The sequence below is a fragment of the Spermophilus citellus genome, assembly GCF_964194105.1.
Source record: "Spermophilus citellus genome assembly, chromosome: 2".
NCBI classification, from domain to species: Eukaryota; Metazoa; Chordata; class Mammalia; order Rodentia; family Sciuridae; genus Spermophilus; species Spermophilus citellus.
This window is the reverse complement of record NC_138183.1, coordinates 150,347,543-150,489,546: the sequence shown is the minus strand read 5'-3', so window position 1 is coordinate 150,489,546 and position 142,004 is coordinate 150,347,543. Positions and strand designations below refer to the sequence as shown.

At 52.3% G+C, this 142,004-nt stretch overlaps 1 protein-coding gene across 1 annotated transcript; it reads right to left on the bottom strand.

Annotated features, from left to right (window-relative positions):
* Window positions 1-30,207: 30,207 nt before the first annotated feature.
* On the bottom strand, window positions 30,208-89,334 carry NECTIN1 (nectin cell adhesion molecule 1). The gene is made up of 6 exons (XM_081281091.1): window positions 88,351-89,334; window positions 43,024-43,374; window positions 42,198-42,500; window positions 41,812-41,929; window positions 40,191-40,342; window positions 30,208-30,852 (listed from the first exon to the last, which is right to left on the bottom strand). The coding sequence occupies exons 1-6, from the start codon at window positions 88,427-88,429 to the stop codon at window positions 30,305-30,307; spliced, it is 1,551 nt and encodes a 516-aa protein (XP_081137217.1). The 5' UTR covers window positions 88,430-89,334; the 3' UTR covers window positions 30,208-30,304.
* Between the last annotated feature and the right edge of the window lie 52,670 nt (window positions 89,335-142,004).

Below are 142,004 nucleotides of genomic sequence, written 5' to 3'. Positions count from 1 at the left end.
CCCCGGCCCAGTAATTGCTCTGTAAGCCAAAAGGAATTACTTTCTTGGCAACAGCAACGGAGCCTCCCTGGGATGCCAGGGTTTCCCTTCCCCTGGGGACCTCCACGCACCACCCCACAGACCATTCTTACAAGCATCTGTCACATGGCCCAGGGCTCATGTAGGACCCAGTGGGGCAGATGCTCTCCTTGACCCATCATCTGGCCCCTCCTGCCTGTGGCTGGTGGATAGAGGTGGCTCCCTCTGCCCTGTGTCCCAAGAGGCTGTTGAATGGTTAACCTCATCTGGGGACTTCATCAATCCAACTCGGGCACAGCCCAAGGGGGGACGGCTGATGGGGAGGAGGAAGCATAGCCCTTTGCTGGGCCTGAGGCTCAGATGAGGGAGGAGGTGGGGAGAGGAAGGGTGTATAGGGGGCCCTCGGGGTGGATGCTGTCCTTGGGCTAGAGCTGCCAGTCACGGCCTGACTCCTCCAATATCCCCAGGGAGGGCTGTGCGTGCCAGGCTAAGGGGGCGGTGTCAGAGAGTGGGATGGGGAACTTGTTCTTGGGGACTAGGGCCAGCTGCAGCTGTCCCCTTATATCTCTGCGATTTCATGCTGAGCCTGGGCCCACTCTTCAGGGGGTCCCACTGGAGTCTTTCCAAATTGCTAACCTCCATCATATTCTTTCTGCACGCCTCGGCCCCCACTCCTTCTTCCTGTTCATTCCTCCCACAGCTCTGATGAGTAAGGTAATGGACTCTTGACTAGAGGCTGAAGGAGAGGCTGATTTGGCAAACCCTGGGTGGGGCACAGCTTTCTCTGTACCGGAAACAGTGGGTCTCCCCCTTCCATTCGACCTTGCCCACTTTCAGGGCTACCTGGCCTGCTCTCTGGGCTCCAGGCAGCTGACCTGGGCTCTGAGGCTGCAGAGGGCTCCACATTCCCTGAGTTGCCACCTGTGGCTGTGGGCTTCTTTGTCTTCAGGTGAAGTCCCCACACCTCTGCTCCTCACAGTGGCCGCAGCAGGGTCAGTGCCTGCACTTGGGATCCAGAAGACCCTGGGCTTTTCCCAGTCGCTCACTGGGGAATCCTGGGCAAGCTCCTAATGTCATGGAGTTTCAGTTTCCTCATCTACCCATGGGGGCAATGAGAGACTTATCATAGAGATTTCTGTGAGAGCAGAGAAACTGAATTGTGTTTGAGAAGCAGCCTGCAAGGTGCCTGGTGTGTGGGTGCTCTGCACGACTGTGATCTCTTGTTGGGGTCGGTGGGCCACACGGTGCAGACTGGGCCATGCCCTGAACCCTCAGATGGGGAATGGAATGGTCAGGGGTTGTCTGAGGAGTGGGCTTTGTGTCCACAGTGAGCTCCAGCCCACTTCCAAGTCGACCAGCTGGGGGTCTTTCGCCTCTGCATACTATGAGAAGGCAGGGGCCAGGCTGGTCTTGTGGGCCAGCACCCTGGAAGGGAGAGCCATCTCCCCGGGGGAAGGATTTGGCACCTCAGTGGGCCTTAGAAGGCACTTTCCGCCAAGAGGGAGGATGGCTGTACTGTGGAGACAAAGGCCTGGCTCACCCACCAGTGCCAGGAGAGAGGGTGTTATCTTCAGGCCCAGGCGCTCTGGCCTGGGTCTCCAGGCTGGCAGCATATGGGTACCACCCCCAAGCCCCATGCCTGCTGGAAGGAACAGGGTGTGGGCAGAGGTGGCAGCCATTCAAGTGGACGCTGGCCCTCGAGCAGCTGGGAGTGGGGCCAGGAGGAGGGCTGTGCTGGCTTCCTGGTGGTCTTTGGCAGGACTGGGAACTGGGGTTCAGGGTGCAGAACGGAGGGAGGGAGCTTGGGGGAGGAAGAGCTGGGTGTCGGGTAGGGCTCAGCCTCCACGGAAGCCCCACTCTCCCACTGGTCGGCCCACTGTGCAGCACCCCTGTGCCCAGGGCACCTGAGCAGTTCCACTCCCGGGGAGAGGTTTCCGTCTATGGTGGGCTTCCTGTGCCCACCCTGCCCTGGCCTCCTCAGCCTCCTTTGTCCTCTCTTCCCCTAAGGCAGCTGAGCACCTGGCCAGGCGGGTGCAGCTGGGCTGGGGACACTCTTCTCCCTGCTCAGTTCTCCTTACCAAGGGGCGGTAGGAGGGGGAGACGCCCAGGTCGTAGTAGGGGGCGTGCAGGGGCAGCTTCGGTTCCTCTTCCTGCTGCTGCCTGCCTGGTTCCAGGTGGGGACTCTAGAAGAGAAGGAGATGAGTGCTGTCGTGGCCTGCTCCAGGCAGCCCGCCACACCCACGTCTGACTAGGACTCCTTTCCTCGGTCCCGGGAATCCCACGGGCACCACCTACACGGTGGCTGTCTGGGAGGGCACACCTTGAGCCTTTAGTGTCACTTCCTCTACCAGGGACCAGCACAGGCCAGGCAACTGGCAGGGACCCAATGAACATTTCTTTTCTTTTTTTTTTTTTTTTTTTTAACTTTTTAAAGACAATGATTTATTTCTTGCATAAGATATATTGTCTTTGTCATTTAAAAAATCAGTTTTATTGAGGTATATGTTTATTATGATAGAACATACCCATTTTAGAGAAGTCATCTAAAAAATCACTGGAAAAAATTATGTCAATAGATATCAAATAGTCTTCAGTTAAAATGTTCCAGGTGGTGGTTCCTATAGCTTATTTTTCTGGTAGAGCAAACCAAATTCTTTCTTTCTTTTTTTTAAATGGACATTGTTTAAAATGAATAAATGGACTATGAGGTGGGGGAAGAGATCCCCTAGGGGTCCTGGGTAGGTGGAGTCCTGGGCAGGGAGGGTCTTAATTTGCCATCTCTTGGGGTGAGGGGCAGGTTGTCGGCCTGGGCCTGGCCTATGCTGGTGTGATAGCTGTCTCCAGGTTGGGCTCCCTTCCTGGGTCATCTCCCATTTTTCCTCCCTGTCCCCCTAATCTAGGGAACTTGTTCTCTGCTGCCCAAGGCCTACCTGGATGTCCTCAGATGCAAGGTGGCTCTGACTGTGGGGAGGAGGCTCCAGCTTCTGGGAGGGGGACAGGTCAGTCCTGGAAGAACAGATGAGGTTGAGATCAGCACAGGGACTTATATGGGGGGTCCCTGCCCCAGGCAGGCTTCCTGACCACTACTGTTCTCTGAGCCCATCAAGATAGGCCCCAGGAAGCCCCTAGAGTGGCCAGAGTTGGGACTGTGGTGACTCAGAGTCAGGGGTAGAGGCCAAGGGTGACCTGCTATGTGTCCACTCTAGCCCAGCAGCTTTGTAGTATGGGAGTCATGGGAGTGACTAGCTCTAGCTCCAGGGGACATTAGGAAATCCAAGGGATACACCCAGGGCCAGGGGAATAAGGCCCCATATGCAAGGTGTAGGACACCCAAAATCTTAGCCATCATGATAAATAATATTTAAAGCAATATTTTTCAAAAAATTAATGCAAAATCTTTTTTTTTAAAAGAGAGAGAGAGAGAGGAGAGAGAGAGAGAGAATTTTTAGTATTTATTTTTTAGTTCTTGGCAGACACAACATCTTTGTTGGTATGTGGTGCTGAGGATCGAACCTGGGCCGCACGCATACCAGGAGAGCACGCTACCGCTTGAGCCACATCCCCAGCCCAATGCAAAATCTATGATGAACTAAATATCAACATTTTAAATAAAGACAGGATCAGTAATGGTGGCATGCTGAGCCATATTATAGCCTAAGGCAAAAGGAAAAAAAATCAGTAATTCTAATCCTCTCTTTATTTAAAATGTTGATATTTTGTTCATCATGGATTTTTTTTTTTTTTGCTTTCATTGTGATCTTTAAAAATGCATTAAAGCTGGGCACCATAGCACACACCTCTAGTCCCAGCTACTGAGGAAGGAGGGTTTCATGAGCCCAGGAGTTGAAGGCCAGTCTGGACAATTTAGCAAGACCCTTTCTTTAAAATGTTATTTATGGGGTGAGTTCTCTCTCTCTCTTCTCTCTCTCTCTCTCTCTCTCTTTTTTTTTTTTTTTTTTTTGAGTACCAGGGATTGAACCCAGGGTACTTAACCACAGAGCCACATCCCCAGCCTTTTAATTTTTTATTTGCAGACAGGGGTCTTGCTTAGGGCCTTACGAAGTTGCTGAGGCTGGCTTTGAACTTGTGATCCTCCTACCTCCTAGCCTCCTGAGCTTCGGGGATTAGAGGTGTGCTTCACCGCCTGACATGAGTGAGGTTTTCAGCTCCCCCATTAACTGTATGCTTCACTGGCCTCTCTGGCCCACCGCCTGCCCTGTAACTTGTCAGTGGCTGGGAGGAGGTAAAATCATGCAGTTATTTAACCTCTTTGTGCCTTTTTTCCCTCATCTGTGGGTAATTGTGCACTTATTTCTTCAAGTTGTCACGAGGACAAAATACATCTACATGGGGGCTGGGGTTGTGGCTCAGTATCAGAGCACTTGTCTAGCATGTGTGAGGCACTGGGTTTGATCCTCAGCACCATATAAAAACAAATAAATAAAGGTATTGTGCCCATCTACAAACAAACAAACAAAAAACTTATCTGTCCCAGTGTAGAACTCGGGGTGGCACCTGGTGTACGGTAGCGCTCTTGAGGGTTACCTTTTCCTGCACAGGTGAGGTGGGGAACCTGGCCGATGAACATGGTGATGTTCAGGTGTTCAGTGACTCTGGGGTCCCTGGGGGTGGCTGGCCAGCACTCACCCATCACTGCCCATTCGCAGTCGGCTCTTCTGCTGCCGGCGGTACAGAAAGAAGAATGCGAGAGCCACGCCGAGGATAAGGACCACGGCCACTGTGCCCCCCAGCAGCCTGGCCACACTTCCAGGGCCTCCCTGTGGGAGGGGCTTGTCTGGAACCAAGAGATCAAGGAAGAAAATCGGTGGGGGAGAAGGGTAGGAGGAAGAGAGAGAGAGAGGAAAAAGAGAGAGAGAGAGAGAGAGAGATTGATTCTCAACGGAACCAGGGAGTCAGTGAAGTGGGCAAAAAAGAGGAGAGTGAGAACAACAGATCCCGATGCAGGACTCTGCCCTCCCCTGCTCCCCCTACCCTCCAGTTCCAGTTCTGGAGGGGCTGGCTGTCCAGTTAGTGGGGGGCAGAACCTCATCCTCTGGCTCCCAGAGCTGTATCTGCAGACGGTGCTCTGATCCTGGGATCTGGGGTATGGAGGTGGGTTGGGGTGGAGGGACCATGTCATTAATGGGGTCCCACCTTCTCATTCCATTTCTGGCTCTGCAGGGAAGACCCCTGTTGAGGAGCTTGATTATCTTCCCTTCCCCACCCAATTAAACAAGCAAATGAGCTCATTGGAGCTTTGTCGACCCCTCTCTGGAGAGAGGATGAGGATCATGAGGGGAAGTTGGGAGGGTGAGATTAGGTGGAGAAGGGGTGTCTGGGGGCTCCCGGAGGAAGCCAAGTCTCTTCAGTCAGGAGAGGCAGAAACCCCAGAAGGCTGTGGCCTGACCTGAGGTGGCAGAGCTGACCCTCTGGGCCTAACTGGTCATAGCACTAGGAGCCTTGCTCCCCAGGAGGGAGGAGGCTGGGGCGTGGGGCAACACCTCTCAACTGGCTCCTCGTGGGGCAAGTCACTTGACCTCCCTGGGCCTCCGAAAAGAGAGAAGAGGGCCCAGGACACTTGCTAGGGCTTGCTGAGCTCCTTCTCAGTCTGATGGAGCCACCAGTCTGCACCATGGCCAGGCACCTGCACAGCTTTCCGCTTGTCCAGGTGTGGCGTGTGAAGCCACAGAGGTGCCAGGTCTTTTGTGTCCCTCCCTCTGCTGGGCTCCATTTCTCACCTCTGACCTTTCCAACACCCAGGGAGGAAGGAACTGAGGAGAAAATAATATGTACTCCTTCCTCGGCTTCCTCCCCACCACCATATTATATATAATTAAACACGGAGAGGACCTGAATAGAGATGCTAAATTGCAGTTTGCAATAAACACCATGGAGCCAATTTTCCTAAAGTGGGATTGACAAGCACCTGCCTCTCTCACTCCTGTCTCTCTCACTCCTCTCTCTCTCCCCTCCAACCCCCAGGTCCCGAGGAGGGCTTGTCTGGCAGAGACCTCAGCACAGCCTGGCTCCTGAGGTATCTGTAGCCTCACCCTGGTCCTGGCTCATTAGAGGGTGGCCTCTCAGCAAAAGCTCTGGCCTCAGCATTCATCCATTCACCCACGTTGCTGAGCTGTGGCCCCACCGAGGGGGCCTTGTGGGAGTCACAGGTCCAGGCGCTGGGCTGTGGGTGGGTGTGCAGCATAAGGATTCCGAAGCCTCAGACTCCTCCTCACACCCTGCGCCTCAGCCTCATTTCCCTCGTTCATGGACCCCTGGGGCTGGGCCCTGCACATAGTTAAACAACCTGTGTCCTTTCCTCTGAACCTGACATCTTGTCACCCATGGTTCTCTCTTCCACACCCTCAGCATTCCTGCTCTGCTCTGACTCTGCTGTCCCCTTGGCTTAGCGGTCGACATGCATGGAGAACCAGCAATGTTGCTGTCCCTATTCTGGCCCTGGGTGCAGAGATGCAGGAAGCACAGGCCTTGCCTCTGGATTCCATGACCTTCTTGAGTGGCTCCAACCTCCTGAACAGCTCCTGGGAGTGGCAACTCCTTCTGTCTCCAGGGTCACCACCCCCATGTCACCTGAGTTGCTGCCACAGCCTAACCAGCCACTCTGTTGCTAGTCCTGTCTCTTCTGAGCTGCTCTCCACTCTCGAGGGTGGATAGCAGCCCTGGAGCTGAGTGATCTTTTCAAACTACAAATCAGATTGAGCTCCCTCCTTGCTTACAATCCTCCAAGAGCTTGTGGTTCCAAGGTACCCCTCAAGAGGCCCCTCGAAAACTGGTTTCCGCTGGTGCTGGAAGATATATCCCAATGCTGTCCCTTGCTGGCCATGCTCTAGTCAGCCTGGGCCACCTACAGATCCCCAAAGACAGGAGTCCCTGCCTCCTTGTCTACTCAGGCGTGGTGGGAGCTGCTCTCTCTGCAAGGGTCTCCCTTTCTCCCTCTCTGCCAGGCCAAACCATCTCCAGTTTAACCTGGATGCGCTTCCTCCGCTGCACTGGCTGCCCTCCTCTCTAACACCCCCTTTCTGCATCTTTTCTACAGACTGAGCCCCTGGTTGACTTGTTTGGCACTATTCTGGGCAGGAAGGGCTGGGTGCTTGGTGAATGAATCTAGGTTTGGCTCAAGGAACTCCAGGGAGGGCAGCTCTGAGGGAGGGTCAGCAGAGCCTCTGGAATCTCACCGTCCACCAGGGGGCGCGCTCATCTTGAGGTCTCGGCCAACTCCTGTTTCTCTGGACACAACCCAAACTTAGATCTCGGGTCCCTGATGCCCGCGGTGGCAGGTTGGAAGTTCCAGAGGGTGGGTTGGGAGGAGCAGTGGGGAAATGCACACACACCCTGTCTGCCTCACAGAGTTCAGGTTTCTGTCCTGCCATGGCCAGCCCAACTCTGGGGGTCAGTTCCTGTTCCTTGCCCTGGGGCCAGGCAGGGGGAGAGACCGAGTGAGCACTGAGGGCTGGGATCTCAGCCCCATATCTACTCTCTGCTTCTGGGAACTCTCTCCTGGGCTTTCATTCATCACCTTCTCTGAGGCCACTTTTGGGGCCACTAAACAAGAGAGGGAGGCAGCTGTCCTAATAAGGGGCCTTATACCATCCTTACAGAGAAAACCAAAAAATACCTGATGGGTGAGTTTGTGAATGCACCGTGGGAATTAGGGAAACCAAGGCAAAAGAGGGGAGGGCCTCACATGGATCAGACCAGAACAGAGAACTCTGAACTAACTTCCTTCCTTCCCTCCCTCCCTCCCTCCCTTCCTTCCTCCCTCCCTCCCTCCCCCCCCCCCCCTTTTCATTACTGGGGGTTGAATCCAGGACTTCATGCATGCATGGTAGATGAGCACTCTACAACTGAGCTACATCCCAGCTCCCCATTACCTTCACATTTAAACAAAATATTTAAAAAAAATTTTTTTTTTTTTAATTTTGAAACAGGGTCTAGCTAGGTTGCCGAGGCTGACCTTGAACTTGACATCCTGTTGCTTCAGCTTCCCCAGTTGCTGGAATTAAGAACCCTGGCTCTGCTGAGTGCGGTGGTGCAACACTGCAATCCCAGCAACTGGGAGGCTGAGGAGAAAGTCAAGTTCAAGGCCAGGCTCAGCAACTGAGTGAGACCCTGTCTAAAAATAAAACATAAAAAAAGGGCTAGGGATGTAGCTCTGTGGTAACGTGACCCTGGGTTCAATCCTTAGTACCAAAAATTAAAAATTAAAATAAAGAACTCTGTGTTTCACCTTCTCAAGTATAACTTCCCTTGGAGCCTCTAGTTCCTGTCTGATCCACCTGCAGGGTCCCACCCAGTGGAGGAAATAATCGTGGCAAGAAAAGAAGACACAGAGACAAAAATGAGGAACACAAAAAGTGTGTGGTGTGCGAGGCTCTGTGCTGGGCACCTTGGTCGATTTGGGGTTTCATGTCAAGCCTGCAAAATTTGATAATTTTCTTCTCAATGAGAAAAATCAGGCTCAGAGAGGTGAGGCAATTTGTTTAGGGTTGTCCAGCTGGTCAGCAGCAGAATGAGCACTATAACCGAGGTGTGTGTGTGTGTGACTTTCCTTAGCTTAGGCTTCTGAGCCCCTGAGTGGGGCTTCTTAGAGGTCCTGGCCCCTCACTCAGCATGGACCTGCCATCCTCTGCTCATCTCTTTGCAGGCACAACTGTACCTACCCCTTTCCCTGAGCGGAGGCCCCTGGTTGCTTTGTCTCTGGGCCTCCCCTTGACAGCTGTGAGGAGGGGGACTGGCGCTGGCCCCAGCTGGAGCCCTGGCATCGAGCCCCCAGACACTCTCTGGTTACACCGTGACAAATCTGTTCCCCAAGTCCCAGCTCCACAGGATTTAGGGCAGGGCCTGTCACCTGCAGGCAGCCGGGCATGGCTGGAGCCTAGGGCCTGAGAGGGGTGGGGATGGCATATGAAGGAGGGGAGAAAGGCCTCCAGAAAGCAGTCCTGCTGCTGGACCCAGTCTTTACATGGGTCCCCCGAGGCTGGCCATGTGCCTTTACTCTACTCTGAGAAGGCTCAGAGAGGTCAAATGAGCTATCTAAAGTCCCATGGCCAGGTCTGTCACAGCTGGACTTGGATCCAGGGTGACTTCTTTTGTGGGGTCTGTCCCCTCCCATCTTTATTTTTTTATTGCTGTGCTGGTGATTGAACCCAGGGGCACTCTACTACTGGGCCATATCCCCAGACAGTTTTATATTTTTATTTTGAGACAGGGCCTTGCTGAATTCCCAGGTTGATCTTACACTTAGGATCCTGCTGCTGAGGCCTCTCAAGTAGCTGGGATTAGACCCACCGGGCCAGGCTGGCTTTCTTTGTCTTTCCCCCTTTTTTTCCAGTGCTGGGAATTGGACCCAGGGGCTTGCGCATGCCGGGTAAGCACTCTACCACTGAGCTACGCCCCAGCCCCCGGCTTTTGTTTTTGAGATGGTCTTGCTATGTTGCCTAGGCTGGTCTCAAGCTCCTGGACTCAAGCCATCCTCCTGCCTAAGCCTTCTGAGTAGATGGAACATGGACGTGCATTGCCACACCTGGCTCAGTCCCTTTCTCCTGTCATGTCGGGAGGCCTGACACCCTTTGTGGCCTCCCTGGAGAGCCTCTCTCCAGGGAGGGGCAGAGTGTGCTCTGTATTGGCTCAGGCCCCGGGATGGCCTCTGACCAATGCCCTTGTGATTCTGTTTGTCTTTGGGGTCATGCAGGTGGCATTCCTGATCCTAAGTTTTCTCACCTGTCACAAGATGACAATATGTATTATTTTCTCATCCCTCAGACTGAAAAAGTGAAATCCACAGTTAGGGGATCAACACTCTTTTCTTTGGTACTAGGGACTGAACCCAGGGCGCTTAACGCCTGAGCCACACACCCCAGCCCTATTTATTTATTTATTTATTTATTTATTTATTTATTTATTGGTGGTGCTGGGGATTAAACCCAGGGCCTTGTGCATGCCAGGCAAGCACTCTACCAACTGGGCTATATCCCCAGTCCAGCCCTTTTAAATTTTTGAGACAGGGCCTTGCTAAGTTGCTTTGAGCCTTGCTAAGTTGCTGAACCTGGCCTTGAACTTGAAATCCTCCTTCCTCAGCTTCCCTGAGTCATTGGATTTTAGGCATGTGCCACCTTGCCTTGCCTGGGTTCCACAGCACTGTCTCTTTCCTGCTGCTCCTGACTGGGGAAAGAGACCCTGCCTTTTTCAAGAGTCGGACTGACCAGGGTTCTCCTGGGGATGGCCTCTCCTGAGCACCTCAGAGCAGCCAGTTGACCCTCTGTGCCGGTCTCTCCTGGATGGATCATCTCCTGTGAGGCAGGCCAAATAGGTGTTTCTGGGGAGCCTCAGGCTCCACCCCACAGGGTGTGGTCTGGAACTACCTTGGTCGGGAAGGGAGAAAGAGAGAACCTATATTCTGGAGGGTGGGTGTTTTCACTTGAGGTAGGATTGGCAGGAGGAAGAGCTGATTTCACTGCCCCTGGTCCAATGGGCAGAATTTACTGGCCATTTCTCCAACCCAGGTGTGCAGGACCGGCCTCCTTCCTGGTGGCCAGAGACTGGAGGAGGGCACTCAGCTCGTCTCATCTGTCAAGAAGGTCTGAGGGCAGAGTCCAGCCGTCTCACCAGGGACCCCAGCCCTCCAAGTGCCAGGAAGAGGTGGGGATTCCAAGCATCATTTTAGCATCATTGCTGTATGAGAATGCAACTGGCAAACAGGGGACCTGGCTCAGGGGGAGAAGAAGCTTCTGACGGTACAGGCAACACCAAAAGGCTGCAGTGGATGACATTGCAGGGTGCTAGGGTGTCCATCATGGCCCTCCATATTCAGGGACCAGCAGTGGCCATCCCCACAGCCCAGTGGCCTTGGCCTTCAGACTCAGACCCTCAGACTGTCCCCATGTTAATTCCCCATCCTGGCCTCATGCTATCTCCCACCCCGTGAGGTCCTGCTTGCTCTAAGTCCCTTTTCAATTCTTTATTCCCTGGAGATGGCTGCTGCCCCGTCACACTTGAGGGTCGTAGGAATTTCCTTTTCCCTGTTAGGAGTGGATGTATCCCTCTCCTTCCTGGTTCAGCCCATGTAGAAGGGGACTCTTTCATGGGCTTTCCTGTGACCCAGGGTGCCAAGGGAAACCCCCTAGAGGCCAGGCCTGAAAGAGTCACAGAACCCTTTCCTTGGTCTGTGTACCCAGTGACTATGGGGCCTGGACACAACCTCGCTCTCCTCTCTCTATGAAGCTAGAGGCCTGACCCTCTCTACCTCATAGCCTGAGGTGGCCTGGGCTGATCCTCCTGCCTGTTTTGTCCCAGAGCCCCTGGCCCTGGTCACTGCCTCTGGCCTGGGTTGCACTTTAGCCTCGTGTCTAACTCATGGATCCTTCAGTGCAAAAAGCCTTTTCTCTTTGGCTATAGAAGTTGCTCTGGTTCGGAACTTTGCAGTCACCTCTTCGGACCTCTGGCCTGGAGGCTGGCTCTGGGCTCGGTGGCTCCAGCCTCCTTTCCCCCTTGCCCCCGACTTCCGTCCATTTCCTTTGCCTGGATCAGGCATAAATTCTGTGAAGTGCTTAGCACAGTGCCTGGCACACAGTCAATATGTAATTAGTGGTTGCTATTTTTGTCATTGGCTATTCAATACATAGAAATTAATAGTGGTGGTGATGAAGTTGCTCATAATAGTGATGTTGCTGCTGCTGCTGCTGATTGGTGATGATGACGATGACGACGACGACAATGACGTTGGTGATAATGTTAGCACTTCTCCCTTCCCTGAACGATTGGATTCTTCACCCAAGTGCCACTTTGGACCCAATTACATCTGTGGCCCTATTACCATAATATCAATTCTATCTTAACCTAGGCCTTTACTTAAATTATCTACATTGACATCCCCATTCCTTTGTCTCTGTTGAGAGATGTATAACAGGAGGCTCAGAGAAGGTTAATGAAATGCTCAAGGTCACACAGCTCATTGATGATGGAGGTGAGATAGGAATCCTGGCTTCCTGAGTGGCCTGGAGGAGGATCCTGCCTGGGATCATTTCATGCCCCTTGCATTCTCCCTCTCTCAGTTCCTCACCAGAGGAAGACGGTCCAGATCAAACTTGTATTTGCCATGTCCTTCCTCCCTCCCTTTATCCCTTCTATCCTTCCCTCCCTCCTTCCTTCTCTCTCTCTTTCTTTTTCAGGGATTGAACCCAGGGGCACTTAACCTCTGAGCACATCCCCAGCCCTTTTTATTTTTTATTTTGAGACAGGGTCTCACTAAGTTGCTTAGGGCCTTGGTAAATTGCTGAGGCTGGCTTTGAACTCATGATCCTCCTGCCTCAGCCTCTTGAGCAGCTGGGACTAAATTTGCCATTTTATTAGCAGGACTCTCAAACCCTATGAGCCCCAGGGTCTCATCTGGAAAATGGGAATAAGAACAGGATGGTTGTGAAAGGTTGATGAGGTAATGCGCCTGCGCGTAGTGCTTACTGAGGCTTGTTTTTGTAGATGAGATGTGTCTGCTTCTTAGGCAGATATGCCTGTTGGCCTCTCTGACCCCTGCCCTCAGCTCTCCTTGGTACCTTTACATGATCCACATGCCCCAACCTGGCCCCAGTGTGTGACCCCCTTGGGGAGGGTTGACGACAGCTACTTTCCTCCTGGCCTGTGATGCTCCCTCCATCTGGAATGCTCTCCCCAGTGTCACCAGCCCCCCCCCCCCACCTCCCACCCAGCCCTTCACACCTTGAGTTGTCATTAGGAGGGAGGAGGAACCCCTCCAAGGTCAGGCCCAGCTGCAGAGCGTTAAGGGGATTTCACGCACATTCCTTGGGGGAGAGGAACTATCTCCCAGTCCTAAGTGTCCCCACCTCAAGCCCGCAGGAGGGAGGGGAATGAGCAAGGGTTTCGCTCAGCCAGGTAGAGAGGACTGGGGGACATGGGGAGGCCATTTCTCTGCCATGTGCCCATCTCTCTCATCCTGTTGGGCAAAACCCTGGTCCTGCTCCTCTGCCAGCTCCTGAGGCTACCCTCCCAGCTGGGCCCACAGAGTGCTTCCTTGAATGGAGGAAGAAGCTCACATCAGAGAAGGAAGACTAAAGACCCCATTTTCGGCTTTCCAGCAGTGTGACCTTCATAGGCTGAGCCTCAGTTTTTCCTGTGTCAAATGGAGAGATGGTAGAAGTAAATGTGGGGAAGCGCGTGGATTCCCCAGTGTGGAGTGAGCTCTGTGCATCACAAGAGAGGGAGGAGCAGGAGGACTTAGTAGTCCTGAAAAGCAGAGTGTATGGGGGCAGGGGTAGGTTTTGCATTTGCTGTATGGTGGTGGTGGGCCAGCGGCCTGTGAGTTCCAGATTCTTCTACCACCGGAAAGATCCTCTTACCTCACCCCCCACTGCAGGGCCTCCTGGAGCTATCATCTAGTGTCTGGCTGGGTTCTCGGCAGAGTAAAGGGCCCAAGCAAAGGAGCTCAGAACCAAACCTCACTGACCTGGGGTCAGAGTCACCCAGGAGCTGCCGAAACAAGTTCTAGGCCCAGGCCTAGGGAGCTGCTTGGTAAGGAGGCCTTGGGTGGGTGTGGGGTCTTTGCAAGGCCCCTTCCCTCCCTCAATGGTGGCACTGGAGTCTGTGAAGCTATGTTGTCCCCTGAACTCCCGTTCAGGGGGTCTGCGTGGCTCTGAGGAGGAGCCCTTCTCACTGCCTGGTGGGAGCGTTTACCTCCCTAGGCGCCTTCTTGGGGGACCAAGGCTGGGGCTAAGAAGGCCCTGGTGAGTGACAACAGCATTACCACAGATCCAGCTCCTCCCTGTGGAGAGATCTGTGCAGTCAGGAAAGCCAGTAAGTTCAAGGCCAGCTGAGGCAGCCCTGGGCCTAGGAGCTACAATAGCAAATGGCTTCAGAAGTAGGTTCCTCCCCACTGGGCCAGCCCTGGAGCTGGCCTGCATTTGGGGAGGAGTGTAAGAGTTGGGTGCGAGGAGGAACCGCGGTCTGCCACCCCTCACCCCACCTCAACTTACACACTGCCCCAGGTCTATTCTCTGAGCCCTTGCTCTCTATTTTGGGGGCCTATCACTCCCTCCCAATCTCCTTGGGGCTCAAGGAGACTCACTCACACCATCCAGCACTTTCCTGGACGGTTTGAGAGGTGGCCTGGGAAGGGCTCTACCTTTAGATCTTTCAAGCTCTTCCCTTGGTCCCCCTTTCTACAGGATCTGGCTCTTGGGCAGGTGGTGTGTGTCTCAAACCCCAGCCCAGCCCTGCCCTCTCAATCTGAGCTGCCCTCACTTCCTTCTGTGATGGTCATTCATAGCCAACAGGAACATTCTGTTTCACTTTACTTCATCTGGGACCAGAGGAGCACTTTTCAAAATGAATGTTAACGGGAAAGTAGGGAAACCAGGAAATACAAACCCAGCAATGGCAGAGTTCCTGGAGAATCTATTTCTTTCTCTCTTTTTGGTACTAGGGATTGAACCCAGGGACACTTAACCACTGAGTCACATCCCCAGCCCCCTTTGAATTTATTATTTGGAGACGGGATCTTGCTAAGTCGATGGGGGTCTCACTAAGTTGCAGAGGCTGGCCTCGTACTTTGAGGCCTTCCTGCCTCAGCCTCTGGAAAGGCTGGGATTACCACATGCGCCACCTCTAGCAGCTCTGTTTCTTCTCTTGATGTGCTTGCTCTATCACGGAGGTCCTTGCTTTCCAAAACCTTTACAAGGACAGTGCTGCCTGTGGAGAAGTAGACTTCCTGGAAGAAGTGGGGTTCCTGCCCCGGAGGTATTCTAAGCAGGTCCCTAAGGTCTCCTTGGTGGGGAATGACCTTAAAAAGTCAAAATGATGATCCTTTAATATGGGTATAGAGCTTCCCAGTTTGCAAAAAGCTTTCACTTGACCCTCTTCATTATAATCCTAGGAAATAGGCAAAGCAAAGGTTCCAAACAGATGAGAAAACAGATGTGAGAGAGAAGTGGTTTTTCCAGAGTCATTGAGATAGTGATCAAGCTCACAGAGAAGCACACGAGGATCTGGGACCACTGACCCAGAGCTGCTCTGCCTTCAGGGCACCCACGTTTCTTGTCTTTCTCTTCCTGTGGAGAAGCCCCTCCCCACCATCTAGGCTCTTGGTCAATGTACCTTCTTCTTCCAGGCAGGCCACCTCTGCAGATCACCTCTGCACAGTACATGGGCAGGTGATTCAGGAGGCCACAGGCCATCAATGGGCAGTGTGGAAGCATAACCCTCCCACAGTAGGACAGACCTGAGCTCTCTCCAGGTTATCAAGAGAAGCTGGGCAGCATGGGGACCTGGAAAGCTTTTGAATTCCCAAGACCAAGAGCGGGAAGCCTAGAATGTCTGCATTCCTGGAAATGATAGGTATTCAGTCCAGCTGCTGTGCATCGGGACAGGGGGCTTTCTGTCGCCCTACACTGTGGCCTCAGGTCCTGGTGGAAATCTTCCACATCAAGTATATTGGAGAGGAATCTCGACAAGGTCAGAAGTCATTGAAATGAGAGGAAGTTTAGACAGGTGAACACTTACGTCCAAGTGCAATATAAGCCCAGCACTGTGGCACATGCTGTTTGGGAGGCTGGGAGGATTGCAAGTTCAAAGCCAGCCTCAGCAACTCAGCAAAGCCCTAAGCAATGTAGTGAGACCCTGTCTCTAAATAAAATATAAAAAGGGCTGGGCTGGGGATGTGGCTCAGTGGTTGAGTGCCCCTGGGTTCAATCCCCAGTATCTCCCCCGCCCCAGTCCTATGGGGTTTCTCTGGGCTTGCCAAAGTAGAAGGTGTGAGTCCACTCTCCCCAGGAGGAATTCTGGAGTGTTTGGCGTTTAGGGAGGATATGGATGCAAAGACTTGAGAAATTCGGGGAATTTCAGGACTTGAATATCTCTTGGGAGGCAATGAGAAGAGGGATGGATGGTTTAGTTCTGGAAAGTTCTGTGGATGGTACCATGGAAAGCCTCAGAGAATGATATTTATTTATTTATTTATTTATTTATTTAGTACTGGGATTGAACTTAGGGGTTCTCTACCACTGAGCTACATTCCCAGCCCTTTTATTATTATTATTATTATTTTTTCTGACAGAGTCTCGCTCAGTTCCTGAGGCTGGATTTGAACCTGCCTCAGCCTTTCAAGTCACTGGGATTACAGGCATGCACCACCAGGCCTGGCCCACTGGTTCATTTGTTTACCCTCTTCCCCAATTTGAGGGGGAAACATTAAGAAGGGAACCGGGGACAGATTTGGGTCTGTCTTGGGACAAAAACTGGATAAGGTCTGGTTGGGACTGGGGTGGGCATGGGGCTGGGTGGGGTGGTGTGGAGCTGTGTGTATGGTGTCTTATGTGCCCCTCACTGCAGCCCGGAAGAGGAGTCTCGTCTTTATACCACATGCCAAGAGGAGTCTCCTCTTTATACCACAAATCACCAAGCTCATCAGAGGCCCATGCAGTGATTGAACTTGGGCCTCTATGGCCCCCAGATTGGCCCACCTCCCTGTGTCTCTGTGTTAGGACTCTGCTTTGAGATTCCCCAACACTATTTCTGACAGGATGGTGTATGTTTAACACATTTGGTAACTTACAAGTCAATGGAAAACTGTGAGCCATGGTGGGTATTTTGTTTTAAAAATGATATTTGATATGGATTATTAGAAATTCTAGCTCAAATCTTTATTGAAAGTTTCTGAGGGAGGAAAGGAAAAAGGGAGGGCAAATCAGTTAATAAAATAGTATGTGAATGAAAAAAGGAACATGCTTGTTTCAAGAAAATTCCATGAGGGCTTAAGTTCTGTTATGGTCTGAATTGTCCATAAAACTCTCGTGTTGAAATCCTAACCCTGGTTCCTCAGAACGTCTATTTTGTTTCCTTGTCGTGGGAGGTTGGCTCCCGTGCAAAGAGCACTTGGCTGGGAGTCAGAAGGTCTGGGTCCAAGTTCTGAGTCTACCACTCAACACTGTGTGACTGTGGGCAAGCCGAGGACATCCCCGAGCCTCGGGGTGATCGCCAGCTACCTAGGGTTGGGCAAACCCACCTCTTGCTTACCTCCCCAGGGGATTAAGAAGTTGTAGGGGCCAGGGTCCCCTTCCTGCAGCTCAAGGGACCTGGCCTGTTCTCGTTGATGCTTGCTACAAACATATGTGGAGATCTTTGCCCTTTCCCAGTGCTGGATATTCTACAATTTTCCACATCAGTTCCATTGGACGAAATCATCTCTGACGCTATCTTTTCCAGGAAATCTTTCTCCATGAGCCCTGCCTACCTCTGATGACTCAACGTGATATCAAACATTATTTGCACAAGCTCAGGTTTTACTGGCCCAGAGCACGTGCTGATTTGTGAGTGAATTGAAACTTGTATGGGGCCCAGGCTCCCCGCAGGCGTAAGGCTGGTATGGTTCTCTCTCCTGGACTTCTGCTCACGGATGCCATGGTGTGGATCTGTCCCTTAGAGTCTCTATGGTGGTGGTAGCTCACAGAAAGCGGGGTGGGAAAGTGGTCAGAGGCCTGGGCTCTGGGGCCAGACTGCCTGGCTTTGAAGCCCAGCTCTGCACCAGCTGACTCTGTGACCCTGGGTTTCTAGGTTCTTCATTTCCCTGTCTTAGGGATGATGTAATAATAACACCTCTCTCCCAGGACTGAAGTGAGGATTTAATATCATAAAGCACTCTGAGCAGAGCCTGGCACTTAGTGAATGACATTATAAGTCTTAGCTATTATTAAAATATCTTGAGTCACTTTATGATTTCCAAATATTACATAAATGTAAAGAATTTTTACTGTCATGAGGCTCTTGAGTCTCAGGTTTTTCATTTGAGTGTTGGGGAAAATGATCTCTGAGGTTTCATCCGGTTCTAGTGGTTTGTACAGTCGGCCTCTGTATCTGTGGGCTCCACAGCCACAGATTCACCAACCCCTGATTGAAAACATTTAGAAAAAAATTGTGTTACACTGAACATGTACCATATTTTTTTTCTTGTCATTATTCTCTAAACAATACAGTGTAATGACATAGCATTTACATTATATTACGTATTATGAGTAATCTAGAGATGATTAAAGCCTATGGGAGGATATACATAGGTATATGCAGTCATTACACCATTTTATCCAAGAGATTTGCACATCTGTGGATTTCGTAGCGGGGGGGGGGTCCTGTAACTAATCCTCTGCAGATACTAAGAAATGACTGTAATTTTAAAATTGGTAGATAGATCCTTGTTTGGGATTTGCGTGTCTTGAGCTGTAGGGACAAAAGAATAAGGGACAAGGCAGGACAAGCCGTGGGTCCAGTCTTTGGAAGGGAGAGCTGGTCTCTAAGAGGTGGCGGCAGCAGTCATTGGAGGAAGCCTTCCTACTTGGGCAGTCCCTGATGCCATCTTTACCCCAAGCCTGCAGGGAGGCTGGGACCAGCCAAGTGGGACCTCCAAGTGCCATTGGGGTTGGGGATTTCTCCTAACAGAATGTCATGGAAGGAACCTAGACTGAATAGATGATACCTTCTCTGGAGGAAAACCTTAGAAACAAATCACGGGCACAATTTTCTTGGGGAGGGGTCTGTCCCCGAGCTCCCCTGCTGCTGCATTCCTTAGTGGTGGTCAGAGGAGATGTGGGAGCCCAGTCCCCCTGGGCGTCTCTCTGGGAGACCCTTCTTTGCTCATCTTTGGATCGTTTGTTTTGTTAGCAGGGTGGATCCTTCACTGCTCTGCGGAGGAGAGCAGAGTGGGGGGCTTTCACCAGAGAGGGGAGGTGACAACAGCCCGACGGGGCTGCTGTCCCTGTCCTCCATACTCTCACTGCTGTTGCTGCAGACTGGACTCCTTTGGAAGTTGGCCCCGACACTGTCACCCCAGGCACCTAGGCTCAGCATCCATCACAGCAGAGGCCACAGAATGGGATGTGGTGATTTGTCACTGTCACGGCCTCTGTGGAGCTCAGGGACCTGCTATCCCAGCCCTGCTGCTTTGTCTCCAGGAGAGGCCATCAGGCTCTCAATTCTCCAGCTTTTTGTTTCACATGCAGAGGGGGCATGACCCAGGCCCCTCCATCATGGAATCAGAGCGGTAAAGGGCTTTGCTCAAGGTCACTTGGTGAGAAGTGCCAGAGTTAAAAGCAGAGCCCAGCCTCTAAACCACTCCCAGTCCAGGCCTCTCTCCAGTAAGATCCCTACTGGGCCCAGACTTGACTGCCTGCCCTTCCCCCAACCCGCTGCAGTCCTCAATGAAGGTGCACCAGGTGTAGTTCTCTGTCCCTGCCCTTCTTTTTCTGAATCCCCCAGGAAATCTGTGTTATTTAAAAGTTAATGGAGAAAAGTGGGAGGTTTCCCAGGGAACCCCCTTGGTATGGTCACCACAGCACCTGAATGCTAAAGCTACTCTGTTTTATGTCACAGTTGCTTGGTTCTTTTTTTTTTTTTTTTTTTTTTTTTGTGTGTGTGTGTGTGTGTACTAAGGATTGAACCCAGGGCCACTTAACTCCTGAGTCACATCCCCAGTCCTGTTTTAATCTTTTATTTAGAGACAGGGTCTTGCTGAGTTGCTTAGGGACTCGGTAAATTACTGAGGCAGGCTTTGAACTTGTGATCCTCCAGCTTCAGCCTTGGGAGCTGAAGGGATTATAGGCATGTGCCACAGTCCTAGGTGGAATGCTTGTTTCCTGATTGCTGGTCCTTCCTTCCTGCAGCTTTGGGAATCTCCAAAGAGATTGGAGACTTATCATTCTCCCACCTCAGGTTCTTGACATCCTGTTCCAGCCTCCCCAAGGCCTCATAGGCCCCTGGAACATGGGCCTGTTCTAGAAGGACCCCAGCAGGGCTGGATGGACACCAACCCCTCCTCCTAAACTCCAGGGAACCTATGATAATGGGCTTTCAAACATTCTTTTTTAAAGTCCAGGATTCTTTCAAAACCCCAAATATCCAATAGTCACATGCAAAAGTGCTGGAACTATCATTAGTCATCAGGGAAATGCAAATTAATGTCACAATAAGATATCACAAAGCCCTTGCCAGAATGGCTGAAACTAAAAGGACAGATGATACCAAGTCTGGATAAGGAAGTCTCCAGCCAGCAGAACTCAAATGTGGCTAGAAGGACAGTATGTTTTCACAGCCCCTTTAGAAAACTGGTTGCATCTACAAATCCTAATTCTACTCCTGGGTTTGTATCCAATAGAAATGGTGGGCCCCAGAATTACATACTGTTGCAAATTTATTCATAATTGATTCAAACTGGAGACAAATTCCACATCCACTCAAGACAGAATAAGTATAACTGTGAGCCAATCCACATGAGGGAGTAATACCCAGCAATGAAAAAGAAACACCCCAGATGAAGCCCACAGACATTATGCTGAGGGAAAGAAACCAGTCACAAAAAAGTACACTTGGTAGGACTCTACTTCTGTGAATTTCCATAGTGGGGGTCTTGCCTGGTAGGGAATATGAGTGAGCCTGTCTTGATATGGGCTGTGACATGAGTGTATACAGTTGGAGCTGAACCCTGAAGAGCCATCCACTTTCCTGTTGGTATGGCATTGCCCAATAAGAAAAGCTTAAAAATTAACAATGACAAAGTACCAAAGCCTTACATGGACGCCATGTAAGGAGAAAGCCTGGGGTAGAATCCAGGGCCAAGTGCTCTACCCTTGACCTACACCCCATCTCTTGGTTCCTGGGAGAGTTCTGCAGATGAAGCTTTGGACCACGCACTGGAAATCTCTTTGCTTTGGAATACATATGTCCTCATGTTCCTGCAGCTGTCCCAGTTCCCTATGCACGACAGTAGCCTAGTTCCAGGATCCCAACCAGGGGACACATCCTCCATGCCTATATCCCTCCAACCACTGAGAGGTGGTTGTTGGGATGGTACAAACCAGGGAAGAAGAAACCAAGAGGGTGCTTGTCACTGTGAAGCCAGGAGATGACACAGATTTGGAAACTTGCCTCAGGTTTGGCAAGTGTCATAATACCTGGTATCATTCCCCTGACAGGTTACATTTCCCCACTTAGGGGCAAATACCCAGTAGTGAAAAGTATGGTGAGAAATAATACCATCCTAGCTAAACTTAACTGAGCACCCATTTGGTTCCTGGCATTATACTGAATCCTTTACAAGGAAGTTATTTTCTTTTAATCCTTATGGCAGCTGCCTGTGGTAGGTACCACTCTTACATGCTTTACAAATAACCAGCTCTACGTAGGAACCATCCTTTTATCCATCCCGCAGTCTATTCACACAGAGTGACAAATAAAGCTCAGGGAAGGCAAGCAATTTGCCTAAAGCCCACACGGGTGAGGAGTGGTGGGACTGGGGATTGAATCATGGTCAGTGTGACTCTATAGTCCTGTCCCTTTCACTATGTTTTCATTCAATAAATGACTGCAGTGAGCTGAAGTGGTGATAGAATCAACACCCAAAAGGAACACAACAGGCTGAAATGTTTACCTCGATCATTAAGATAAAGCAGAGTAGAGATACATAAAAAGTCATCCAATTTTTGGGAAAATAGGCAGCCCACGCACAAGGCGAGTGAGTCCAGTTTAGAGGAAGCATGTGTGGAAATGACTCAGAGGTTCAACAGCCTGCCCATCTATCCATCCATCCATCCATCCATCCATCCATCCATCCATCCATCCATCCATCCCCATCTATCCAGAAACTTAACCATTAGGAGTGAGACCCTCTGGGTTCCATGCCAACCTCCTGGAGTCAGCTAGGTTGGCTGTGCCCACCATATGAGAGAGGGCAGGCCAAGGTCAGGAAGGACACACAGATATCTCCCCTCCAACTCCAGCTGTGCAGACCAGTTGTAGGGAACAGCATTTTAAACCTCTGGATCATTGGAAAGACAGAGAAAAGGTAATTTTTTTTTAAGGAACACCTGGAATAACCCAGACTTTCTTTTTCTAAAATAGATTTTAATCTTTAGAGAAATTTTAGGTTCACAGTAAGATTGAGTGGAAGGTCCAGAGATTTCCCAGGGTCTCCCTGCTCTTACATAGAAACAGCTTCTCTGCTACCAATGATTGCATTCCACTGATTGAAATTGCCCACACATCATCATTTCCCACAGCCCATAGGTCGCTGGGATTGTGTGGTGCTGGTGTGAGTGCTCGCTCTGTCTGTGCTGGCCTTGGGATCATGTCCTCATGTAGCTACTGACCAACTGCACCAAGGCTTGAAGCCAGGGTTGGTGACTCCCAGGGTAGATGCCTAGGAGTTCTGATGGCTGCATGGGGTTCCGCGTGTGGAGAAGTGGACTGACTGGCGAGGAGACCATCTCCCAAGATCTGAAGGGCCGTCCTGGAAGGCCAGACTGAGTTATTCTGTGTGACCTCACAGGGATATGCTCACACCAATCATGAGACTTGTCTGCAGGACAAGAGCAGGGCCCCTCTAAGCGGTTGCCCATCACCTGGATGCCCGGAGGACAGCCTTGCCTGGGGGAGTTGGCCTACCCCATCTGGAAGGTTTGTTTTGATCTCACTTTGACAGATTTTCAGCGTGGCTCCCCTTTGTTGGGCCCTGCTCTGTGTTGCTCTGGGTGCTGTGGGTGAGTAAGACAGGACCCAGCTCCTCGGGGCCGTGGCCTGCTGAGAAATGCTGCTTGTGTCCTTCCTGCACTTGCTGCTCCTTGTTGTACTGGAGGCCAAAGAGGCTCTCTGGGGTCCTGGGAGTGCTGGAGCTCCAGGACAAGGAGCTGGTTCCTTTAGCTAAGTGGACCCCAGCCACCTGGCCTTGGGGTCAGCCACCCCAGAAGTCTCACTCCCTGTGGCACAGTCTTGCTCTAGACCCTTGAGGCTCCAGCAGGGAGCGAAGGGCTTAGAGAGTACAGGCCCTGCTACTGTTTCCTATGTCTCTCAGAGGGTCCTCCCTCACCTGCCTAAAGGGCCTCTAAGAGGGCTGTCACCTTCCTTCATGAAGCACATACACTTCTTCCAAGTTGGTGGTACCATGAAGCAAGACCCTCCCTTTAGGGAGGCCTATGCCACCTATTGCCTGGGTTTTAACTCAAAATGCTGCTTTCCCTTCTGGAAGATGCTCCGAAACCCAGTGCCCAGGAATTGTTAAAACTAGAAAACCCGCTTGACGAGGCTTATAGGAGTGGCTGCATCCTGGCCCCCTACTTGCCTGCAGGTGGTGAGCTCATTGCAGTCACTGTCATCCAAGATCCCAAATCTTGGAGATGAGATGAAGACGAAGATGATTGATGATGACTGATGATGACAACAGAAACAGCTTACTTGGCACCCAAGTCCTGTGTGCATTAATTCACCAAATCACCCAGCTACCCACCCGTTTTCCTAATCCAGGACCTGCCTCTTCCTCATGGAGGCTACACCTGGGATGGCCCCAACTCCATGCCAGGGAGGCTCTGAGTCTGGTAGCTGTTTTTATTTTTATTTTATTTTATTTTTTTTTATTTTATTTTTTTTTAAACATATTTATTTATTTTTAGTTTTCGGCGGACACAACATCTTTGTTGGTATGTGGTGCTGAGGATCGAACCCAGGCCGCACGCATGCCAGGCGAGCGCGCTACCGCTTGAGCCACATCCCCAGCCCCCTGGTAGCTGTTTTTAGAATCTCCTGAGTAGCTTATTAAAATATATATCTGTCTAGGCCCTAGCCCCAGAGACCGCCCTGTTGGCCTAGGGTGGGGCCTGATGTTTTAAAAACCCAGTTGATTCGGGTATATCTCCTGGGTGAAGTTCTCTGTGCTCAGTGGAGCCTGTGATGTACATTGATGGTCTCCAGCCCTGGTTCTCAAGCCAAGCACAACTGTCCAGATACCTTTCCTAGCATGGAGCTCAGGATGAACTTGGATAAAGGGGAGCCAGAGGGCTGTGGAGCGGGTGTGTGTGCACACATGTGCACTTTCTGGGGAAGTGGTTGGCAGGGCGGGGAGGGAGGGAGGGATAGTTCTATGTCGTCAGCTGCCATCTGGGGGTTGATGGTAGGGATTGGGAGTGAAAAAGCATCCTCTCCTGCAATAGAGGAGGGCTTGGCCTGGCTCTGCCAAGCCCACAATCAAGCAATGTCAAGCCTACAAGTCAGGGGAGAAAATAGTGTTTGGAGGCCACAGGAACCAGCACCAAAGAGGAGCCCGTGGACTGCTCCCCAGAAGCATCTGACTGTGGACACAGGTACAGAAGTGTTTCCACAGGAGGGCCTCTCTCTAGACCTCAGAGGTCCTACCCTCCTCACACTGTCTCATTCCTTGACCTTTCCATTCTTCCAAATCATCTCAGCTATCACCTTTTCCAGGAAGTCTTCCCTGATGAGCCCAATCTGACCCTGATGCCCACTCATCACTGAAGTGGCCCCTGTAAGCCCAGCTTAAACACCATGGGGGCTTTTGCTGGTTTGTGGATGAACAGACACTTGTAGCAGATCTACAGAGAACTTATCATATCTCTGCCCTGCCCGACAGGAGTTAGATGGTTCCTCTCACTTCTCACTGCTCTCAGGACATGGCCTTGCCCTTGAGCATGCTCAGTGTGGGCTTTTTTTGTAGTGTGGCTGGGCCAAAGCCTTTGTGTCTACTCTAGACTTCTGTTCTCCAGGTACAGAATGAACATGTTGGACTAGGATGGTCACTTTCAGAACAACAAATACTAAATTCTCAAGTCTGCCTGGGATCATCTTAACCCACCTCATTCTGGAGAGACCCTACATGACCTTCAAGGCCCAGGTGATCCTCCTAAGCTACATCAGTGCCTCCCATCCTGGCTGCCACAGCGCTTCACACATGGCTCTGCTACAGTCTTCGGCCAGCATGGCCCTGGATACTCTGGAATCTGGGATCGCTAGGTCTCTGAATTCTTTGAATAGGGATTATCACATTATAGCAGTGCCTGGCTCAGGGTGACCAAAAATGTGACCTTAATGAATGAATGCGTGAGTGACTACATGAGTTCAACTCCTCTGAGTTCAGTCCTTAACCTCTGTAGCCGGGAGGAAGTAGGTAAAGGGGAATGGAGGAAGATGCCTCCAGGGGCTCCAGAGGAATCCTGGTTGCCACACACCCAAGAACTGGAACCACCAGCTGGGATAGGGCAATGGTGAGCACATCCCAGGACACTTCAGCCACTCAACCAGGGACTGCCTTCAAGCCATCCAGCTTTGGGCCCTTTGCTCTGATGGGTGCCCAGGGGCAAGTGTTGGAGTCTGGGCAGAGGTGGAGCCGTGGCCTAACTAGCAGAAAGTTCTTCCTGAGCCTGACTGGACTAGAAAGCTTAAAGTGTGGCCTTGAACGCTTGGTATCCTTAAGGCCAGCAGCTGGGCATCCTGGTACCAGAGCTTGGAGGAAGGGGCCGGTGCAGGTTTCTCCAGCACAGAGCTCCACCCTAAAAGGCTGGATTAATTGGCTTGCCCTCTTTCTGCTGCTGATGGAGAAAGTCTTGGCTAATTTGCCGGAACGCTCTAGTTAAATGCCAATTAGGATGTTTTGTCCACTGCTTTCTTCCAATATATTAATAATGTAATTAAGCATTTATTGCCTGCACAAATTAAAAATTAACTTAAACGGACAGCCTGGAAAAGTGAGGAAGTGACCGCTTAAACAACCAATTTGCATCTCATTGGAATATCAACATCTAAACACAGCCCTGTCCAGGGTGCCGGTTTGGTCTTCCAGTGAGGGGGCCCCTGCCAGCTGCCAACAGCTGCCGGCGTCTCTTTCTTCACGCCTGACTCTGCCTGTCCATCGGGCCCCAATTCTAGGTGTGGGGGATGTGATCTCACCCCTAAATGGGCAGGAGGCTTTCTGCTAAGCAGCCACCTTGGTTTCTATCATCCCACCCCCCTCTCCCAGGGGTCTGTGGTATGGATTTCAGTGAAAAGAGATGCTCCCGGGGGCTGGCTGGAGGGGGCAATCCCTGAAGCCCCTGCTCCTCCAACCCCCAGGATCAATTTGTCCTGCATTCCAGCCTGGGAGATGGGGCACAGATGGTGCTGGTGTGGGGATGAGGAGGAAGCCAAGGAGACTTTCTCCCCAACCTACCTCTGGAGGGAAATGGGGGAGGGGGAGGGGGCTGGTCTCTAAGAACTGACAGGAGATGGGGTTGGGCAGTGTCCTCAGAAAAGATGAAAGGGTAGAATTCCCCTTTATTCTCTGTCCCCAGGGATCTGTCTCACATGGCAGGTGTGACACTGCTGATTTTCTTCTCCAAAAAGCCACAGGGGGGGACTTGGCAGGAAGGAGCAGGACATCAGGGAAGAGGCTACCAGGAGAACTGGGAGGGACAAGGTGGGTACATGCAGCCCAGGAGCTCTGGGTAGGAGGCTCCAGCCAGCGTGGGCCCTGCCTCTAGACTCTGTCCCTTAGCCTTCTCGGGCTTCTCTTTCTTGAAGGGCCCCCTCCTGAGCTTGCAGAAGACAACCCTCCCTATGCCATGCTGCCAACCACTGCCCGTGGCCCTCCCACTTGAGTGGGAGATGGCTCCATGACAGCCTTTGGGCATTCTTCCTGGGGGACTCTTGCAAGGGCAGGTGAGATGCCTCTGGGGTCTGTGTCCCTGTCACGGTACCAAGGGGGAAGAGGTGAGGGCCCCCCCACCAAGCTCTCCTGCAAAGCCGCCCTCTCTAGCTTTGCGGCTTACCCCCCCCCCCCCCCCCGCAGTTACTAGAAGCCAATGGTTTTGTTTTAAACACTTTATTTATAAAAAAGTACATTTTTTCCTCAGTACATTTTTCAACCCATCATTTTTTTTTATACAAGTAAAAGGGGGTGAGGCAAATACCCCTTGGGTCAGAACCAGGAGAATCTGCTGGGCCGTCCCCAGGACCAAAGACGAAAACGGTGACAAAGAAACTGAAGCAAAGGAAGCAAATCACACTCAGAGGTGAGGGTGGCAGCTTCTCCTGGATTTTGTTTCCATTTGTACAAAAAAAGAAAACCATTTTTTTTTTTTTTTTTTTTTGCGGCCAACAAGCCTATTCCTCACAGCATGGGTCAGAAGAGCAGCAGCAGCAGAGGCCAGAGCCTCACCTCCTGGGCCTCCCTGGCCCGGGGTGGCTCGGCCTACCTGCCCCTCACTAGGAAAGGGTTTCTGTTGGCAGTCAGGCTTTGGGGGTCTCTATCTGGACCTCCAGAGGCCTGGGAGCACCCCCCTCCTCCCAGGAGAGGGAACACCAGTGTCTGCTGGGCTTGGGCAGGCTGCCCGCATCCACCTGACACGAGTCCCTATTTTGCCTTGAGGACAGCAGAAAGTTATTGCACCAGTGACTGGGGCACATGCCCAGGACCAGAGCCCCTGCGGGCCTCTCTTATGACCTGAGCACTGAGAGGAATCATTGTTTCTCCTTAAGGGCTTCTAGCAGCTTCTGCCCATTCCTGGGTTGCATCTGTGCTGAGTGCTCATCTGGCCACGTGTGTGCACGCACACACACCTGTGCTTGGGTCTGTGGGAGGTGTGTGTGTCCTCCACATGCATGCATGCTGGGCCTGAGGTGGCGGCACTTACAGGCTTGGGTTCACCTATTCTGTGCTGCTGCTTTTCAGATCCTTCTGGTAAAAGGGGACTCAGATGGTTGTTGCACATTAGAACAATACCAAAATCTATAAGAAAATAGGGGCATAGGGGCATAGGGGCAGCGGGATGGGGGTAAGGACAGGGAGGGCAACAAGAGGCAGGATGACAACCAGGGAGGCCTTGGCACAATTAATACCAAGTTTATTTTATTTCTGGCAAAGCAGAAGCTCAGATCATGCTGGGGGCATGAAGGAGAAGCAAAATGTCCTCATCTCTCTGCTGGGCCGGACCTCCCTTTGCCAGATGGCTGTGTCTGCAGCCCAGCGGTAGTGCCCACTGTCCCACAAACATGGAGCTCAGAAATCTCCATCTCCCTAGTCTGAGTGCTGACCCCTGCTTCATGCCAATGCTCAGCCCAGGTTGGCATGCTGAGGCTGGACTCCTGGACCGTGCTGCATGGATCCCATAATTTGTGCTTTGCTTGGGGGGAAGATGTGGAGGTGTGTCAAGTGGGACTCAGTGCTTTGTCTGGGCCCGGGGCCTCCTCAGTCCATCACAGAATGAGGAACAGGGTGGCAGTGTAGGGCAAGGGAGATGTAGGAGGACAAGTCCCTTCAGTCTCATGATTCCATGGGGACAGGGAATGCCTCTGTTAGGCTGGGCCCTGGGCTGGCCTCCTGCCTGGAGAGAAGGGGCCAGCAGAGCGGCCAGAGTGGCATGAAGAGGGATGGGGCAGTGATGTAACATGGGAAAATCCCCTGCCCTAGGGGACACTAATACTGCTGGGAGAAGTGGCCCAGCTCCTCCTCCTCTCCCTCTGCCCTGTGTCTAGAAAGACCCCAGAATTTTCTCCCCTAACTCCACTCCATGCAGTGCCCCCAATGCTAAGAAGGGAGAGCCGCCCCAGGGCTGGCATGGCTTCAGACTTCTGCTACGTGGCTACTGGGCGGCCTGGCTGGGGCTGGGGCAGTAAGGGCTGGTGAGGGTGGCCCAGCTGGTGGGCCCAGGGTTGCCAGGGCAGAGATAGAGCTTTGCCTGGGGGTTTGATAGCAGCACCAGGGGGAGTGGGGAAGGGATTGGGGGCTCCCTTAGGAAGCCTATGGCAGGGTGGGTCAGTGCCCGTGGGGCACAGAGTGGTCTGCCTCCCCCCCAAATAATATTTGTCATCCCACAGAGCATGATACCTGGGCTGAGGAGCTGGGATCCTGAGGGGTAGGCCGAGGGCCCTTGGAGCCCAGCTCTCCTGTTCCAGGGCCTTTCCCGTGGGCATGTCCATCTAGAGTGCCGGGGAGTTGGGGGGGCAGATGGAGGAACTGAGGCACTTTGATCTGGGAGACAGAGAGGGCTGGAAGGGGCCTTCTTTCACTGTACACACGGGACAGATGGTCCTGGATGGTCCAGAGGAACCTAGAATCCCATTCCAGGAGGGAATTGACAAAAGACAGGCCTCTCCCTGGTCTTCCCCTCAGCCCAGAATGGGCAAAGGGAAGCTGAGCAGAGAACAGAGTGGGTGAGCAGTAGGTCTCCTGGCTGCCCACCCACTTTGCACTTTCTTCGAGGCCTGTGACATTGACATTGGCCTTCGTGTGTGAGGGGTTAGCAGTCCTCCTATCAGACCATGTTTGCAGATCTTCTATAGCATGGCTTCTTTCTCTTCTCCCCATAAACACTTCTTGGCCTCTAATTCTGGAGGGAATTCCCTTCTGGGAATTCAGCCCTGACTTTCCAAGAGAGTCAAGTGTTGCTAGCACTTGACAGATAAGGGAGAAATCTGAGAAAGCTGCATGCTGTAAGGAAAGGTAGGGGTCAGCCTGAAACCCTAGAGTGGTAGCATCAGGGAGGCCTCCTCCTAGCTGCCCTGGAAGCTTCTACAGGCTGCTGCTACCCTGATCTGGGAAGAGAGAAGAGGTGTGGGGGACAGGCCTTGGGCAGTGTCCAGCCTGGGAAGGGCATGTGAGCCCTGGGGGAGAGCAGGGGTAGACCGGTGGTGTGTGTGCATGTAGTATGTGCATGTGTTGGCAGAGGCATATAGGAAGTGTGGGCAGAGTCCACCTGGGGTCCCCCAATATGCGGGGAGCAGATCAGGGGTAAAGGGAGGGATGCACCTGAGCAGGGTCAACTCCACTCTGTAGGCCAACGAGGAAAACAAATGTAAAAACCACCCTACCAGGAAAACACACTGCCCCAAGACCCAGGTAGGGACCTCGACTTGATTCACTTAACAAACAAGACTCCCCTGGGTGCTTTGGAGAAGCCACCAGACCCCGCTACCTCTGGGGTACACTTGCTGTCTAGACCAGGGCTCCAAACTCCAGCTTCCTTAGCCTAGGGTTGGGGGGTATTGGCTTCCCTCTCCACGGGAGGAGGAGCAGCATTGGGGAGTAGGGTGTGGGGGGCTCTACCTCTTGGAGCCCCTTTAGCCCTCCACTCCCAATGAAGAGAATACAAACAGATTCCAGTGTTGGGGGGCGGGGGAGGGCTGGCTCCCCAAACCCTGGAGGGATGCCCAGGTACACAAGACAAGAACAGGGCTCCCTACACATAGGGCCGTAGGTGGGGTTGTTAAAGGAAAGATACAGCAACACCAAGCCACAGTCAACACAACACCATGGGGAAGGGCCGGGAGAGGGAGGAAATTAAAACAAAGCCAGGTTGGCTCTGCCCTGGGCTCCCCTGGCTCCCCAGGAGTTTGGGGCTGGCTTTGGGCAGCTGGGCGAGTCTCTGCCGGGCTCCTGGAGGAGTGGGTGTCGAGGGTGGGCAGGGGGCGTGCGGGTCGGGGCTGGGGAGAAGTGGGCACAGACAGAGGCTCCGGAAGGGGACTACACATACCACTCCTTCTTGGAAATGAAAGACCCGTCATTCTGAGAAACCATGTTCTCAGCCAAGTCCAGCTGCTCGGGGTCGTACTGGTAGCCCAGAGTCCGGTCCCCGTAGCCGTCCTGACGGGCTTCGGCCTCATCCACCGTGAAGTAGGGCCGCTTGGCCTCCTCGTCGTATTTGGGGTGCGGGCCGCCCATCTTGCGCTCGCCCCCTCCACCGCCCTCCTCCTCCTCTTCCTCCTCGTAGCTGCTCCCGCCCAGCGGGCCCGCCTTCTTCTCATCGTCCGAGTCATCGGGGTACTGCAGGTTCTGCGCCATGGGCGGGTGGTGCTGGGGGATGCCCGCCTTACTGTAGCCGTTGCCGTACACGTGCTTCTTGGTGCTGTAGTCACCCTTGAAGGTGTGCCGGCGCCGGCGCAGGGCCACCACGATCCCGCCGACCACAATCAGCACCAGCAGGACGCTCCCCGCCACGCCCCCAATGATGGCCGTGGGCACCGGCCCGGCGCGCCGCCCATGCTCGGGAGGAGATGGGGTGTAGGGGAACTCTGGGTGAGGAAAAGAGACGGAGGGGACAGCGTCAGCTTCGGCTCCTCGGGAGTCAGCAGGGTGGGTAGGGAGGCAGGGGAGGGAAAGGCCGGGAAGTGGGCCCAAGGCCCCGGATAGGATGTTCACACCCGAGTTTGAGCAGCTCCAGCTCCAGAGGCCCCTTGGTCCCCACCCCTCCTGGTGCCCAACGGTACCACAGCTGGAGCGAGACAGGCGAGAGCAGAAAGAGTCAGAGCAGTACCAGAGCAGGACCCGCAGCACCAGGGCCTTCCATCCTGACCATCTTGGGGGGTGGTGGCAGCCCAGCTCCACACCCATTTGCCGTGCAGAGGCACATGGGCAGCGCCACCCTTGGCAGGTGTCCACTAGATGCCATTCACTGTCTCTAGAGGCAGGTATGCCATTCATTTCTACTCAGTACATGAGGGGATGAGGCTCGAGGAAGTTAAATAACTTGCCGGAGGCCACCCAGCGAACAATACAATCTTGTTTCTCTTGCATGTAAAGCCTGTGCAGTCACCAATGCCCCTCTGCCTGACACCAGGTGGTCATTGTGCTCCAACACCATCACCTTGGCTACTAGACCCAGAGCCCAGAGCCCAAAGTAGACCAAGTGTTCTGTGCTTATTTCATCTGCCCCCAGGACACAGGGAAAATGAGTTCCTAAGTTTTGGCCTGGTAGGCTCTCAGTGAGTGCCAATCAGCTGCCAAGGTGCCAGAAAACAGGGCTGAGGCTCTTGGCTGTGATCTGGGCCCGTAGGGCAAGGTGGGGGCTTCGTGGTGCTGCCAGCCTGGGCTAGAGGCATGAGATACCCAGCATGGCAGGGCGTAGGCGCAGAGCGGAAGCGGGGAGTGGACACACGTGTATGCACCACAGAGACTAGGGCACGTGAGTAAGAATGTGCGTGGAGCCACACGCCTATGCCAGGGTGGAGTGTGTGGACAGCTGTGTGCACACTGAGGACAGAGCAGAAATGAGAGGTAGGAAAGAGGAAAATGAAGAAGAGTTGTCAGGAGAGAAGGTCCAGGGGGTGATTTCTGAGCCAGTGGGGACAGTACACAGTATTGTTCTACCCTATCTTTTCGGTGCCTGTGGAAGCCAGGTTAGAGGCCAGAGGTCCCCGGGTGAGGCTCAGGGAGGCGGTTCCCAGCACCACCACAGGGTGGCACCGGAGACCGTGGCTGGGTTTGGTCAGTAGGAGCCAGAGTGCAGCCCAGGGCTACCCCTGGGGGCTGACCTGTGCTGCTCTCCCTCCTCTCTTTGGGCCAAGGTAAAGTGTCTATCTGGGCCTCTGTGGTGGCCCCTGGGAGTCTGTTACTGCCAGCTCACTCCCTGATTCAGCATCACTCACTCCATTGGAATCGGCTCCTCCCATGAGCCCACTCCCTCCTCCTGGGTGGAGCTGGCCCCTGAGAGCCTGTGGGGTGCTGTAGGCAGCAGGCAGCAGGGAGGAGTGGGGCGGAGATTCTGGGAAGGAGCAGAGGCCTTCCTGCAGTTCAGGCTGGAAGGGCTAAGAAAACACAGGGGCCCAAAGGAGGGGAGGCCATTTGCCCAAGGTCACGTGGTGGAACTAGGGCCACCCAGATGCTCCTATGCCTGGAACTGGAGGAGAGAAGCCCCGAGGACTTAACTTCCATTTGTCGCTACTGTGTCCTCAGTACAGGTCACTGAGGAGCTGCCCCATAAATATTTACTGAATCTGTCCTGACTGCTTCTATCCAGAACAGTCTCCTGGAACCTCTTGCTTCTCCTGGCTTACCAGGTCCCATCTGTTACTGACCTTAGAATGGCTCCATACCTACTCCACATGGCTGCTGCCATCTTATGTGTCCTAGGGGCAATGGAGTGTGTGTGGGGAACCTCGCTTCATCTGTACTTTCAACCTGCCTGCAACCCCTTTGCTTCTCTCTAGGTCTAAATAATCTCTCCTTTCCACACCTGCCTTTAGCTCTCTACTCACCATCCAATCAGCAAACACGCCTGAGCATCTGTAGTAGGGTACAAGCAACTACAGCCTCGCCAGAGAATCAAATGACATGCTTAGAGTTGAGCAGTGAGCAGAAGTAAAGGGGTTGGACAGTGACGTGCTCAGGAGTGTTGGGGAACCAGGACGCTGTGGCATAGAGTTAGAAAAGGGGCTTTGGAGGAGGCCGGACTCTGCCTAACCTTGAAGGAAGCCATGCATTTGTAGAGGACAAGAGAACAGGCAGGGCACCCTGATGGAGGGATCTGCTTCCTGTTTTGGAAACCTGTCCCTTGCCTGCCGAGACAGGATCCTTGGTTCTTGGTTTTCCTCTCTGGGTGTCCTTTCCACTGTGCCATCTCACTGCAAGCTCTGCCCTTGGACCTTCAGCCCTCACCCTGTTTCTTTTTTAGTGACACACCTGGTCTCAGTTTGACAGGTGAGCTTTATCCTCCTGGCTCTTCAAACCATTTTGGGTACATAGTTCTCACCTATGCCAGGATGTTGTCCCCAAAGGCCCCTTAGACAGCATTCCCCAAACTGGTCCACGGAACCTCAAACCATTGGCTCGGGGTCAGCAAAAACACTGGGGTCAAACATTTTGGAAACTTTTGCTTAGGCAAAGCACCAGGGCCAGTCACCTTCTCACCCACATTGAACGATAAGAGGGTCATGTGGGGTGGAGTGTTTCTCAGTTTCTTGGAGTGTGAACCTCCAGTCCCCTGTCTCCAGGACTATCTCAGAGGACTCCTATGTAGGGGCACACCTTTGAAAAACTGCCCATGACTACATCCTTCTTTGAAATTCTCATCACCAACTCAAAACCCATCTGTTCCAAGGCAGTTCTACATCTTCCCTCCAAATCCTTTCCATTCAACACATCTCCCTTGTGTCCTCCACTGCCATCAACATTTATCCGCTCTTACATCTCAGAATCGTGAACATTGATTCTTCTCCACCTCCTAGGTCAAAATCTGTCATCAAATTCTTTTGACTCCTCCTGTTCATTTTCTCACCATGCCATGCAGGTGTTTACTGTTGCAGTAGACTCCTGGGTCTCCCACCTGCCCTGGGTCTCTTTCCCCCTTGCTGGGCAGAGGTTAATTTTCACTGTATAGATGACTGACTGCTTCCTTTTTTGAAGACTAGCAGTAACTCCCACACGCCCTGGTGGGCCTTGCAGTCCGGCCTTCAAGGCTTCCCCATGCTGCTTCATCTTGACTTTGACCAGCGTGCCTTCCTTGCAGTTTGCTATGTTTTGAAACAGTGACCTCCAGAGGCCCATGTGTTGAAGGCTTGGTTTTTGGCTCAACGTGCCATTGGGTGGTTGTAGAACATTTAGAGGTGGAGCCCAGTGGGAGGAAATTAGGTCATTTAGGTGTGCCCTTGAAGGGGATATTGGGACCTGGCCCCTTTCTGTCTCTTTTTGCTTCCTGGCTGCCACGAGGCAAGCAGCTTCCTCTACCGTGCACTCCCACCATGATGTGCTGTCTTGCACAGGCCCCAAAAGCAATAGGCCAACTGACTACAGATTGAAACCTCTGAAATTGTGAGCCAAAATGAACTGTTTTCTTTTTATATTACCTCAGGTATTTTGTTACAGTAACAGAAAACTGACTAATACACTGTTCTTGCTATCCAAGTGGGTTCCTTATTGTAAGTCTTTGATTATGCTGCGCACCCTGCCAAGGATGCTGTTCGACCCTTTCCATCTACTGCATTCTCTTATTCTATTCTTCATGCAGCCTTCTCATAGTTTTCTCTGTAGAATTCTTATGTACTAATGATCTGCACCTCTTATTCTGGTTTAGACCATTGCTAATTCCATTCCATTAATCACAAATTAATATAGGATTGCAAGTAAATGCAAATTAGGATTAACTACTATTGGCTGTGGTCCTTCTGCAGTTTTCAAAGGACTAAAGCTCTTCTCTTTCACAGAAACTCAACAGGAAGCCGTGGCCTCATAATCTGGGATTGATTCATTTCAGGGGGTTGCAGCTGTGTAGAACTCTAGTTACCTTTGTGCTCTCTTTGACAGCAGAGAACCAATGAAAAACAAACTCCCCTACATTTTACTCAACTAGATTGGATTTTTTGACCCCACTAATCAGTGTAGAAGGGTTTACCATATTATCTGTTTCATGAGAGTGGTTGGTGTTCCAAAGGAATTTGTAAATTATAATCTGAATGAATTTAGAACCTGATAGCCTCTCACTACCCCTGTCATGACCACCCTGCACCAAGACACCATCATCTCTCACTTGGAATATTTATTGCAACAGCCACCTCACTGCTCTCCAGATTCGACCCTGTCCCTCTATAGACTATTTTCAACACAGCAGCCAGAGAGATCCTGTTAAAGTGTAAATTACATCACACCACTTCTCCACCTAGAGCCCTCCAATGGCTTTCCCTGTTTCACTGACAGTAAAAGCCCAGATTTGCAGAGCCTAGAATGCTCTCCGTGACCTGCTCTCTGCTGCCATCTCATCTTGCTTTCTTGTAGGCTGTTCCATTCCAGGCACCGTCAGTGCTCAGGGCCTTTGCACTGGCTACTGCACACCCCGGAGGACTCTGGAGGGCTTTTCCCCAGGGATCCTGGGGTTCACTCCATCATTAAATGTCACCTTCTCATTGAGACTTCCTCGACTACCCTATTTAAAATTGCAGCGAATGAGGCCCCCATCCCCCAGCGCTTGTGATCCACCTTACTCTGTTCTTCTTTTTTCCATTTCACCTTCAAAATTACTATATAAGCTTTACAAGGACAGGGACTTAGTCTGTTTGCTCATTGATGTATCCCAAGTGCCTGGCTTGCCTAGCATGTGGATGGAGTTCAAGAAATATTTGTTGAATGAAAAAATGAATTTTCTCATTGCAAGGCTGTCTTAGAGGAGAGCTAGCTTTAAGTGAACAAGTTTTCCGAAGATACTCAAACCAGGCATGGGACACACTGGGGACCTCATTTCACTAGAGTCAGGGACAGGAGGAGTGGACCAAGGGTTTGGGGTCAGATTATATCAAGTTTCTTTGCCTTCCAGGCTCTCTGCTTAACTTTCTCTCTTTTTGTTCCTTCCTAAATGCTAAGGAAGTTTACTCTTGCCTGGGTATCTTTTGGGACCCAAGAGAACTCTGGTTATTTTTGCTGCTGTAGGGTCAGGCCCAGGGAGAGGTAAAAGAATGGCTAAGATAAGATGACCTTCCAGAATTGCAGACTTCAGAGTGAAGCTGCCAAGCAGAGGAGGCAGAAAAAAGGAGTAGATACGGAGACCTAATTCGTGTGCAGGCAGAAGGGGCTGTTTGGTGTGGATGGAGCATCCTTCCCCTCCCCCTCTGTCCCTCCAGCTGTCACATTCAGCCAGTAGTTCCTGTCTCTGTGCCAGAGCAGAGCTGCAAGGGCCGCAGCTGGGAGGAGAGAGAAGAGCCGGGCAGTGGGGTCATTTGCGCATGCTGGCGGGGGCCCAGCCGGCCTCCCTCACATCCTTTTACAAAGCAGGCAAATTGGCCCTGTTCCTGAAGGGTGCAGTCTCCTGTCTGGGATCCCAGGCTGGCTGGAACCACAGGGTAATGGGGCTGTCCATTTCTTTGGGGCCCTGGTTCCTTGTGAGGTGGGTGGGCTGGTGTGGGGGGACCTCCGGATGAATCTGAGGTGGAATGGGGTTAGGGCTTAAAGTCTGGATCTGAATGTTTGGGCTCATTTCATTTCCAAAGCCAATGCCTGATGCTTCCTCAGGCAGGAAATGCTCAGGCATCAGATTAGGCCCAGAAGCTGTAAGAACTACACCTCCCAGCATGCAGTGCAGCTGGCCGCAGGGAGAGGAGGAAGGCCTGGGGTCACCCTCTGGGAAGCCCTGCTGTCCTCCTGCAGCTGCAGCAGCTGTGCATTGTGTCAGACCATCAGGCAGGGCTTCAGCAAGCTGGAGGAGGACCGGATCCTCCCAGAGGTACAGACACAGCTGCGTTCTCAGCCTCCCAGACACACCGCCATTTGCTGGCTTAGAGAGAGGCACGTTTACCCGCAGCACAGCCATGAGCTCCCATGTGCACACTCAGCATGCAGACAGTGGCTCGCCTGCCCACACTGGCTCACTGTTACACACTCACAGAAGCACACACCCCTACTCATGCCTGGGCATGCACACCTGCAGGCTTACCCCGCTCCCCTCCAGCTGGACAGTTCTTGGAGGCTCGCCACCCTTGGTCTGAAGAACCCCTGGCCTGATGGGGAGACCTGCTTCTGAGCCCTCAAAGGATGAGTCCTGACTTCACTGGAAATGAGAGGGACAGACATCCTACACCCTAGCGACCTCCCTGCCCTGCTCTTGGGAAGTGACAAGAGGCTGGGTCCCTGCCAGAGAGGCCTGGACGCTTTCTTTCTAACACCTGCAGGGATAGATGCTGCTCTATTGGTCTTTTTAGTCTGATCAAGGTCATACCTGGGACCCCCTTCCTGCCCTGAGTATTACTCCTTGAGGAAGAAGGGAGGGGCTCTCCCTCCCTTATGTAGCTACCGGGCCAACCCCAGGAAATTTGCTCCTCAGCATAAGGGTCTGTGAAATGGGCTTCTCTGGGGGTCCCAGGTGCCTCGGAAACACACCAACAAATCCTACCAGGTTCCCCTTGGTTCTCTTGTTCCCATAGCCGCATCCGGGACTTACTATGACAGCCCCCCACGGGTGTCTGGTGCCACCCGTAGCCTCCTGCCTATGCAGTCTAGCCCACATGCCCACTTCTCTGCTTCCCTGCTGAGCCTTTCAGAGGCCCCCAGGGGCCTTGCTCCTAACCCAGCCCCACGCTCTGGTCTTTGCTTCCCACCTGCTCCATGCCTGGCTCCCTGACCTCTGCCTCCGCCACTCCCTCTCCTGCAGCTCTGCCCCGCATGCCTGCACATGTGTGTCTTGGTGAACCCGGCCTTGCCCCAGCTGCTTTCATTGTCCTCTCCAGATGCGCCCCGGGCAAAGCTATTACCCAAACGGATGGCCAGAATAAAAAATTAAATTTCCACTTATCCCTCTCACTCATGCATTCCCTCCGGACCAGTGGGGCTTGGAGCACAGGGTATGGCTATATCCCAATGGGACAAGCCCCTGGAGAATGTGGCAGCTCCTGGCGGGTGTGAGATGAAGGGTGGTGAGGTTTGCTGCTATTTGGGAGCTGCCCAAGGGCACAAGAATCAACAGCCCCAAAGAGGCTCAGGCACCTGGCTGATGGAGGCGGCCCAAGAGACCCTCCCTGGGGAGGGCCAGCCCACAGTTGCGGCCTATCAGTGATTCACTAAGCGCCCTGATTCCATAGCTTCTGCCCAAGGCAGCCGTCAACAATAGAGTCTTCCAGCTGGAGCGCTGGTGTCCCTGGCCCATCTGCCCCAACCTACACTAGCATGATGTGGGTGCAGGCAAATAGCACATGCTGCCACCCAGGCGGGACCACAGCACCCCGGCAGGTTAGGACAGCAGCTGGCGTGTCACGGCGGGTTTCTCTTCTCCCTCCCTTCCTGAGTCCCTGAGGAACAGTCCTGCACTCGCGGTCATCCTGCTTCCTCCTGGGCATTGGGGGAAGGGAGGCTGTGACTCCCCCTCCCCCCAGCCACTGGGGCTGGGCACACTACTTGGCCTAGCAGGGCCTCTGTCTGGTCCTCTCTTGCTGGGCAGTAAGGTCAGTGGGAGGACATTGCTCTTGGGTTTCTTGGCTTCCTCCTGATTTCCCAATCAGCAGTCTCCCCAGAGAGCCTGGCTGGTGGAAGGGGATGTGGCACTGCGGTCCACCAACAGGAGAAAGCATTGCCCTGCTGGGAGCACTGCATTGTCGTAAGAAGCCTGAGAGAAACACAACCATCTCTGTATTATAAATAAGGAAGCTAAGGCTCAGAGAGGTGAAGAATTTGCTCAAGGCCACACAGTCAGAAAGAGCCAGCATGTGAACATACTTGGTCTCATATGATGCTTGCTCCCCAGGGGTTAGTCATGCTCCTTAGGAAGGTGGCACTGCCCTTCCTCATTTGCCCCCACAGCATTAGGGCCAGAGCCTGGGTCTCTGAGGTTCTGGGTTTGGCTCATACTTACTTTAGGAGGGAGAAGAGTGTGACTCTGGTCCTCTCTTCTACCTGCCAATCTATGGGAGCCCCCAAACCCTAGCCTGCTAGGGGGGCTACCTCAGCCTCTCCTAAGCTCAACCCTGACACTTCTATTCCCGTAAACAGTCCAGAACCAGAGGCAGGGAGTGGCTCCCAGTTGAGAGGTGACACAACAGCCTAAGGACAGTTAGATGCAACACCTGGATAGTTTTGGGCTCCTCTTTCTTGAATGTACTCACCACTAAGGTCTCACACTCCTGAGACAGGCTCAGAGCCAGCGAATCCTCAGAGTTTGCCTAAATCCTGTACCTGGAACCCAGGAACCTCCGCCTAGTTTCCTGTATGCCTGAGGTCACTTTCTGCACATGTTACTTCCTGTCTTCCTTGGCAGCAGCATGATGCCACTTCCCATTCTAGGAGGTTCTTTCTGTCACTTTCTCACCCTGCAACTAGTTCAGGTTCAATGTTAAAGACACTCTCTCTTGTAAAGTTAGATGACCATTTACTCCTCTATTGCTTGTTTGGATGCTTCCATTAATCATGAGGATAATGACAAAGGTCACAATAATAATCACAGAACACTGGCTGTCTATCCACAGACTTACGCCAGGTGTAATTCCAACAGCTGACTTCCTTCCAGGCAGGTCACATTATCCCCATCGTACAGATGAGGCTTGTTCAGGGGCATGTCCCTTGTGCAGTCTATCTCCAGAACATCTATCCCTTGTTGTCCCTTTCCTGAGAGGGAAGGTAGCTGATCCACCTCATTGTGTTGACAGAGAAAGATCAGGGGAATCAGCAATTCAGCTGCAGGACACACACACACCACTGTGGCTTTGGGCTATATCTAGTCTTCCTGCTTGAGGTAAGCCTCTCCAGGCGGCCCATACAGGTTTCCCCAACTGCAGGGACATAGCTAAAGGGGATGGGCTCCACCTACAGACCTGCCCCACCATGCCAGCATCGCAAGGTGTGCTTTGCTGGCAGATCCAGGGACAGGCCCCCTCCCCCACCCCATGCCTCCAAATAGCCCTGCTGCAAGCAACACTTTCTTCCTCCCTTTTAGAGCCTCTGCCCTCCCCTCTCTGATTGGGAGTCACCCTGATTGTCTCCCACACAGCCCTAAATAAAGCAAAGAGAAAAGCAAAGCATGACCAATGGCCAAAGCTCTGGGAGAACCAGAGAAGCAGGAAAAGGAGACACAAACTCCCTGTAACAATACAACTCAAAGGTGGGGGGCGCAAGTAGTGGAGGATCCCCAGGGTGGGGCGAGGCAGGGGAGGGTGCAACTTCCTACCTGTAATATTGACCTCCACCTGGCCTGAGCGGGTGCCAATGGAGTTGGTGGCCTCACAGATGTAGGTCCCTGCCAGGCTATAGTTGATGGGTCCTCTGAAGAAGAGTGTTCTGTTCTGGGCTTCCACGCCCCTGGGGAGAGAGCCATTCAGCCTGTGGGAATTGGGAGATATGGCACAGGGTTACGGATCTTCAGCCCCAAGAAGCCGCCCTTGGGTCTGCCTCTTGGCTACAAGCCTACCAGCCCTTTGCTGAGTGCTTGTGGTAGGGTCTGTATTAGGAGGAGGAAAAAAACCCCACAACAATGATCTCTTGCATTTGGCAGTTTTATCATTCAGTGTTTCATATTTGATCACTCTAACATTAAAGTGTACATAGAACAGATGGGTACCTGCCCCATGAAACATGAAATCTCAGGTTCAAGGTCAAGGAAAGATCTACAGAAGTGGCAGAATGGAATCTCTAGCCAGCTCTCTGGACTCCTGGAGGGTGTTTTCTCTACTGCTCCTGGTTCCTTGGTCTCCTGGGTGGCTGAGGAACAGCAGAGATGCCTGGGTCCTGACCCCAGGTTCTCCTGAAGCAGAACCACTGGGATGAGGGTCTGGCCATCTGCATTTTAAGAAGCTCTTCAGAGAGTGAGATAGGAATTGTTTCGGGTCATTATCTTGTGCTGCTGCTGGGCATGTCACAGGACTTTTTTGTGTGTTTCCTGGGAGTTTGCTGAGGATTGAAACCTTCCTTCCTCCTGATCCTGATGTTGGGGAACTATTAGTCAGTGGACCCAGCAGCTCCTCCATAAACAGAGCTGCACTGGTCAGCAGGCTCCGCCCACTCGCACCCTCAGAAACACTTTTTGTTGTGGGAAGTGGAGGATAACAGGTAGGGCATGCCAGGGCCCTCTGCTTCCTGGAGAATGGGTAGAGACTCATTCTGAGCCACTGTATTCTGGACACCTATGTCAACCTTGATGGTTTTCCCCACACCCCTGCCTTTCTGGGTGTTCCTTCCAGATCTCTCTGGGAGGCACTTTGGCCCAGGCTGTTACAGCTGGCTGGAGGAGAGACAGGCCCCTCCAAGGGCTAGGTCCAAAGACCGTGAAGCCAAGAATGGGGCTGTGGGACACGGTCGGGGGGCATTCCATGAGCTCAAGCCTTCTAGGCTGATTGCTGCCTCCACCCGCAAAATCTAGAGGTGATGGAGAGAAGGAATAGGGACAAAGAATGATCTGGGATTTCCAGAATGCCAGCATCCCTGGGGACACCTTGATAAAAATAAATGCTGGGGGCTGGGGTGGGAGTGACTCAGGCTGAATCATCAAAGGAAAATGACAAAATTATTTATTAGTGATAGGAAAGGAAGTAGATTACAGGGAAGCCCTCTCTGGCAAAATGATTTGTTCAACCGACCCTGGCACTCAAACATGGAGATGTGTGTGTGTGTGTGTGTGTGTGTGTGTGTGTGTGTTTATGTGTACATGGGTGGGGGAGTGTCTTTGGGGTCACCCTTCTCGCTGAGAAACCTGAGCCCAGACCCTGATTTCTTCCTTGCCTAAGGCTCCTGGAGGTTGGGCCCCTGATCCTGCGAGGTATACTCAAGGCAGTGGCCAGCCCTGCGGCACTTACGTGGTCCAGTGGTACTCAGTGGCTGGGGGATTAGCGTCAGCTTTACACGTCAGCTTCACATCCATCCGCTGCAGGTACCAGTTGCCATCAAAACCCTCGATGGTCACCTCAGGCTCATCTGTAGGGTGAGGGATGGTGTTTGAAGAGGGTGAGATTAGGAAAGTAGAACTTAGGGTGAGGGAGCCCCAGATGTGGGGGAATGGGAGGAGGACACTGAAAACAGGTGGGAGAGGAAGAGGAAGGGTGGGGACATAGGACCTCAGAAATGGCAAGGGGAGGGGGAAGGGAAGAGGGAGGAGACGGGAAGACAGCACCTCAGGAAGGAGGAAAGGATGAGAGGCAGAAGAGGAGGGAGGGGGGCCGCCCTGGCACCCTGCCCCGCTCACACTGCACGTTGAGGGTGAGGCTTTCCCTGAAGCGATCCATGTGGTAGTTGACGATGCAGGCCAGGGACTGCCGGTGGGCTTCCCGGCTGGGCACCAGGCGGTAGCGACTGATGACCGTCACTGTGCCGTTGGGGTTCCGGATCTCCTGATACTCCGCCTCACCCTTTAGCCGAGTCTCCCAGGACACCACACTGGGAGGCTTCCCATTGGCCGAGGTGCAGGTGGCCACCAGAACCTTGTCATCCTGCCCCTTCTTGGCTCGAAGCACTGTCTGAGTGCCCTCTATCCAGTTGGTGGGTTTGGCTGTGGGAAAGCAGAGCACCATGGGATCAGCCCGTCGCCTCATCAGAGATGCAGAGGCACCGCACACCCTGCCCTGGGCCTTGTCTTCAGGTCATCCTGCCTCGAAGCTGGACTTCACCAAAGCCCCTCTCAGAACCTCTCCTGGGAAGTGCTTCGTGTCTGACGGGTCGTCCCTGCTCTACTATCTGTATCCCCTTCTGTTGAGCTTAGGCCTTCTTGGAGTCTTGGCATGCTCAAGTGATATGGCTCCTTTGACTTGCATCCTGGTCACCCACAAACTGTCCTATGGTGGGGGCTCCAACCTGAATACTGATCCTCTACTCCGCCCCTGCCTCCAACCCCTAAGTGAAGCGTGGGGCAGCCTGGCTAGAAGGGACTGGAAGTGCCATCCCTGGAGCTATGGATGGGTGCATGCCCACTCCAGGAGGATATCTGGGGCCATTGAGATACACACTGCAGATGGCCAAGCCCCCAGGTCACGGGCCTCTGGAGAAGCAAGAAGGAAGGGCCCAGGCCAGCTTACCCATCACAGTGAGATTGAGCTGGCTCTCCCGATTGCCTGTGGGAAAGGTGGCAAATTCACAGATGTAGACACCCTCATCCTCCAGCTCCAGGCGGGAAAGGCGGATGGTGCCATCAATGTAGGAGGGCCTCAGGAACTCCACGCGCTCACGGTAGGGGGACAGCACAGAGACACCCATGGCTGGGTTGAAGATGGCCACGTTCTGCTTGGAGCCATTGGTGGCCTTCTGCCATGTGACCTGGGTGATCTTCACGTTGGGCAGTGGGTTGGCAAAGCTGCAGTGCAGCACTATGTCCGTGCCGATGAAGCCATACATGGAGTCGTTCACCTGTACCACCTGCGTGTGTGCGCCTGTGCGAGGGGATGATAGGCCGTGTCAGTGCCAGGCACCACCTCCCCCACCCACCCACATGGCTCCCTGTGCTCTGGCCTGGTATTTTATAGCAGTCATTAATTTTTAAATTCTTATAATAAAAATATTAATTACTTGTTATAAAAACACTCTGGGTAATACCGAAAATTCTGGATAAGAAAATGACAACATCCCATGATCCCACTGTTCAGAAATAGCACTGATAATAGTATGGGATTCATCTTCTTTACCTCTGTTCTCTCTCTGTACTCTCTGTTTTTTAAAACAAATCAGAACCACAGTGTACAGATCATTCCACACACTGCTTTTTGACTCGGTGATATATCATTAATATTGCTTCACATAGTAAACACATGTCCACACCCTCATTTTTGATGAGCGGTGAGTGGCCTGCTTTCTAAGGAGAGCCCCAGTCTAGGAGCTATGAACTGCTTCTCCTTCCTGGGCCTTGGTCCCTCCTCTGGTAAATGGGGCAGATAATCCAGTCCTCTCTACCCCACAGGGTTGCTAGGGGACCAAATGGTATAATGCATGGGAAAGTGTGTCAGTGGTGACAGTAAGGACCTGTGGTGGCTGTCATCGTGGCCACTGCTGTGGTCTTGTCCCTCACGGTTGGGTCCCCGTTCCCTGATGCTCTGGCTTGGCCAGGCAGAGCGACAAAGGTGCTGCCCAAGGCCAGGTCTCCACTGGCTCCCTGTTGCCTTTACAATCAAATCTAAATGTCTTAACTTGGCTTTGGACATCCTTGTCACCTGCCTGTTCCCCACATCTCTCCATAAGCTGGGTTTTCCAGCCATATCCTAAGAATGGCATGTTTCCGGGTTTCCCTCTCTTCCTTCTCCCAGTTACCCAAGCACTATTTCCTGAGTGGCTGTTTGCCAGTCATTATCAGCACTTGGGTCCTGTCTGTGGCAACTCAGCCCAGCCACCAAGGCACACCAAGCCTGCCCATGAAGGTCTCTAGGCTGTGGCTATGCAGTTCCCTCAGCTGAGGAGGCCCTTCCCCTTCTCCCTATGGAGATCAGGCTGAGGCCACTCTTCTTTAGGAACTTCCCTGATCCTCCCAGCTAGAGATAACCATCTACCTCTAGCCAGCTCCTTCTGCCTTGGAATGTGGTGGTTGACCCTCTGACTTCTCCACTGGACTGTGAACACCTCCAGGGCAGGATCTGTGCCTTTTCTCAGTATCCCCAATGCCCAGCCCAGCATCTGACATACAATAGGTGCTAGTCAATATCTGTTGCCAGACTGCAATGGAAGCCAGGAGAACAGAGATTTGCAAGAATATGGGAGCGACTGACCTCGTGGCATGGATGAACAAAATCCCTCCCGTTGCTCCACTGACTATTTAATCCCATCTACAGTGTCTTCTGTTTGAACTTCTTTACACCTGAACTTGGCTCTGCTCACTTAACCTCTGGGAGCCATGCCCTGCATTCTAGCTCCATCCAGGCCGACACTCATCCCAAGCCAGTCAAGTCCCCACAACCCATGTCCTTGTCACACATTAGTACACTTCATGTCCTTTTGTCTTTACTTTGCTCAATTTGTGCCATCAATAATACCAATGCTGCTGGGCCCTGTACTGACCCAGAGACAGAGCGAGGACCCCAAGGGAGTCTGGGATTCAAGAGTGGCAATTGGGGCTACAGCCTCTACACGATGGAGACGTGGAATCAGGGTGGGTTCCTTTGAGGGTTCCAAAGCACTGACAGGGCAATAAATGGCTCCCCAATCCTCCCCTCCAGGGGGCACAGGTGACTGTAGGATCTCTGGTACTAGACACACAGTAAGCACTCAAGAAATGCTTGTGGAGGAAATCTGTCTTGGGTTCCCCCAAGCCAGGCCCTTGTCAGACTCTTAGTTTCCCTGATTTTCTTCTCTGTACGCTTAGTCACATCCACATGGCCCTTCAAGGCACATTGCGGTGTCCCCACCCCAGCCTTCCAGCTGGTCCTTTGGAGTTGGTGCCACACTTGACACCTCTCAGGCAGAGGTGCTGCTGCTGGAGGAGTGGATGGGATTAAGGCCAGCCACAGCTGGGGGCTGGCTCCAGCTGCTTCTGCTTTTGGTCCCACCTTGAGACATTAGCCTATCACTTCTCCTTTCTGACCTTCCTCTCCCTCTGACAGGTTGGACTACCCTGTCTCAATGCTCCCTCTGGCCCTAACAGTCTGATGGCAGTCCCGCCTGTGCCCCACCCCAGAAGCAGTTGCACAGTGAGGTCAATGGGCCAGACAGTCCAGCCCGCTTGCTGACTGGCCAGCTGGCAAGCGACTGAACCCTCAATCCTCCCTGGCACGATGAGTGGGTGCTCCCTGCCCCTCCCCCAGCCTCCACTCCCCAAACCTGCTGGAGGCTGCCCAGCTGAGATAATGCGGGTATAATTGGGGAACTTGCACCACACAAAGCCAGGAACTGGAAAAGCCAGTTGGGAGGGCTTGGGCCATGGGTGAGAGTGGGGGGAAGGGATGTGGGCACCAGGAGCCATATTGGGATTAGTGCCAGGCATGGTGAAGCTGTAGGGGAACAAGGCCCACCGTGTCCCAGTGAGCCCCTCTCCTCTCATCCCCCCACAGGTGTGGAGGAGGCAGGGCCCAGGCCTTGATGCACAGGCTGACATTCATTTGCTGCCTCTGGAGTGATCTCATCCTTTAGGGCCATGTCAGTGCCAGGAGGGGAGATTGCTGATAGCATCTGGGCATGGGGGGAAGGGCATTGCAAGGGGCTCTGGTGCCCAGACAGGGGTAGCCCTCCCTCATCCCTGAGTCTATCTGGGGGAGCTGCTCTTCTCCATTGTGGCTGTACCAGAAGCAACCCTGGGACAGGGCAGTGAGGAAAGTTTCTGGCCTCCTCTTACTGTGCTCCTGGCCCTTTCTATCCCCAAGACGGGCTGGGTGGGGTGGGGCAGGGAGGACCTCTAAGGAACAGCATGCTCACTTTTGCTCTTTGCCTTTGACACAGCTGCTAGAAGGGTCTGGGGCCCAGTGTGAGGGGGCTTTGAAATGTGGGGTTTGAGTCACTGGGGCTGGTATATCAGAGCCCTGGAACTGAGAGGAACAGGAAGACAGGCAAGATTGGAAATTCCCCTGTGGGCTCCCCTCTTCCCCACTCCAGGCGGAGGCACCTGGAACCCAAGCTTCTGCCTGGGGCTTTCTGTTTTAGTTCGATAATCTGGAAATGGACAAGGGTGGCTCCCGCTCTTTGAAGGGCCATCCTAGCACATCTCCTCCAGGCAGCAGGCAGGGACGCTAAGAGCTGGCAATGTGGGCTCGCACTGTGCTTCTGCACGTCCTGGCTATCCAGCTGTGGGTCAGTGAATTCACCTCTTTGTGGCTCAGTTCTCACTGAGACCACACTTCGGCAAGATGGGGATTCTAATAGTCAATACCTGCCCCATAAAATTGTTGTAAGGATTAAATGAAAGAGTACAGGGGAGACTCAGAGAGCAGCATTTAGCACAATTAATGCTCAATAAATGTTAGTTGCCATCACCATCATCATCTTTCATCTCAGAAGCAGTACACCTCCTTCCTGGAACTTCATTCGATGAATGTTTACTGAGCATGTACCCCACACAGGGCACTATACTGGGTGCTATGTGGTCCCCCTCTTCCCAGATACCTCTGTAGCTCTTTATTCCTTCTTTAGCTGACACTTCTACTCATATTCCAAAAGCATATGACATGCATCTGTACCCCTTAATTTTCTGTTTCTTGGCATGTGTGTTGGATCTGTGTCTCATCTCCCAACAGACTGCAAGCCCCTGTGCAAGGGGCAGGATTATCCTTGGGTTGCCTTGACCATGTCACTCCTGATGCTGGTGGGTCCAGAGCTTGGGGAATCCCTGCTGACCTTCTCTGCTTCCCCAAACACCCTTTCTCCTCCCCTGCAGGCTCGTGGGAACTGGGATCACTGGCAAGGCAGCACATTGGAGCTCAATGGACCAAGCAGCCCATCACTTACCAAGTCCAAGGGGTTGGGTCACTTGCCCAGGGACATAGAACACCAACCTCAGTCTAGTACTCTTCCCACCCTGCCCCCAAACAGACTTTGGCTTAATCTAACTCCCCAGAGTCTTTGTTCTGGATTGTGTCCTTCCTGAAATGTCCCTCCATCACCCCTTGTGAGAATGACACAAACACCAGTTAGAATCCTGCAGCCACAGAGTCGACTGGCCACTCTGCAGTGGGGTCCAGTGACTGAGTGCCAGAAACAGGGGCTTTGGACAGCTCAGGTGGGGCACCTGCAGAAGGCTGCTAGTTGCAGAGTAGGGAGATCCAGAGAGAAAGGGGGTGAAGAGTGGAGATCCCCTGGGCACCTGTGCCCTCAGAAGAGGGGCTCTTGCATCCCAAAGATATTGAAAGAATGAATTTTTTCCCCTGTCCTCAAGCACTGCTTATATTCTTCCTGACCACCTTATGAACCCAGGGTCTGGGACATGGGTCCCTGGGGCTTGTGCTCAGGGGCCTCAGTTTCCCCACTAGTGCTCAGGTTGAACAGTTTGGGTGACCCAGCTTCCCAGAAGTGCTGAGCCAGCACAACAGGCGTCAGGCCGGGCCCCGCCCCCCCACCGGAACGTCACAAACCTGCAAAAGCCCCAGCTCAGCAACAAAACACAAAGGCGCCTCAGTTGTGGCAGACAAACCTGCTCCCCAAGGCCCTGCCCTGCCTGCCATGGAGCTAATCTGCAGGCGGGGGCCACAGGTTCCCACGCAGCAGGGTGTGGCCTGCTCTGCTCCCTTAGACCCGCTTGGAGCAGTTTTTCTTCCTGCACTTTTAAACCTCAGACTCTCCTCTTCCTAGCCAAGCAGGCTGGGACTGGGCCCAGATGGCTAGGTGGGTGGGTGAACAGGGTACCTGGGGGAGTCAAGGGGACTTGGGCTTTCTGGTATGGATCACCTTTTCCTCTGTCCTAGCTGGGTCAACCCTTCCCAGACCCTGCTTTCCTGAGACTTGCCTGAGTACCCTCAGTTGGGTGGAGAGAGATGGCAGACCTGGCCTGGAGTGGAGTGGCAGCACAATAGAGACACAGTGCAAGTCTCTTTGTGTGGGGGGCACTGGGCTCCTGAGGCCTCTGTGAAACCATCATCCTTTGAGATCCACCTCTAGGGCTTTCCAGGGATGCTCCCTCCCTCCCCTCCAGGAACTGGCAGAAAGGAGCAGGACTTCCGGTGAGAAACCAGCTAAGTGCAAGTGGGAATGACTCACTCACTGGGGAGGGGGAATGCCTCCCCGAAACCCTGTTGAGTCAGCACAGTGACCTAAGGTTATGTGCCCCCCTGCCCCAGCACAGCCTCTTCCCCAAATGTCAATCCTCAGGGCTGGCCAGCTGCTCACTTCCAAAACCCAGGCTGGCTTCACCTGGGAGAAGCTGTCAAGGGAGAGGGTGAGATTAGGAGGCAATCCCTTTTCTGGGGTCTCCTGCTCTCAGAAGGTTTTGGCAATCAGTGTCACCTGGACCCAACCATTCTGTCAGCCAGAATCCACAAGGGCGTGGCTCTCGTTGAAGTCCTTTGAACTTGTCCCGTCTTGTATCTGTGCTTCAGGCTCGGTTCCCCATCAGTCTGGAGCTCCTCAAGTGCCCAGCCTGCATGGTCTGCCACCAGACTCCCCTTTATACCAGGATGCAGCCAGAGTCGCCCAACTCAGAGACCTCAGTGAGGAGACAGACCCAGTTCTTAGCCAGCTCCCTGGCGAGCCTTCTGTGGGACTAGGCACATCTAGAAGGCTCCGAGCCAGGGTGGACTCCAGTGCAGAGATGCTGGCTAACAGCAGTTCAGGGCCAGGGCTAGACTCAAGTCCACCTGGCCCTGACCTGCTGTTAGCCGGCATTTCTGTTCCCCTGTCTCCTGTAGAGCAGAAACTTTGGCTGGTGGGAGGTGGGCCCTGGAGAATTCTCCCTTGAGGACAGTGCTGCTAGGACAGCTCCAGGTATCCTGGGGACTCTGAGCCCTCTCCACACCCACCTTGCCAGCAGGGGTGATAACATCCCGGGATCCCACAGTCAGGGGCTAATTGCTACTGTCCAAGCCTAGGCGCCTCTGCCCCTCCTCTGGGGTCACAGAAACTGCCAATGTTTTCCTCTTGGCTGATGCTCCCCCCCCTCCCCACACCGAGCTGGTTAATGATGGGCTGTGGGGCCGGCGCCCGGCGCCTTGGGTGGGGGAGCACACTGCGTGGGAGAGGCGGAAGCCAGCAGCCTGGGAAAAGGCCGAGAAGGAGCCTGAGCCCGGATCTTCCAGACAGGCCCGGCCAGCCCTTCTCTTCTGGCAGCGTGGAAACCCCAGTGTGGCAGCAGCCATAGGGGGTGCTTGGCAAGTCCCATCTCTCTTGAAACCTGGCAGGGCAGGTTGGGGGACAGGGATGAATCAGGGAGTTAGGTTTTGCCTTCTCCCACTGAGGAGCGGGTGCTGAGGGTGCCTGGACTGCTCTTCCGCTGCCTGTTTCTTGCCGTTGCTGCAGCCCCAGGAGCCTTGGTAGGCAGGCCTTAGCCACCCCTGATTCTACCTTGGCACCCCAGGGACACGGAGCTTCTCTCTTAGCCCTGCTTTTCTCCATTTCTAGTTTTTTTTTTTTTTTTTTAAACCAGGGATTGAACCCAGGGATGTTCAACCACTGAGCTACATCCCCAGACCTTTAAAAAATAATTAAAAAAAAATTTTTTTTTGAGACAGGGTCTCTAAGTTGCTTAGAGCCTTGCTAAGTTGCTGAGGCTGGCTTTGGACTTGTGATCCTCCTGCCTCAACTTCCTGAGCTACAGGGATTACAGGCATGTGTCATCGCACCCAGCTCCATTTCTAGTTTGCAAGGTGGCACCTATTATTGGTCAATTCTACTTCCCATCTTGTACCATACCTGCCACCTTTCCTCTGGGCAGGTGGAGACAAGACAAGGAAAGGCACCCACTGAAAATTGGGAGAGGTGGGCTCTGGTCTCCACTACCTGGTCACTGTTTTTGTCTGGCTTCAGGCAGAGCCAGTGTCCTTTTCTGTAAGATGGGAGTACTGGACTCGAGGACCCCTAGAACTGTACTGAGGTGGCCTGTCCAGCTCACTCTGCACCTCCCCTGGAGCTGCCTCTGGAAACCTGTCTACCAAGTGGCTCTCTGCCAAGCTCCACCAGGAAGACCTCCCAGATTAAGTGACATGCCAGGCAAATCCAAGTTGTGCTATGGCCAAGCTAGGGCACATGGGGATCTTCTATAGCCAAGCAATCATCAAGGCCAGCTAACACTAGCTCCTAAGTAGCTTTTCAATTTTTCTGGCTCAAATTCAAACTTGTCCAAAGCCCTCTCTCACCAGAACCCCCTCCCTCTCCCTCACCTCCAGCAGTATCTCATTTGCTCATTTTCTCAACACTCCTGGGCTGCAACTCTGCTCAATCCCTTCCCTTGGAACCTTAGCACCCATGATTTCCACTCCTTGTCCCTAGGCAGCCCCAATCATCTCTTACTAGTCCCCTAGAGTGTGACGTTAAGTCTACAGTCTCCTGCCTGCAGCTCCCCTTCTAAACTCTGTCTCACCCAGCAGCCAGGTTATCTCTCTAAAACATTAAACACTGCTACTTTTAATCCTCCTGTGGCTACCTGCAATCCTCAGGGTCAAGCCTAAGGTTCTCGTGGGCTCTGGACCTCATCTTGGGTATTTCCAGCCTCTAGCCAGCTCTTCTGCCTACATGCCCTCCCTTCAGCCACACTGAACATTGTCATCAGTTCTCTGTCAGGCTGTTCCTTTGGCTAAAAATGCACACCCCATGACTTGCCCAAGTCCTCCTCTTTGTCCTTCCTGAATCACCTTGGACTTGGCTTTTGAGGAGGTGATTCTCTGGAGAGCACCCCCAGCCCTGTGTCAGGAAGTCCCCATCGTGGGCTAGGTGTTCTTGCACCCTGAGGGCCCCTGTACTGGGCATGCTTCTGTCACAGCAGTCCAGCTTCTAGCCTGGCAAACAGAAATCATGAGGGGTCCCCACGTGGTTGATGGACAAGGTTCTGAGCTAGCTGGGGTCCTGGGCCAGGGTTAGCCATTTCTCAGGTCTGACTGTAGTCTCCTGGACACTGCACATTCACCAAGGGGAGGAGTTGGCCAGTGAGGCCTCACACCTGCATGGAAGGGACGCTGGCCAGGGTCCCAATGTTCTTCCTTCACTGAAAGCAGAAAGCTACACCCTGACAGGGTGTAGGTTGGCCTGATCTGTTGGCCACCTTCTTGCCCCATATCCTACTTGTTTCCCAGTGCTACTTCTTAATTCGCTTCCTCTCTCCTCTGCCCCAGTTCCTAGCAGCCAGTCTCTCTTCTTTTCTCACGCCAGACCATAAGGTGAAAAATATTTTTCTCACCTAAGCGAGCTGTGGCCCTGAGCCCCGGTTCCCAAGGTCTGAGCCCTGTTTGTGTCTGCATGTTCCCCAGCTCCACGCCCCTCCCACCATGGCTGGGATTGCTCCTGTCCTGGCCTTTCTCAGTCTTGCACACCCTGAAGCCCTTGGCTCTTAAGGCCAAGATTCAGGCAGGGCCCAGACCTCTCCAACCCAGCTGTAGCAAATGACAGTCTCATGGCAGCCCAGAGTTCCCTCGGCGAGCATGCATTGCTAATGACATATTTTGGGGAGTGCAGCAGCAATCTCTTTGGAAGGCTAGTGTGGGGGTGGGAGAAGCTGGAGGCTGCTGAGAAAGCAGAGGGAGAATTCCCCAGGCTTCCCGGGGAGAACCTTTTAAAAGCTCAGTATTGATAAAGGTGTTGTCTCAGCCCTCTGGGTTCCAAGGGATCTTCAACACCCATTTGAAAGCAGAGGGCTCTGGGATCTGCCTCACCCCAGGAGGGGCCAGTTGGCCCACCCCAGCATCCAGTTCTGCCGATGCCCTGTGCAGCTACAGGCAGGCAGCTGCCTGCACAGCTGGCTGCCGGGGGAGGCATTCAGGTGGATGCAAGGTGTCTGGCTGCAGGGAAGGCTCATTCTCCGAACACAGGGTTGGGTGGAAGGTATGAGAGGATAGAGAAGGGGTTGAGAGGAACGGGTATATCAGGCAATGAACCCATTAGCATCGACCTGAATTCAGATGGACCTGGGTTTGATTCTGTAATTTATTAGATGGGTGACTTTGATGAGTTGCATGAATTTCTTTGGGTCTTAGCTTCCTTATGTATAAAAGAGAGGGGATAATACTACCTCTAGGGCTGATAATGGCAGTATTCAGACAGTTCTGAGCGTCGTGCTGGGCACATGGGTATGCTATTGAAGTAGCTGAGCACTATAAGGTGGGGGAGACCTGCTAGGATTCAGGTGAGCCGCTCCCATCCCAGCTGTACCTGCCCACCATGTGCTCGTGAGCGAGTCCTTGCTGTGCCACCTCCAGGAGCACTACTGACCCCAGCATCACTGGCATTTTGGGCTGGATAATTTTGTGTTGTGGGTTTGTCCTATGCATTGAAGAATACTTAGTAACATCTCTGGCCTCTACCCACAAGATGTCAGGAGTACCACCTCCACTTGTGACACCCCAAAAAATGTCTCCAGACATTGTTACATGTCCCCAAGGGGGCAAACTGCTCCCAATTAAGACCACTGGTTGGCAGGGTGTGAGGCTCAGGCAGAGGTGGTGGAGTTCATGGTGAAGGTACAGAGGGGAGTGGGGGGCCTGTTGCGGGTGCTCTGGCAGGGAACTTTTCTTGCATGTCCAGGGACAGAGAGCCCAGAGGCAGGCTAGGACAGTGGTTTGGGCGTTCCTCTCTGGAGAGTCTGGTCCTCACCTCTGCAGGAGGAGGGACAATGTACATGGGAGATGAGTGGGGAGAACAGGGGACTCTGGGGAGCTCGCTATCAGAACATGGGTTGTCGAGTGGCTTGCATGTCTCTAGAAGATGCAAGAGGACAGGGAAGGGACACAGACGGAGACACGCAGAGGAGGTGTTGGCTGAACTCTGAGACAGGAGGGCAGAGGCTGCGAAGGCAGGGGCTGGGCTGCTTCTCAGAGCAGAAACGAGGTCAGGCGGCATCTTCCCTCGGCTGGTAAACTGCTATCATTTCAGAAGGATTTTCACCTCATTTGGTTCCTGCTTAAGTGAAATCCACAACATGTGTTCTCTGCATTAGTGGAGTGTTTGTGCTTAATTAGTGGCAAATTCTTTCATATTAAAGTCATTAAGTTTTGCCGTTTGCTCTCCTCACCCTGGGCCTGGCTCTGCTGGCTTTCCCTTTAATGTGGGAGGGTCTGATTGCAGACGCACAGGTTGCTCCATCCTCAGTCTTAGGAGGCAGACACACGCACGGGCGAGTGCACAGGTACATGCACACACTTGCAGAGGTGTGCACACGGGTGCATAAACACACACACACGCTCACACTTCCTGTGGCATTTTGACCCTACAGTATTTGGACCTGTCATACCCAGGCTGGCATCTGTCACTCCCCAGCTCCTCTGTCCACACTTCGGGCACCTCTATGTGGCTGGCAGCTCTGCCTCTGTCCGCACTGCCTCAGCCTCTGGGGGGTTTCCTTGGTGGCAAGGCTTTAGACACAGAGGGACTGTCCAGGCTTCAGGGTGTGGGCTAGGGTCCTCCTGTGGAAGGGACAATGAGTAGAAAGCAACCTGGATTCTCAAGAAGCCAGGTTCACTTGTCCAGCAAGGCAGCAGGACCCAGAGCTACGTGTGCATTCCTGGAGCAACACAGAGGGCCACTGGAGGGACACCAGGATGGGTGTGTGGGCAGGGCCTGTCTCTTGGCCCTGGTCCCTCAGGAAGGACCTGGTCTCATCAGCCACTAGTGATCTCTCTGACGATGCTTCAGAGTCACAGAACCAGGACGACCCAAACTCTTAGACAGGGAGAGGGTCATCAGTGACTAGGTCCTGACACAATCTTCCCTCTACCTGCCTCTGCCTGTCATGAAGCCCCACCCAGCAATGTCCCAACCTGACCCCAGGCTGCAGCAGATCAGCACTCAACACATCTCCTGCTTCAGGGCCATCTCCATCCTACAAAAGCCCTCTCTGTCACCCTCTGAGCCCTGCTCCTGGGCCAGGGACCTCTGGACAGAGGGCAGCAGTTGTCTGCTGCACTTTACTGACCTGGGTCTAGGGGAAGGCAAGAAGGGGAGACCAGAAATGGGACTGGCAAAGATCTGGGATTGTGTTTTTTCTTTGACTCCCTTGAGGAGATCCGGCAGTGGGTGGGAGGTGGGCCAGGACACAGTGCCCAGCCTGCAGGGCTGGAGAGGAGGCAAGACACCTCTCAATGCCCCAGAATTCAGACTCATATCTGCTGGCATCTGCATGGGACCCTGGGGGCATGAGAGCTTTGTCACAGGACATAACAGAGGAGGTGAGAACTCAGGAACAAGGGCAGCAGCACCTTCTAATGGCTCTCCTGTCACGCCATGGCTTCAGAACCCATCTAGTCATGCCCCCAACATGCTTTCTGGCCCAGCTCCCATCTCAGTCCTGATTCCCTGTGCTGGCCAAGCCTCAGTGAGAACGAACACTTCCTTCCCCTGCAGACACAGGCAATGGCCTTTGGTTCAACTGGTGCTGGGTCCTGCAAAGCCCCCCCCCCCAAAACAAACAAACAAACAAACAAACAAAACAAAACTCTGAGAATCCCAGGCTTATCCACTCCAGCCTTAACCTGAAAGCATCCTCCACAGCCGCCCACGTAACCCTAGACCATGACACAAAACCTGGTCTTGAGCCCAGCCCTACCCATATCTGGGTTTCAGCCACAAAGTGCAGCAAACCCCAAGCACAGCCAGACTGCAGTGGCAGCCCGACGCTTGCTCTCTCAACACGGGGTTACCAGGGATAGCCCTGGACTCCCGGGCTCAAGGGATCCTCCTGCCTTAACCTCCTGATCAGCTTTGGTGCTTTCTAGCGGTAGAACCCCTGACCAAGGCCTATGACCTTCCCTAAACCCAGCCCTTTCACCTGTAAACTGGGGCCTAGCATGTCCACCTTGCTTGGTTGGGGTGAGATCACCTGTGTAAAATGACCTCCTCCATCCCAGGCAGTCCTCTGGGAGACCTGTGGGCTGCCTCCTCCCCCTTCCTCAGCAGCACTAGATCGTCACTCTTCACTTGGCAAAGTGCTGAGAGGAGCACAGCCCTGCCGCTGCCACTACCTGTCCTCTTCCTGCCCCACCAGGCAGGGGCGTATGGGGTGAGGGGATCCCAGAGGTAGGGAGATCCCAGGCCTGGCCCCTCCCCCTGCTCTGCTGGCTCCCCCAAGGCTCCCCTGGCTCTGGTGCGGGTGTCAGTTTCGAACGTAGGGTCTTTCCCACCCCCCCACATCCCTCTGCCCAATGTGAATCTATCAGGGGCCTCGCCCAGTCCTGCTCCAGCTCTGACTTGCCAGGGTTTCAGGAGTCACTGGGTAGGGGCCGGCATGCCAGGGCCTGCTCCTCATCCTGCCCCGCAGTGAGAGCCAGCACGAAGGCACAGGGCACAGCGCCCAGCTGTGGAGACGCAGCCCAGCCTCTGTGGCCACCTGCTTCCCTCTCGGGCCCCTCCTTCCCTCTTCGTGCCCTCTTGGCCCTGCAGCAGCCCATGGCCCAGATGTGTGTGTGCGAGGGGTGGACCTCATGTTCCCTAAGTCTGGGAAGAGTGCTGTCCCTTCATCTGCCCCAGGATTGAGTCATCATCCCCTTAGCAGCAGAAGCCTAGGGTCTGCGGTGCTCTCCTTTCTCCCTAAGAGAGAAAGTACAAGAGGGTCATGTTCTTGCCAGGCCCCTCCCAGAGGTGTAAGAACAGTTAGCACGTGCGTATCAGCTGCCTGTGCCAGGCCGGGTCTGAATGTTTACATTTATTAACCCACTTAATTCTTACAACTCCAGGAGCTAAGTATCATTATTGTCTCATCTTAGAGATGAGGAATTCAGAGAAGGCAAATAATCTGCCCAGGGTCAAACAGCCTGTGAGGCTGGTTCTGATCTGGGCAGTCTGTCTCCAGAGGCTACACCTTCTGCCATCACACTGGATGCCTCAAGGCCTCACTGTGTCCCCTCCCTGGGGAAGCAGTGGCCTGAACCCCGTGAGCCCCCAACTCGTGGGTAAGGGTGCATGGCACATGCAACCTTTGTCCGTGGGTGGCCCTGGCCTGAGTCTGCTAAGGAGGTGGATGAGGGTGGACACCATCCCCTCCGCCTCTTGGCCTTGGCTCTGGGGAGAGGCCCAGCCTCCTGCAACTCCCCTACTCCCGTCAGAGCTACAGGCCAACCAGCCACAAAGGATAATATCTTGGACTCCAAACTCATAAAACCTTCCCTATGCCTGACATTTGGATTGAACTGCCACTTTTTGGCTATGGGTCTTTGTCTTTCGGCCCCTCAACTTCTCCACCTGGGAACTGCCAGCTTCTACACTGGGTGGGGTGGTGGTATCCCCTGGTATTGCCTCCTGGGGTGGTGGGGCTTTAAGGAGGAGTGCGGAGCACTTCCGGCAGCCTTAAAGGGCTAAGGCTGCCAAGTACTAAAAACTGAAGGTACCGGAAATTTAAATATATAATCTCATTTAATCTTCACAACCATCTCAGGAGGGGAGTCCCCTCAACCTCAGGCCCAGAGAGGTGAGTGACTGCCGAGCTCTGTCCTTTCCCAAGGCCGGGAAATGAAAGCCACCGACCGGTCTTCTTTTTGTCCTCATTCTGACCCTGCCCCTCCCACCTAGCGTGCCCCTCTCTCTGGGTTGTCAGAAGCCTGTGGTCCTGGAAAGCAGCAGCAGGTGCTCCTGAAAAAAACAGCTTTTCTCTGAGGGAGGCTCAGGGACCTGAAGAGTGGACTTGGAAGTGAGCAGGAGCCGTCCCATCTCCTGCCACCGCTGCCTGTTGGCCAGCTCTACCGTCAGGCCTTCCCACCAGAGGCTGCTGGGATAGCACACCAAATTAGCTTAATGAGTGCAGCCCGGGCTTTAATTGGGGCCCTCTGCTTTGCAGCGACGATGCCTGCTTTCATTTTTGATGCCGGGAAAGGGTGGGTTTTCCCTCCCTCCCTCCCGTGCATTTTCACCCAGGCTAATGGCTCCTCGCTCAGAAAGGCCCCTATGACTGCTAATTGGATTTAATTACTGGGGTAATTAATGATTTGATTGGAAAACTGAAATGTTGTGGGTGAGTTTTGTGTATAAATAGATGGGAAAGTCAAAGGGACGGAGAGCTGAGACTGAGACCCAAGGAAGGTCGGGCTGGGAAGAAGGAGCGGGCTGAGATCCTTCAGCTGGCTGACCTTAGCGGGGGACCGGCTGGTCGCTCCCCATGCGTAGATGAGGAAAGATGGGCAGAGGTTGCAAAGAAGCTGTGGGAAGGGAACTGGCAGAGTCTGCCCTGGAGGAAGAGTGGTGGAAAGGTGTGACTTGGCCTGCCAGTGGCTCAATAACGTGATAATGGTGATAATGGTCGGGAGCGCACCTGGGAGGACTTATCAGCCAGACACCAGCCCATGGAAATGTACTGTGGTTGCTGCTCTTGTTGTGGTTACAAAGGCCCTGCCTCTGGGTCAGGAGATAAGCACAGGGCTCATCAAGGTGGAGGCAGCCAGGTCCAGAGAGGGGGCAGTGGGCATGTGGTGGAAGGCCACCACCTCTGGCTGTGCACTGATCTTCCCTTGGTCTCCAGATGTCTCCTAAGGCTCCTGGACTTGTTATCTTGTATCTTTCCTGCTTGGCTCACACCCACAGTCTGAAGTGATGGGGGCTGGGTGGGCAAGACATTTGTTCCTTGAACTTCACGGCGACTTGGAGGTTTTGTGTTATTCTGGGAAGAGGGAGACCAGGGGAAGGAATAGGAGATGAGAAGGACTGGGAGAGGACTGGCCATCTGGGGATGGATATTTGGTCCATGCAGCTGGGTCCACGTGGCTTGATGATGCTTCCAGGGTGACAGGGTCCCGACCATGTGTCCAGCAGCCATGTGCCTGCCCTAAACTCCTCTCCAGCTGCTCCCTTACCCCCACCTCCAGGGCCCAATCTGATCATTCGCAACATTATAGCCATTTGATTCCTCTTCCTAATTTCTAGAATATGGCCCTGGAGTTCCCTATGCTTACTGCAGCTTGGCTGGGAGTGCACGCTCCTGTTTCTTATCTGGAGTTATGGTACCCATAACACTGAAGATAGCAACCCGAGCAGCGCTTCGAATCTCACTTCATTGTCACAGAGACCCTGTAAGACAGGTGCCACTGTCATGCTGGGAAACTGAGGCTCAGGTTTGGTGAACAAATCTGTCCAAGCCAACAGCTAGTAGGTGGATTTGAATACAAATCAGATGGAATGACGTAAGTCCTCCTCCGACTGATGGCTCTCCACTGCCCGGGGTAAAGCTAAGCCACTCGACAGGCCTTCACAATCCGCCTCTGCTGCCTAAGTTCCCAGCTACCTCTCCTGCCCTTCCCACGTCCCCACCCTCCACAACAGCCTCGTGGAAACTCCTCTTTCAACACAGTGCCATCCACTGCGTCCCCACAGACCCAATCCCTTGCTCAAATAGCAGTCCCTGGTGTTGGCTGTGACAGAAATGGGGACATGTTCATCTCAGAAGCCCCAGTGCCCATGCCGGTGCTCACAGGAGGAATGCGCTGAATCTGGTTCACTCATGAACTGGGAGCCTGAGCCAAATCCAAGGGAACAGACCAGGGATGCAGGTCCCTGTCAACTTCCCGGGTCATTGAGAGCTTTTAATTTAGGAAGCTGACTGATCAAAGGAGTGCCAAGGACATGATTATTTGAAAAAAGAAAGATTCTCTACAAGAGAAAGGCTAAGAGGCCACAGATGTGGGGGTGCATTTAATTCCAGCTCCAGTGGGAAGAGGAAGCACCCCTCCTATCCTCTGCTGTCCAGTCTGGCTTGCCAGGACTGATCCCACCCGCTTCTAGTCCTGGGTATCCTGAGGATCCAGGGTTCTGGAACCAATCAAGAGGAAGGTGTTGCCCACTTTGAAGATGATCAATTGAGACCCAGAAGCGTGAAATGACTTACTTGTGGTTATACAATAAAGTGCAAAGTCAAGGAGAACCCGTCTCTTGACTCTTCTATGTTCTTGGTTCCAAAGAGTGAAGACTTCTGGGTAAGGGTCTCTGATGGGTAGGTTGGTGTCCCATGAGCTTAGAGACCCAGGCGGCCCAGATAAAGGTGAAGATGGGCAGCTTCCCACCCTCTGCCTCCCACCACCCTTAGGCCTCAGCAGCCCAGGTGGGGCCTTTGGTTGGTGCTCTGGAGTTCAACCCTGCCTGTCTCCTTGGGGTGGGGTGGAGGAGGGAGAGAAGCCTGAAGAAGCAGGTCAGAGCCGATCCTCCCCACTGCCCCACCTCCCCTGAGAGTGCTCAGTGGAGCCTGTAGGACCAGAACCGAGGCGTGCTGTCCTGACATGTCTGGTAGGCACAGCTTGAGTGGTAAGTGAGGTACTGAGTCAGGGCTGGGGGTGGGGGGGGCACAGAGGGGAACAGGCAGGGGGGCAGGAGAGAGGTCTGTCCCCCTCAGTGGATAAGGAAGCCAGGGCTGGCAGGAAGCAGGGCAGGGGTGGGTGCCCGGGGTGGGAAAGCAGCTGGTAGGCTCATCGGGTCTTTGGGCCCCGGCCCTGGCTCTCAGGGTGCAGGCTCAAACAGGCCCAGGAGCAGGACTGCTGGAGGCAGGCAGGGGCAGGGTGGGAAGCAACATCTTGTCTCCATTGTCTGGGGCAGGCTGGGTGCTGAGGCCTGATAATAGCGAGGTAGCTGCACTACTGCACCTGGATGATACATGACAAGCAACCAGAGGCCTGGAAGTCACCAGGCAGTGGGGGAAGGGGGTCTACCTGCTAGCATCCCCCATTGGGTCTGCCAACACCAGGGGCTGCCCACCGCAGCAGACAGAGGCTGGCTTTGGGAGTGGCAGTGCCCACGCTGCTCAAGGGAAGGCCTTGTGCCCACGGTGGCAGTTGGGGGGGGTGGGGTGAGGATTAGGCGGGGAGACGCTTTGAACCCCAGCAAGACTGGTGGGAACTGGTTCTTGACTCATGGCAGAGAAAGGGGGGGTGCGTGGGGAATGGAAGGGTTTGTGCTTTATTATTTATTTTCTTTTATGAGATGTGAACTCAAGTAATTAAAAATACGCATTTTATTTTACACCATCTACCCTGCGGTGTCTCCACATCTTTCTTCCAGACCTGGTCCCATCAGAATGGCTGGCATTTCAGAACAACATCTCATTTTCAAAGTGATGGAGACAGATTGACTATGTGCCTGTTTTTATAAGGCTCAGCTCTGCCCCTCACCCTCCACCGCCCTCCTCTTTGGAGTGTCCCTTACTCTTAAAAATAAATACTGGTGGACAGTATTTGTGCTTCCTGTCTCCTAAAATTCATGTTGCTCTATTTCCACCAGAACTGGGTGAACACCCTCTACGCAGTAGTTCCCTTGTGGGATTCCTGGTTTTCGTTTCCATCTTTTGGAGCAAGTCTTGATGTTTTTGTTTTACAGAGGAGGACACTGAGACCCGAGGCAGGAGATCTGCCCCGGGGCACAGCTAAAGCATAGTTGAATCAGAACTTGAAGCTCAGGATTCTGTCTGCTTTCCCCAGAAGGACGCTGGGGACTCTGCCTTTCTGACTCCTCAATTAAAACCTTCTCCTGAGATTCTAGCTTCTACCTGTCACCTTGCACGACAGCAGCTTTACCTATGTAAGTAGGATGGATGTCCCCAGAGGATGGGGTGGGCATCACAGGCTAAAGCCCTTGGTGACTTGCCCAGCCTGGATCTCTTCCTGGCACTTTTTCCAGGGACAGGGAAGGGAAAGAGCAGATGGGCTTTGGGGTGGCAGATCCCTAGTGTGGAGCCAACTGGTGCCCAGACAGGTAGCTGCGGACCGCACCTGCTCAGGCCCAGGCCCTGCCCTGCCTGACATGCTGCCCCAGGCACCAGTTGGCAAGGACTCTCAAGTGGACTGAAGTAAGGAAGCCCGAAGTGACACCCATGGTTGACCCTCTTGGCCAGGTGGCAGCAGATGAAAGTCATGCCCAGCCAGAGTTCTGTCTGAGCTTCAGAAACTTCCCAACCAGAGGTTATGGAGAGGGGCTGTCTAATACTACCCCTCTGTCTCTGGCACAGCTTGATCCTAAACAGTGGCCCTCAGGTGATTAAATCAGTCTCTTCTCCTTTCAAGGTCTCCATAGTAGGAGGTTCTACCTTGTTTCCTGGGAAATTGCTAACATGTTTTATATCCTTCACTGGTAGGAAAGTACTTCCTGATATCTGTCCTCAATTTCTCTTCCTGGAATGGAAGCAGACTCCAGTCCACAGTGCACTTGGGCTGACTGGGTCAGGAACCAGAGCTGGGGATCAGGCAGCTCCTTCTCTTAAGGAGAGAACAGGGGGTGGGGAGGGAGCTCGGGTGGCAGACAGACGTGAGGCTGGCTTCTTCCACTCACCAGTGAGTTGCCACAACTCTGTGAGCCTCCGTTTCCTTACTTATCTGTAAAACTGACTCAATATTTAATCTCAAAATGGCTACAAGGACTCGATAAAATAATGTATCAAGATGATTTTAGCCAAGTGCCTGACAGAGCAGTTGCTCAGGAAGTGGAGGCTGATATGTAGCCACTTTGGAGTCAGGGACAGAGCCACAGCTTGAGACTGCCCCTCAGGCTGAAGCAGGGCCCCTTCCTTCACCTTAACGTGGATTCCAAATCCTCCCAAAGCCAAGGTTACTCCTGTTTGCCTGAATTCTCCAGGCTGCCCTGTGCAGGTCTGCAGAGCAAGCCTCACCCAGTCAACTCTCTCCCTCCAAGTCAGCACCCCCACTGGGGTCTCTGGTGCCTGGCCTGGTCCTGAAGCCCTGTGGCCAGTGGAGGCCCAGGAGAGCTCCCCAAAGAGGCAGTCTCTCTGCAGAGGGTAAGGGGCAGGGCACTGTGTCTCTGCTGGCTGGCTCCCTGAGCAGGCACACCACCACCTGTATTTACACCATGGCATGTGACAGGTCTTGAGCGTGTGGCAAGAAGCATGGAGGTAGAGGACACAGAGGTCTGACAGGGTTAAGGGGGCTTTTCCAACCTCTTTCCCAAGTTCCCAGAGTCTAAGGAAATCCTGAGTGTCCTCACGGGAACTCTGGGGCTCTTTCCCATGTCCGGCCGGCAGATGCCAATGAAGCCAGCTCCTCCCTCTCCCTGTGGCCTTCTTCCCACCATCCTAGCTGGCCACACCCTGCTGCAGTGCCCAGCACTGAGTCCTGGACAATAGAGGACACCCTTCCAAGTCTCGAACTCTGGCGCCTCTGCTTGGCAGGTGCAGCTGGGCCTCTGGGCCTGGCTGTAGTCACAGGATGGCCAGGAGGTCTCCATTCCAACATTTCCATCTGCTCCCTCGTCACCCAAAACATGAGGGAGAGTGAGGGCCTGGAGAGGGCCTTTTTAAGGATACTCAGATATACTGGGCATTAGCACAGCCTGGAGATGCCACACGCCTGGCTCGTGAGGTGGTCAGTACAAACTTTCAAAGCAGGGATTATGAGACAGCTGAGGAAACCGAGGCTCAACAGCACTCAGGAACCAAAGCCAAGGGGAGCAGGGGCCAGAACACAAACCCGGGTCTGCCTCCTCTAGATGCAGCGCGAGACCCTGGAAGAGGCAGCACTTTCAGGTCCAGCTCTGAAGACCCAAAGACGCGAAGCTCTGAAGACGTGGAAGACAGAAAAACTCAACCTCTCGGGGTCTCTGTTCCCTTCTGTAGAGTGGGAATCACAACTCCCACCACATGGCCCCGCAGGTCTACTGGGGCCATCAAATGCAACAAAGCCTGAAGGGGACTACGCTCCCGGCCGGAGGTGAAGGAGCCCTGTTTCCATGATTAGTGGGCCTGGAACAGGGTGCATGTTCAGGGTAGGGGGGCGCATCTAGACTCACTGGAGGCAAGGCGGGCGGGGGGGAATGAGTGTGGGCTGTGACCTTGCCCCTGGACACTGACCTTGTGGTCTGACCCTATTGGGCATATGCCCACCTCGTAGCTCTGAGGGTCCCTGATGTGACAAATTTGTTTAGTTGCAATGGCATTTATCAAGCACTGATACCAGGTTTACGACAGGCCTAGCCTGGGAGTCAGGAGACCCAGGTTCCAGTCCTGGTGCTGCCAGGAGCCAGTGAACCCGGAAGCTTCTCTTCCCAGGCCTGTTTCTGCATTTAAACGACAGGAGGGCTGGTCAGCTGCCCCTCCTTCAGGCTCCCTCTGGCTCTTGCTCAGCATCCAGCCCCCAACAGGCTCCGGTGTGGCAGTAACAAGCTCGCGCAGGCCCGGGGTCGGGGTGAGAGGCTGGCTCCCCACCTTCCCTGGCCCTGGAGGTGGGCTGCCAGGTGGAGGCTGGGGCAGTGGGACCTCCAGGACGCTCTGGCAGCACAGCAGGATGGAGCAGACCGGATGCTGCGACCTTCCAAGGCAGGGCTGGGTCTCAGGGCTTCTCTGAGCCTGCTGTGGAGAGGGGCTTCTCAGACCTGTCATTCTGACATGGCAGGGCTGGGACCCCTGTTCTGGGATGGGGGTGGGTGAGGAAGGTCATCAGCTCCAGGAAATGAAGCCATGCTCTTGGTCAAGTCAAGGGGCAGCTGAGCTTCTAGAGCTGGGCTGGCACCTGGCCTGGGAGACCTCAGACTCACACCAGGAAGTGAGGTGGCTCTTAGTAAGAGAGACTCCCAGCAGTGAGTCAGGGCTCAGCAGTGGGGTGAGATGGGCTGGATGGGAGCTCAGGAGCCGGCCAAGGAGGAGAGTGCTTGCTCAGAGCAGCTCTGGTCATGCCTCTGCCCGTCACTGGCTGTGGGGTCTCCCTGAGGTACTTGGCCACAGTGCTTCCGTTCTGACCTCCCTGAGATGGACACGCCACGTTCTGCTCCTTATCCCCTGAGCTCATTGCTAGGGTCAAACCCAAGTGAACCTGTGAGTCTGGGAATTTCTCAGGATTGAGTTCTGTCTCCTAAGGTAGTAAGAGTGGTACTTGTCATCAAACTTTGTCCCCACAATCCTAAATGTGGCGGGTACTGACAGCTGCTTCACCCATGAAGTGAGGAAAACCCAGGACTTAGTGCTAGGATTTTTTGGGGGGCTCAGTACCCATGGTAAGTGGACAAGATATATTGTGGGGTCCCTCTCATTTGCAGTCCCTGGAATAGGACTGACACCTCTTCTACCTTTCTGTGCTCTGGAGATAAGTACTGTGACCAAGAGGCCGGGCTGGGATCCCATAGGGCAAGACTGGCCTCTCCTAGACTCTGCCCTTCCTCCTGCTCCAGGGGGCATCTGGAGAGGAGACAAATCTAGGGGAGATGTTAATTAGTTCTGACAAATTAATAAAGAAAGCCTAATTTATTCTCCGTATCTAATTTCCTTCTCTGTGCTTTATTTTCCTGTCCAACAAGCTGCTCCTGGGGACAAGGAGGGAAAGGTGTGGGGGGTCAACCTGAAGACAGCCCCAACTCACCTGCCTCCTCCTCGCTGGCTCCCTGCCCCACCCCCACCGCACCCCTGCTCTGCTCCAGGAAGCCGACCCCAGACATTAAGCTGTCAAACTGCTCCCAATTATCTCCCTCTATGCCCGCCGGCTCCAGGGGCGACAGTTGTAGCAAGCTGGCGTTGACTCATTCTGTCACCGGCCTGCCCTGCTCTGGGAAAATGCAATTTAATGAAGTCCAATGGTAGGGCGGGGGCAGGCAGGGTCCTAGGAAGTGTCGGGATAGCCAATGTTCTCCTCTTCCATCTGTGTGACAGGATCTCACCTCCAGACCCTGGAGGGGTCACCCTGTACCCCTTTCCTTCACTCACCCCTTCAACAGCCCTGAGCGACAACGGCATCACCCTTCCCTGGGAGGGCCTCCACCTCCCTGGGCTGCCTGTTTTAATAGCGCGTGGTCACGACAGCTGGGAAATCCTTCCTGCTGTTTAATCTCCATCCCTTTTGCTGAAGAGGAAGTCCATTGCCCCATGCTTTTTGATCCTGAGCCTAGGAGTGGGTCAGCCACTGCCAGACACCATCCAGCTAGTACAGAGCTGGGGACACCACTGTGTGCGTGGCACAGCCAGCTCCTGGGCTGGAACAAAGTGAGTCTTCCCTTTTGCTTTTGTCAGGCCAGGCCTGGCCCTGCCTCTTGCCTCATCTTGCCTCACCTCATCAGGGGGTGCTTGTTGGAAATCTCTGTTCCATCTAGTTGTACAGCAGAGAGCCCTAGGTTCAAATCCCAGCTCTGCTACTTGCTAGCTGTGTGACTTTATGCTCTGTGTACACATTTCCTCATTTATAAAAAGGAAGAAAGAATAGTTATTTCCCGAATTGGACAAAACTTTCTTATGTTCCTATATGAATACACGACCAGTGTAACTCCACATCATGTTCAACCACAAGAATGGGAAGTTATGCTCCATGTATGTATGTCAAAATACAATCTACTGTTGTGTATATCTAAAAAGAGCAAATGAAAAAAAAAAAAGAATAGTTATTTCCTCTCTGGTTGTTGGGAAGAGTAAATGAATTTTCAAAAGCAAAGAGCATGGAGCTGAGCCAGGCACAGTGGAAGGGCCAGGTAAATGCCAGTGAGCCCCATGTGAACACAATGGCCCTGCCTTATCAAAGTTGGGTGCCCAGTGCCTGCCTGGGCCTATGTATGGGCAAAACTCACAAGAGTTGACTGATGCTAGGCCAAGGTACCTCAGTGCTCCCCCAGTCCAGGCAGGCTTGAGAAATGTTCATGGCAGGACCCAACCACAAGTCTTCCTGTCTGTCCCCTCTCTGAGTCTCATGTGCTGGAGTCAGAAAGAGACTTCATGCAGGTCCCAAGGGGACAATAGTGAGACTCAGTAGGGCATCTCTAGAGTTCACAGTTTGGCTCAACCCACAGAAGTGGTGGCACCACCCTGTCTTGTACCCTGCCTGGTCTCTGCCTTGAACTTGACCAGGGGTAGGAACAGTCACTAACCCCAAATAGGTCCACTCTGCACAAAGCATGTGCCAGAAGAAACTCCAAGAGCTCCAAAGGAGCAACTAACCCAACACTTCTTTCTGTACACATAGGGAAACAGAGGCCAGAGAGTGCCCAGGGTAACTGGGCAGCCCTCCTAGCTCTAGGGCCATGCAGTCCCCGTAAGCACACCTAGCCCATGTTAGTCAACCACTTGCCGTCTGACTCCCACCCTGGATTTCTATCACCTTAGATTATTAAAGTAGCCCATACCCCATGGTCTAAGTGAGAGCCCAAAAGGATCAATCATGTAAAATGCAGGGCCGCTTCCTGCCAGGATAATGAAATGTGCAGCTCCGCCTGTCTGGCCTGTCAACTCCACTGTGTCTGCAGTGCCCGGCTTGGGACTGGCACCTAGCACCAGGAAATATTCTGGAGGAGAGATGACCCTCCTCACGCCTGTCCTTTCACACGGCTCAGAGCACACACTTACTCTGCCTTCCTACCATCTCTTCTTCAAGAGAGTGGCTCCCTTCCTGCAAATTTCCTGGCTCGGGACCCTGTCTAAGCACCAGAGACAACTTTCCTTGGCTGGAAGGCCTCCGGTGTGTGATCACCCAGGGCCACTTGTCTCGTGTCCTGCGCTGCACTATTTTTTCACATCTGCATAGGAGGGCCAGGGCTGTCTCCCTCCTCCCTGTGGGTCTTTGTTCCCTGAGGTAGTCAGGGCTGGTGGCGAGAAAGGGCAGACTGGGTCGGAGCCCATGGACTTGACTCCCTAGCCTGAGTGTAGGAAGAAGTACTGCAGCTCCCTGGTCCCCACTTCTCACCTGGGTTACTAAGCATCTGGAGGGCTCAGCAAGTCTCCCTTCCTCTTTGGGTTATGGGGCAGGCCTCGGAGGTGCTATAACAAACACCCTGCGGCACTCTGGAGGGTCCCTAGGCAGGTGAACAGATGTACAGAAAGGACAGAAGGCTCAGCTGTGCCTGTGCGCCAGGGAGAAGGTGCTCTGGCCACGGCAGCAAGGGCCAGCAAGAGACAGGCCAAGCCCAGGCTGTCTTTGGTTGTGGGTGGGGCGCAGCTACCAGGGGAACCTCCCCGCTCCTGCTCCCTCCACTCCCCTGCTTGGCTTCCCTGCAGCCCAGTCAGGGTGTTAGGACCATGGGTGGGGGACTCTCTCAGACATTCTTCCACTCAGCCCTGAGGGAGCTTTTGGGGAAAGTGCAGGCACTTGGGGACAGGCAGAGTGAGTCCTGCCCCTGGTATGCATTTGTGGAGGTGTGTAAGTAGGCCCTTAACCTCTCTGACCTCAATTTCCTCCAACGTAAAATGGGATAACAGCCTTGAGCTCAGAAGTAGGTCAGGGGGATGAGGCGAGGACCCTCGATAGATACTAGTGCACATGTGGGCAGGGACGGCTTTCTAGAGCCTAGGACTTGCAAGGAGACTGTGTGTGTGTGTGTCTGTGTGTGTGTGTGTGTGTGTGTGTGCACGGGCGAGTGCTGGAAAAGGGGCAAGGTATGCAGGGGCAGGAGGCAGCAGCTGTCCTCTGAAGCATTCATTCATTAATATATTACTGATAGTACTGGGCACCTATTAGGTCCTAGGGATACAGCATGGAACAAAATAGAAAAAAATTCTCTGGGCTTGTGAAGTTTAGATTCTAGCAAGAGAAAAGACAATGACTGTGATCAAGTTTATATAGGACTATATTTTTATATAGGACAAGGGTGTGCTGGGAAGGCCTTAATGGGAAAGGAGAAGGGACATTTGAGCAAAGAACTAAAGGAGGTGAGCAAGCCAGGACTGGAACTACCCGGGAGAGCATTCCAGGTGGAGGGAGACAAGGTGCAATGGCCCTGAGGCGGGAGTGTCTCTAGAATTTTTGACCAATGCAGCTGGAGGGGAGAGGTACAGTGGACAGATGATGTGGGCCCTGGGTTTCTAAGGGTCAAATGGGAGCCACTGAAGGGAAGGGGTCAGCAGAGGAAGGACCTATCTGGGCTATTTTAACAAAATCCCTAACAACTGCTGGAAAGACACGGTAGGGAGTGAAGGCAGGGGACTGGTGAAGAGGCTTCTGCAGTCACTGGGACATCTCTGTGGCCTGTAGAGTTTGAGGAGGGAGAGCCAGAAGGTAGGGGATGCATCCAGGTTTGTGGGGCCACCTCTCCCACCTGTCCAAGTGAGACAGCTGGCAGCCCACACCCTCTGCCTGCAGACAAGCTGTCTTCCCTATCTGGGCCTTTGGGGGAGGCGGGAGTGGCAGGGTGAGAAGAAAGCCCTGCACAAAACAATGGCCTTAAGACAAGAGAGATGTGTGTCCCCCCTTATTTAGGATTGTTATTGGGAGAAATAAAGCCCCTGCGGTGGCGGGGGCAGGAGCCAGGCCCTCACGCCTCTCTTTCCTTCCACCTCCCCTGTTTTCCTCTGACAGAGGGAGAGATCAGATGACTTTTTATCAAGGGAAAGAGGCTATCTCTCCTTACCAACACCAGCAGACCCCCGACTCCAGATTAAAAGGCAATTAGATGGCTTTGTTTTTATAGGGGCAGAAGGTGTGCTCAGCACCCTCCTGGGGAACTGGATCCTCCCGGCTGGGGAAGGCCAGTGGCTCCTGTGTCCCTATGGGACAAGCTGTGGCAGGCCCCTTGGCCCACTACCCCCTCCCCAGGAAGGACAGACTTCCTGTGCTCTGAGAACTGCGGGGTGCCCACGAAGAGGGTCCTGGTTGGACCCTCCCAACCAGGGACTGGTATATCTTCTCTCTGCTTGCCTAAACCCTCAGAGTGAGGGTGGGAGCTGTTTATCCTCCACCCCCCCCAGAAAACACAGGACTGACTGCCTTCAAATAAACAGCACAGAACCACTCCCACCAGGGCTCCCAATCCCTTGGAAATGGCATAACAGAGAGGCAGGCCTTGGGGACTCCTCCTGACCAGAGACCCTGGCCTGGGTGTCCTTCACTTGGTTGACCTGTGCTGACAGCACACCTGTGGACAAAGGCCGGCCAGCTCTTCAGAGCACCCATATACATTATCTCACCGAGTCCTCAGGAAAACCCTCAGAGTTGGCGTTGTTCCCCTGCGTTATCCTCAGTCAGGATTTATAGAAGAAACTGAGGGTCAGAGGGCTGTCCTCAGAGTCCAAGGGCAAAAGACTCACATGTGCCAGAGAACCCAAATCACCCCCATGGGGCCAGAGGAAGAGGAGAGGAAGACGGGGGAACTAGAATCCATCCCTGGCCTTCTAGTAGTTTCCATCTGGCAAGAGCAGGAGGGCCATTGCTGCCCTTAGGGACTGGGTGGACGGGAAAGTCCATCCATCCTTAAATAACCTTGAAGGATGGGGAGGTTTCCATCGGATGCAGTGGAAAGGCCACTGCTCTTGCCTTGTCCCAAAACTCCCTGGGCTATTGGGCTCCTGCTCACTCCGCCAGCCGAGCCTCCACGCTGCCCTCCTCCTCTGCCACACGGGCTGCACCCCAGAGTATTTTAGGCGCTCACTCTCACTTGCCCCTGAACCTTTGCATAACTGTCCTGTCTGCTGGGCATCCCCTCCCCTGTATCCGCCCCACTCCTGTTTTCTGGTTAAAGGTCACTCCTCCTCTCTTGTGGCTGTTCCCCATTCTGCTCCCACCCCTGCCAGACCTTCTACCCCATCTCCCATGTCCCCCATGCCAGCGGCCATGTCCCTCCACTCTGACTACGCACAGAGGCAGGCAGGGGGCCATACCCACCTCGTCTCGGCCGTGTCAAGTTGCTGAGCCCTCCCCTCCTTCCAGATTCTTCTAGTTACATCTCCCAGATTCAACCCACTGACGCTGGTTCTCCTACTCCACTTTCTTTGACTTGCAAAACATGGCTGGGCACACACACGTGCCACGCGCTGTGCCTGTGTTTGGGGGGAGCCGCCAGTAGCGACAACCCGCAGAAGGTGGAGAAATGAGAAAGACTAAGGCATTTTCTTTTTCTGTGGAAACTCAGCCTAACAAGGGCCCCAGACATGAAAACAAGTAATTACTGTGTGCTAAGTGCTGCATTTTGTTTATTTGTTTTTTAAAGTATGAACCAAAAGTGAAGGAGTTGGGGGGGGGTGGCGTTCTGTCTGTGGGTGATGGAGGATCCCAGCCGAGATCAAGTTTCTTGCTGGATCTTGTAGGATGAGCAGGAGTCCCTAAGATAGGAAAGGGTGCCTTTGAAGCCTGGGTGTGTCTGAAGTGTCAGATATTGGGGGGCCGGGAGGTCTGAATGGTAGGGGCCAATTTAAAAGACCTCATTTTAGACAAGTGTCTGAACTTCACGTTGTGGGCAAAGGGGCATCATGGACATTCTAAGCAGGTACTGACCTGGCCACATTTGTGCTTTAAAAGGAGGGACATGGAACTTTAAGGGCAAACATGTCAGTCACAAAGGACCACAAGCTGTATGATTCCATTCATGGAATAACATGTCCAGAACAGGCAAATCCATAGATACAGAAAGTGGATTTAGTGGTAGCCAGAGGTAGGGCAGGGAAGTGGGAGCGATGGCTAGCCCAGGATAGGACTGCCTTTCCGGGAAGCAAAATGAACACTCTGGGTTGGTAGTGGTGACGGCCACACAACTTTGTGAATATCTTAAGTCACTGAACTGTATGCTTCAGGAAGAGTGAATTTTATGGTATATGAATTGTATCTCAATAAAAAGGAAAAAGAGGTACATGAAGAAAGACACAGTGGAGAGCTAGGCTGGAGATCGGCAAGCCACCAGGAGACCTGTACAAGACTGCAGCACCCCCCAGACGTGGGAGAGCAAAGCCCTTCGGAGGCTAGAGGCCCACCTCTCTTCCCTGCCCAGGGCTGATTCTGCTGGGGGAGGGGACGCTAGAGAGATCCTGGACCCCACCCCCACCATAGCAAGTGTTTCTTGTGCGTATCCTGCATGTGATGGCTTGGACCAGAGTGACAGACATGTCACCTGACAAGACACACCACTTATTTTTGAAGACAGGCAGGTCCCCTGGTACTAGAGCAGGCACGAAGAGGCTCGGCCCTGGACAGGGAAAATCAGGGCAGAAAATAACACCGTGAAAACAGAACTGGCTTTTGAAATGAGAGAGAAGCCCCCTCCTCAGGCCCAGGGTGCCAGGCCTGAGCCCCTGGGAGTCGAGCCATCCTGCTTGGTGGTCCACTGCCCCCACTGGCCCGGAACTTCCTCTCTGCTGTGTGCCCTTGCTGGGGCACTCTTCTGACTGGCAGCTGGGGGATGAAGGGAGCCAGGGCCACCTTCGAAAGACCATCATTTCTGTGGGGCCCTGAGTGTCTGTGCTGGGCTGTGACAGAGCGCTTGCTTCCTGGGCTGAAGGCCCTGCGTCCCAGGCCCTATCATCTGTGGCTACTGGGTCCTGGAATGGGCTGGGAAGGAGGAAAAGCCATCAATCTTCTAAGACTTGCAAAGTCGGAGCAGGGTGGGGAGATTCTGAGACACCTGGGTAGGGAAAGGAAGTGGCTTGGAGGAGGCATGACAGAGCTTCATCCCACCGTCCAGGTCACTCCTTCCGCCTCAGGTCATGCCCTGTCCCAGGGTGGGGAGGAGAGCAGGCTGACCCTCCAGTCCCTGCGGGTGGAAAGTCCTTATGAATGGAAGGGGAGGGAGAGGGGGAGCGCGTGTGGGCAGCCAAAGCAGCCTTGGGAAGAGCAGGGCCGGGGGCTGGGACGGGGAAGGCTACTGGGGGGCTCTGGGCAGGGAGCAGGTTTATTTCCCTCTCTGAGTATGGGGTGACGGCAGGGCAGAGAGGAGAGAGGGCGAGGCTCAAGAGTTCGAGGGGGAGGACCTAGCTGTTTTTCCCAGCATCCCCCAGGCCACTTCTCTTACCACAAACCTCAGTCTCAAGCCACTTGGTTGTCATGGAAACAGGACGGAATAGAACAGATGGTCTCCACTAGCCAAATTCCAATTAAACAGGGCAGAGATGGATAGGCAAGGGGGTGTGCTCCGGCTAGGCCACGCAGGGCTCTGCCCCCTCAACCCACCTGCACTCCCTGGGCCACCCGAGGCTGGGCAGGGGGCCTGGGAAGGGGTTCACCCTGCCTTCCCTACCTTCACCCCTTCACTTCTCAAAGGTGGGGGCATGGAGGTTAAGGGAATGCCAACTTTGCGGGGGCCATGTTGGGGGATGCACCTTTACATTTACAGAATCCCTGAAATGGATTCACATGTGTTCACACATGCACACCCAAGAACATGCATGTCACTTAACCAGCTCATGCACGCATGTCTGTGTGCTCAGGAGCACACGGGAGCAGTGAAGAAAGGTTAAGCAAAGTCATTACAGAAGCACACTTTTAACACAGCACAAAGAAAATGCTTTGGAAAACAAAATCAGCAATTTATTCCTATTTATTTAATTAACATTAGTAAGACTCTATCAAGTGCCTCAGAGTGGGAATATAAACACACGCCTGTGACGGAGACGGTCCCGGGGCTCAAGGACACAGGCTAAATGAACTGTTAACAGAGCACTGCTCTGGCAGGGCTGCTCACCAAGTGCCACAACAGAGGGAGGAATAGTGAATTTGGGGAGGGGGATTAGAGGGATGGGTGTGTCCCAGAGAAGTAAGGTCTGACTGGGCTTTGAAGATGGGGTAGGAGTTCTCCGGGCAGTGAAGGCCAGCCCTCCGAGCACGCCTGCAGGAGGAAGGGCCACAGCTGACAGAGCAGATCTGCCCACCTGAGTGGAGTCTAGAGTGTCAAGCAACGAGGAAACCCCAAGTCACAATGCTGGCGTCACTGGGGTGGCATCGTTTCTGACCCAAACACTGACACCCCCCACACAGACGCTGCCATCGCTCAGCACCGCCTGCGAAGCCACACAGCCAGGCGTGGTTTCTCACACACACCCCACAGAGCTCCCCGTACTTAGCGGATGCTGAACAAATGGGAAAAAGATGATTTTGTTTGCTGCAAATAAAACGAGGTGGGTAAGGAGGTGTCAGGAGAAACAGAAGCATCAGAAGTTCCCCTGTCTGGGCTACGGGTTAAATAGGGTGCCAAGAGAAAACAGAGAAGGAGACCGCAGAGCTTATCGGGCTTGAGAAGCCAGCCGGCTCCCATCATTTTAATATACATTCATGGGGCACCTACTGGGTACAGGGCACTGAACTGGGGCCAGCAGAGATTTTAAGGCCCTTCCTTATGGAGCTCAGGGTCTGGGGGAGGGGGAGGGAGGGGTTTAGTTCTAGGCAGGAGCAGAAGACAAGAGGAAGGGTCAGGAGGGAACCAGGCACTTCCCAGGTGGGTGTGCTGGGGCTCCGGCTCTGTCACCAAGGCCCAGGCAGGAGCGCCTGCCGGAGTGGGAGCACTCATTTTGGCTGGAACCTGTAGTGGGTCCATGTAGAGTTGTGGGAAGTACCTGGAAAAGTGGGCTTCTGGGAAAGGCAAGTGGTTCTCAACTGGGGGTGCTTTGGCCTGAAGACAATTTTTATTGTCCCACTGCATCATGGGTGAGGAGGAGGATGCCCCCTTAGTGGGAGGAGGCCGGGATGCTGCTAAACATCCTACAGGCATGGGGAAGGCCCCACAGCCAAGAGCTGTGTGGCCGCACGTCAGCAAAACAGTGCTGAGGCTGAAAGCCCGGGCCTACGTCACGGAGCCTGTACTTAAGTCAACGGCACTAGGGAGCCCATGAGGGCTCCAGAGCAGGAGAGGGACGTGCTCTCACTTCTCTGTGCTCGCTCTGCTGGTAGCAGTGATGGGGCTGGAAGGGGTCCTTCAGAGAGGGCAGGAGACACAGAACTGATGACACAGTGGGTGCAGGCGGTTAGGAGAAAGAGCAGAACCGGGAGTCCCATTGCAGAAGTGGAAGCTCACCCTTTCAGAGAAGCCCCTGTGGCCCTCCCCCAGGTCAGGCTATGTCTCCGTCACAGCCCCTGTAGCTTTAACCACTGGAATAATTCTCAGGAAACTTTGTGAATCACTGCAGAGGCGGGGGCCACACCTGTTTTGAGGACAGGCCACCACTACTGTACTCAGCCTCAGCCCACACAAGGGATGGGGGCTGACAGGAGACCCCACTCCCAGGTCCCCTGCTTCAACCCTTGCCTCCTTTCTCTCTATTCCCTTTCTTTGCCCCGTCCTTCTCCCCTGACCACAAGGCTTTCAAAAATAGCTCTAGAAAACTCTTCTGACCACCATCAGAATGGGACTGTGCCCAGGACCCCAGGCCACAGACAGGCCAACCTGGACAAACTCCAGCCAGAAGTTTCCCAGCAGTTAAGAGATGGAAAATGCCAACCCCCAAGACACACGGACCTCTGTGCTTCCTCACCCTAAGCCACCAGCGGAATAAAGTCTTGAATGTTTCTAGTTGCTTAAAGCATTTTTCCTCACATAGTGGATGTCCAAAGAGCATGTGTTGGTTGATTGACTGATCTCACCCAAAGGATTAGGGGAACATTTCCCACAGTGCCACCCATGACACTGCATGGTCAGCAGAAAAGGCCCAAAGCCAAAAGAGTCAATGGGGCAGCAGCGCTGCTCGGGAGACCCTCTCTGGGTGGCCACGGGGCCTGTCCCTCCAGCAGGAAATATCTAGGGGCCTCCAAACAGCCTGTGGGGGAGGGCAGTGAAGCAGGTCACTAATCTCTCTTGGAGATTAAACACCACTGATGGCTCTAAAGACCAGACCCAGCTGGGGGAGGGGGTGGCAGTGGGAGGGCCAGAGGGCGAGGCTTGGCTGGGCTGTGGTGACCCAGGTGAGGGGTGGGAGGGGTGGGGGCTTCTTTTCTGAGCCTGGACATAGCCTAGAAAGATCTCCAGGGTTACAGGAGGCAGGGGAATTAAAATTGGGTAAAAAACCCCCAATGATTATTAACCAGAGTTACTAATTATTAACCAGCTGTGACTCCTGGACTTGAGGCCCCGATTCTGGCTCCCTCACCATCACTGCTGAACTTCCCATGGGTCCTGCTTCCCTGTGCTCTTGACCATTGGCGGGGATGCTGGCCTGGCCAGGGGCTGTGTCCGTCTTAGCACAGAAGCCAAGCACCCCAGGGTGAAGACCCCTTCAGGGGAGTGGCAGGGCCTGCCTGAGGCCATTTCAGTGCCAGGACGGTGCTCACAAACTGCCTGCGAGGTAGGAACCCCTGGACTTCTGACTGCAGCATTTGCCTCTGTATCCTAACGTCAAAAGAGCTCAGCACCCTACCCTGCAGCGTGCTGGGGCTCGCCCTCCCCGTGCTGCAACATGCCACAGAGCTGCTGCACTGGGTCAGGCAGCACTGGTGAATGACAGGAGAGGCTGCCAGGAGATCACCCCACCTGTGGCACTGTGGTGCGCCTCCTTCCACTAGTCAGCATACCCATTTCAAAGCGGCTGAGTCCACCCCCAGGAGGGCCCAGCCTACCACCAGGGTTACTAATGTGAGCAGAGGGTCCTGTCCCCTAGCCCCGCTACACCCTGCACACACACCCCTGGCCTCTATGCACCCTGATGCCTGGCAATACGCTCCCTCTTGCCTCCCTTCTCTCCCCATCACCAGCTTAATTCCTTAATTCCCACTGGAGATAAGCAGATCTTTCGCTGCAATTTATTGTTAATCCAAAAGAAAACAGGGGTGGGAAGGGGTGAGGACTGGAAAGGATGGGGAGGATGGTGAGGTGCAGACAGCAGCCCGCGCTGCCACTCTTAGGTCTTGGACAGCTATGGCTGAAGGCAGGCAATCGGAGGCCAATGTTCCAGGCTGCTCAGCCCACATCTGGAGCACCAGGTTCAATTCTGGGAGCAACTCCCCTGTGACTGGGGATCTAGACACCGAAGACGGCATCTGAGACAGTGAGGTATGAGACCGGATCACATGAGCTTATGGGAGTGGGGACACTGGAGCTCAGGCAGTCCAGGTGCCCGAGGAACGTCATGTGTGGGGTCAGATGTACTCAATGCCATTCTGAGGGGCAGAAACAGGACTGATGGGCAGCAGCTTCCAAAACATAGATCTTGGTTGAGTGTAGAGGGGAATGTGGGGCAGAGAGCATTATGGGGGTTTCCACAGAGGGTGGTGAGTTCCCCACCACTTGGGACATTCGTGTTCAAGTTGGCTGATCCACTAACTGGAAGGGATGTCGTTAAGAGGTTTTAGGATGTGAAAGGGATTGCAATGCTCAGACTCTAGGATTCAGACTTAACCCATCTCTGTCTTCCTCTGCCCAGAGAGGTACCTTCAGCTGTGCACCTGCTGGGAGACTCTTTTCTGAACTGGCCCTGGGAGGGGGACAAGCAGACTCTGCCTTGGAGGGTGAAGGACAGTACAGTGCTTGGCATAGCCACAGCCACGCCTGCATATCTAGGCAGGGAGGGTGACCCACAGGCCTTGGCTCTCTCTACACTGCACCTTGGGGCAGTCACAATCCTGCACTTCCAACTCCCCTGAAGGAGGCCCAGGCGGCTTGGCTTCAGGAGCCACTGAGCTCCCCTGGTGACCCTCTGGGGATGGGGAGTGGATCTGCCTGCAAGAGCCCTGAGGCTTGAGTTCCTGGTCCACCCATGTTGGCCACCCTGGTGAAGGGACCCCACAACGTTCCAGGTCACACCTGCTGCGAGGGCTCTTCCTGTTTACTTCTTGTGAGCCTCTCAGGACCCCCTGCCCCCCATTCTACAGTTAAGGGAAGTCAAGTTTAGAGAAGACGGAGATGCTCATTTTAAGACTGACACAGGTAAGTCTTAAAATGCTGACATGATTTGGCTCCAAAATAACCAGTGGTTTCAATTTAGAGAAGAAAAATAGTCAAACCAGTTGTTTGTGATCAGACAGACAAAATAATGACCTAACTGATCTCAGCCTATTCTCTAACTGGAGGCTGAGGGCAGTGTAGACCTGGGCTCAGACGCTCATCGTCTTTGGCTGCCTCCCATCCTTCCCCCTCCACCACACCCTGGCACCCAGGCTCTGCCCCCCACCCCAGGAGCTGGGTGAGAGCCCCAGCCCATGAAGATGGCAATCAGTCTATTCAGGAACAGGCGTGCATGCCCACGCCCATGCGCACACACAGCATGTGACCACACACACACATACACACACACACACACACACACACACCATAAACCTCCCTCATACACACACAGAGGACATAAAAACACTTGTAAAGAAACACATAAACCACACAGATTATCATTATAGAGCAAACTGTGTACACAAGGGCCAAGGGGACAGGGTAATGGAGTGACAGGAGGCGGGAGAGGGCCATCAGGGACATTTCCTAGGAAAGGTGTTTCCAAGCAGAGCTTGGGGCAGAGGAGGCCACAGACACCCTTCTCTGCTCTCTCTGCAGCAGCAGCCCCTGAGAGGTGGGCGCCAAGGACTGTCACTGCCCCCACCCCATCCTTCCTGCTTCTCTTCAGTCCTGATCCCAGGCCCATTATCTGACTCCTGGGAGGGCAGGGAAGGGTGCTATCGCCAGGGCAGAGTCGGGAGCAGGGAACAGTGGTCTGTCGCCTAAGTTCACCAACGGCCCATCCATCAATCCAGTGGAGATAATCAGAGTGCTCAGCCAGCCCAGGACACTGATGACTCTCTGGCCACATAAACATGGGGAATAAATCTGGGAAGGGGCCGGGCAGGACCATATAGCAGGGCTGGCCACCCTCCCTGGGAAGAGAGAGGAGGCCCATCCATCATTCTGAGAGATGCAGCAATCTAGGCCAATGAGATGGAGACAGTTCGGGGGGCGGGGGAAGTGGGCAAACATAATAAAATCATCCAGTGCAGTGTGGCTGCTCTGCTCTGATCTTATTTACACTTGGGGAGATGCCTGTCCCTGCCTCTGCTCCAACTGAGACCTGGGAGCTAGTGCAGGAAGCTTCTGCTGTAGATTCAAAGCCCTACGAGGAGGTCCGCTCCAGGGAGCAGAGAAAAGGGGCATGAAAATGGTCTGGCCCACAATCAGGGCAGGTCCGGTCAGGGGACCCTGTGTGCTTGCTGGTCAATCCTTGGATTTTGGAGGAAGGGCCTAAGCCCACCTTCCTCCTACAACTTCCAAGCACTTCCTGGGTGCAGGGTAGATTCTAGCCCCCAGCACTATCACATGTCTATGGCTGGTGTCTGGTCCACAGGGGCCATGTGGTAATTCAAGCTAACGGAGCATGGATAATCTGGAACAGCAGAGGGTCTAGGAGGAATTTCTCTTTGGCGTCGAAACAGATCAGATGACTGTTCTGCAGCCAAGTTACCTTCCTAATTAAGCAAGGGAGTCTGTGAGGCCCGAGCCCACAGGGTAACCTAGGGTCAGAGGGTGCCAGGAGGAGCTTTGGGCCTGGGTGACTGAGAGGACATCGGCATGTGTACTGTCCAAAGTTGATGCTTAGCCCTTAGTTACAACATCAGGAAAGGGTTTTGGTTTTTCTGCTCCTGTGATCTCTACTAGGATGTTCTCTACCCCTGCTGTGAGGCTGAGGAGGCCTGGCCTCAAGATCAACTGCCTCTATCCCCAGCTCCCTGTCCCTGGTCTGCCTGGGGCAGAGGAAGCACCAGCCCTTTCATCCCAGGAGATCAAAGCAGCCTGTGCAGGTGAACACCCTAAATCCTCTTCTTCCCTCACTCCCAGGCAGGGGCCCCGTCCTTGCCATCATTTGAGATCTCTGGGAGAGGGAAAGAGAGACCAAAACCTTCCAGAAGCTTGGGATGGGCTCTCGCATAGGATCAGCTTGCTGAGTCCTGGACCCATTCAGGATGCGGGGCCAGCCTGGGACACCTGAGGGGGCAGTTCCACAGGTCCTCTTGGGGAAGCTACTATGCCTGGCCTAGTCTCACCACAAAACGTGGTGGGAGGTGATGTCCACAGACTCAGGGGATGAAAAAGGAACATCAAAACATTCCGCTCTAGCACAGCCACACGAAAACCCCCAAGGTACAGCAGTGACCAGGGCAGGCAGGATATACCAGGGATATAACAATTGTATTTCTTTCTTTCTTTCTTTCTTTCTTCTTTTTGTACTGGGTATCAAACCCTGGGGCACTTTACCACTGAGTTACATCCCCAGCCCTTTTTATTTTTAAAAATTTGGGGACAGGGTCTTACTTATTTGCTTAGGGCCTCAAACTTGCAATCCTCCTGCCTCAGCCTCATGAATTGCTGGGATTTGGGGTGTGTACCATCATGCTCACTACAACTATATTTCTAATACTTCTAAGTTATTCAAAGAATATAACAGTAACACTTATAAGACTCTTGGAAGATACAGGGCTAATAGCTCCCCAGGTGCTCCAGGGACTATACAATGACAGCACCAGATTATTCCAGTGCCATCAAGGGACACAGTGTAAACATTAGGTGGTATGTAGAGGTGGTGGACGGTTCTGGAAGCAGGGGCTCATGAGTACTCCAGGCTGTCTCCTCCATCACCCAGCCTCCCGCCTACCAGAAGATAGATGGCTTAGTCAAGTGGTAGGATCATAGACTCTGACCTGACTTTCTGGGCCTGAGTCCTGGCTCTGCCACTTACTAGCCTTGTGACCAATCGTGAGTTACCAGACTTTTGTCTGGGCCTCATTTTCCCATCTGTAAAAATGGAAAAAACAAAAGTACCTTCTCCATGAGTTGCTATGAAGATCAAATAAGTTATTACCTGTCAGATGTTTACAACAGGCCTGGCACCCAGGGCTCTCAATAATTTTTTTTTTATCATCATCACCAACAATCCTTATGAGCAACCATCTCTCCATGTGGCATGGACTAGTGGCCCACTAGGCTAGACCCCAGGGAAACCAAGCCACATCAGCAAGGGAACTCTCAGTACTGTGGAGAAGACAAATTTCAGGCTCAAAGAACTACTGAGCAAGGTGGAGAGTATCAGTCCACAGGGTGGCACAGCTACGGTGCTGGGGCTGTGAGTGAAGAGGTGGTCCTCAACTGGGAAGCCTGAGGACTTCCCAGTGGCTCCTGACCTCAGCAGTTAGTGTTTATGGGCTGGAAGGGAGAATGTGAGGGACCAGGAGGTACAATGGCACTGGGTGGGGAAGCACCAGAGTGAGCAGGGTGGGGTGCAGGGAGGGCAGTGGGAGATGAGCTAGCGGGGTGCAGCTATCATGTGCTCCAGGGCCTATGAGTGTCCTTCTGGGGTACAGTCATCCAAGCAGCAGTGTGGGCACACAGAGTCAGGAGTCTGGCTGCCAGTAATGATGTTGCTGTCACCTCCCCTGCAGTGGGACCCGTGTGAAGTAGTAACAGGGCTGGCTTGGCTCCAAGGCACCTCCTCTACCCTGCTCTTATCCTAGCAGCTAACCACATCTGCCCACAAGACACCAGGACCAAGAGTGGGAGGGAACTGGGGGACCCGGGGCACAGCTCAGGGAGAACGCCATTTCCGGCAGCTACCTCCCCAATCCCACGTGGGGCTTGTGCTCCAGAAGAACTGCAGACAGGACCTTATGGGGTTGCTTCATGGGCCAACATAGGCCTCTTGTCCCCTATTCTCAGATAAGGACTCTTATCTGATCACACAGATTGGCGTCCAATCTCCGCTGACTCAGTTGACGGGAATAGCAGCTCCTCTGCCAAAGTATGAACTGACCTGTGTGACCACTTGTGGGGGTCAAGTGAGCCCAGGTGTGCCCAGAAGCAGTCATTTGGGTCTAGCCTGCATTTTTTCCAAAAAGCCTGAGGCACCAAGGGAGGGGATGTGCTTCCCTTTGCTCTGGTCTTGTTTTTCAGTGACACCCATCAGGCCACGGTGGTGCTCTGGAAGCCGGGTGGTGGGAGAGAAAGAGACTGCAGAGGGGAAGATAGCGACGGGCACCAGAATCTGATAAGAAAGAAACAATCCTGTCTCCCGTGGGTGGAATCCCAGGCCCTATCACAGTAGCCAGGGACTCAACCCCAGGGAGGAGACGGGACCAGGAAGCTCCTGACAAGGCTACCAGGTGGCCCCTGGTGGTGGCTGCTCTTTCAGTCCTGAGTGAAACTCCACTTATAGGTGGGAAAGAACTTCTGCCATGGGGTCTCCAAGTCCCCACCCCCTGCTTTTTGGATAGAAAGATAAGTCAAGATTCAGGCCAAGGCCACTGCAAGGATGTCCAATTCCATCTCTGCTCTAGCTGTACAGGTGTGATTGGGTATGCTGTCACCTGTCCCCAAGAGCCCTCCTCCAAGGAATGCTGCAGGCTGAGCTTCAGAGGCAGCTCCTTCTAGAGGAGGCAGACTCTTAGAACAATCCCAGAGGTACTGCATCCTTCTCCCCTTTAGGCCAGGGGCAGAACTAAGAGTTCCAGGGGGTAGAGAAACTTGGGACCCCAAGTTTCCAGGCTTGGGGAGCATGCATGCGGTGATTTCAGAGGAAGGGACTTCATGTAAGCTCATAGACTGAACTCAGCTGCCCAATGGGACATTCTGACGCCTATGGTCAATGGGCTATTTCCCTCTCAGGCCACGCCTGCAGCTGTGTCCCAAAGGAGCCACCAGCCAGCGGAACTAATGTCCTCTAATGAGATTCGGGCCAAAGTGGTCAGGCGGGTTTTATTGTCTGTGGCTTGGTAATGAGACTCCTCATAAACTGGGAATGAAATTGGGGTCTGTGCAGACCAGAGAAGTGGGGGTAGCCCAGGAGAGGCGTTAACTCTATCCACCAAATCTTGTCCCTCTGCCCCTCCTGGCTGTGCCATCTAGTCCATGAGTACCTGCCCTCTGCCCTGAGCCAGGCTACACCCTGCCCTGGGCCTATCTGTACCCCGAGGCTCCACACTCACAGCTCATGGCTACGTCTCAGGCCACATCCCTGGAGTGGAGGAGGGATGCCCACGGCTCCCTTGGCCCTTGGCATCCCGCACTCAGACCACCCTGGGTCCATGGCCAGCTCCAGCTGGGCCCTTCCCCAGCCTTCATTCTCAACTCATCCCTCACTTTCTCAGGGAGCTGCCATGCTCTGGCTCACACTGCAGGGGACTGAAGGTGGCGGTGGCAGGTGAAGTGGACGGCCATCTCATGGACACATTCAGTGAGGACACATCCAGCCTGACTGTCCAACCCAGCTCATTTCATCTTCCTGATCTATTGCGTTTGCAGTCTCAAGTCCTGGCACCTAATTTGGCCATACTGGCATGAGATGGGCAGCAAGGTACCAAAACTAAGTCTCACTTTCCGCCTCTGTAAGGTGGAGGTCATGCTAGGAAGGCCTATATGTTGGGTGGAACAGTCAGGAAGAGGATGGATGAGCTGAAAACAAACACTGTTGTCACTATAATGTTGCAGAAGGGTTCCATCTGTGATAGGGGAGGCAACAGAGGAGGAGCAGCCCCAGGAGAGACTCTTACCTATCTGGCTCATACCATTTCACCAGGGGGGTAGACTACCCAAGAGAGTCTTGTTGTCTATCCTCTCCTCAAATGTGAAAGTTTGAAGGAGGCAGAGGCCAAGTCCCAGGCCCTCCCTGCCAGCCAGGATGCTGCCACAGCCAGTGCTCCAGATGGGCAATGGCACCCCAGCTGGGCTCCAGCCAGGCAGCGAGGCGGGTGCTGGGAGAGCCCTGGGCGACATGCTGCAGAGCGGAGGCTGTGTAGCACCTGCTCCCTGTACAGTCCTCGACCACCACGGGGCAGAGGCATGTAGCCAGCCAGGCCACCTGAGCTTCCCAGAGCCCTGGCTACTCCCCAGTTGCTGCACCTGGGTTATTATGTCCAAGTGGGAGAAGGGACTCACTCTCTAAGCAGCACCAGGTTGGAGACAAGAGCAATGGGTGGGCAGTTGAGTGTCTCTTTCTCAAGGGAGCCATAAAGGTGATGCTACCTGACAAGCACTCAGGAGGCAAGAGCATTCAGAGGAAAGGAGTAGGGATAGAAGTCACCACCCTTTGCAGGATGCTTATCATATGTCTGGCAACGTGCTAAGCACTTTTCATTCATCATTCCCAATCTCATTTTCACAAGTCTTGGAAATCTGTATTGACAGAAGCCCATTTTACAGATGGGAAAATCAAGGCTTGAAAAGTAACTTCACTGAGGTCACTCAGCTAGCAGTTGATGGAGATGGATTTCAACTGAGCCCAGATCGCCACCCTCTACAGTGTCACTATGCTGGGCTGCCAAGATGGGGCAACCACCAGGTGGCAGGGAGAGGACTGGGCTATCTGCTTCCCTGCTCTCCCTTGGGAACCTGAAAGGCACAATTCCCATTAAGACCCAGTGAATACACACCTATGGCCTCTCCTGAGCCCTACCCAGGATAAACCTGGGGTTATCCACTGCCCTGAACATTCTACAGTGTGCTGTCAGAATGTCTTTGAATCCTTTTTGAGTTCCTCTTGTTGCATGGAGTTCAGTGCTCCTTGTGGAATGGGTCGAGGTTTCAGATAGTGCCTGATGTCTTTTCTCTTTGCCCGTCTCCCAGTTCCAAACAGTGAATGAGACTCCAGAGTGTAAAGAGTTAACTGGACTAAGGGGTGTTATCTCCAGCTCAGGGCATTCCCTCTGCAAGGTGATCCCTGCTCAGATCTTAAGTTACTCCTGCCCCAGCCAGCACATCTGCTAGCAGTTCTGCAGACCTGGTCTCTATGGAGGGGGGCTGGCATCATGGGCAAAACATTTTCCAACTGGGCTTGGGCACAGGGTACTGGGCCCTAGGACTATCCTCTCTCCACTCCTTGCCTCTCATTGCCACTTCCTTTCTAACAAGAGGGCTCCTACTTCCTGATGCTCAAACCCACCATGTTTCTAGGAAAACCTAAAATTGCTGACCTGGGCATGCAAATGGCTCTGCAGGGCTTTTCATGGAGAACTGAAGCCCTCTGTTCATGTTATTTTTTAAAAATCCAGAATTTACTATCCCCCTCCCATGATTCTTTCCCCCAAGTACACAAGCAGGAAGCAAAGATGCTAAATCAGGAGCTGAAAACCTATCTCCCTCTGCCAATTCCAGCCATCCAGGGACATGAGAACCCACAGGGCAGGCCAGGGTTAACCCCAGGCTCAAACACTGCCTGTTGACCACGGAGAAAACAGAAGGCTGACAGGAGAGTCTCTTCAGGTGTTTTCAAGGTCTCAGGTGCCTCCTGGTGATGCCGAGGCCTAGACTAAAGCCAAGGGCAGAGGAGAAAAAGCAGCAGCTCTCAGGGTACCCACCCACCCAAAGGACCTGGACCCAGATCAGGCAGCTTGTCCTGGAAGGAGCTGGCCAAGGGCAAATCCTAGGTCTCCTCCCAAAGTCACCCTCGCTGACACTCTGACATAGACACAGGCATTTTCAAAGCTTAGAACCACTCACAAAACCCATCAGCACGCCATAGGAAATCAGTTCTATATGAACGTACATTTGATATTCTATGGCTCCAGTCCCATGGTGACCGGCAGATATAGGTGCTCACACCTCCTCATCCTAGTCTCTAGAGAGCTGCACTTGTGATAGGGAACTATAGATCATCAACATGAACACACAAAGCCGTGCACACAACCACTCCAGACCAAAGGCAAGACTCTAAAAACATTACAGGCCAAGTTCCACAACTGGCTAAAGTCCCTCTAGCCTGGCATGCTGGCTAATGATCAAAGTTTTTTAAAAAGAAAGAAAGAAAGAAATCAGTCGAACAGGTGAATACACAGACACCTCTCCATCTGCCCTTTCCCCAGGCCAGGAGGCATTCAATTTACCAGGTTAACCAGGAACGATACAATCAGAAAAATCGAAGATACATTCACACCTCCCTTGGGTGTTTTCTGTTTGTGCTGAACAATGAACATTAGTCAGGTGCTAAACAATGGCAGCATCATAGACACAGCAACTGGAGGCGACCCTCTGCCCCTCCAGCCTGGCCCACTCGCTCAGCTGTCAGCACTAGGGTTTTAGCCGGCTCCACCATAAACTCCAGCATAAACTGGGCCCGCAGGTCAGGCAGCCCAGGCTGCGGCCAAGGTGGATTCATCGTGCAAAGCCAAGTGGTGGAGAAAGGAACTGATGACACTCCTGATGTCGGCCAGCATCGGGCATCTGGGGCTACATGCTCAGGAGTCTAGGTAGAAAAGACACCTGCTAGGCCATTCAGCCAGGTCCCTGAGTCCAATGTTTCCTGATCCCTCCTGCCTGGATTAGGCCCTGATCTGATTCTGAGACACTCTCCACGGTGCTGCCTCAAAAACAGGCCTGGAGTCAGCTGTGGACACACACTGCAAGCCTTGGGCCAGCAGAATTGGTTTTGCCACAATGCCCTGCCCAGCAAGCCCGAGCACACCACTGTCTGTGAGAAATGGGGAGGAAATAACCCAACAGCTCTAACACTCAGAGTTTCAAAGTAAACCACCTCATGACAGTGAGCTGTACACAGATTGCAGAGGGGTACATGTGGCCCGACAGGTCTTCCGAGAGTGTGCATGACACCTGGGGTGTGTGTTCTCTTTCCAGACAAAAGGTGTAGGGAAGCCAATTAGGGAGGGTGTGGTGTAGGTGGGACACCTGCTTCTCAGGCAGGTTCTCTGCCTTCTCCTCCTCCTCCTAGGGCTCCCCATCTTTCTTTGGGCTGCAGTTCACACGCCCCACTGACCCTCTCCTCTAAGTTAACGGGAAGGAACCACAGAGTGTCAATGTCAGGAAACAAAGACAGGCTCTAGGGCTTTCACCACCCTGCCTGGTAAAGTCTGTGTTGTTGAAACAAATTTTCCTGTGTACACTCTAGTAGCTGGATTGGGAGTGTTTGTGGTCAGGTGCCATCAAACACACTAGGGGCTCCTCCCTCCCCACCCCCACAATGCTCCCCATCACAACCCAGGAGAACCCAGAAAAGAGCAGCAGATTGGCAAGTCCCCAGAGAGAAGCAGGAGCCAGCAATCAGAAAGGAGTGTGTGTGTGTGTGTGTGTGTGTGTGTGTGTGTGTGTGCAAGTTGGGTGGGCTGGCAACTTCTGAGCCTACTGGCCTCTATTCAAGGGTCAAACTGGGAACAACCATATCTACCTGCCTCCTTTCACAGTGGACTCCAGAGAAAGCAAGGCACTCAGGCAGTGGATCAAGGAGCTTGGTGAGTCTGGAACTTTGGCTGCCTCGAAAGCCACCCATCCATCAGTTACAATCAATCAGAGAACACTTATTAATTGCCTATCTCTGCTGTGGCTCCATTTTTGGCACCCCACGCTCTCATTTGGTTTGGTGAAGGGAGTGTCTACCTTGAGCCAGTTGAGGGTCACCTCCCAGTCCCCCTTCCTAAGCAGGTGGAACACAGCAGGCCTCTAGCCACTGAAGATGGAATTAACCACCCTTCAACATAAAACTGGGGAGAGAGAGCAACAAAAGGAGGGGAGAATGAGGGTGATTTCATCCCCCTCCCCAAACCTTCCCGCCCTTTGTCCATCCCAGGATTAGGTTAACCCCTAGCGTGCTAGAAGCAACCAGAGCTCCAGGCAAACTCTCCCTCCTCTGGGTTGAATGTGGATGTGTGGAATCAAAGGATTCCCAGAAGCACAGATCCCTGTGATCAAGCAATTCCTGGAGTCTAAGCTTCTGTATGTTCTGGGCTTCCCAGGCCGTCCAGTGTGAGATGTAGACCTCTTACTTCCAAAAGGCCACTCTGGGGGAAGGGGGCTCAGTCATGGCCCTGTGAAGTGGCAATGACCAGTGAGCCCTGGAATTTCCCCTCTCCCCCTTAGGAGAGATGCACCCCAGGATTCAGGGGTGGGGACACCTCCTCCCCACACACCTGTTTTCACAAACTGCTCTCCCTGGCATCTGCCACCCAGCCAGATTTGTGGAGCTCCAGCAGTGAGCTGGCGGGTAGGAAAAGGGGCACAGAAATAATGAGGTCAGGCTCCTGCCTTTCAGAAGATCACTGAACCCCAAACCCCGACAGCCAAGCTGACCCCCTCTAACAAACTGCCTGGCAACTCTGACTGGAAGATTCACTGGAAATCTCATATTCTTGCCCCAGGGGGAACTAGTCTCTGTATTCCCACCCCTCTATCCTGAAACTGCAAAGTGAGGACCATGTGCTTCAGTCAAGCTCCCCTTTGCCCCCCTCCCTCTGCTAGGGGCAGAGGTCATCATCTCAGGTTTCTTCCCAGAGGGCTACAAGGACCCTTCCCCCACCTTGACCCAAATTGGGTGTCCCACTGGGAACCCAGTAGCTTCCCCAGGGACACAAAGGGTTAAATCTAGGCAAGGGGAATCGGTCGGATTTGCCTCCTAAACGCATTTTCCAGTTCATTCCCCAGCACAATATGCCTGGGCTGGTCCCAGCCTCCGCCCCCACCCCACCCGTCAGAGTGGGCCACTGTGGGCCACCTCAGGGTCCTGCGCTGTCTTAACCCTTTGGCTGCTGGCAGCCCGCACCTCGAGGAAGGAAGGATATGCTCGGCACCCTCGTGGCCCCTCGGGAAAGTGGGTCAAGCAGCCACCTGGCTGGCACGAAGCCCATGGCACCTCCTCCCGGGAGAACCCCTAGCATTAGAAGCGGAGTTCCAAGGCGGAGCCCAGTCCCGCGCAAGGCCGAGTTTGCCATCCCCAGCAGTTCGGGCCTCACCCTCCAGGAAAGGAACCGCAGGTGAGCGAGGAACCGCCTCTGCAGCAGGAGCTGGCTCTCCGTGCCCGCGGTGGAGCGATGTGCGGCGGGAGGGGGCCGAGAGCCCGAGACCGTCTGGCAAGGGGACGACGAAAGAAACGAAGCCCCCCCTGCCATCCCCCAAACCGACAGCCCACCAGCTCCTAGACTGACGCCCTCCCCCTGGGGCTGTTGTCTCACACCCCGAGACGGTGATTACGGTGATTATTTTGCATTTATGTAACATGCAGTGTTTCCAAACTGCTTCTCGAGCTGAGAACTGGTTATTAAATAAATAGAACGCTATTACATATTATTATTTTTTTGTGAAGAACTGAGCGGAGAAACTGCTTTCTTGCTACACAGAGACTTGCATCTAACTGCTTCCCTGCAGGGCAGGCTGTTCGGCTCCTCAACCTCTCTTTCACCGCCGCGCCACCTCCTACTTCCCCTTTTATCCAAGCCCTGACCCAACTTTTGTGGTTCCGTTCACTCCCTGCAACCCAGTAGTGCCCGCCATCCAGTTCCCAGCCCGGGGGAAGCACTGGATGGGTGGGGGTGGGTGGGGGAGGCAGAGGTGAACGCGCTTACCTGGGAGGAAGAACGCGGTCAAGCCGAGAGCTAGTCCCCACCAGCGTCCAGCGGCGCCCGCAAGCCCCATCCGAGCCATCGGGGTCCCGGGGACCGATGAGAGGGGAGGCGAGGAGGGCGCTCCTGGCGCTCCAGAAACCAGCCCGGAAGACGAGGGCGGATCGCTGGCGGCCGGCGGGCGCTCGGAGGATCCAGGTCAGCCGCTGCCGTCGGCCGGGGCGGGGTGGGCAGGGTGGGATCCGCGCGGCCGCAATCCGGGGCCCGGGCTGCCGCCGGCTCAGAGGCTCGGCAGATGCCCGCCGCAAGTTGCACGAGTCATGCCCCCTTCGCCTCCTCGGCTCTCCTCCCCGCGCGGGTCCCCGCCCTCTTCTTCCACGCAGAGTCGGGCTGGGGCGAGGGACCCACCCCCGGCGCGCCCGGCTGCCCGGCTGCGCGGCGCGGGCTCCCGGCCCCTGGCGCGCTCACACCCTCCCGCTCGGCTCCAACTTGCAGGCGTCCATGGCCGGCCGTCCTCCGAGGATGGCGGGACGAGCCCGGGCGGCGCGGAGGGCTCGGGGCCCAGGCTGCGGGCACACGGCTCGGCGGCCAGCTGCCGGAGGGGCTCAGGCTGTGCGGCCGGCGCGAGGAGAGCGAGCCGGGTGCGCCGCGCGTCCCCGTCGCCGCTGCGCTGCCCGGTGCCGGAGATCCGCAACAATGTGGAGCTGCCTGGGCGCCAAGGCGAGCCGTGCTCGCTCCTCTCCCTCTCTTTCTCTCACTCGCCGAGCTCCAGCCTCTCACCGCTCTCCCGTGATGTCAGCCCGAGGGGGAGGGGTTAGCGTTAACCCCCTCCTGGCTCCGACGCACGCCTGGCCCTGCCGGGCCTCCGCCCGCCAGCTCGCCAGCCCGCGCCTACTGGGCCCAGGCAGAGGCCGATGGGACGACGACCGTGGGGTCCCGTTCAGGCCCCCTCGCTCAAGAAATGTCCCTTTGGCCGCCTTTCAGCCCGGGAGTGGGCCGGAGGGTGGGCTGCCCTCCCTGGTCGCTGACAAAGGGAGGTAGTGACCCCTAGCGGCCGGCGTCGGAGAGAAGCAGCTCTGCGGGGGTGGAGTTAAGATGGGGTGGCGGGGCGGCAGCGGAGGAGCGGTGCGGGGAACACTGGATTTAGCAATGTCAAAGCTGAAAGGGCTTTTATAGCCCTCTACTCCAACTCTGGACCCATTTCACAGATGAGGAAACAAAGGCCCAGTGGAAGGCTAGGCATCTCGCCCAAGCCAGAAAGAAGCAAAGCTGGAACTACACCCCGGTAGCCAGAGCTACCTCTCCTCTGCAGCGCTTGGACGCTGAATGGAGAGACAGTTCTATGCGCTGCCAACCGGAAGCTGCCAAAGAAGCCAGTGGTGGGCACTGGTGGGTGAGATCAGGCATTCAGGTTTCTGGCACGGTTTCTTTTATAATCGTTACTGAGTTTAGGGGTTCCTTTCCCCAAATCGAAGCACCCCCCTTTTCCCCAAGGGAACGCAAATCCGTGCCTCTCTTTTGATTGATTTGCGGGATACCCGGGAAAGTGGCTCATTCAGTCAGTGTCCCCACCAGGGCAAGGGACTCTCGGGCCCCATCCCGTTCACCACCCACCACATCCGGGTGTGGTGGGCTTCCTGCCAAGGCGAATGCACCCTTCAGAGCCCTTGGCAGCCTGAAGCCTGCCCTTTCTCCCTTTCCCCTAGACCTCTTGTCCCTATCCCAGATAGGGGGAGGCAGACAAACAGGGTTTCCCACTAAATCGAGTCCTGACCAGACAATGCTCCCTTTGCCCTTTGCCCAGCTTCCAAGGCTGCAGGGGCAGAGCCAAACAGCCTGTTTCTGATAATAAGTAAATTATCTATCCTGAGTGTAGGAGGAACAGGAGAGGCAAGCAGGGCACCACTTTCCTCTTCTGGGGAACTGGCCCAGGAGTATCTCCTGAAGTAGTCACACTGGGGTCACATGGACACTCGCTTGCTTGGATTCTTGCTCACTTGCTGTACCTTTTACATTTAACACTATAACCTGGACTGTTTTTTTGTTTTGTTTTGTTTTGTTTTTTTTACCAAAACACTGTGCCAGGCTTGGGGATATACAGAAGTGGTCATTGTAATGTCCTTGCCCCAAGGAAGCCCGGTCTAGCAGGGGGAAGCCAGATGCAGAAACAGATATTAGGAAGAAACATATATGGTGTGGTGTGGTTTGGTGGGTCCTGGGGAAAGTAACCAGTTTAGCCTGGGCAGTTTAGCAAAAGCTTAGTGGAAAGGGGCAGAGTGAGTCATCTATCAAAGCTGAGCCTGGCTGGGGAAGGCAGTCAGGAGACCAGATTTAAGGTAGGCGGTCAGCACAAGGAAAGGAATGAAGGTGAGCAACAGGGGAGGTGGTTGGGGCCCTCAAATGGTTGTTCTTAACCTGAGCCTAATCTCCAGGAAAGAACAGGCCTGGTGCTCTGTGAACCATGCCAAGTAGCCACCAGCAAGATTTTAAGCTTGGGAATGCCCCTCTCAAATGTAGTTTATGATAGCTGGTTCTGCAGCTGGGACTCTCCCATCTGGCTGTCAAGTGTTTTAAGGGCCAGAGCTGAATTGGATTCCTTGCTGAATTGGATTCATACTCTGTGCCTGGCATGGTGGAAGCTGAATGGATGGATGGGTTCAAGGGGACAATTCCAGATGCACCAACATCTGCCAGTTCCCTGCTCTTGTTCTCTTACCCTCCCCAATTTGGCATGAGAATTCTTGGATGCTCTGCTTTTAAATGGGCTTCAAGAGTGTGTGTCTTTAGGGGAGGGGCATGAATGCCTGGGGATGGGTTGGTTGGAGAAGATGGTGGCAGATAAATGAGATCATATGATTTTACATTCATCATCTTTAAAGAAGCAGAGAGGCTGCTGGAAGAGGTGATATTTGACTGGGGCCTTGAAGAATGGATCAGGTTTGGACCAAGGAGGCAGAAGAGGGAATTTCAGATAGGAGGCAAGAGTTTGAAAAGAAGGTAGAGGTGCATAGAGGCGGAAGAGGTTCTGTTAGTGTGGGAACAGCAAATGTTCCCATTTGTTTTCATCCTGGGGATATGTAGGAGAAAGAGACAGGTGGGTGCAGCCAGATTATGAAAGGTCTGGAAGGTTTCCTTCATGGTGGGAAGAAGCATAAGACGAAATATCAGGTGAGCGGGCATGGTTCCCTTGGAAAGCCCAGGAGCCATTTTTGCTCCTTCCTTTTTCTTCAGCTGTCACATTCCAACTCAAAAGCAAACCCCGTTAATTCTGTGTCCAATCTGTCTGATATATCTAATGACATTGCTCTACTTCTGCTGTCACTCTTGTGCCTGCATTCATGATTTCTGGGTAGCCCTTACAGTATCCTTGGACCGGTGTGGCCTGTACACACTGAGGGGAGAGAGTAACATGTATGGATCAAGCGTACGACACTGTACAACTAGGTTGCCTTATTTGAATTCCTAAACACCAGCTCTGACCCTTAGTAGCTGTGCGTCTGTGGGGAAGTGATTTAATTTCTATGTGCTCAACATTTCCTCAACTGTAACATAGGGGGAAATAATAGCACCTACTTTATGGAGTTGTTGTGAGGATTAAATAAGTTAAACATATTAAATACTTGGAACAATACCTGGTGTATAGGGAAAATGGCTTAAGTGCTAGTCATTGTTATTACTATAATCTGTCTCCCCACATACAATTTTGCTCCATTCTGCTAGAGGAATGAATATACATACACACACACCTGTGTGTGTTGTGTGTGTGTGTGTGTGTGTGTGTGTATAAAACTTTTTTTGTTGAAATAATTTGGGATTTACAAAAGAATCACAAAGATGATTCAGAGTTTCTATATTCCCTTTATCCAGCTTCCCCAAATGTTAGCATCTTATATAATTATGGTACATTTATCAGAACTAAGAAGTCAGCATTAGTATAATGCTATTAACTAAACTATAGAATTTATTTGGATTTCTTCAGGTTTTCCACTAATGTCTATTTTCTAGTCTAGGAGCCAATCTAGGATACCACATTGCATTTAGCAGTGGATTATCTTCTAATGCAAATGATCAGGTTGATTCCTGAGAACCCTTCCTGAGTCTGCCTGACTCTGAGGCTGGTGTCAAGTCCTCAACAGGGCATATAGGGCTCCTGGTTGCTTCTGCAGCCTCATCTTGCCCCTCTCCAGGGCTCTGAGTAGGAGCTGTTGGGCTTTCCTGAGGCTCTAGCTACCAAACATGTCTCCTCTGCACCCAAGCTGTTCCATCTGCACCAACACTCTTCCCCTGCCTTTTGGTCAGCTACTTTTTCTTTAGGGCTCAGTTTACATTTGTCACTTCCTCGTGGTGTCCCAGGCACATTCCCTCCTGTTTTCTCCCATGGCTCCTGTTGCATTCTTGTAACTGCTTCAGTAATTGTTTATAATGCTTGATTCACTTCCAATAGGCTGTCAGTTTCTGCTGGACAGGGACCACGTCAGTTTTGCTCTCTTCTCTCCCTAGCATCTTGAACATGCCTGGTATCTGGTAAGCACTTAATGAGAATGTGCTGATTGATTCCTTCACATCCTATGCCACTTTCTGCCAATCACTTCCCCTGCCTGGGCCTCAGTGTTCTCATGTGCAGACTGAGGAAGTTAGTGTGTTCAATGGTTTTCAAATTATTCTTTGAGAACCCTAAGATTTCTTGGGCTTTCCTTATTCCTTTACCACTGCTTCAGTAGGAGCCCTGTTTAAAGAGCATGAAATTCTTGTGCACTGGGTTTGGACTTCTGAAAAGGAATCTTCTTAATGGATTTGAAGATTCTGCTGCTTAAAAAAAGTTGAAAACTCTTGATGGATTATTGTGTTATGTATTACATATAGTTATGTGATTTAACCACTCCATGATATATATGCACATTTCTTTTTGTAGGCCATGGAGAGCCATTATTGGGATCTGTCGGATCTGTGCTTTCAGGACATGAATCTGGCAATGATGTGGGTAGGATGGACACATGACAATTGGTCAGTGAAAGTGGAGGCGACCTGGGAGAATGGGTTGTCATAGAAGCCAGTGACAGAAGGATTCAATGGAGAAGGTTGCCAATGGCATGCGATACTGAAGAAAGCAGGCAGGGACAGAGGATTTTTGTTTTGGTTGGTTTGTTTGGGGTACTAGAGATTGAACCCAGGGGTACTATATCACGGAACTATATCCTCAGTCCTCTTTATTTATTTATTTTTTTCTTTTGTGGAAGAGTCTTGCTACATTGCCCATGCCGTCCTCAAACTTGTGATTCCCTTCCTCTGCCTCCTGAGTTGCTGGGATTCCAGGCATGTCACCAAGCTCTGCCAGAAGAGGTCTTTGGAAACAGTGGCAAAAACACCAGTGACCTTTGAGAGAATGATATTGGCGGCCAAGCAAGGACAGAATCCAGATCAAAAGGGGAAGAAGCAGCAAGTGGAAGCAGAAGCAGCAGGTGTCCTTCTTTCTTTTGAGAAGCTTGGTGGTGGACAGAGGGATGATCTGATCAGAAGCCTGGAGGGTTAGTGAGACAGGCCCAGGAGCCTTTTTGATGGAGAATCAAATGCTGCTGAGCATCTGGGAGTCAGACAGAAAGAGCCGGTGGACAGTGAGGGATTGGAGAAGCAGGTATCTGAAGTGAAAGGTGTCGTTTAGAGCAAGCCCTGGACAGAGGTGGATGGTGGGCAAGAGGGGAGACAGATATTTTTGGGAAGACAGATATTTTTGGGAAGACAGATATTTTTCTGGAGGGAAGATAGAGAGCAGTGCAGGTGGAAAGTGGGGTAATTAATAAGGTCATGGCAGCGAAGTGGAAGCTGAAGTTGCCTGCAGAAAGAGGTTGGAAGGTGACTTCTTATTTCACAAGTGGGAAGGCTGAAAGGAGTGGCAGGGCGGTGTGACTAGTGATCTTCAGCACCTGTAGAGGGAGAGGAGCCACTGTCTGTGGACCTTCCTAGGAGAATCAGGGCCTGTGGCATCTGTTTGGGGGAGTAGATTTCAAGTTAGTCTAGGGATGACTGTGGGGATTCAAGCTGACCAGCCATGGAATGAACTTCCAGTCACTCTCGGATTGAGGCTGCTGGGTCATTTATCAGCCATGCTGTTGATGGGATCCTTGCTCTGGCATGGAGACGGATGAGATGAGTTCCACATGCCCTCCTGTCTCTGAGACTGGGTGACTGCTGGAATGACAATCCACTTAAAGCGCAGGCTGCTGGGCTCACCTTTCCCACACCCCAGAGCTGCAGTCAGCTAAGCTGGGAGACCAGACAGATCAGTCCAAGAGACAGGCGGTCCCAAGGACACTTTCCCCAGCCCCTCCCTGGGCCTGGAGACATTTTCAGACAAGCACTGTTGGGCTTGGAAAAGGCCCAAAGTCAATACAATAATGACTTCCCCTCCCGGCCATATCCCAGGCCCCTCTGTGTCATTCAGTAATTGGCTAATAAAGCTCACTTTGATGTGAGGAAACTCTATGAAGAAATCCCCAAGATTCCCCAACCCCCTGGAAAGTGTTGATAGCAGAAGGTGTGTTGGAATGGTATGCCGAATGGAGGTCACCCTTTCCAGTGTCCCCAGTCCTCAATCAAGGTAAGTTGAGGTTGAGGGCAAGAGGAAAGGAAAGGAAGAAGAGGAGGGATCCCTCAGAGAAAGTGTGGCCAGAACTTGAGTCAACTCCAGAGACAGCCTGCCTAGGTACCCCTTTCCCTAAGCTGACAGGCCAACCTTGCCCCAGGCAGTGCTCCTCGGGGTAGTGGGGAAACCACAGCCCCTAATTACTGTTATCATCACAGTGGTAGCTGTGGTGATTATGATGGTGCCTCTGTATCCCACAGTGCTTAGCAACATTTAATTATTGTTATTCCTACCGAGATCACTGTAGAGCCTCTCTATTGCCATGGCTGCCATTCTCTTGGGGATGGATCAGCTAAATGCAGCTGCACCCCACCACCAGGTCCAATGATCTAGTGTGTCAAAGTGGTACCAAGTCTCTCCCCTGTGGGCTGAGGTGTCCCAGGGATCTCCATGGCTGTTGGGGCAATATGTCCCATCTTGAACATCCATTTCTCCAGGAAAAAATGAGTTCAGAAGGGGAGTTAGTATAGTCCCTGTTTCTATGCCAAGGGCTAAGTGGGGAGACCAGACAGAGATCAGCCCGAGAGACAGGCCATCCCAAGGACACTTTCCCTACAGTCCTGTGAACCACCACATCCAGAATCCTAGGGAAGATTGCAGGTGAGTGGAGGCAGGTTTCCTGCTTTGGGACTGGAATACTTAAAAAGAAGCTTCCACTGAGGCTGTGCATGGACCTAGGAGCTTAGATCATGAGGATGGGAAGCCACTTGCAGAGCTTCATCCTGGAACACTTCTGATGGAGAAGAATGAAGAATAAATTAAAAAAAAAAAAAAGAGGACTTTGAGAAAGGAAGAGGACAGTTAGCTTCCTGCCCTGTCTTCCCTTATATTTTGGTATAGGTGTCATGGTTGGGTTGACTGTCAGGATGGATTACTTTGGAGGAATGAGTATTTTTCTTTTTGAGAGCCATATGGAAGGAAAGAAATGGAACTTGTTTTAAAGGAAGAGCAGAACTCCTTGGTCAGTTCAAAAGCAGCAGAGAAAACGCTCAGGGGACACTTGTCCTGGGTGTGGAGCCGAGGCTGGGGCTGTGGAGCTGTGGGTCTTAGCCTCAGTGGGCTGCAGCCCTTTCCAGGAAGGAGCTGATGAAAACTATGTCCATCTGCCCCGAGAACCACACTTCCGCACAAGGAGAGTGTTTCACGGTGACCTCTGGAACATCAGCTGGGGCCCTGAGCTGAGAATCCCTGCTGAAGAAGGCGTCCTTTGGAGAGGAGGCAGCCCTGAGCCCAGCATCCCTGTGATCTGGGCTAATGAGGGTTGTTAGTGACATAGAGAATTCTGGATAAGGAAAATCCAAGTCAGGTTTCTATAATGTGAAGTGAAAAGGACAAGTAGAATACACATGCTGCATTACAATTCCATAAAAATAGGCATCTGTGAAGAGGAAAATGGGGCAGTGACCTGGAAAAATGAAAAAAAAAATTGTGAATGAAGATTTTCCATTTTAATTTTATTTAAAAATTTACTTTAATATTATCACAAAGTTACTTTAATAATAGATTTAACTTTTCCCTATATTATGTAAAGAGCTTTTCCTGCAGAAATGAGCTTCTGAATTATATTTGATTTAGGTTAATATTAATGCCCTGTACTCCTTGAGCACGTTCTTCTGGGGAGAGGTGCTCCCGGAGGGTGGTGAGTGGCCTGGGGGGTGACATCCAAAGGGTAGGCAGAGCCCATGAAGGTAACTGAATTTTGAGAAGCTGAATTTTGTGTGTTGCTCAGGAGGCAGCTGAGCAGAGGGACGTGATGATCTGCGAGTCGGGAGTACTAGGCTGAAGTCCTGAATCTGCCAACTGTGAAACCCAGGACAAGAAGGGTGACCAAGGACGTGGGACTTTTGTGCTAAAGCTAGGAAAGCCCTGGTGAGCCTGGACAATTTGTTAGTTATTTGACCTCTTCAAGTCAGTGTCTTAGACTTGTGGAATGGTGCTGATGGCTCTCAGGATCTTGGTAAAAGTGCTCTGTAAATGTGTTATCCTCACACCTGTTGGGGGTGGTGATTATTTGAGGGGTGGGATGGAGGAAGGGATGGGGGTAGGGGACTTCTCCTCAATTCATTCAAGGAATTTATGGGGGTTGGGGAATCCCCCAGAAACACACAGAAACACACACACACACACACACACACACACACACACACACAGAGAAATATTATGGACCAACTATGACCAGATACTATGCTAGGCTTAGTATAAAGTATTTAGGATAAAGCCCTAAACAACTGAGACTTGTTCCCCTCCTTCCTGGGACCAAAGTCCACTAGGATAAGCAAGGATCAATGAGGAAGTGGGACAGCAGGGAAATCTAGAGCCTGTGGGAATGTCAGGTGTGCAGGGACCTTTCCCTAGTTAAAAGATCAGGAAAGATTGGGAAGTGTAACTTCAGAGGTGAATAGAGCCCCGGGGGGGGGGGTACTATTGTGAGAAGGAAAGGAAACCAGGAGGCCCAGAGACTGGGCATGTCATCAGCCTTGTGTGCTGGAGGTGGCATGAATTCCTAGGACAAGGGGAGCCAGGGTGGGGCTGGAGAAGAGCAGGACTCTTTCACCCCCTCCACTCAGCAGCCTCCACGCTTACTATGCTAAGATGATGATCCAGGGCTGGGCACTGATTATCCTTTTGATCCCAGGTCCTCTGGACTTGATGGTGCTGTCTCTGTCCTGCCCTGAAGGTCCCTGAACTTAGCCCATCTGCAGAGTGCCCCTGCAACTCCAAACCTGCTGCATCAATCTGTACATTCCCCTGGCAGGGACCCTGCCTCCAGGCACAGACCATGGCTCCAGAGAACAGAGTGGCACCCCTCCCAAGCTTGCTTCTGTCACCACAATGTGTCTGTGTGGGTTTGATGGCTGCATGGTAATGGCACTCAGGGTTTGCTGGGGGCTCACAGAGCCCAAGCAGCTGATAAATAATGAACAATTATACTAATCGGCCCTGGAATAGGGAGGCAGGTGTGCACACACATGCTTGTGCACACATATTTAGATTCACTGACATTTATGCCCATACTTTTGTTGAAACTCTGGCAAACACATGGAGACACTCCCTGCCACTTGGAAGAGATGAAGAGACATTACATATTCATTACATCAGAGACACACCCCTTCCAGCATGGACACACACATGTAGCAAATGCCATCTACACAACCTGCACACCTATGCTGGCCCACACCTCCTCATAAACACATCATGGGGATTTAAAAAAAAGCACCTATATCAAGTGTTTAGCTCAATGCCTGGTACATAGGACTGTTGCATTATATTTTAGTATAATATTATTATATATGACTACATGAAAGCTCTTTAATGTGTGTCCTGGTGCTGGAAAACCCATAGACACATACATTGAACCACATGTGCTTTTAAAAGTAGGCGCAAACACAAGAACTCCACCCTTCCACAAAACTGGCGGATACACTTCCATGTAACACAAACAAGCTCACCCTCAGACCTGCAGGTTGCCATAATTTGCTCTTCCATTCGCACCTACACACAATCACAACAGCAATAATAATCTTAGCCAAACCAGGTTGGGTGATTGCTTTATATTTTTCCAAGGCCTTTCAGGCCTATAATCTCATTTGATCCTCGAAGCAGCCCTGTGGCGTAGGTGGGTGGAGCAGGCATTATTACCCCAGGTTTATGGCTAAAGAACCAGAAGCCAGAGATGTGAAGCGCGCCATCTGGGAGGCAGCCTGGAACCCAGATCTGACTTCATGGTAGTGAGCTTCCCATGGCCTTCAGATACCAATCTGACAAGCTCCAGCCCTCCCTATGAAGCAGGGCAGGGGTCTGCTAGATTCTTGATTCCTGGTCAAAACATTTTCCAGAGTCAATCCTAGTAGAGGAGTGGGAATTGGAGGCTGATAAAGGGAAACCACCATCATTAGAAATCCCATAAACTCTCATTTACAACTCCCTGTCAGATGAAAGGAGCAATTGAATGTGTTGGAGGGAAAAGCAACTACTGATTTCCTTTAGGACAACCAGCCTCTGACAGTTGATCCTGGAGGGCTCCCTGGGAGGTCTGGGGGGAGTTGTCCTGTCCCATTTGGGCTCCCCCCAATTCTGTGCACTTCCTCTCCCCTCTGTCCAGGCTGGCCTAAGGGTCCTTAAGCTCCGGTTCCAGGGGAAGGGAGGAGAAAAGAACAAAGAAGGAGAGTCCTGTTCTCAGAGTCCCCCTCTCCTGCCACATTGCAGCCAGGCTTTCCTCTTCGTGGAGTCCCAAGCCCGCAGCACAGAATGGGCACCCTGACTCCACCAGGGCTGGGGTAGGAACGGGGAGTCACCCTATATCTGGCCTGCCACGTCTTCCGAGGCCAGACCCATAGATCTGACAACTTTGAAAAGTGGCGAGGGCAGCTCCCTTCAAAGGCCCGTGCCCTGTCCTGGGGGAGCAGCCTGACAGTGAACGGCAGTGAGGGTGATCGTCCCTCCTTTTGCTGATGCTTCCCTCTGGTTTCATCATCACTGTGGGCCTTAGTTTTTACATCTGCAAAATGGGAAGAGTAGACCAAATTTGCTGTGTGGATGTGAGGAGACGAGATGAGGTGAGGCATGCACAGCCCACAGCATAGTGTCTGTCACACTGCTGGGCCCCACAGAGGCAGGCCCCATCCCCTGCCCTGGCAGCTTCCTGGGGAACACCTCTACTGTCAAGGCTGGAAGGGTAGCCTGGCAAGAGGGCGTCCCCAGCCTCCTGGGTGTGCTGGCTCTGGCTGGGAGGTAGGAGGGAGGAGCAGGGAGGGGACATCTGTTTGACACCCTTGTCAGCATCCGTTACCTGGTGTGTATTTTCCCAGGAGCTGATTACATTACAGCATGTGTTGATAAACATTTGGAGTTGGAGCAGGGAGGAAGCTGAGAGGAATGCTAAGTGGCTGGGGTTTGGTCAGAGACACTGAGAAGGGGCTGGCTGTGATGGGCGGGAAAAGGGGACAAGGGCCCCCATCCAGAGGCTTCTCAATCTGCCTGGCCCCTTTCTGTTTCTGATCTCTCTCCTTCCCTATGTCCTGGCACTCAACTGCACATCTAGACTTGGCCCCAGAGGCCACCTGTAGTAGCAGAAGAGGTATGGCATTTGCACCTCAGGCAGCAGGGGTCCCAATGGTAGCTCTGGAGTAATGATTGAGCCAGGAGACATCCACCATGCCGGCCGTGGAGTGCTCAGTAAGTGTTGGCTCTTCCTCATCCCCAGTTGGCCCACAGGAAGATGGCCACCCTCGCCTTGGTGGTGCCCCAGATTTAGGCAGCCCTTTCTTGTTTCCTTGGTTGGGACTGCAGAGGCAGCCCAGGGCAGTGTCGAGCACACTCAGGCGGCAGCTGGAGCTAGGTAATTGTGTGGTTATGTGCCTGATTCTTTCTCTCTAGTCCATGAACTCCCCCAGGACAGGGTGGTGTCTCTCTGGTCATGATGGAATGTTCAGGGCCTGGCACTGGCAGGAATGAGTGACTGTCATCCATCTGGTTTGTCTGGAGCTGCATGGTCAAGGTAACCTATTTTAGGTTCTGCATTGTCTTATTCCTCAGCCATTCTGAGTTCAGAGCACTGGCTGTGCCTCTCACTTGGCTTTTGGCATAAATTACCTTGGATGCCTTTTCCGTTGTGTGTCTAATCTCTCTGAGGCTGGTCTCCTTGAGGATAAAGGCATCTAGACTTTCAAGAGGAGGGTGGGCAACTGTCCCTCTGTCCAACTGTCCAATTCAATAGGCACCTGTAAGTGAGAGCATGAATGAATGAGTGCACGAATGCCGCCTTCCAACCTCTCTCCCCCATCTGTGCGTCCTTGAGTAGGCACCTGCCACTCTCGCCCTTTTCCAGATGCGCTGGGTGCTTGGGCTGCTGCTGGGAGTGCCCTCAAGTGGGACGAGCACAACGGGCCCAGCGCCATCTAGCGGGCGTGGCGCCTGGGGATTGCGCATCTGCGTCTCTCCGGGTCTGTAGGACCCGCTCTGGATGCCTCTACTCCTGAGGGTCCGATTCTCTGCGCTGAGGGTGCGGAGAACTTGGGAGAGCGTACGCCTCCGGGTTTGGGGAGACTGTGGGCGGTATCCCAGACAGCAACAAGCCTGGGTCCTGCACCGATGTGCATAGGAGCCGGCCTCCCACCCCTCCCCCACACTTGGTGTCATAGCTCCCAGTCCTTTTCTGCCACAAAGAGGCCATTGATTGGGAAGAGTAGCTGGGCTGTGATAGGGAAGCTGAGGGGACACACGCGTGAACACACACACACACACACACACACACACACACACCTCCTCCTGCAGCACCCATCATACTGGGCAGAGAGGGTGTGGGGAGGTGGCCAGTGTGCCAGTCTTGGGGAAAGCCCTGCCTCCTGATTGCCAGTTCCTCTTCCCCGCCCCACCCCATGCCTAATTTTTGCAAGCTCTTTTGGATGAATCCAAAGAGAGAGAGTGGTCCATTCTCCCGGGGCTGGCGCTACCTCCCCTCCCCCACCGCTCCAGGTGTGCTCTCCTCTCCCCAGCAAAGACCTTCCATGGCACTTAGGGGCCCTTTTAATACCAGGCAAAGCCAATACTGTTAGGAAGGAGGAACTGCTGTAGCAGCTGGTGAATGGACAGATTATATGCAGTAATGCATCCCCAGCTGGCCTCCGGTTTATCAACACACCCCTCTCCAGTGGATGGCCACGGGTTGGCACACAGGAGAAAATGTTGCTAGACTGCGTGAGATGGGGACAAGAGGGGAGGAGTCCCAGACAGGAATACTTTTGGCAGCAAGGATTCCCCAAATCTCTCTTTTCCTACCATTGAAATTAGGAAAATTGCCCCCAATGTCAAGGTGAAGCTGGATTTGAACCTGTGCCAGAGGTTGAGCTTCTGACCCTTCTACAAACTCTTGCTTGGTTCCCTCTGTGACAGGGAAGTCTTTACCTCTCACAGAAGATGAATCCTGGCCTTTGGAAACCAGGACAGCCTGGGCTCCCTATTCGTCCAGCTCAGCTGCATCAGAGGTGGAGTCCACCCTGGCTCTGGTGCCCATTGCTGGTCCCTGCCCCACCCTGCTTCAGAGCAGGGATGTGCTGGAGGTGAAGGCGAAGGGTAGCTGCAGTTGGTACAATAAAGAAGGGACTGGGAGGTTCAGGAAACAGGCTTCTGAATATCCTCCTTGGTGCCTGCCTCAGAGCTGCCGATGGCCACCTGGTTGCGGCAGGTACACGGGCACTGGCCGGAGGAGAGGCTGGGTGGGGATGCTGGCTTGCTTGGTCTGTGGCCCTTCTTTCTGCTTCCAAGATTGGTGCACAGAGTGTGTCCCTTTTTGTGCGACATCTCATCTGGGTTCTTCCAGTTTCCTGGTGCCTGGCAGTTCACTCCTTTCCCAGATGGCCCGTCCCAGCAGATAACTGGAGGACCGAATTGCAAACTGTGCTGGGCAACCTGGACAGCACCACGCCCTCCACATACAGCTGCAGGAAAACAGGGCCAGGACAAGGTGTCAGGAAATAGTCACCACTGACATTTACTATGCTATCAGTCAGGAAATGCACTAAGTGTCACAGGTGAATTCACTTTCATCATTGTCATAAAACTCTACAAGTTCATGTCTTTATTATCCCCGTATTATTGAAGAAGAAACTGAGGCACAGAGAAGATAAGGCACTTGCCTGAAGTCTCACAGCCAGAAAGTGGCAATGGTTGGATTCAAACCCAGAAATTTTGACTCTGAGTTTAATGAGTATGTCATATTGCAGGTAGGGGGGGGGGGTTGTGCACAAACATGCACACACCCATGTGTGTTTATTTTCACCACCATTTCTGGGCAGCAGAGCTCAGTGCTGCTATGAATCCCGGACTAGGAATTAAGGCAGGAGGAACTTCTGCTTTGTTTGTTTGTTTCTTTCTTTTCTTGCAGTGCAGGGGATGGATCCCAGGGTTAGGGTGAGCTTTACGATGGAGCTACACCTCCAGGCCTGCATTTTTTTCTTTTTCCTCTTTCTACCCTCCCTCCCTGCTTCCATCAAGTGGTCCTCATCCTAATCTACATTCAAAGTTCTCTTCTCAGCATGTTCAGGGGTTCTCCTGAAGCAGGAGACCCTGTATGGGAGTTTCCAGGCCAAGACAGATATACTGGCCTACCCAGATGTTAGGGGACACACTCGCAATGAGGTAGTGTAGAATAAATGTGGTTGGTAGAGGGGAAATAAATAGGGAAGATCTGTATTTATGTTCCACACCAGTCAAGGGTTAGCTGGTACACGGTTCAGAGAGTTTTATGTTCAATTTTATGTCTAGACAGAGTTTGAGATGAGGTTATCACTTCTCTCCTAATTAGTACAAGAAGGCCTCTCCAGGCACTGCATTCAGGAGCTCTCCTGCTGTCTTGGCTTTGCCATCTGTCCCCAAGAGTAAGACTTGGGTAGACTGGAGTGAGGGAATAAGCACTGGATTGGGAGTCAGAATATCTGGGTTTTTGACCTTGGTTTTACCACCAGTTTGCCATGTGACCTTGGATAAATTACCTAAAATTTTCTGGGTATTCACTTCTTAACTTGTAAAATGAGCAAGACTAGACTAGGTTTTGTTTTGTTTTGTTTTAAACCAGGGATTAAATCAAGGGGTTCTTAACCACTGAACCATATCCACAGCCCTATTTTTATATTTTACTTTGAGATAGGGTCTTGCTAAGTTGCTGAGGGTCTCGCTAAGATGCTGAGGTTGGCTTTGAACTCATGAACCTCCTGCCTCAGCCTCCCCAAGCCGCTGGGATTACAGACATGTGCCACTGCACCCAGCATTAACAATAGTAGTCTTATCAGGCCCCTTCAGTGGATGCATTCCCTGGAGTCTGTGAACTGGGTAGATGGTGCGCTCTGCAGACACCTGGCCAAGAGGTAGGTGGGAGCCTGTATTCAGCCTCTGTTCTTCTCGCCAGGCTGTGTGCTTTGGTGGGATCTGCATTCACCAGGAGAAATGGGCACTTTTTCAAATTCATGCAGAGGCCACATGGACTAGCAGTGGCTTTATAAGGTCCTTATGCAGATTGACTTCCGGTGGTCGAATGGGAGGTGGTAAGGGGAGTTTCTTTATTGGAAAGTGATATGGTAACCTGGGGTGGAGGGAGGAATAGGGAGTGTTCTTCTGTCCATGAACTCACGTGGAGATGGAGCAGGGAGCAGTGGAAGACATCAGCTCAGAGCTAAACTTAAGAAGACAGGGAGGTTGGGGCAGAGAGGCCACCTCGGTTGACAGTGGGCACCCATATGGAATGGGTCCTTTGACGGAGGTCAGGGTATCCGTCTCCCTCTTAGGTCACTGCTATCTCCAGTTCCCCCAAGGTGGCTAGCTGGTCTCTCCACGTGGCTCCTCTTGCTGAGCCCCTCTTTAGAATGAACTAGGAAGGGCCTGAGTTTCTCAGGGCCTCTGCTCTTTTTGAGAGTATCCCTTCTTCAACAGCTGGATTTGGGGGCCTCCTCAGGGCCAGGCCTTATGTTGAACAGAGAGACATGCACCTGCCCGCAGGAACACACCATCTCACAGGTTCTAGTGGGAAATGGTCCATCCTCTGGGGCAGGGGAGTCTAGGGATTTGGGATGGTCTGGGCTCTGTCTGTTCTGAGACAAAGGCTGTTACCCTAGAAATGAGGACTATGGGAGGCCACCAATTTAGTTCTTATTAGCTGTTGATAAGTAGCAGATCAACTGGGGACAGATTTCTGAGGTTCCCCAGTGTGCCCAGGGGATGTGTGGTCCCTGAAGAGGAAGACGGGGATGAAGGTCTCTGCAGAGGAGGCAGGGGTGGGAGGCTGGGGGTTCTGTGGGACAAAGCCTCACTTTTACTTGGTTGGGGTGACGGAGAACGAGGTGATGGAGGGAGGAGGCACAGAGAGGGGCTTCTCTGTGAGCGTGACCCTCTGCTGGTCAGCCAGACTGTGCCTCTGGGGACCAAGTAGCACACAGCTATTCAGAAGTAGCCCTTCCCTTTCTTTCTGCCTTTTGAGTCAATCTGCATGATCTGGTCAGGGGAGAAAATCCCCGATTCTGTCTAACTCTAAGTCCTTCCGGCTGTGGGGCTTGCTCATTTCCATGTAGCACATCAGGTATGAGATTTGGACCATTCTGATGGCAGAGACTTCCTGGGCTTCTCTGTCTCCTTGGCAGATCGAGTTGTGTGGGGTGCAACCAAGCCCCCTGGCTGTCATCTCTACAGGGACAGCTATAGAAATATCAGCATGGCTGTACCATGCAGGCCCACCCCTCTCTCCCTGGTGCCTGCCACTCTGTTCTTTAAAAGAAAGGGACTGCAGGGGAGCTGATCATTAATCCTATACTCACAGCTTGGCTGTGCCAAGTGACATTTTGTTTTGAAGATGTCCCTGTCCCTTGGCTTTCTTATATCCAGTCTCTTCTCCCTGCTATAGTGGGATATGGGCTCTGAGCAGCTCTCACTAGAAGCAACTGTGTGTTCTCCACCTGTATAATGATATTGATAATAAGAACAATGAGCTCACATTTGTTGAGCTCCTATGGTGTGCCAGACACTCTTCAAAGTGCTTACACATATGTATTAGTTTCCTGTTGCTGCTATAACAAATTATCACAATATCTTGAAGCAGCACAAATTTATTATCTTACAGTTCTGTTGAGACTTAGAAGATTCCCTGGGCTGAAAATCAAGATGTAAGAAAGGCTGCATTCCATTCAGGAAGCTCCAGGGTTGATTCCACTTCCTTCACTCTTATAGCTCCCAGGGGCCTCCTATCTACCCTGGCTCAAGACCCCTCCTCCAGTTTCAATGCCAGTCAACCTCGACTCTCTCTGCTGTTTCTTCCGGCATAACTCTTTCTCCAACTTGTTCTGGAAACACCAAGGACTTTTAGAGAATCATGTGATTAGGCCCATTTAAATCATATAGGATGAACTCACCATCTCTAGGCCATCCTTTAATTTAATTTGCAAAGTCCCTTTTGCCATGCAAGGACATTCTTAAGACCCAGGAATTAGGGCATGGACATCTTTGATGTCCATTATTCTGCCTACCATAACATACTTAAATTTTGCATATCAAAAAAAAAGTTTGCAATGTAAGTAGTATTTTTAATTCCTTTTTAAATATAAGGAAACTGAGGTACACAGAAGCTAAATCCTTTACCCAAGTTTCCTTTGACAGTAATGGTCTATTCAGAATTCAAGTTGAGGCAACCTGACTCAGCAGTTGTACCTTGGTCACTGTGACAAAAGTAGAATGAGAGGGAAGGAGGAAGGAGGTGACCAAGTTTCATGTGGTTTAAGGCCAGGTTCACCTGGATCAGATATGCAGTGAAGTAACATGTATTTGTTGAGGAACTACTGTGTGCCAGGACCTGAGAGGAGCTTCCAGGAGTACATGACAGAGCTCCAACTGAACTCAGGCACTAAGCTCATTTTCTTTTTCTGTCCTATTGCTATGTGACTGAATGGGGGATCCTCCTGCAGAGGTTAAGTGGGAGAAAGGATTTGAGCTCTTGTGGAGGCTCACAGAGGGGGCTGAGCCGGGCTCAGATGCAGGAGGACAGAGCTGGGTGCTCTATTCCCTGCAGGATCCTGCTGGATCAGCTTGGTGCCCATGGGGCTGGCTCACGAGGATATTTCTGCTCATTCATCATGATGGGGAATGAGCCCTGGTGAGTCTGGGACCTGCAAATCATGGAAATTAAGACCAATTAGAGGGGGATCCAGCAGCCCCTGGCAGGGCTTCCGGCCACAGAGGCGCTTGGGAACTTTATGGATATTTCCTCCCATTTTGTGGTCCAGCTGGGAGGCAGAAACTTGCTAACGCAGCACAAGGCCACCTCATGATGCTTCTGCACACTGGTGGGGGTGGGGGGTTGTCACCCCAACAGGATCCACAGTCCCTCCCTAACCTGCTGCCTGCCCTGCTTTCCATCCACCGGGACCGCTCCTCAGCACTTCTCAGACCAGCACTGGGGACTCTGTGCACCAGCTCCGTCCTCCACATGAGACCTCTGGAAGGTGCACCCAGAAGACAGAGGGAAACAACCTTAGTCACCTCGAGGGCTCGCTTGGCCAGTCTCTGCTTCTGCCTCCTCATGCCTCCTAGCTGGGTCCCTGCTTCCCTGCCAGGCACAACTCTTGAACAAACTCTCCTTCTTATTTATTTTCCCCAGGAAAGGGTGGCTGAGCTCAGGTGAGCAGACTAGAGGAGCAGAGAGCCCAAGTGCAGTTCTGGAGCGGGCACAGCTGGGTGCCAGAGGCTGAAAGACAAAAGCCCAAGGAATTCTCTAGTTTTCCAAGTCCTCTAGCCTCTTTCCTTCTTCCCCATCGCTCTCCTTCATCTTTGACCTTGGTGAGAGGGACAGAGCTGGGCCTGCACACCAAGAGAGAGGCTGGTGCCTCAAGAGGCCTAAGAAAGGCAGAGGCTCATCTGGGGTGGGGGCTGGTGGATCTGGGACCTGGGAGAGCTGGTGCTGTGCACCCTTCTCTGGGCGGGAACCATGACAGTCATTGCAAGGGGCACCCTGGCTCCACTCGGCCCTGGGTCAGGACTTCAGGATAGATAGGTCCACTGTGCTGGGTTGAAGTCTTTTTTGAGTGAGAGATCCCAGGGGGCCAGAGGCCTCTGAGCTGTCACCAGCAGGCCCCTTTCTGGCTCTGTGGGTGGAGCAGCTCTGGTCTTCCGGCCAGGCTTGACTCAGCTTCAGATGAGGTCTTGTGGTGGGGGTCCTGGGCCAGTGGAGGGAGACACAGCAGGACAAGGCAGTGGCCCTCCCCTCACCCACATGGGCAAGCTGGAGTGAGAAAGGGGCAAAGTTCTAGGGGAAGCCAAGTCCCCTTGATTCTTGGAAACCTGGGTAGAGGGGCACCATGTGGAGCTGCAGGCTCTGCCCAGGGTCCTCTGAGCCTCCGTCCCAGGACTGCTAAGCATCTTCCCAGTTTTGCCATTCTGTGACTCTCTGAATGGTGACTTTCATAATAGGCCTTGGGCAGGTGGCTTAACCTCTCAGGGCTCAGGTGGAGGAGGACAGAGCTGGGTAAGTATAACATTAGCATCTGTCTCATTAGGTGCATTATGGGGATTGTGTGATTTAAATATATGAAATGTAGAGCACAGCACCAGCCATGTAGAAAGTGCTATGTAAGTATTAGTTATTGTAATAAGGATTATTATTCATGTCATTTAAAGGACCATATTATGTTGTTGCAAGGCCACAGGGTCTGGAGTCAAGCAGACTTGGGGTGGAGAACTTGATGTTCCCCAATAGCCTCTGTGACCTTGGGGAAGTACCTTTGTCTTTCTGAGCCTGTGTGCTCATCTGTAAAGTAGGGGTGAGAGTAATGACACTACTGAGGTCACAGAGTCATGATGATTCCATGACACAATTGAAAAGATTGGCTAAATGAACCGTAAAGCACCTGGCACGAAACATGGCTTCGTCTTCCTGGATGGAGATCAGGTTTGGGAGCCTCTCTTTGGGAACAAGTAGAACTCCTAGAGAACAGCCATGATCCTCAGGGTGACCAAATGATGTGGGAAGTTGCGCAGAAAGTGCAGTGTGAAGACTCAGCAGAACATGGGCCGTGTTCCTGGGCCACCCTGGGACCCAAGAATGTGATGGCCTGTGACATGATGGGGCCTCGGCCCTGTTTGAGCGTCTCACACCTGCCACAGCCAGACTGTGAAGCACCGAGGCTGGGCTTTGTCCCCGTCAGGTGCCTGCCAATGGTGATAGCATTGGACCATCAGGCAGCCAGAAGAGCCAGATACCCTTGTGAGATACACCCCCTCCCAAGAGAGCCTTCCCTCACCTGCCAATCTCAGGTTGGTCCCGTGTTAAAGGCCCTTACAGTTCTTATCACAATTTGTTAAATAGGTAAATATTTACATGATTATCGAAAGATCCGGCTGTGTGTAGCTCAGTGGTAGAGTGCTCACTAGCACGCCCCAGGCCCTGGGCTTGATCCTAAGAACTTGATATATATTAAGCAAGTTAAACCTCACAATACTCCTATGAGGTATCTATTAATATTATTTCTATTTTACAGAGGAGGAAACTGAAGCACAGAGAGGTTAAGTAACTTGCCCAAGACCCCAGAGCCATCAGTTGGTGGAGCTAGGATTTGAGCCAGGCATTTTGGCTGGTCCCTGGTCTTCCAGATGTGCGTCTTCCTGCCTGGTGTCTCCGCACCTGCCTCAGCATTTCTCTTCCTACCAGCTTGGTTGCTGGCACGTGGTGCTCTCTCCCAGCCAGACCCTCCCTGCCTTCCCTTCCCACACCTCACCCCTTGCCTGTGCACTGGCCCCTCTTGGAAGCCTGCCATGCTGGGTGTGAGGAACACACACAAGGAAGGCGCTCTTCCCTGGGAAGCCTGCTCAAGGGGGTGGGGGTGGGGCAGGTCTCTGTACAGTCCTGCTGTCCTTAGCACTGTTGGTCCTGTGGGCGATGACTGAGGTGAGATAAGGAGGGAGCCACAGTCCTTCTAAGTGGCAGGTGTGGGGTGGGGGCATCTGGCTCCGTGCACAGTTTCAGCTTTGCTAAGCCCAGTGCAGGTCTGGGCTGGAACCAAATTGCTCAGGACTCTCTAGGGTGTGGCCCTGTCCTGCAGAATCCTCCTTCTCCATCACTGTCTCCCCATACTTCCCAGGCTCACCATCACCTCCAAACCAAAAGGGAGCCAACCTTCCAAGAAGGGAATGACCTCTGACTGGGAGTGAGTAGGGGACCTGCATCTGGTTTCAGCTCCATGGTTAACGCAGCACACAGACACCCACACATCTCTAAGGGCCCAGGGTCTTCATTTTCAATGGGGCTTGGACCACATGACTTCTAAGGTCACCTTCAGCTTTATGATTTCCAGAGGATGCTGTTACTGGGACAGCCTCTGGGGGTTTTCAGCATTGACTTTCCCCGGGAGCTTGTCCCAGAGGCCAGAAAGGAACAGAAGAAATGCGGGCTTGGAGAAGCCTAAGTAACATGCTCAGGGTCACATGGCGTCAGAGGCAGAGACAAAGTCAGATGTCTGGCTGTGACTCAAAGTCTGTGGCGGGGACTGCTGCTTGGAGACACTCAGGTGAGTGGACGGACTGGAGTGGAGCAGGTATTTGATGGCTACTGTACTGATTTGGGATGACATCCATTGTCTCCAGAGCAGAAAGACTTGTCCCAGAGCTGGGGACTGTCATATTTAGTGACTTTAGCCACTGGAGAGGAAGGAGGATACTCCCTAGCACAGGGGTGGAGTGGCGCCTGGAAGGTGAAGGCAAGAGAGGACATAAGCCGAGGTCAAGGAGGGCCATCAGCAGGGGTCCCAGGGAAGGGGACTCAAGGGGCTCCTCGTCTCCAGAAGCATGAGAGCATACCTGTGGGGGTGTCTGAACCTGTGGGCTGTTGCCTATAGGTGTGCCTCTGAGTCCCCAGGTCATCACCCACCCTGCACACACGCACAGGCATGCTCTAACCTCTGTCACAACCTGCTGCCACAGGCCTGTGCCTGGTCTTTGTGACAACACTTCACTCCTGTCACTCACCTTGGCTTTCCTGTTCCTAGCCCCCCTGCATCGCGGCTTGATTTCAAGAGGATGTTGCGTGCAAGTGCGAGTGTGCACGGGTTCCACCTTCTCTGTCGTCTGTTGGCTTCTCTTGGGTTTGTAGAAGCTTGTGCACAACCTGGTAATCTCTGTCCACTCTCTTTTTCTTATGAGTGTGTGTGTGTGTGTGGCACAAACACAATAACACACACACACACACACACACAGCCTCAGTCTATCCCTCTGCTTCTCAGCTGCGTATCTGCCACTCTTTCTTTCTCTGTAATCTGTGCACAGCTCTGTGTTCCCAAGAACCCCATTAATCTTTAAAGGGCCTGGGCTGTTTCTCTTCCCCACTGCCTGCTGCTTTCTTGTGGGCTAAAACTGTTAGGGGAACTCTTCCAGGCCTGTTACTGTCCTCTCAGTCCCTGTGACCTCTTGGGTGCCCTCCCTAGGCTCCATGCAGGCTCCCCCAGCTGGGTCACAGAGCAGGGCAGTCTCCCTTCTGGAGGTGGCATCCTCAGGAGCAGCTGGCTAGAAAGTGGCTATGTGGGTGGGGACAGGCAGGGCTGGAAGGGATTTGTCTGCTTTGGATGCTTTTCTGTAAAAATTTTTGTCTCTTTGCCATGATGTTCCATTCATTTCAGCTGATGTCATTCTGGTGCGTGGGAGTGGCTTTGACATCCACATACAGCAGGGGCACAGCCCTGACCCAAAGGTCAGGAAACCCTGGTTCTAGTTCCAGAGGAACCCCAGTTCTTTATCAGATACATGAGGGGTTTGGAAGCATTATCATTAATTTAGTTATAAAATTTTGAGTGTTGAAGAGACTTCTTTATTTAGAATCTATCTGCACCCTGATCATTCCAATTAGCTCTCTTTGTAGCTTTACTTGTCTACAGACATCATGCATGCACACACGCACACACCCATATGCAGCTTACTTTGCACGAGCGTGAGCATGTGCAGGCACACACACACTGGGGTGCATACTCCATACAAATTCATGGTACCTCCCTGATTGAAATGTGCCTTGCGGTGATAATGGCCTGGGAACTCACCAGAGTCTCCATTCATCTCTGTAACCCCTCCCCTAAGAATAAAGATCTGAGTCCTGATCCGGGTTATTGCTGCCCTGGCCCCTTGGCTGTCAGGAAGGAAAAGGAAGCTGGGAAGCCCCTAAGAGGTGCCCCATGATCATAGGGTCCTGGAATGTCAGAGCTGGAAGGGACTTCCCTGACCTCTAGTTTAATTGAAAGCTTTCCAAATACTTTACTTAAAGCCTGGAACCTTAATTCTAACCTACCTGGACACGTAGACAAACAAAACCCATGAAAACCAACTGCTCCTGTTCGCTGGGTGGGAGCCCCGCTCAGCAACCCAGTGGCCACTCCCACCTGCCCTGGGAGTGAGCTTCCTGCAAATAAAGCTTTAGAACCTTGACAAATACAGCTTAACCCCACCCAGCCAGCCTTGCAGGATGGGACAGCTTCCTGGTTCTCCATTGTGGTCCCTGAGTCTGCAGCATCAGTGTCCCTTGGAGACATATGAGACATGTAGATTCTCAGATTCCACCCCAGACCTGCTGAGTTAGAAATCTGGGAGTACACCCCCCCCCCCCCCCCCCCCCCCCCCCCCCCCCCCGTGATCTATGTCTCATAAATTCTCCAGTGAATTATGAGAAGTTTGAGAAGCTTTGGGCAGGGGCAAGGGCAACCCCTTGCTTTACAGAGAAGCCCCTGAAGCTAGAAAGGTGCACCTTACCCAAGGTCACAGAAAGTGGCTTGGGATGACTCCAGGCCAGATTGCCTGTCTGCCAGCATCTGTGGTGAGGTTGGGGGTCATTTCACCCTTCCCTCCCCTTGGCTGGTGTGAGTGCTCAGTGATGGCAAAATGGAGACCTTTTCCTTCAGGGAGGGTGAGAGGCAGCCCCTGAGGGCCTGAATGCAGGAGGAGCATGCTCGAGGGCCTGGTTGAGGACGAAGACTTAAGATGTAGCTGGTTACCGCTGGGGATGAATCAGGGGAGGCTTCTTGGAAGAGGCAGATCCTAGAGAAGACCAGACTTTAGGAAACAGCATGTTTGAGCATAGGCCAGAGTGGCGAGCAAGTGTGGCCTGAGGAAGAGACTCCTGGGGGGGCCGAGACCTGGAGTGTGGCTGGCAGGGGAGGGTGCTGGGGTGCCGTGAGTAGGAGTAGAAGCCTTAGCACTCAGCTCACCGGCCCTGCTACCAGGTCCCCTAAGCCTGGGGACTTCTCCCACAGAATTAGGAAGCGTTTAACATCTTCAGCTAATTAGCCACTGCTTGCTACCGACAGAGAGGAGAAGGGAGCTCGGAGCCAGGCAGCTTTGAAAGGCGGTGCTGCTCCTTGACAAAGCCGGCCGGCAGAGGTTTCAAAGACAACTTCTGAGCGGCCTGCACGTTTCATGTTCATTAGATCCTGGCTTCCCAGGCTCCAAAGACAAACAGTAGGATTTAAGGGTTTTCTTCCCTTTTTGGAGACATTTCGTTCTGAGCTGAGCTTTCAACCGGGGAGGAGGCAGGGTGGCTGTGTTTCCTGGCTCCTTCAAATCCACAGCCAGAGCAGAGCTCAGCCCCATCTTCTTTCCAGAGGTCCCCAGAAGCTTGGTGTGTCCCCTGCCCCAGGCAGGTACCCTTGGTTGGTAGGGTGTGGGGCGTGAGGGTGGGAGATGAGGGGTACAGTGATGGATTTTTTAAAAAAATCATGTTTTTTAGTCATTGATGGACCTTTATTTAATTTCTTTATTTGTATGTGGTGCTGAACCCGGGGCCTCACACCACTGAGCCACAACCTCAGCCCCCAGTGCTGGATTTTAAGCTCAGTGAGAATAGAACCCTGAATCTTCGTTTGTCTTCATCTTTTTAGCACCTAGGAGCTCAATAAACATTGACGGAACTAGTGAGTGAGTGAGTGAGTGAATGAATGAATGAATGAATGTGTCAATCACGATTATTTGTCCATTGTTCCCAGATTCCTTTCCTGCTGCTATTCCCTGCCCTGTTTTGTGTTGAAGGGAACTACATTTCCCAGACTTCCTTCCTTCTGGCTTCCAGATAGGTTCAGCCAATCAGAGAATCTGGAAGAAGGTGGATCATGGAGAAAGGAGAAAGCGGGGCCATCTGCCCCCTGTGTGGCAGGCCAGCTGTCTGACAGAGGTCTCTCCTCTGGTTCCTGCTGATCACTTTCCCAAAAGGGCCCAGCTCCCTTTGCAGGCCTGCAGTGGCTGAGCTCCTGCCCTGGGGCCTCTGTGTTCAGGCTTTTAGGACACTCCCTCCCCCTCCAGCCCCAGGAAGGGGACAGCTTCCTGCCCTTGCTGACTTTGAGTTGCCCTTCCTCTTCTGTCACCTGTTCAACCAAGCCCCTCATTTAATCCCTCTGCTTGAAAGGTCTGGAGTGGCTTCCATGTTCTCAGTGGACTCAGAGGAGAGAATGACATCTTCCCTTAGAAACAAGTGTGAACAGTCAGGTGTGAGTGAGTTTGATCTGCCCGGGATCTGGGATCCTAAACCTGGGGCTGCCTGTAATGCTCTAGCCCAGGGGACATTACCTTTCTATTCAAGGACTGTTCATTCCCTCTGAGTTTGGCCGTGCTGCATGCTGCAAAACTAAAAGACATGTGTCATGAGCCAGCCATGGGCTGTGTATGAGCTATGTGCATTTGAGCACATGAGGGGACTGGACCGATATTGCTGCTCTGACTGGTCTGTGTGACGTATGTGTCCTTTTCCCTCGCTCTGCCTTTGATCCCACTCAGCACCTGAGATGGGTGTGGCCTTCCAAGATGTCAGTCAATCTGCTGACTGCAAGACATCACCAAGCAACCCCCTGAAACCCAATCCCTTGCCTTACTTGGGTTGAATTTTCTTTAATGTCTTTCCCCCCAGTAAATAGGGTTTTAGGCATGCCCTCTCTTTCTCTCTCTCTTTTGCCTGCCTCTCTGGCCTCCCTTGTGGGAACTGAGGTCGAAGAGCCATCACTGAACCCCCGAAAAGGTATTTTTTTTGTCTCTGTGTGTCTATTTAGAAGCCAGCCCAATTCACCTAGAGTGACCTTGACTGATTCGGTCATGTGTTGCTGCAGATGTGGCCCACTCACACCCATTAGGATGACTTCCAGCAAAAAGAGAAAATAATAAGTATTGGTGAGAACCTGGAGAAATTGGAACCCTGGTGCTCTCTGGGTGGGAATGTAAAATGGTGCAGCTAATGAGGAGAACATTATGGTGGTTCCTCAAAAAAGCCAACGCAGGATCCCATAGGATTCAGCAGTTTCACGTCTGGGTATACATCTAAAAGAATGAAAAGCAGCAACACAAAGATACTTGCTCACTCATGTTCATAGCAGCGTTATTTGCAATAGCTAAAATCTATAAGCAACCCAAGCATCCACTGATAGATGAATGGATAAGCAAAATGAGGTATGTAAACACCAAAGACTATCATCATCATGAAGACAGAAGGAACTTCTGACGTGCGTTACAGCATGGAAGAACCTTGGGACATTATGTTGAGTGAAACAATCCTGACACAAAAAGACAAACACTGCATGATTCCACTTGAAGGAGGTACTGGTAGCAGTTGAAATCAGAGACAGAAAGTAGCATGGTAGTTGCTGGGGGCTGGGAGAAGGGAAACAGAGTTATTGTTTAATGGGCACAGAATTTCAATTTTGCAAGACGAAAGGAATTATAGAGATGGATGGTAGTAATGTTGCACAACATTATGTATTTAATACCACTGAGCTGAGCACTCAATAATGGTTAAGATGGTAAGTTTTATATTTATATACTAAAATTTAAAAAAAAATTTAAAAACCCAAACAATCTAAGATACGGCATAAAGACACAGCAAGATGCAAAGAGGAAAAATTCATCTGCTGCCTGCCAGACCTGTTCAGGCCTTTTAGTCTTGTCTCCGAGGACGCTCACAATGGCACCGTTGGGTAGATCATCTTATCCTCATTTTACAGAGGAGGAGACGTTGACTCTAAGAGCTTAAGTGACCTTTTTCCTCTCTCACAGCCAAATGGCTGCTATGTTCTATCCATTCCCTCTCACTCTTCTGCTCTTTTTGCTGACCTGCCTGTCCTTACTGTTCCCGCTTGTTTGAAATGCTCAGACCCTCTCCAGTCTCCTAATGTGCCTGCCTGTCCCAGGCTCGCCTTCCTCCAGCCATCGTCCACGCCCCTGCCAGGGCCATTTTCTAAAACGCAAATTGAACTGCATACTTCTTTGCTTAAAGCCCTTCAATAACTCCCATCACTTAAGGAATAAGGCCCACTCTTCCTGGCAAGGCTGCAAGGCCCTCTGGGAAGTAGTCCCAGCCCCCACTCCATCACCAGTGGTGTTTCTTTTCTTCTTCCTTCCCCACCCCAATAACCCAGCCTCGGGAAGCCACAGGGTCTCTCCTACAGAGCTGTGGGCCAGGCCTCTTTGTCTTTCCAAGGGTCCTCTCCTTGCAAGTGGAGACCCTGGGACACTCTCTGGAGGTTTGGTGTCAGCATCTCCCTCCCTAGGACAGCCTGCCCAGCTCTCCTGCTCAGGCTTGGATTCCCACATCCCCTCTGTCTTGTTGTATTGCATTTGTCACACCTATTACAACCAACCCGTCTGTATCTATTTCTTCTCTTAAAACCTCAAGCTCCTTGACAGCAGAAATTATGCTTCACTCATTCATTTATTTCAAAATATCTATGGAGCACCGACTTTATGCCAGGCACTTTCCAGACCCTCGCCTACTTGGATCATGCCATGGAGAGGTCTGGTGTGGAATGACCAATTGCGCCATTAACAATAAAGACAGACACATGATTGTAGATTATGAAGGAACAGTGAAGGCCTGATATCCTTCAGTCTGGTTCTAGTAGGTATGGAATACATTCTGCATTTCAGCCCTTGCCCTGTCCCTGGCACCAGTGGGTCCCAACAGCTCAGTGCATTTATACCACTGCCCCCCACTGGTCTGCAAGTTCCCTGTAGGAGGACTCTGTGGTTGCAACAGAAACGAGAGCATCTTGTGTGAATGAGAGTGGGACTTGCTATCTGGAGGAGGCCAAGCTTTTGGACATCAAGACCCAGGCTCTGGATGGGGTTGCCCCTCCTCTCTCTGAATACTCTCCCCGGGGGCACTGAAAAGAGGAAAAGAGGAATCCCTCCAACTGTTACTCACCAGCTATGTGACCTTCAGCAAGTCACGTAGCCCCTCTGAGCCTCCATCTCCTCATTGGTCCAGTGGAAGTACTAATAGCACTTACAGCTTAGGCTTCACTATGAGGAGATTTAAGTTACTACACAGAAGGCATCTGAGCAATGCCTGGCGCGGAGTGCGTGCTCTATAAATCTGGGCCATTGTTGTTATTTTTATGGCAGGTTCCCAGCAAGGGCCCTGCCGTCCTGTGCGTGCATCCTGCATCGTAGGCGTGCCGGCTCTCACACAGGCCCTGCTCCCTCTGGCCCGGCACGCGACTGGAGTCCCATCTTTTCCTCTTGCTAAGAAGCTGTGGGTAACTGGGGCTTAATTAAGCACGCTTGACTGGGGTGTGATTAGCGGCTGATGTGTGAGTCAGCAGAGAGGGCCCGGGTGGGAGGACAGGGATGGAGCGAGAACAGAACAGAAGGCTACGGGTACCCGGGGCTGTATTCCGAGGCTCAATGAGCCTGCTTTGTTTGACATTGAGGGGACAGGGTGGACATCCCTCAGTCGCTCCTGTCCTCTAACGGTCCTCCACCTTGGTTAAATGCTCAGAGCCGTGGCTATGTGGCTCCTGCCACCCACCCACTCACTGATTCTGCAGCTTCTATCCCATGCCAGGCATTGTCATAGGTGCTGGGATGGCATTGTGACACCTCTCATGTAACACACTGAGGGCAGTCTGAGAATAAAATATCCTGTGACATCTGCCACTGTGTGTGGGGGCACTCAGGACACCCCCTGGGAAAGCTCCCTTTTCCTGCCTTTGAATGTCCTGTCCTGCATGGCCTCACACCATGCACCAAGGTGACATCATCTCCACACCTGTCCGTCTCTCCATCACACCATGGGCAGCCTAAGGGCAAGGACCGTGTGACATCTGCCTCTGGGTCCTAATGCAGGCTCAGAAAAGACTAGCTGCAGAATACTATTTGGAGGGTTGAATGGACTCCAGCTCAGCAAGAAGCTGGCTGCTTGATCCCCTGGAACAGAGGTTGGCACACGATAGATAGCCTGTGGGCAAATCCACCTAGAGCTGCCCTATTTTATATGGCCCTCAAGCTAAGAATGGTTTCTATATGTAAGACAAGTTCTTAATTGACACATAATGACTGTACATACTTATGGGGTGCTATGTGGTGTCTCCATACATGTATGCATTGAGAGCTTGTCCATTTTTAAAGGGTGGGGCTGTTAAGATCAAAGAACTGAAGTGCTGGGTGCTGTGGAGCACATCTGTAATTCCAACAGCTTGGGAGGCTGAGCAGGAGGATGGAAAGTTCAAAGCCAGCCTCAGCAACTTAGTGAGGCCCTAAACAACTCAGTGAGGACCTGTCTCCAAATAAAATATAAAATAGGGCTGGGGATGCCCCTGAGTTCAATCCCTAGTTACCACCTCCTGCCCCCCCCCCAAAAAAAAAAAAAAAAAGAACAGGAGCATGGCATGGACACATACATATATGTGACCCACAAAGCTTACAATATTCTGTCTGGCTTTTTGCAGAAAAGCTCTGCCCACCTCTGCCTGTACCTCAGTGTCCTCGTCTGTGAAACGTGTGGCCTGACTTGGAGGTCACAATGGTGCCAAGTGATACAGTCCTGTATTCCACAGTCCTTGGCTTTGTCCTTGAGGGTCTCTTTGAACTTTCTGCCCAAATCCTGAAGGTAGCAGGTGCTCAGGAGATGCAGGCCAGTAATAAGGGGGTTTGGTCACCTTCCTGTCCCCAGACCTCCCAGGTTGTATGGATGTGCAGGGCTCATGTACAAGCAGAATCCAGTCCACGCTCGTGGCTGTATCTGTAGGCTTCACCCCTTCCCAGGCCAGACTCCTTCCCTTGGTGCTGGGAACCAAGTCATTAGTCACACTGTCCTTGGTGGCCGTTCGTTGGGTGAGGCACCCGTAGGGCAAGGTGAAGAATTTCAGGGGTATAAAATGAAAGAGAAATGAGAACTTGCTCTGAGCCTATGCAAGTAATTAAAAACTTTCTGAGCCTCTGTTTCTTCACCTGAAAAATGGAGATAATAATTCAGCACTCACTTCCTAGGGTTTATGAAAATTAAAGGAGGTAATGAAAGGGGAGGGGCTTAGGAAACTCTACAGCACTGTACAAATGCCAGGTTCTGTTGTTACTGTTATTACCGGACAAATTATGGTGCTCTGCTTTGCTACTTAGTTCCGTTTGATACAATTTAGCTTATAAGGTAGTTCTGATAGGTGGTCTGGAAGGTCAAGGAAGAATGTAAAACTGCTCATCAGGGTTCAAGGTGAGTGGGCTCAGGGATGGGGACATGGAATATTCATGCTGCCAGGGGACCTGGGTGTCCCCTGTGCCTAATCTCAGCCTACTCCTTTGGTTGCAAGGGCTAAGAAAGACTTCAGGGAGGATACAGCCCCTGAGTCTTAATCCCTAAACCCTCGTGGGGATAAAACCAGAATCAGGTGGCAGTATCACCATTGCCTCTGTAAACTGGGAGGAGAGTTTGATTTTGCTGCCTAAACAGCTGGCTCCTCCCATTTTCCTGTGGATCTAGCTTCATCTCTCTGTAACCTTGACTGATCTTGGTTTAGCATGTTATTTTTCAATGAGCTCTCTTATATGTCATCCCTTTGTTTACTATAAGAACACCACGTGATAAGACTATTACCCACCTATCTATTATATAGATGAAGATACTGATGCTCAGAGAAATTAAGTGCCAGAAGTTACTCAAAGGGATCATCCCAACTTCCAGCATTCTTTGTGTGATACCAACTGTCTTTCTTTACCTGCTTAGGTTTTCCCTATGAATCTGCCTTCTTCCTGCCCTTCTGGCCCACAGGCCTGGGAGAAACCCCTTCTACCCACCTGTGCTGCTGTAGGTGCATGCTGCTCCTGCAATCTAGACCCACTGTGATAACAGTGAGGCTTCAGGACTCCCCCTTGCCTGGTTCTGACCTCCAGGGTCCTGGGGTGGAGAGGGCTGTGGAAGGCACATGCCAGGGGCACCAGGGAGAAGATGTCAGACTTGGTTACCATGACATGGAATATTCATGCTGCCAGGGGACCTGGGTGTCACACTGCATTAAGTTGGTACTCAGGGCCCACTCCCTCTAGCCAAGAGATCTGCTGCCTGGCCCCTTCTCTCTTTCTTCTGCTTGATGCCATACTCAATGGCATTCCTGACCCCTGGGGATGCAGTCAGGGCCACTTCATAGGGTCTGAGTGTTTGACTGGTGCAGGAAGCCTTGACCCCTCAACAGTGCCATCTGGGCTGCCAGGAGCCAGGCTGGCATGATGGGTGGTAGGAGGCCAGGGTTCAGCTCCCAAGAGCTATTCAGATGCCAGGCTAGATTATAATGGGGAAGAACTTCCAGCCTTGCCACCTCCAAAGAGAAGACCATCTTGGGCCTGTGGGAACCTGGTGGCCTCTCCCCTCTGCGGTGGCCACTCTCTGCCTCTCTCACCTTCACCTTTATCTCTCAGCTCCCCACTGTTTCCTCCATTAGCAGCATTAGGTTGGGGGTGTTGGGATGGGCAGCCAAAGGAGGGCAGAAAGGACCCAACCACACTCCCAGGGGAAGGAAGTGGTGTCTTGGGGGACACATCGCTCTGTGGGGTGCCCAGCATAAAGAGTGATGGGGGTGCAGAGGTCATGAGATAGGAACATGCTGCCTGCGCTGCCCCTCCTCACGAGGCCACCCTGACTGCCCCTTCAGGGTCTGGCCCAAGCATCCCTTCTGGCTCCATGACTCCAGATGCCATTATTGCTCAACAGGATGCTCCCAGAGCCCTTCCCACCACCAACCTTACCTCGTGCCCCACAGCGTCTGCCATGCTGCTGACACACCCTGTGTGTGTCCAGGTCCCCTCCCTGACCTGGGTCCTTCACTACCTCCCCATTACTAACTTTTGAGCATGACACTGTGGCCCAGCACACTAGCCTATTTCCAGCCCCTGCTGTCCTCTGGGTCTCCCTCTCTCCAACGGAGGCTGGAACTCTGCTTGTGGAACCGGGAAGCTCTGGATACAAGGTCTTGGCATGTGCTGACCCCACTGCTCGGACTTACTATGACCTCCTTCACCACCCACAAAGAGTCTCCGGGTTCCCCTCCATAGAACGGCCTCCCCTCCCTGACCTCTATTCTCACTGAGCTGGCCTCACAGTGAGGCACATGTTTTCATTTTAACAATTATCTGCAATGGCTTGCTGGTGATATTTCTCCCTAACTCTTGACAGTCAGCCACGGAGTGTTGAGAGACGTCTTTATCACGTCCGTACTCTCCGGAACAGCTCCATGCTTGGCCTACATTGATTATATTTAATTTGTTTGTAAAATGCTTGAGTTAACTAATGAAGTTCGGGGGCCGTTGGAGAGGTGCTCCAGGAGTTCTTCCTGTTCTCTGCTCCTTCCCCTTGCTCCCACCCCACCCCGGGGGACAGGGGGAGGCAGGTTTCAGAGCCCACAACACAGGGTGCCCATGAAGGGAAGATCAGCTACTGGCCTCCCAGAAAAAGAGTGGAATCTCTTCCAAGCTAGTGAGGAGCAAGTGTCCCCCTATCCCTGCCCCATCACATGCTGACATCCTTTGGTCAGCGCTCTACCAAGTTTCTGGCATTTCAAGCTGGCTCCAGCCTCAGAGGCTGCTCACTAAGCCCATCTGAGGAACTGCAATTGCTGTGACGTCATCAGGCTTGGCCAGCTCCAAACTAGGTCAGGGCCTGTTGGCAGGAGGCGGCTGACACCGACTGCCCAGCACACTGGCCACGTGGCTGCAGCTTCTGGCTGTTGTAGTGGGTGGAGTGGCAGGGCAGGGCGGGCAAAGGTGGAGGAAAAGCTCTGATGCCAAGGCCACAGCAGGTTGAGACGCCTCCCTGTCCTGCTCTCATGAATTCATGAGCTCAGAAGCTAGCTGTTCTTTCACTTTTTTTTTTTTTTTTTTTTTTTTTTTTTGGTACCAGGGATTGAATCTGAGGTGCTTTACCTCTTAGCCACACCCCCAGTCCTTTTTGTTTTTTTGTTCTGAGGCAGGTTCTAAGTTGCTGAGGGTCTATGCTAAGTTGCTGAGTCTGGCCTTGAACTTGCAATCCTCCTGCCTCTGCCTCCCAGGTTGCTGGAATTGTAGGCCTGAGCCTCCTTGTCTAGCTCTTCTTTCACTTTTTTATTTAATGAATATTGGGTACTTGCCTTTTGTCAGGCACTATACTAGGTACTGGAGTAGAAAGAAGAGGTCTTTGTCCAGAAGTGGGGCAGACACAACCCATCACAATATGATGAGCCAGAGTGACTCCAGGGAATGTGCTGATGCCCTGAGCTGCCTAGGGGAGGGGGACAATTGAGAGGGTCTATGGAGGTCAGAGAGCCACTGTGTCCTGAGGGCCAGCTGCTTGCACAAATGCTGACCTTAAAGCCCTTTTACTCCCATATACACCCCAGCCAGTATGTACTTAAGATCCTTCCTCCAAATCAGACTCCAAAGAAACCTCCCCACCTCTCCTTTCCGTTGGTGACCACAGTAGCCTTTCAGTAGGGCTTCTGCTTCTGCTTCTCATTTGCAATCTATTCTCCATATGACAGTGAAAATAATCTTGTTTTCAACATACATTTTGTTTTTAAATCTGTAAGAAATAGAATGATCGGTACAAAATAGAATGATTGAGAACAGTTGGGAATCAGATCATGTCACTCCTTTTTTAGAATCTACCCAGTGACTTTTTATCCACTTGGAATAAAACACAACCCCCTGCCTGATCTACAAAACCCTTCTGACAGGGGTCTGCCTGCCTCTATGACCGCACTCTGCACCACATGGCCTTCCCTGGAAGTGAACCGGTCTGTTTCTCAAATGGGCCAGTCTCCTTCTGACCTTGAAAGGTAAACATAGATTGCTCCCTTTGCCTAGCATGCTGTGCCCCAGACTTCTTCTGGGCTGCTCTTTCTTGTCAATCAGAGATCAGCTTAATGTCAGAGAGGCTTTCCTGATGGCTAAACCAAGGTATCTGGGAGATACTCTCTATTCTATCCCTGTATTTTAAAAGGCAGTTTTATTGAGGTATAATTGGCATATAATATACCACACATATTTATTAACATGCTCAAGTGGATTCATTTTGACACATATACAACCTGGGAAACCATTGCCACAATCAAGATAGTTTAGGAAGCCATCACCTCCTGAAATTTCCTCATGCACCTTGGTAATTCTTTCCTCCTGTCCCCTTCCCTCCCCAACCCCTGCAAACTCTGATCTGCTTTCTGCCACTATAGACTAATTTGCATTTTATAGAATTTCATTACATAAATGGAATTATGTTTTTTTTTTGAGGATATGGCTTTTCTTACTTAACAGTTACTTAGAGATTTACCCATGTTGCACGTATCAATAATTACTTCCTTTATTTTCCTGAGAAGCATTTCACTGAATGAATGGACATACCACCATTTATCACTCCATTCACTTGCTGATTGACATTTGGTCTGTTTTCGAGTGCAGGCTATTATAAATGAAGCTGCATGAACAACTGTGTACAAGTTTTTCTTTTTGGTAAATACTCAGCACAAAAGGGCTGGACCATCTTAATTTTTAAAGAAAATGCCCAGACTCTTCCCCAAAGTGGTTGTATTATTTTACATCCCCCTCCAGCATCTGTGTATGTATGTATGAGAACTCCAATTCTTCCACAACTAAAATTGGTACAGTCAGTCTTTTATTTTTAGCCTTATAATAACTGTGTAGTTTCTCATTGTGATTTTAATTTGTATTCCCCTAATGACTAATCATGTTAAGGATTTCTTTGCCATGTGTGTATCTTCTCTGATGAACTGCTCAAATGTTTTGTGAGTGGTAGGATCAACTTTTTATATTCTGGATACAAGATATTTGTCAGATATGTGATGTACAAATATTTTCTCCCAGTCCATAGTGCGTCTTTTCATTCTCTTGACAGTGCTTTTCAAAGAACAGAAGTTCTTAATTTTTTAAAAGATATTTTAAAAAATATTTTTGACACATACACAAATGTAGATGAACACACAGTATCTTTATTTACTTTTATGTGGTGCTGAGGATTGAACCCAGCGCCTCACACATGCGAGGCAAGCACGTTACCACTGAGCTACAGCCTCAGTCCCCAGAAGTTCTTAATTTTATTGACCTCTAAATTTATCAATTTCTTCTTTAATGGATTGTGTTTTTGGTGTTCTAAGAAATCTTTGCCTAACCCATTGATCACAGAGATTTTTTTCCTGTCTTCTTACAGAAATCATATAATTTTAGATTTTACATTTAGGTTTATGATATATTTTGATAGTTTATGATATATTTTGACTTAACCTTTGCATTGTTTTACAGAATGATTTTTCACTTTGGGTATATGTTGTGTAGTATGGATAGAATGTCTTTCTCTTTTTTTCCTTCATACTTTTGTAAAACAGCAGTTGACCAGACACACAGGTCTATTTCTAGTCTTTCTATTCTGTTCCATGGATCTATTCATCTCTTTTGATGCCAATACCACATATTGAAGTTACTGTAGCTTTATAATAAGTCTTGAAAGGTAGCAGAATACAACAATTACTAATAGGGCATTATGTAAAATTGTGGATGTGTAACCGACGTGATTCTGCAATCTGCATTTGGGGTAAAATTGGGGGTTCATAACCCACTTCAATCTAATGTATGAAATATGATATGTCAAGAGCTTTGTAATGTTGTGAACAACCAATAAAAAAAATTCAAAAAAAAAAAAGTCTTGAAGTCAGGTAATATGATTCTTCCAACTTTTTTTTTCTTTTTTCAGAGTTGTTTTGGCTCTTCTGGGTCTTTTGTGTTTCCATATGAATTTTAGAATTAGCATGTCAATTCCAATAAAAAAAAAGACTGCTGGGATTTTGATTGGGATTGCATTGAGCTGATAAATCAATTTGGGTAGAACTGATGATGTCCTAACAGTATTGAGTCTTTGGATCCATTAACACAGTACACCTCTGTGTATATTTAGGTTTTCTTTAATTTTTCTCAGCAATATTTTGTAATTTTTAGTGCACCTGGCTTACATATCTTTGATTAGATTTATCCCTAAGTAATTCATATCTTATACTATTGGAAAATGTAGTATTTTTTAAAGTTTTAGTTTCCAGTTGATTGATGATGAAATATTTTTGAATTTCGTATACTGAGCTTGTATCCGGCAACCTTGCTGACTCGCTTATTAGTTTTTATAGATTCTATTGGATTTTCTACACAGATGGTCCTGCCATCTGTGAATAAATGTAATTTTACTTCTTTCTTTACAATCTGGATTCCTCTTCTTTCTTTTCCTTGTCTGATTGCTCCAGTACCATGTTGAACAGGGGTGATAGGAGCAGATATCCTTGCCTTGTTTCTGATCATAGGGGGAAAGCAAATCAGTATCTCATCACTAAATATGATGATAACTGTATTTTTAATAGATGCATTTATCAGTTTGAGGAAGTTACATTTTATTCCTAGTTTGTTAAGGTTTTTTTTTTTTTAATCAGAAATGGATGTTGAATTTTGTCAAATGTTTTTTCTGCATCTATGGACACGATCATATGGTTTTTCTTTTGTAGTCTCTTCAAGGTAAATTACATTGAATGACTTTGGAGTGTTAAACTAACCCTGTATTCCTAGGATACCCCACTTGGTTGTGATGTATTATCCTTTTAATATATTGTTGGGTTGAATTTGATGAAATTTGGTTTAGAATTTTCGCAGTTGTGGTTATGAGTGATATCAGTTGATACCTTTTTTTTTTTTTAATGTCCTTGTCTGATTTTGGTATTGAAGTAATACTACTGGCTTTGTGAACTTTGTAGCAGTCCTTCCTCTTCAACTTTCTGGAAAAGGTTGCCTAGATTTGTTAGCATTTCTTTCTCAAATGTTTGTTAGAATTCATCAAGGAGGCCATTTGGATATGAAGGTTTTTTTTTTTGTTTGTTTGTTTTTTGTTTTTGAAAAATTATTTGAAACTACAATTTCAATGTCTTTAGTAGATACAGGAAAATTGGGGCTATTTCTTCTCGAGCACACTTTAGTAATTCTCTGTTGCTGTATTTTTAATTGTTTACACAGCTCTTTGCAATATCTAACATGTTCTTATTTCCTTAAATTACTTATTTTTTTTAATGTTTCTCCCTGACAAGACTCACCTCCAGAAGTCAGAGATTGTCATGATCATGTCTGTACCTGGCACAGAATATGAGCTTGATTAATAACTGTGGAATGAATAATTAACATTTCAATATTTACATATTATGTCACAGAGAGTCTCATTTTATACCTGTGGAAACTGAGGCTTAGAGAAGTAAATTGACCAGTATCACATAACTTCACAAGTGGATCAAACACATGAACTTGCTCCTGCATAGTTTTCTCTGGAAATGTTTATGCATTAGCAAAGTAAAAGAGTAATGTTGCACAGAAACTAGACAGGGGTCTCAAACTTTGGCATGTGTGAGACTCACCTGGAGAACTTAGGAAAGATGCCAGGAACTGCATCCCTCGCAAGCTCCCCAGATTTCGATGCGCATCTTGGAGAGACCACGCTCAACTGTGGCCAGCTGTGCAAGTCCAGGGGCAGGAGCAAGGCTGCTCTGTTCAGAGAAGGAAAGGATGTTTGGTATGAAGGGACCTAGAGAGGGTGGCTGTGAATTCTGAGTATTCGGGACCACTGCCTTGAAGTCAGGGCATTTGCAGATATGTGCAAACCAGCCCCAGAGCACTAAATCAACCCCAGCAAATCTCAAGTTCAGAGTCAGTTATGAGCCAGTTCCTTAGATTGTACTCCTGTGTTTCCTAAGTGGTAGATGTAGGGCTAATACTGTTTCTCTGCTTTTAATAAAAGGCTAAAGTATAGGGGACTTTCAAGCTTTCCTTGGATAAGTTCCCAGAAATCTCACCGCCTCACCTAGCCCTGTTCCTTACTCCCTGTTTGGCTCCATGGGAAGGTGGGACCAGGATTTGTGGGAAGGAGAACAGGGGAACAGGTCCTGGGTTGCTTGCTGGGGAAAGGCACGTTTAGCGGATGCCCCTCCCAGGGGCTTGGGCACAACAGTCCTCTTGGCATATTCACGGAAGAAGGAGCGGGTAGATAGAGAGACCTAGACCCTGCAACTCTGCCCTCGAATTTGCTTGTCGTTGGAAATCCCCCTCCTCATCCTCAGCCTGTGCAGATAAGGAAAGAGCTGGGGGGCACGCAGTGGTGACACGAGAAATCGGGGGCAGGTGCTTGGGTGATGGGGTTGCGGTGCATGCTCTGCCCCCACCCCCTGGGCCTTGGTTGCTCGTGCAGCCCACAGCCTCAGCTGGTTTCCCGCCTCTCTGTCCTCCAGTGTCACATTGGGTGAGCCTTCTGCAGCAATAAGGCAGAAGTGGCAGACACAAGCAGTGAGGACTGGTGCCCCATGGGGCAGACGGAGAGGGAGGGCTGGAGGGAGAGCACCGAGGGAGGGGGCAGAGGGCAGGCGTCTGAGGTGGGTCTGAAGTGGGTGCCAAGGTGCTCCGCTGTGGGTGTGGGAGTCGGGGGTCCTCCCGGAGGCAGTTGACATAACGCTCGGCTTGGCTGTCAACTGGCCTGGAAGCTGATAGAGTCATTTGCCTGCCTCCACCACATTGGCTGGGACAAATGGAAGGGCACTTGTCCCCTGGAGGAGTCCCTGCCATCCTGTGTTGGAATGGGGCTGAACAGATGTCATTGCCTTCATGTGGGAAAAGGCGACCCTCCCTGGGCAGAGTAGCTGCTTGTCTTTGTATCCTAGTCTCAGCGACAGGGGTCCAGGGAGGGGTCTTGGTCAACTCTCGAATGGTAGAGGAGGGAAGTCACTGTGCTTGGTGTCAGAGAGTGACACAGGCAGAATCCCCTCAGCAGACATTATGAACGTGAGGTGCTTGATTCAGTTGGGTGTTTGTGTTAGTATTTCTAGAACTGACCCATAAGTGCCCACGAACGTGTCAGCTTAAAACAACATACATGTTGGCCTCCTGTGTGTCTGGGGATCAGGAACCCAGCACGGCTTAGCCAAGATTTCTGTCCAGGGGCTCACAAAGCTCCCGTCCCAGCATTGGCTGCCCTTAGCACCTATCTGGGTTTGGGGCCAGGCTCCTCTTTCTGGCCACACAATTGTTGGCAGGATTCAGTCCCTAGTGATCATAGGATTGAGGTCCCCTGCTCTCCCTGGCGGCCATCCAAGGGCTTCTCTTGGCTCCTAGCAGTGCTCACAGGTCCCAACCACGTGACACTCACAGGCTCTCTCATGCAGCAGTTTACTTCCTTATAGTTGCCAGGAGAAGCTGGATCTCTCCTGGGAGGGACCAGTCCCTCTTTTAAAAGGGGCCATCAACTGTTTAAGTGAGGCCCACCCAGGATAATTTTCCTTTTAATTAACTCAAAAATCAACTGATTTAAGACCTGGATTGCCTCACTCCATCATGTTCAGGAGTCCCACCCCCACTGCAGGGAGGGAGAAATGTAGGCATATTTACAAGGAGGCAGGGATCTCGGGGGTTGTCCTAGAATTCTGCTAGCATGAAATTTAACTTCATTCTTTGAGAGAGAGAGAGAAAGAGGTGTTTGCATTTTTAAAGATGAGCGGAATGGTGGGTGCTTGCTCCCTGTTAGCAGAACAAAGGAGTTGTAAAAATCCCACCTGCAATTCTGTTCTGCTCTGCCCTACCCTTCCTTGCTTATAATGAAAACAGTTGATAATTCAGAATTTTTACTATAAACAGTGACTGTTGCATGGATAGGAACCAAAAAGAGCATTTGCTCTATGTGCTCATTTCTTACAGGGAATTGGTGGGAATCAGCTCAGCCAATGACTGCTGCTGTTGGCCATCTGCTGGGACATGCAAATAGCTTATAGAATCACAGAGCCACAGACTGTTGGAGCCAGAAGGGCTTTGGGGATCTTGTCATCCAACCCATTCGCAGCACAGATGATGGAACTGAAGCCCAGAGAGGGGATGTGAGTTGTGCAATGTCACACAGCTGGTGGGTAGCAAGGTTTACTGGGAACCAATCAAGGGCCACTCATTCAGCCTGCAGGTCTCAGGGGAGAATGGGGAGGGGGAGATGGTCCTAAGCTATCTCATATCCTTTCTATGACACCAGTCGGCCTCATTATACAGTCCCTGTCCCTCTAAGGGGACTGGCTTCATAGAGTCCTTAAAGTGTGAAATATTAAGCAGCAGGTGCCTTCCTTCTGCTTGGCCATGGGGAGCAGACAGAGGGGACTGCAGCCTGACCACAGATGGGGTGGCAGCAGGAGGAGGGGCTCTGCAATCTGCAGAATGGCAGTGCTCGTGCATGGGTGTGTGCGTGTGTGTGCGCACGCGTGTGCGTATCCAACTGAGATTAAGCCCCCAAAGCAAGACTCAACCTGGCCGCCCCTTCCCCCGTGCAGTCACAGCCTGCCTGTGACTATGTCACCTCCATCCCTCCAGCAGCCTTTATCAGTATCACAGATGCTGATTCACAAGATGCAGGTTGCCAAGGAGGGTGATTAATGGTGGCAGCTGTGGTCCCTCTTACTCCCCCAGCCTTCCTGACCTTGTTCTGCCCCTCCTCTTTCTGGCTCCCCTGTCCCCTCCATTCCCCAAGGAAAGTGATAAACATTCGAGGATGAGCGGGGAGGGAAGGGACTCAGCCCCGTGGGGAGCTGCTGTGGGCCAGGCCTTGTGCCAGGCTCTTTTATTTGTTCTGATTTGACAATGCACACGGAGATGCTGTTGGGTGTGGTGGGACGTAGAGGGGACTGTGTTCTTCCCATGTCTCTGGAGCAGACAGTGCCAGGCAGGTTTCTGTGGATGTGTCGATCCCTCATTGGGCACAAATACTGCTCCTGTGTCTTCTGGTGTGCATGTTGTCAACATGCCAAGCTCTCCCGAGTGCAACCATGTCACCCTGGAGCCTTCAGGTGGAGGCTGTAGGGACCTTTGCACTCATGCACTTTACTGGGAGGGTGTAATCGAGGCCCAGTGGAAACATGACTTGCTTAAGGTCACAAAAGCTGGCCTTTCCTAGAGGCTGTCCTCGCATCTAGCTTTCATTTTTCCTGATGCACTTTTATTCTTCTCTGGGAGCAGGGACATGGCTGCTGAGTCTGAGCTGTAGGCAAGAGCAGGGAGATTCCAGCCATGAGGGTGACATCTCCCAACATCCACCTCCAAGCCGCTTTGCCCAGCTTCCTCCCTGATGATGAACCTGCTGTCCTGGTGGGTACCATGGACTGGGCACTGTGTGAGTGCCTGTGTGTGTGGCGGGTGGCACAGGGCTGCCGGGTGTGTTCGGCTGCAGTACTAACATGCACACAGAACGCCAGGGCCAGTTCCTGATTTGTAGGATGTGATAGTGAGGCCTTCATCTCTTACAGTTTTGGGCCACCCAAGGAGTCCTGTGAATGGGTGACAGGGTCCAAAGCAGTAGGGCCCAGAGGTATTTTTCCTGCCTTTGTTAGCTTCCTCTGGGTCAAGCTAAGAGGCAGGGGAGAGGGTTGGGCCAGCCCCCATTTTCCTGCCCTCTGTATCTTGGTGAGAAAGAAATTAGATCAGAGGATGATCTGATTTCTTTCTCACCTTCTAGACCTAGCCCAGGTCTAGAAGGTCCAAGAATGCAGGCTAAGCTGTGTGGCCCCTTGTTCTGAGGAATGTTTGGTTGGGTAGGAGTCAGGCAGTGTCCCACCCTCTGAAGGCCTCCAGCACAGTGACTTCAGCACCTTGGACAGGGCCAATGGTGGCTGGGACTAGGGGGGCAGGGGGGCCCTTTATGTACTTTGGTGCCTCTGCCAGGCCCACATGGGTGCCAAGGCTCCCAGAAAATCCAGGTGTGGGCCCCCAACCTACTGGGTGGACTGGACCTTCAAGACTGAACTCTCAGACTTGACTGCTTAGAATTGGGCAGCAAAAAGGAAGGGGTCTGGGTGGACCTCATCTTTGAGGGGACCCTCGGGTGTACTGCAGGACTGCCGTGCTGGGGTGAGCGTGGGTGGCCAGAGCACCTGCCCGGTAATCTTCTGCCTCTTTGCCTACCTGCTGTGAGCTCCTTGAGGACAGGAACTGGGTAGGTCTCATTCACTGCTGTGCCCCAGAACCTAACAGAGCCCCTGTTGGGTTCAGCTCCTGACTGAATGCTGAGGAGCCAGGCCACAGGGAGTGAAGCCTGGCTTGGAGCTGGTTGGGAACAAAGCCAGGACATTGGAGGGACCTCTACTGGGACATGTCCATGAGCAGCTTTGGCTTATTTTCTATTGTTCTTGCTAGGAACCTCCTTCCCCAACCAGGCTGGTCTCCCCACTGTACCCCGCCTTTTGTCACATGACATGTGCCCACTTCTTAATCTCTTCCCACCCGTGATCATCCTTCTAGGCTTTCCCAAGTCCATCTCCCACCCTACCTCCCACCACAGTCTCTCCTCGACTCCTGAGGTGCTGACTCTCGAGACCCCTTAGCACTAACAGGGACTTTGTGTTTTACACATGTGTCTCAGTTGCATGTTGTGGCACTCATAGTTTAAAGTTTTCTAAAGAAATTAATAATATATTATACTTAACCAATATATTCAAAGTGGTACCACTTCAAAATGTATTCAGTATTCAAAACTCATTAATGAGCTACTTACATTCTTCTTTTCAAATTCATGGTATATTTTCTGTTTGCAGCACATCTCTTTAGTCATGCTCCTGGGGCCCCAGGAGGGGTGGGGCATGCATTTAAACAGCTTTTGGTGCAGGAATATGCCATCTGAGTGCATGTGACGTGAAATGCCCCGCCTAGGCCTCTCTGCTTGCTGTCAACAGGTTAGAGAGCCCCCAGGAGCTGCATCTTGGATCTATGCTCCATCTCTGCCGCTCTCCACTCTTATAACCATCAGCGGGGACCTCATTGCTTCTGTCACCTGTTCCTGTAAGGGGGGCGAGATCATTTCTGCTTCCTCTCTATAGCACCAGAAGGCTCTAAGCTGCTATCTCAGGTTTCCCACAAATAGAAGGTGCTATATTTCATTTTGCATAAAAGATCTCAGCCTATATGGCCCTGCATTCGACTTTACACCATCCTGCCCTCCTCTCGCACCTCCCCAAGCTGGCCTAGAATATCAAGAGGCTCTCATCCTAATGGAACTGCCCATCCACTGAGGCAACAGGTGCCTCAAGTGCTACTGAGCTTTCCATTCCTGGAGGTGACCAAGGCCAATATATTGTTGCCACTGGACTGATGCAAAAGACAGTTCTGCAAGGGGGAGAAGTGGAGCAGAAGTTTAGGAAGTCCTTTTCCCCACCTTGCCATTCAATTCCTTAGTTCCATCAAGTACCTATAGACAATGGGAGGGTCTGAAGAGAGGTGAGGTATAGTTTCTGTATATATTCAGTTGAGGGAACAAAACAGTTTTTTTTCTTAAATAGGGCTGGGGATCTAACCTAAGGCCTTGAGCATGCTAGACAAGTTCTCTATCACAGACTGATACCTCAGCCCTGACAAAACAGGCCCAGAAGAAATTTCTAGAAAAACCACGTGTTAGCCCAGGTGCCCTGACACAGAGGAGAGACTTGTGCACTGGGAGAGCATGGGAGCTCCCCAAACAGTAGGACCCATCCTCCCTCATACAGATTGCATTCAACCTCCTTGGACAATTCCTGGTGCCCCAGGCTGCTGTCCTAGGTCCTTCTGGCTGTGTGCACAGCCCTGAGCCTGCCACTCTGCAGTTCTCCTCAGCAGACTCGGGGCTCCCCTCCTCAGCTGGCTCTGGGTAGTGAAGAGGCAGCCCAGCAGCAGAGTTAAGCATGTGTGTTCTGGAGCCAGGTCTCCTACAGTCCTGTGGCATGACTCACAAAGGGCATGACCTTGAGACAGTGATTCAGACTCTCTGCACTCCAGTTTTCTCATCCTTCCACCCAAGGGGGCTGATGAGAGTGTCTGCCAAAGAGTCATCGTGACGATGGAGCAAGTTAGTAGTTGTGCCGGCGACTTGAAGGAATGCTGGGGATATAGCATCACTGTCTTTGCAAAATTAAATATGTGACATGGCTTCAGCCTTCCCCAGTGGCTCCCATCCTTTCCCTGGGCAGCTTCTTTAGTTGTCTCTGCCCCTTTACAGTGGGAGACCCAGCACTGAGCACAGGACTTCAGGAGCATGAGACCTTGTCATTGCTCCATTGTCCACTGTTCCATGAGCACAGCCAACTCCAGATGCTTAGTGTATACACCAGTGGCCTCATTATGTTCTTAGCATCAGTGTTGGTCTTCCACTGAATCTTGAGTCTATTTTTCATGTGCTGCTGAGAAATGGTCTCTACCTCATCCTGTACTTGTGCATCCAGACTTTGGCTCTCGGAGTAGAATTGTCCCTTTCTCCTTCTTTCTGCTGTCTGTGACTCCACTGCCCCAGCTGTCCAGATCTTTTTGAGGTCTGAGTCCTCTTGTTGGCAACAGATGGTGTTTCTCTACTCAGGAGCATTTGAGGGTCGGGCCAATGGGCCACTGTGTTGATCCCACATGCTCACCATGACTGTGGCACAGGGGTCTCTGGGATGGCACGATACCAAGAAGATGGACCAGGCTTTATACCTGCCTTGGCCTTGGTGGCCTAAGTTTTTCTGCTTTTCAGAAGCATTTGCCAGGAAGTTTTACGTCACTCGTGGAGCTCCTGTTTCCGGCTTGTCCCCTCCAGTCTATGGCAGATGTCCATGTGGCCTGTCCTACTTCTCTGCCTCCCTCCACTCCAGTTGCTGGGCCTCTTCTCTGGGTTTGTGGCATGTCCGAGCTTCCTCCAGGTTTCTGGGTGGCCCTGTGTTCACCATTGGGCAGGGAGCTCGTGAGGGCAGTGGACAGGCCCCTCCTCTCTGCCTGTGTTTCCGCACAGCACCGGGGCACCTTGGTCCCCTCTGCTAGCCTTATGACTAGTTAGCTCTGAGTTTCAGGCACCCTGTCTGCCTGTCTCCCTTGAGTCCACGGAACACTTCCCGACCCAGGCTGCTCAGCTGCAGGGATGCCATGGAGGGGGCAGAGACACCAGGGACAGGAGGGAGGCTGAGAAAATCTGAGTGAGAGCAGCAAGGACTAGGTTGGGAGGTGGAGGGCCTGACCATTGCCTCTGCCTTTCTAGAATCATAGAACCAGAGCTGGGAAGGACCTCAGGGGTCTTCTAGTCCAAGCCCCTCACTTTGTAGGTGAAGAAGCCCAGCTGGGGGAGGGGAGGGGGCTCAGCTTACAGAGCTGGATCTCCACCCCTAGCTCTGCCATGAACAAGATTAACACTGGATGGAGTTGATCTTAGAGACTCTCCCTAGAGACGGCTCCAAATGTCTACCTGCAGAAAGTCTGGAAAGGAGCCTTAACACTGAGGGCTAGTGGTGGAAGGGCTGCCATTCTCTGGACATTTCATTGAAAAGAAAAGACTGCTGAGTTGGGTTCCTTCAACACCCAAACACAAGACTGTCTTTCCTGCTCTCTGTGCGTCTTGGCTATGCAGGTCTCTCTGTTCAGGACTCTCAGGGAAACCACAAAGAACTGACTGACAGTGAGGGGATTGGTGGTTTCATGTGCAAACTCCGAGTGAGGTGTACGCTGAGCCACTCAACTTCCAAGCCTCTGTTTTCTCATCTGTAGAGATGGTAGTTCATTTCCCCTTAGGTGGAGAAATGTCTGAATCCATTTCTGAATAGATTATAAATAGATGGGTGGCTTATCAACAACAGGAATTTATTTCTTATAGTTCTGGAGGCTGGGAGGTCCAAGTTCAAGGTGCCAGGAAACTTAGTGTCTGATGAGGGCCAGTTTCAGGGGTCACGGATGGCTTAATTCACTTTTTCATTTGTTCTTTGTGGATGTACATGACGGTAGGGTGCATTTAGACACATTATCCATACATGGAGTATAACTTATTCTAATTAGGATCCCATTCTTGCGGTTGTCCATGATGCGGAGTTTCACTGGTCGTGTATTCATACATGAACAGAGGAAAGTTATGTCCCATTCATTCTATTTCCTATTCCCATCTCCACTCCCTTCCCTTCATTCCCCTTTGTCTGATCCACTGACCTTCTATCCCCCCCCATCCTTATTGTGAGTCAGCATCTGTATATCAGAGAGAACAGTTGGCCTTTGGTTTCTTGGGACTGGCTTATTTAGACGGCTTTATTCTTGCTATGTGCTCATATGGTGGAAGGGGTGAAGAAGCTCTCTCTCTCTCTCTCTCTTTTTTTTTTTTTTTGATAATGGCACTGATGGCACTCATAAAGGCTCCACCCTCACAACTGAGTCACCTCCTATAGTCTCCACCTACTAAAACTGACACATTGACAGTTAGGTTTCAACATATGACTCTGGGGAGATGGACCCAAACATTTGGCTCCCAGCAGGTAATAGTGCTTAGTGGTTTAAATGTTCTCATAAAAAAGAGGGGTCCAGTAGCATCACCACCCTTCTCCTTCCCACTCCCTACTTCTCACTTCTTGTCACCCTGACCCCCAGGGCCCTCCTCTGCCTTCCTGGGACTTTCCCTTCTGAGTGCTTCCCTGGCTTGGAGTGAAGAAGTTCCTCCTGATTCTTGGGGTACATTGTTCCCAGACAACTCCGGTCCTCTTTCTTGACTTCAAATATTCCCCTTTCTCTCCTCTGCAGTCTCCGCCGGCCCCTGTCTCTGTCTTCCATAGCCCGCAGCTTCTGGGGGGCTCTGAGCCCTCAGCAGAGAGCCTTCCCAAACTCACAAAGAGCCAAGTCCACCACCACCTAGCTGGCCAGCTCAGGTGTGGGGGGACCTCTGCTTTTTGAGGTGGGTTCGGATCTCCCAGGCTGAGCGGAGGTGGCAGAAGCAGCCACAGAGTACCCATTGCACACCCCCATGTTGGCCAGCCATATGAAGCACTAGGTGTGCGACTCAGCCTTCAATGAGCCACGGAGACTGCAGCTGTCAGACACAGATTCCCATCCCGCCTTCTGAGGTGTTGAGGAAACACTAGATGCGTCCCCTACCCACCCCATGGTGACGCGTGTGCCTCTGCCATATGCCAGCCTCGGGGTGCTCTGGTCTGCACACCCTGAGTGTGGGTGACAACACAGTGCCTCCCCTGCCTTCCAGGTGGAAGGACATGGTGCCTGCAGGGCAGCCAGACAGGTGGCATGAGCTTAGCACTTCCCTTGCCCTTGGCTCCAGGATCACTGGCTCAGCCTGGCTCTGGCAGGGAAGACAGCAGGGGGCTTCCAAGCTTGGCTAGGGGGCTTCCAGCTGCTGAACATCTGCAGGCCCAGCCAGATGTGGAGCACACTTGTCTGGGGCATGTCCTGGAGAAGACGCTGACTTGGCATGGCTTGTGGCCAGGGGAGTGGAGCAAGACGGGGGATGGAAGGATTAACCTCTCAAGGTGCATCCTCATGCGAGACACCCAGATGACAGGCGGAATCTGTTCCACTGGGGCATGAGGAGGCTTTGGGACAGGCAGCAAAGCCTGCTTCCTAAGATAGCTCGTCTGCTGCTCAGTGCGGCTGAGGCAAGTCAACACAGATTTATGCTCGAACACAAATTCAATAAATACCACCAGCTCCCACCCTCCCACAGGCGACACGGTGGCCAGCTGCAGAGACCCACAGCTTGCTGTGAGGCTGAGGGCTCAGCTGGGGTGGACCAGGGCCCTGGAGGAAGGCCCTGATAAAAGGAACACTTGAAGGACCAAGAAAGCTGACCCGGCTCTCTCTGTTCCTCTCCCCACCCTGCGGAGCCTTCTCAGCTCCTGGTTGGGTGGGAGGATGACAAGACCACCCCACATCAGCCTGTCCTTGGAGAGCATCCAAGGCTCCTGCTCTGGGTGGGGCAGAAGGAGAGCATCCAAGGCTCCTGCTCTGGGTGGTGCAGCGCCAGGCTCCGCCTCTGGCGAGGAGAGCTCTGCTCTGGGATGGCGGCCCCTGAAGTGTCCATCACTCCGTGCTCAGCCTGTCACTGGCTTGGAGAATCTGTCATGTCTGTGCTCTGCTCTGGCCTTGTCATTTTACAGACAAAGCCGTGGAGGCCAGAGAGGGGAAACGACTTGCCCGAGGCTCCAAAGCTGTCACAGAGTGGCAGAAATGGCTCGGACCTAGGCCTCCTGGGTCCCTGCCCAGTAAGCTTGCCACTGTCCTGGGCAGTTCCTGTGCCTTCACACTCCAGAAGGAACAAACTCCTGGCAGGGGGCTTTCAGTGCCTCTCTGCTTCCCTCCAGGACAGAAAGTGGGGAGCAGAGGAGGTGCCAACAGCTGATTCCCCTGTTCAGCAGTACGCTGGGGCCTTCCATGTCCTGCTCTACCCAACCTGCCCCCGTGGTGGTACTCCAACCACCTGGCCTCTACTCTCTGCCCTTCTCCGCCAAGGCCCCCAGAGCCGACCGTCATGGAGTGGCCTGCAGGGCAGTGTGCAGGGTCCTCCGATGCATGGTGGTGGCTTCTGGGCATCATGGCTAGGGGACAGCCGCCCCCAGAGCCTGGCATGCTCTGGGGAGCCTGATGCCCCTTTCCTCTGCCAGACTTGAGGGCCAAGAGCTTCTGTAACCACAGCTGCTGCCCTGCCGGGGGCCCCATGCCCGCCACCACTGATTGCAGCGTGTGGCGTTCATTCCATTTTTAACAGCTCTGCTCGGCCCAGGCTGCCTGAGCCGATCCAGAGGCGGGCCCTGCTCTTGATTGCAGCGCTAAAAATACCAGCGAGGCTTCTGATGAGAGTAGAGGCCTTGGCCTCCCCTTCGCCCAGCCCCCTGGCTCTTTACTGCCTTCCTGCTGAGTGGCTTGGGGAGACCCTGGAAGCTGAGGGGCAGGGAAGCCCTGTCACTCCAGGGTCCTTTGCAAGCATCTGGGTAAGATGCATATGAGTAGCTATCCCATATGTGGGGACCTGCTGGCATGTGGGGACTTTCTGGATGTTGGGACTCCTACTCCTAGATACGTGTGCATGCGCTATTGGACATAGTCTCATGACATCTTGGGACTTTAGGAATGTGGTTTGCTGTGGAGAGAAATCTGGAACATTCCCAGTCTTCTGTGTGCCTTTCCTCCCTCAATTCCCACTTTCTGTCCTGGTCAAATCCTGTAGGGGTCACTTCCTGCATGATCTCTCTCACCCACCTGCTCCTTTCTGGTCCCTCTTCCTCTGCTCAGGGCTCAGGGCCCTGCCTGAGTGTTCCCCTGGCTGCTGGAAGCCCCTTCCTGCCCCCAGTACCTATCCAAATAGGTCATTGCTGTTGGATATTTTTAAAAACAACTCCTGCTAGTCACTCCTCCATTTCTAAACCCAACTCCTTGGCTCATCATGTAAGACCTTCCATTATCTGACCTTAGCAGGTTTAGTCTGGTTTCCCTTCCAGTACCCTCAGTGAGCAGTCACATTGGGCTGTTCTGTGTTCATGGTACAAGTCCCAGGGTCATCCTGCCTATTTCAGGTGGTCAATCTATGGGAGGCTGAAGGCAAATCATTTCAGAGAGACTATAGATGAATTTAAGCACCAAACTCATGGTCCCTTTTGCTGGAGAAGGGGGCTCTGGAAAAGGAAAGTAAAACTTGTCCTGGTAACCTGGTTGCTAGGTTGTTGCCTGGTAAAGCAGCCCACTAGGGTCTTTGTAATTAAAATCCATGTGGATAACCCCACTGGGCAGGTTGGAGATACCGATGTCCTCCTCAAGGGCACTCAGGGACACACCAAGGTATTTCAGGTTCTCTAGCACTGTGTATGCTGGGGCTTCACCCTGGGCCCTGCCTGGGGGGCTGACACCCAGGATCCAGCCCCTGTTGGATTATCATTGACTTCATGGACAGAGAGATGAGATGGTGTCTGACCATACAGGGCTCCCCTGGCCTGGCCTAGGGCCCTTGCCCATCTGGCCCAGGAGAGCTGTTTGGGAAAACACTGAGTGACCTAAAACTCTACAAACTCCACTCCCTGACCTTCGGCCCTAGCCTGCCGCCTGCCACCCTAGGCTCTGGAGTGCCAGGGCCGCTAGGTCATCCCGAGAGCAGCTAAGTGGACACTGAGGCCCAGGGAAAGGAAGGGGATTCTGAGCTAATGATGCACTAGAGCCCCCCGGCCTCCAGGGCCCTCGGTGGGTGTTTGTCCCTCTGCTCACTCAGATAGGGTGCCCTTCTCTCCCACTGACATCCCGCACCTTCCTCCAGGCCCGGCTCCCCCTGGCCTCCCATGCGTGACTAAAGCCTCCCTCCCGCGTGTCCTTTAGCGGCTGCTCTCCACATCCTGTCATGCCCACTGACCGTGAGCTCCCGAGGACAGGGGCTGAGTTGGTTCCAAGGGTGGGCCTAGTGTATACATAAGGGCTCCAATGTCTACTGAATAATCAATGAACATTACCAACGTCCACCTTCTGAGCTGGCCTGGTTACTGTGTAGGAGTCCTCACGGACTTAAGGCCCAGTGATGCAGTGGTGTGAGGCAAGTGGAGCTGACCTCACTGCCCGGCCACGGCGCACACCAGGCTACGTATGGAGGGCTGCCCTTTCTGGAAACCTCTTCTCTCTGCTCACCTCTGTCCCGAGGGGCTGGAGAGTATTATCTGCCTTTTTTTCCTTGTTGCTGCTGGACTCAGCCCCAGGGAGAGTAAGAAGGAAGGAAGATGCACGGACAGACCCCAGGGAAGAGTTAAGTGAGTGCCACATTTTGTTTCTCTGGGTTCCCTGGGTGTGAGGAGGGTGGGTGTGGTCAGTTTTACTGAAGGTCCTCCTTGGTGGAGCTGCAGAGCCCAGGGCCCCCTTGTCCCCTCCACCTCTTTCAGGTCTGAGGCATGGAGCTCTGACTGCCCAGAACAGAACCTCACACCTGCTTAGGGAACAGGGATGCCCGGCAAGGATGCTGGAGTGCCCTGTGGGGCCCGGGAAGAGCCTCCAGGACCCAGGAGAGCTACGAAGCTCCAAGGCCCCAGGGTTCTACCCTGCCTCTTCCCACTCCAACGCCATCAGGCCTGTCCCTGCCGCTCCCTCAGCTCCATTTTCCTGCCTGGCTCTGCGGATCAGCTTCGCTTGCTCATCAACACATGCTCCTAAAATAGATTTTCCAGCTCCCCCAGCCTGCCCTGACTGCCTGACCTCAGCTTCAGGCCCTGCCCCAGATGGAGGCCCAGGCTCTGGGCCCCTGAGTTCCAAAATCTTAAGACAGATTATCCAGTGGCTCTTGGTCAGCCAATGAATTATCTCCTGCTGGATTGAGGGTAGGTGGTACTAGATGCTGCCTTCTTCAGGTGGGGAGTGGACAGTTGTGCCGGAGGGGGAGCCTGGGCAGGCGGGTCTCATCTCTATGGCCTTAGTTTTGCTCCCAGGCCAGTTAGGATCCTGGGAAGGCAGTGCCTAAGTCCTTTTTGTGTTGCTGTAACAGAATACCTGAGGCTGGGAAATGTGTCACGAATAGATGTTTCTATCTCATGATTCTGGAGTCTGAGCAGCCCAAGATCATCAGGACAGCATCTGTTAAGGCCCTTCTTGCTACAGTATCCCTGGTAGGAGGTGGAAGGGCAAGAGAAGGAGGAGCTCATTCCAAGAGTTCTTTTATTAAGACATTAAATCCACCCATGAGGGAGTAGGCCTTATGGCCTAATTACCTCTTGCAGGCCCTACTGCTTCATCCTGTTACAATGGCGATTAAAGAGACCTTAGCATGAGTTTAGGGGGGACCAACATTCAAACCATAGCAGGCACTTTCCTTTCCAGACCTATGAGTATGTGCACACAAACATATTCCTGTAACGTGTGCCGGGCAGACGTGGAGCCCCCTCCTGCTCTGGTGCAGGTAGAGTAGCTCAGAGTTTGGGGATAACTTGTTTCACAACTAGATAGATAAGTAATGCACTCCTGTGCCTCTTTGTTATCCTCAGGAGTTTGACATTTTGTGTGAAGAGTTTTAATTCATTTTCCAATTTGGCTAGTAGAAGGAGTGTGCAGTACCCCACCCTCTCTTCCCACCACACATTCAGGCTTGAATGAAGGCCACCTCCACCATGTCCTGGCACCTCCCTGTCAGCCTCTCCCTCCTTCATCTCACCTCCTACCTGCAGGCATCTGATCCCTCTGATTCAGGGGAGCCCAAGTTACATGAAGATGTGGGCAGGAGTCAGGACTCTGACTGGTGTGTGACGGGAACTCCATTGCGCTGTTGGGAGGGCCTCTAGCACACTGATCCTGACCAGCAGGTGGTCTCCTGGGTCTGCTCTGAGCACACTGCCCATTTAATGGTGTTTAATCCTTTTGTGGAGGTTCAATATATGTCTACAAATTCTTTGAAGTTCCCTTTAAAATGTGGAGTCTAATTCACTTCCTTTAAGTGTGGGCTGGACTCAGAGATTTGCTTCTAACAGCAACAAGGCAGAAGTGATGGCCTGTGACTTCTGAGACTAGGTCCATTCAGAACATGGTGGCTTTCTTCTAGCTCGAGAGGAAGCAGCTGCCCTGTCACGAAGCCACTCTGGGAACACTATGGGCACGCCCATGTGTGAGGAACTGAGGCCACCCGCCCACAGCCATGTGAGAGTAGCATCTTGGAGGTGGCTCCTCCTGACCCAGTCGAGCCTTCAGATGACTGCCCTCTGCCTAGTCTCGACTGTAACCACAGAGAGGATCCAAGCCAGAGCCACCCAGCTCTGTCACCCCAAACTCTTCTGCTCTTGAAGCTTCCACAAAGCCTTTCAAGTTCCTTGAACGACTGGGTCATATGCCGAACCCTGTGGAGCCCAGTAAGCAGGGATTTGTATCCAGCTGCAAGTCTAATGTAGAAAAATCCAGGATTCAAGTCCAGAGGTTTTGCTACTCACTAGGTCTTGTGAAAATTGCACAATTTCTTCTAGCCTGTTGGGCCTGGGTCATCTCATCTGTAAAAGGGGGCCAGTAGTATTTGTCCTGTGTTCACATAGGATTGCTGCACGGAGCAAAAATAAATAAATAAATAAATGAGAAAGTGTTATAGGAACTACAAAAACACTTGACAAGTGTGAGGGTTAAAAACAAACTGTTCCAGAATTTAAAGTTTATTCATAAAATGAGCTAGCATTTTGTGATTGCTAACTCTGCACCAAAGCTTTGCATCCATTACTGTATTTAATCCTGACAAGGTATTGCTGCCCTGTAATTATTTCTGTCTCCTACTTTAGGATTTGGAAACCAGGGCTCTGGGAGGTGAACTGAGGCTCCATGTCCGTGTCTTCTTCAGTCCCAGGCATGGCCTTCCTTCCTGACCCAGGCCCTGGTTCCACTGGCTCCTCCCTGAAGAAACCAGAGAGAGACCTACAGAGTCAGAGATTGTCCCTGGTTCTGGCTCTGAGTTCTTCTGGCTGCACCTTGAAAGTCTCAGCTGCTCAGAAGATCAAGA

Excerpts from the sequence above, each read along its gene's own strand:
- NECTIN1 (XM_081281091.1), bottom strand. The coding sequence starts at position 88,429 with ATGGCTCGGATGGGGCTTGCGGGCGCCGCTGGACGCTGGTGGGGACTA. Across the intron at positions 43,375-88,350 it reads GACCGCGTTCTTCCTCCCAG|GCGCACACACGCAGGTGGTA; the intron begins GTAAGCGCGTTC and ends CCCCTCGCACAG. Across the intron at positions 30,853-40,190 it reads GGTGGAGGTCAATATTACAG|AGTTCCCCTACACCCCATCT; the intron begins GTAGGAAGTTGC and ends TTCCTCACCCAG.